Raw genomic sequence first — 122777 nt, forward strand, 5'->3', positions numbered from 1 at the left:
CCTGTCAGGATCTCATCGTCATCTAACCACGTCTCATTTATACCAACAATTTTGGGGCGAACAGACTCGAACAAAGCAACAATTTCGTTCCCCTTATTTCGAATACTTCTAGCATTAGTGAATAAACATAAGAAATCATTACCGCTTCTACAAGTCCTAAGAACGTCACTCCTACGATATGACTCTTCAATACCTTCCCCAGTCACTTCCTCTGTATTACCACCAATTCTACAACTTTCTTCACACCTAAACTCTTTCCACCCATCCCAGGCCATCTTAATCTGTGTTTGTCCGCTTACACATTCACCTCTGAATTCAGTACCCACATGTTTCATAAAGTTTCTCCCCGTCCACCCCGACTCCCCCCGTTTCTCTGTTCGTGTTGTACCTCCTCTCTCATTTACTTCATTCATAATATTCACCTCCCCATTTTGAACAAATACCTCTCCCTACGTTACTTTTTTGCTCTTTCATATCACTTCACACCACCTCAGATATATTCATTACAGTCATTACTTCTCCTGCCAGTAACACTCTCTCCAGCAGACTCACACCAAAACCATTTAAATGCAGCCCATCTTCTTTATATAATTCTATCCGTCCCTCAAATTCCTCCCACACATTCACAAAATGCACTCCATTCTCCTCACATATCATTCATAATCTTTGCCCGCCTCCTCAATTCATCACTATCATACCTTGACAACACACTGACTACCTTTCCTACCACACTTATATTTTACTCTCCTTAATAATCTCCTTATACCCAATCTGGCATTTTCCTTGTTCCCATCCAAATCATTTGTTCCTACTACAACAACCAACTCTTGTGCTCTCTTAATCCTCATGTCCAACGCTTCAATCACTCTCTCCATTCTACCACCAGGAAAACAAACCTTATGCATCTTCTCATTCACCACACCTCTAATAATGGAATCTCCATAGAGAACCACTCTCGAATCATTTGATATATCTTTCGCATGGCCATCTTTCCTTCTGCTCTTATTCACTCTTCCATGTATGTCTCTAATTCTTTTCATCTCATTTCGCATGCAGTTCATATCTTGCTTCATCATCATCAACTCTGCTTTCATGTCCACATCCAATATATATTCCTGTCTGTCATTTTCATGTAGTCTCATATTATGTCTTAGATATTTTTGGTCACGCAGCATCTACAGCAGTCCTCACAATGATGTTCTGACGAGGATATCCAAGGATAATTAACTGACCCATTTTCCTTCTCTTGAGCAACATTCTGATCCTGTAATGGAAGCTGCTGATCATGTATTTTAGGAATGTTTGGCCTAACAGCAGTAGGCCTGGATGTATCCCAAGACATCTTCATCATGGATCTACTGTCTTGATGTGAAGAACTGGCACAAGGTGAAACTGCAGCTCCAGGTAATAAGAGTGAGACACCAGGTTCGATATCTTTTATCATACTTTGTGCAACTTGAAGAGAAGTAGATAATTCAGGTGATACAGAACAAGGAACTAATATTTGGCTATCTGTACTTAGCCCTGATTCTATGTTATTTGAGTGAGTTTCAATTAATTCAACAGTATTAAGAATGGGCATCGTATTCATTACTGGGATTGACAATGAATCTTGAAGTAAACTGTCAAAAGATGTTGTCAACGCCCGTGATTCCTCAATTTCTATTATTGTATCTTCACTTTGTTGTGATCCTTTTACCAACACTGAACTCTGTATAGATGGAAATGAGTTCTGAGTTGGACTAGGATATACAGGGTGTTCGGGATAAATTTGACAGTTTCGCAAGGAAAAAGAAAATCTTCTTTGTATCTATTAAATTTAATGAATTGACAAAAAAACATTACAGGCAGAGTTAATTACAATACTATCAACAAGATTTACTCAAAATAACCACCATTAGCATCGATCACAGCTTCAATTCTGCTTCGGAACCTCGAACAAGCTGATGCTACAGTCTCCCTGGGAAGGGCCGCAAAAACTGTTTTAATTTTATCCATTAACTGGGCTTTTGTATTACTGGAAGTGCGATTGGTGTCTTTTTCAACTGCGCCCCATACAAAATAATCCATGGGGTTAAGGTCTGGGGAGTTTGGAGGCCAAACATTTGGACTGGTGAAGTCGTAGAAATTTTCAGACAACCATTTTTGACTTTTCCCAGAGGTGTGGCAAGGGGCCGAATCCTGCTGCCATACATACGGCCTACCATTGCCTACCCTTGTAATCCAGGGCTTGACTACAGTTAGCAACTCCACGAACAAAGCCCGAATTCCAATGCCAGGGTTCTTCAACACCTGTTCCTGCAGATTTGCGAGGAATTCTGCTGTACGAACGCAATCAGATCGTCTGCTAGGGATCTTTCTTCTTGCTACATCCTCGTAGTCACCATTGCAAGTCTCTAGTTCATGCCTGATTGTTTTTACTGTATTCAGGGAGCATTGGGCAGCAGTCGTAATATCCTTATTTTGATGGCGGGCACGAATCATCATGATACAAGTTATTCTCTTCCATGATTCAGGTGGGTTCCAGCTATCCATCCTTTCTGACATCTTGTATATGAATGAAGAAGGGTACAAACTTTTAAATGAAGAGAAGTGTGTGTTAATACATGTAACTTACGGAAAAATATAATTAATTATAAATATGTCAAATTTATCCCGAACACCCTGTATATTTGAATTAGAAACAGAAATCTCATTTAATGGATAATCAGTTCCTGACAGTTCTAACCTTCCTTCACTTGTGAACGACTTTATTGACCTGTTGGTGTCTTCTGGTGTGTCTAATTCATTTACTTTTGATGACACATTGGCCTTCATGCCTTTACTGTTAAAACCACGAAGATGTCTACTTCTTAATTACCGGTGGCAATTCTGTGCTGCGTTTTTTCTGTTGCACCTCAGCAAGTAACAAGGCCTGGTTACTTGAGTCATATTCACTCTTCTCCTGAATATCAATACTAGAAGTATCCCTCTGTGCAACTTCTGCACAGATCTCAACATTCAAACTTTTAGCAGCATTAAGCAGCGTGGCAAGTTGGTCCTGCGAAATGATCACTTCACCCTTGTACATAAAATCTATTATCATTTTTAAATCCGTGTATTTTATATCTTTGAGAATAACAACTGGATGTTTACAAGAGTTTTCAAGAAATATTACGCCGGAGTCCTCTGAACATTCTATTGCAGTTGTCCCCGTATGCATCTTCTCAGAAAAGAACTCCTTCCAACATATGTGGGGATGCACTGGACCAAGTATTTTGTGTAAACGCTGCATGATGATGTTCATACACAAACTTACAACTTTTTTCTTGAGATATGTCCAAAATATCCGAGGATTCTTCTCTTCACCATGCTGCCGATAGTCATTTCATGATTCTTGATCTCTGATGCCCAAGTTAGTTCTCTTCTTGTCCAACAAACTGGAAGCATTCTTCTCCAGCCCATATTTCAAAAGCACTGATCTTCTTCTTACCTGATTTATTTGACGTCCAAGATTCTGAACAACAACCAAGGATCTAACCAATCTGATCTTTATGGCGATATTTTTGTTCTCCTAGACCTTGGTGAGCTGACTCATTGTGGATCTTTCCATTGTAATCAATATTCTTACATCCTCCATATTACTGCCACAGACAGAGAGCAATGAGTCCAGACAGATAAACTGATCAACTTCATCTATGTTACTAAGCAGTCCTGAAGTATTTCCAATGATTCCCATCTAAGATGGCCAACTGTTTTAGTGACATTAATATCTTGAGTCCATGTCAAGATATATTCTATTCTTCCTATATATATATATATATATATATATATATATATGTTAAACATACCAAGCAATTTTAAACCTGGTTTTACTCCATTTCCCAAGTGTTGGGAAATGGAGTAAAACCAGGTTTAAAATTGCTTGGTATGTTTAACATATATTTATATTTATACCCAAGGTAAAAATACTTTCTACATATATATATATATATATATATATATATATATATATATATATATATATATATATATATATACAGGGTGTTCGGGATAAATTTGACATATTTATAATTAATTATATTTTTCCGTAAGTTACATGTATTAACACACACTTCTCTTCATTTAAAAGTTTGTACCCTTCTTCATTCATATACAAGATGTCAGAAAGGATGGATAGCTGGAACCCACCTGAATCATGGAAGAGAATAACTTGTATCATGATGATTCGTGCCCGCCATCAAAATAAGGATATTACGACTGCTGCCCAATGCTCCCTGAATACAGTAAAAACAATCAGGCATGAACTAGAGACTTGCAATGGTGACTACGAGGATGTAGCAAGAAGAAAGATCCCTAGCAGACGATCTGATTGCGTTCGTACAGCAGAATTCCTCGCAAATCTGCAGGAACAGGTGTTGAAGAACCCTGGCATTGGAATTCGGGCTTTGTTCGTGGAGTTGCTAACTGTAGTCAAGCCCTGGATAACAAGGGTAGCCAATGGTAGGCCGTATGTATGGCAGCAGGATTCGGCCCCTTGCCACACCTCTGGGAAAAGTCAAAAATGGTTGTCTGAAAATTTCTACGACTTCACCAGTCCAAATGTTTGGCCTCCAAACTCCCCAGACCTTAACCCCATGGATTATTTTGTATGGGGCGCAGTTGAAAAAGACACCAATCGCACTTCCAGTAATACAAAAGCCCAGTTAATGGATAAAATTAAAACAGTTTTTGCGGCCCTTCCCAGGGAGACTGTAGCATCAGCTTGTTCGAGGTTCCGAAGCAGAATTGAAGCTGTGATCGATGCTAATGGTGGTTATTTTGAGTAAATCTTGTTGATAGTAGTGTAATTAACTCTGCCTGTAATGTTTTTTTGTCAATTCATTAAATTTAATAGATACAAAGAAGATTTTCTTTTTCCTTACGAAACTGTCAAATTTATCCCGAACACCCTGTATATGTTAAAGATACCAGGCTATTTTAATTATAAACCTGGTTTTAATCAATTTCCCAAGTATGCAAACAGACAAGTGAGTCAAGTTTACGCCTGCAAGTAGTGCAAGTCTTAGGAAACTCATGGGAAAGGTGGAATAAGCTCTGATCATTATTCATAATATTTACCCTTAATGCAAAGCACATCTCCTTGAGGAGATGTATGATGCTATGCATTAAAGGCAAGGGGCCACTACCCAGACCAGTTTCGACCTTTATTGAGGTCTCATCAGTGGGAGCCAGGCTTAGAAATACCAAGGTTCAAGTAATACAGAGCTTATAAATAATTTACCAAAACAAGTTACCATAAGGTACTTTGACCTTAATAAAAATCTCAGGATGAGAGATAGATGTAGAAAGTTTTTTACCTTGGGATAATATACGTTAAAGATACCAAGCTATTTTAATTATAAACCTGGTTTTAATCCATTTCCCAAGTAAGCAAACAGACAAATAAGTCAAGTTTGCACCTGCAGTATATTATACCCAAAGTATACTACAAGATATACCTTAATGTATAGTATACCCAAGGTAAAAAACTTTCTACATCTATCTCCCATCCTGAGATTTTTATTTAATAAGGTCAAAGCACCTTATGGTAACTTGTTTTGCTAAAATATTTATAAGCTCTGTATTACTTAAACCTTGGTATTTCTAAGCCTGGCTCCCACTGATGAGACCTCAATAAAGGTCGAAACCAGTCTGGGTAGTGGCCCCTTGCCTTTAGTGCATAGCATCATACATCTCCTCAAGGAGATGTGCTTTGCATTAAGGATAAATATTAAGAATAGTGATCAGAGCTTATTCCACCTTTACCATGAGTTGCCTAAGACTTGCGCTACATGCAGGTCACCACACTTGCACTACTTGCAGGTGCAAACTTGACTTACTTGTCTGTTTGCTTACTTGGGAAATGGATTAAAACCAGGTTTATAATTAAAATATAATTAAAATAGCTTGGTATCTTTAACGTATATATTATACCCAAGGTAAAAAACTTTCTACATATATGTTAAAAATACCAAGCAATTTTAAACCTGGTTTTACTCCATTTCCCAAGTAAGCAAACAGACAAACAAGTCAAGTTTGCGCCTGCAAGTGATGCAAATCTAGCTGATCCTACAGGTAGTGCAAGACCAAGGCAACTCGTGGTAAAGGTGGCATAAGCTCTGATCACTAATCTTAATATTTACCCTTAATGCCAAAACACATCTCCAAGAAGGGGATGCATGATGATGTTTTGTATTAAAGGCAATTCATATCATTTAACAAGTTTAGAAGAAAAATTGAGTTCTTATTTTCCATCACTGAACAATACGATTGGATTAGAAACCCATTTATGGAAATTTCAAGTGATTTTGGTTTAACATTAACAGAAGAACTAGCAGCTATATCCACTGATCGTGGATTGATGATTAAACATAATGAATTGTCTCTTGAAGTAGAGCTCTCATAGCACCATCTATAAAAAGGGAAATAAAACTGAATGTGAAAATTAACAGAGAGTATTTTTCTACTGAGTGTTCTTGGTAAGATTTATGCAAGTGTACTTGAGAAATGTCTAAAAATGAAGTTTCGGAACTTCAGTTTTCATCTCAAGGGAGATGTTTACTTCCCCTGATTTCCACCTTGAGTTGTCAGCATCGTTAAGAATCTGAATTTCCTTTACGTCCCCCCACTTTGAGAACACGCTTCGAATGATGTCTTCATTCTCCGCGTATTCTAGGGGGAAATATTGGATATATATATATTTCTACATTTGAACTGCCCACTCAGTCTCCAAAAGTTAGATAGGGCTAAATGGCCTCGCCTACTCCCCGTATACGGGAATAAAAAGGCGTTAGCTGATTTTTTTTTTATTATATATATATATATATATATATATATATAACATTAAAAAATTTCTACATTCTACATATATATATATATTATATATATATATATATATATATAACATTAAAAAATTTCTACATTCTACATATATATATATATTATATATATATATATATATAACATTAAAAAATTTCTACATTCTACATATATATATATATATTATATATATATATATAACATTAAAAAATTTCTACATTCTACATATATATATATATATTATATATATATATAACATTAAAAAAAGGGGGGAAGACAGAAAGTTAACCAGTTATACCACAGAAGACTAAGTCAGATTGAATACTGATTCAGCAATCATCCATATGTGACTGATAGTAAATTTCTTGTCTGATAGTATAAGTTTCTGCAGTTGAGAAAAGGAGGACATTCCCTTAAGAGAAAGAGGACAGGAATCCATCAATGTTCTTTTTGAACAGCTTGATTAATGTTATTCTTAAAAAATACTTTGTATGCTGGGAGTTGTTCTAAGGAATACCAGTAGATGGGATGAAAGAGGAGCAGAAGTAGGTTGGGTGGATTACTTCTTATATTATTGCAGATCAGCAGAAATGGGACAATGATAGATGCCACATCAATGAAACAGGACCCAGGAAGTATCTGAAAGAAAAGGTATAAAGCAGAAACAGACAATCTGTCAGAGAGTGACCATTAATTAGTCTCTTATGGATAGCATTAAGAACTTTTAAGGAAATTTTATTGCATCATCCCAATTGTGACAGCAGTATTCTTGGGTTGGGTGGATTTAGGGATTATAGCATTAGCATACAAACAGACAGATAAAAAGATTAAAAGGTCTTAAGTGGATAAAGATCTTTAGTTTTTTGGAGCCTTAGGAAGCCTATCAATAGGCCATAGGCCTCTATTCCAGTTGTACAGCAATCTCATGATGATTGCCCCACTATATAGATTTAAGAATCCTGGAGATAGTATACAACCTTACCTTACTCTTTTTTTTTTTTTAATTTTTTTAAACATAACCAGATGAATCCTCCTCCTCAATAATGCTCATCTGAAAGACTTTCTTTTTTTTAATACAATCAACACGAAATCTTATAAACTCAATGAGCTACGATACATGTCTGGAGCAGAGTCTTACAAACATCCATGCCAAAGGTGGGATTTGAATCCACAACCTATTGGTTATTATCCACTTGGCCAACAGGCTGTCATATGAAAAGCAAGGGCTGGTGATCTTGTCATTACTCTCAAATACGGTGAAGAAAACTCTGTGAATTTCATTGCTGTTACAACTCAGCCTTGTCTTATTACCAGCAAGAAATATCCTACTTTACTTCCACTTGCTTTTAAGACACATGTTTCTTCTTGGGCTGACTGTCACTTACAGCTTATCCTTGTATAAATAAATTATATTCTTCATAAAGAAATTATATTCTTGTTGTAATCCTTATCCAAGTGTGAGTAAACAAAGTTTGCCTCTTTCCAGCTCATTCAAATCCTCTTGAAGTGCCAAAACATTTGTACTATGACTAATAATATCATTCCCAAACTTTACATTACGACGGTTGTCTGAAAAGTTCTCGGCCTAACAATGAAAAAACGAATTTATAATTTCAAAATTATTTTTATTTTTCAACATATCCTTAAGACTAATACATTTATCTAGTGATGCTCCAGCACCATTATCCCATCCCTGAAGTAGTTCTCAGTACGACCTGCAAAATACCCAATACAGCTGCAATCACCTCTTGATTCGAAAAAAACGCTGGCCAGAGAGGAAGAGTTTTAGTTTTGGAAAGAGAGAAAAGTCAGAGAGAACCAAATCTGGAGAATAGAATGGATGTTCCAACAATTCATACTGCAGATCCCTTAATTTTCTTGTTGCCAAAACACCTTTGTGGGCAGGTGCATTGTGCTGATGAAAGATGACTTTTTCTTCTACAAATCAGGTCTTTTCTCACGAATTTTTTCGACTAGTCTGGTTAAAAGATCAGAATAATATTCCCCAGAAATATTGTTTTACCCTTTTCAAGATAATTAATAAACAAAATGCATTTAGCATCCCAAACCACTAATGCCATGATCTTGTTTTCTTTGGAGCTGAACGACCAGCTTCTGTCCACTATTTTCACTGCTGTTTGGATTCTGGTGTGTAATGTGAATCCAAGTCTCTTCCATAGTAATAAATCGATGCACAAAATCAGTTTTATTCTTGTTAAAATGCTCCAAGCACTGTTCAGAGATTTTCACATGTGCATTTTTGATCTGCTATGAGCAAGCTTTTTCGTTTGCAATTCTTCATGCAAATATCCTACACGTTCTTTTGAAATGCCTATGGTCTCAGCAATTTCACGCACTTTGACTCGCTGGTCATCCATAATGCATAAATGATATTTGCTTAATTATGTATATGAGTTATTACCAAAAAATACAAACTGGTCTATAGTTTGATACCTCAATTCCATCACCACATCTGCAATGGCACTACCTTAGCCTCATTCCCCAATTCATAAACTTGCCCCATTGCAAGATTTTCATAAAACAGCCAAATTAATAGCACAGTCAATTCCTTAGCATGTTTCACCAAATGTTTTAATGTGGTGAAATCCTATTTAGACCTCCTGTCTTCTGACATCTAGAGGTGCTCAGTATTTGGAATACACCTTCTTTATTCATTTCTAATCTTTCACACCTCCATATCCTTTCCAGTCTGCTCTGCTCTGGCAGGATAATAAAGTGGGAATTAAGGGTCAAAGCTGTATAACTGAGAGGAGACCTCCACATGGCCTTTAAAGGAATGCGGAGAACCGACCACGGTTTCTGACCTAATGTCCAATCCTCACCTTCTCGTGGTGCACCCTGTTGGGTATCTACATGGATACTGAACGAAAGAGGATGGACTGGCAATTTGGGATTTAGTCGAACCAAATTGTATTCTTATTGGCTTAAACTAATATAGAAAATGATGGTACAACATGACAAAATTTCATGTCGGCTGGGACATCACCCGGTTAAACAAGGCCCCCGTTGTTTCACCAGGGAACTAGAGCAAACAGCGAAAAGCCAGCTACTGGAACAAATCTGAAAGCACACCCCAAGTAAACATCACCAGAGTTAAAGATTGATACTATCAACATAAGAAGTCTGAATGGCAAAGAAATGGAGCTAGCTGAGGAATTAGATGAGTACCAGATCGACATAATAGGGGTGACTGAAACAAAAAGACAAAAACTGGTGAGATCTTTCTGAACAATAAATACAAAATGTTATATTCAGGAAATGACAATCAAAGAAAAGAAGGAGTAGCCATAGTATTCAACACAAAATACGTGGCTAATCTTCTTGAATGGCAGGCAGTCTCAAGTAGAGTGATGTGGGCAAATATGAGAATGGAGAATTGGACAATGAGACTTATTTGTGCCTATGGTCCCACAGAAGGTTATACTAAGGTAGAAGTGGAGGAATTTTTTGATGCTTTAGAAAAATGACACAATGAAAAAGGAAAAGTTGGTCCTTGTTGGGGACTAAATAGCAGAGTAGGAAATGATTGTCAGAAACAAAAATATTTTGGGAAAATTTGGAGAAAAGAGCAAAGCCAATAATAATGATGACAAATACCTGTTGGAATTCTGCTCAGGTCATGGACTGGTTATTACTAACACCATGTTCAAACCTAAAAATGTGCACAAATTCACATGGAGAGAAGAGGCAAGGAATAAGAAAAGTCTCGTTGACTATGTTATTGTTGATAGCGATGTTTTCTCCATGGTACAGGACACCAGAGTGTACAGATTTGAAATTAGAAGCGATCACTATTTAGTCTTGAGCAAGATAAAACTGAATTTCATAATGAAAAGAATAACATGTAAGAAAGTTTTAAAGGATAGAAAAATCAGAACTCCATGGTGGACACAAGAAGTTAAATAGGCAGTGAAGGAAAAGAAGAAAGCAAATCAAAAGTTCCTGCCAAATAAGTCAGCTTGTGCTCTTAGAGAATACAGAGACAAATGTAAGAAAGCTAAACACTGTGTAAAACTAGCTAAATAAAAGTCATGGGAGGACTTTGGCAAGAACATACAAAATAAATATCAAGAAGGTGGTAAGATATTCTGGAGGTTGTTGAAGAAGCTTAGAAATGGAGGGAAAAGTGCTGTAAAAGGAGTTAGAGATGATAAAGTTATATGAAAACAGGAGAAAAAGATATCCTTGAAGCATGGAGTAATTACTTCGAAAAATTGCTAAATGAAACAAGCAGTGATAGCACAGTGGTAAAAAACACACAACGGGCATACAGTCAGGAATACATATCCATACTTGAAGTAGAAAAAGCCATGAAAAGCTTGAAATGTGGAAAGGCAGCAGGAGTAGATGATATTCGACTGCAAATGCTGAAATATGGTAGTATAAATGTCTTACAGTGGCTGCACTGCATAGTTCAGAAGGCCTGGACAGAGGGACGAATTCCTTATGATTGGATTAGAGCTCTAGTACCCATATATAAAAAGGAAAATAAAACTGAATGTGAGAATTACAGAGGTATTTCCCTACTGAGTGTTCCTGGCAAGATCTATGCAAGTATACTTGAGAAACGGTTGAGAAGAATTGTGGAAGAAAAGCTTGGTGAAGAACAAGCTGGATTCGTGCCAAATAGAGGCTGTCAGGATCAGTTATTCACTTTACGACAAATAGTTGAGAAAGCATGGGAATATAACAAAGATCTGTATTTAAGTTTTGTCGATCTGGAAAAGGCATATGACAAGGTGGCAAGAGAGAAGCTATTCAATACGCTACAGTTATATGGTGTCAATGTGCATTATATCAAGCAATACATAGTCTGTATTTGAGTTGTAAGTCGGCAGTTAGAATTGAAGGAAGTACAGGAAGATGGTTTAATGTTAAATCTGGTGTGAGACAAGGATGTACATTATCCCCTCTGTTATTCATTATCTATATGGATCACATTATGAAGGAAAGTGGTATTAAACATGATATCAGAATTGGAGATGTTAATGTCAGCTCTTTGCTTTATGCAGACAATGTTATACTTCTAAATAAATCCGCTACAAGTTTGCAAAGAGTCCCTGACTAAATTGAATAACTGTTGTAATCGATATGGTATGAAGGTGAGCATTAAAAAGACAAAGACAATGAAAATAGGTAGAATTATTGAAAATGTCAACTGTGTTGTGAATGGGGAACCTGTGGAACAAGTAAAACATTTCAGCTACTTAGGCACGATTTTTAATGAAGATTGTAAATTAAATATGGAAATAGACAACAGAATCAACAAAGCTAGTATGGTGGGAAGTCAAATGAATAAATTCATATGGAATAAGAGAGAAATTAGTCTGAACACTAAATTAGCTGTATACAAGACAGTGTTCAAACCAGTTTTAACTTATGGATCTGAGAGCTGGGGCAGAACTGAAACACTTGACCAAAGACTAGAGACCGCAGATATGAGAATCCCGAGAAAGATTAGAGGCATGAACAGATGGCATCAACGACAATAACGTATTAAAAACGAGGATATTAGGAAAGAACTTGACATTGTTGGCATCCAGGAATGCATTAGCAGAACTAATCTTAGGTGGTATGGTCACTTAAACAGAATGGGCGAAGTAAGATTAGCAAAACAAGTGTTCTCTGCCAGACTGGCAGGAAAATGCCCCAGAGGAAGACCAAGATATAGGTGGATTGATACGGTACAATGTGCCTTAGACGATAGAAATATAAGATCTGATAATGATAATATTGGAGTCTTGACAAGTGACAGACTGATTTGGAGGAAAATTGTAGATAGGAAGTTAGTAATGATGTAAATTTTTCATGTAGTACTATCATATCCTGTACACCCCTTGAGGGTACATGTCAGGAATTTGATGATGATGAACTATACCATATGCCTTGATCAACTTTACTACCATCTTCCTTCAGGAAGGTAAGCTATCCACAATCATTTTGCCTCCTACTGGCTGCATAGTGAAAAAATTCCTTGGACTGCAGTGCTAGTCTCCTCTTATATTCTAATATTTGTCTCCTTACTATACTAGTCATGTTCCTTTCCTGAGCCTTATATTTCTTGTGCAACTTTTCTCTTTATATACCATACCATAACCTCTTTTCACATGCAATTCCTGTTTGATTTCTGAGTCATCCATTTCATACTAAATCACTGTCTTCTTCACTCAATGTATGCAATCTACTATTAACATTTCTTAACTATTTCTGGAGGTACTATTGACCTCCATTCCTGCAAATTCTTTCATACGCTGTACTGCTCCATGCTGTTTTCTATTATAGTTGTCTGCCTTATATTTTTATTATTTTTTTTAAAAATGTGATAAAATATGGAAGTACTGTGGTATCTCGTTAATCCGAACCTCTTTAGTCTGAACCCTCCAGTAATCCGAAATGCGGTGTGAAAGAAAAAAGTTTTATTTATTATGTATTATTATTTTTATTTAATAATTATTATTTTAACTATTATTATTTATTTTATTATTATTACAGTACAGTATTTTTTTTCATACTGTCGATCGTACGGTTATACTGTTTAAGACCATTTAAGAACTGCTGCCTTCCAGTTTTGTACAGAAGTCAACACAAAGGATCGATGAATTTAGAACTTTTTTCAAACTGGTTTCACAACGATTTTGTACCATCTGTTAAAACTTATTTAAAATCCAAGAATTCAGAACAGAGAGCACTTTTATTGTTGGATAACTGTGCTGGACATCCTCCGGCAGATGAATTGATTAGTGAGGATGGAAATTTTACGGCTATGCTTTTGCCACCAAACTGTACTCCATTGTTGCAACCAATGGATCAGAACATAATATAATACAATCCATTAAATTAAAATATTGTAAAGACCTGCTTTTAAATGTAATTTTCCAAAATTATGACGTTACCACATCAATAAAAAATATAAATTTGAGGGATATAGCATTCTCAGTTGCTGCTGCTTGGGAAGCCATTGAACCTGAAGCAATTTGAGCATCATGGAAAAAACTGTGGCTGTCTAGAATTTACCAAGATAACTATGATGATACACAAAAAGGCAAAATTCAAAACGTGCATGATTTGGTTAAAAATCCAGATGTTGAAATTTCACAAACAGATGTTACGGAATGGATTACAGATAGAACCGAAAGTGAATTCGAAATGAAATCAGATGCTGAAATTATAAATATGATGCTACAGACTGAATTAGAAGACGATAAAGAACTAGAAGAAAAAAAGTAAAACATGAAGAGGCAGTTGACAGTTTTAATATGTGTATAGAATGGGCTAAGCAGAATCATACGCCATTCCACAAACTTTTATTGTTAATGCATCTCTGAGAAGAACCATTCGAAAAAAGTTTAGCTTCCAAGAAGCAAAAGAAAATCAGTGACTTTTTTTATAAAGAAATAAAAAAACTTTTTTTGTGTTGTGTACAAGAAAGTGATATTTTTTACACAAATTAAGTTATGTACTGAACTATGCAATTTTATTAAATCAGAATCCTCAACAATGCAGGTACATAAAACTAAATTTTTTACTAAAATAAACTTGTGTACTATATTATTTTTTAAGTTTTACATTACAGTACAGTAGCATTTTTTCTACCAGTTACTTCATTTATTTACAGAATTAAATTGATGTACCATTAGAATCTGATTATTTTTGTCTTAAATGCTAGTTATTGTTGTCTCATTCAGATTAGCGAGATACCACTGTACTTGAAATTTTAGGTTTTATATTTATTTTACAATATATTTTTTTCTAATTTTTATGTAACATCTTATTGCTTTTAAAAAAGTTTTTCCCCTTGATATATATCACTGACCTCTTTTCCTTTACTACCCATTTCAGTTATTTCTCTTGGAAGAACAAAATTTATAAATAGATAAAGGATGCTGCTAAGGGGTCTCCCCCCCCTGCCAATTCTTTTAATCGAATTGGCAGGGGGGGGAGTTACGTGTTTCAGTTAGTTTTGTGCATGTGTTACAAGTCTCAATTTGTACTCCCTATTGATGTCTCTGTAACTGAGATGAAATATAAAGTTCTACCATTAGAAGAGTTTTACCAAGTTGCTTTGAAAACTTTTATGCAGTGAAGAAAATATATTGAAAGCAAGAGTATTATGTTGCAAAAATAAAAACGGCATCAAGATACATAAATATTAGATGATAATGAGGTAACAGATTTATACTGTTTATTAGAAGAGGGTTTTCTTTTTGTGTATCAATCATGCAAATAATAGAAAACATTATGAATAAATGAAATTAGACTGAAAAATCATAGACAAAGTAAAGAATAAACTAATCATTATCTATTTCCTGATATGTACTCTCAAGGGGTGTATGGGCTACTATAACAGGACTACACGATTAAGTTTAAATTAATACTGATCTACTGTTAATAATTTTCCTTCAAACTAGTCTATTATTACTCAGCACTCCAATAATGTCATATCTGACATGCTGGTCCTCTAAGGTACTTTTTTACTGTATCAATCGAACTACATATTGGTCTTCTTCTAGGTCTTTTTCCTACCATGGCATCAAATACCTGTTTTGTTAAACTTTCTTCTCCCATTCTGTTTAAGACCATACCACCTAAGATTAGCTCTGCTAACACATTCCCAGATTCTAATAATGTCGAGTTTCTTCCTAATATCTTCATTTTTCACATGATTCTGCCATTGATGCTATCTGTTCATTCTCCTAATCTTTCTCAAAATTCTCATATCTGTGGTCCTTAATTTTTGATCAAGTGTTTTATTTCTAGCCCAACTCAAATTCATAATTTAAAACTGGTCTTAACATTGTCTTGTATACCGCTAGTCTAGAGCCTTGGGTAATTTCTCTCTAATTCCATATATATTTATACACCTGGCTTCACACTATACCAGCTTTGCTTATTCTGTTGTCTATTTTATTCAATATGCTATCTTCACTCAACACTGTGCCTGAACAGCTGAAATATTTTATTTGTTCTATAGGTTTTCCATTGAGAATGCAAATGAAGTTTTCTATGTTCCCATCCAGTTTTGGTCTTTGTATTGCTGATTTTCATGCAGATTTGATACAGATGTTATTCAGTTTAGTTATGTAATCCTGAAGACTAGAACAGGATGTGTTTGGTAGTACATCACCATCATCATCTTCATAAAGCAAAGAGCTAAATTTGACATCTCCAATTCTAATATCAGGTTTACTGCTACTTTTTTTTAAATAATACAATACATATAGATGATATTATGTTGCCACTAGAGGGCTATATGGTGTGTCGTGTTTTCAGATGGCTCCCGAAAGCTAAGTATAATTTTGAGTGAAAATTGGAATATTGGTTTAAATAATAAGATAATATTGTCTAATTTTGGTAGCTTGTAGTGTCTGTGTGATTTTGGTGTGAATTCCGTTTTATATAATTTAGTATTTTAACGATACGTTTCATTGAACAGCACATGGCGCCAATGCAACGTAAAATAATGGCATCCAAAAATACGATGTCTTTGTTCAAAAATTGTAATGTGAGGGAGTTTGTCCAATGTGATGTGTGTGGGATGTATGTATTCCCGAAGGAGGCTGGAGTTTGGATGCAAAGTGATAGTGATGGGAGAATGTGCAGAAAGTGTAAGCAAAGTGAGGAATTGAAGTATGTGTCAGGTCGTGAGATAGTTACGGTTGAAGAAAGCCAGAATGTGAGTGAAAATAGTGGCTTGATAGGGAATTGCAAAGTTGTACAAGATGGCAATGAGAGCGGTGATCAAAGAGAGAGTGAAAGCAACTATACAGAGAGAGAAAATGGTTTAAATGGTGAAAAAAATGAGGAATTATTTGTAGGGAGTGAGATCGCTAGGTTGTGTGCAGTGATACAAAATGTGCAGCGGCAATTAGAGCACCTGCAAAACTCTTTCCAGAGTCCCTCAGCTAACGGAAATAAACAAGTCTTTGAAAGGAAAAATAAGCATAAGAGAGGGAGAGTTTCTGAAATGAAGGAAAGAGTGTTGTATGGTGACTCATTATTAAGAGGAGTGATGGATGGGAGTTTAACTAAATCGTATTTACCGGGTGCGAAATTTAAGGATGTAAGTGAGAGTATTAGAGCACAAAAACAGAGAGTGAAAGAATTGATAGTTGTGGTAGGTACAAATGAACTGAAAGGAGATAATTTTTTATGAGAGAGGACTTGAAAGTATTGTTAAAGGTAGCGAAAGAAAAGAGTGACAGAGTTAGGATGGCAAGTCTGTTTCCGCGGTATGACAGAGAGGAGTTTAGAAAGAGGTCCATAATTGCAAATGACTTTAGGCGCAGGTTATGCAGACAGTGTGGTGTGGAATTCGTGAACGTGTGGAATGAGTTTGATGGGCGAAAGGATTTATACAAGATGGATGGCCTGCATTTGAATGAATTTGGTGTGCGGAGACTGGAAAAATTGTTGCTGAATGAAGTGAAAATGGATGTGCAGAACCAGGGAAACTAGAACTACCAAGGAGGGGGGGGGGGATATGCAGACATCAGTGAGACAGATGAGTATAAGAATGTATATAATGTACCCAAGCCAGTACTAAGGACAATAAATCGGAATGGGATAGTTAGAATAACGCATTAAGATAGGGGCGGGACAAAGGGACTCTGCATTTCATGTATACTAATGCCAGGAGTATTAAGAACAAGAAGGAAGAATTTTTGGCCCTTGATTGGCTCTTCCTGGCCACAGGTTATTGGCATTAGTGAAACATGGCAGACAGAAGATGATATAGTTAGTGGGATAGAATATGTAGGTTATAGTGTGTTTAGGAGGGACAGAGAGAATAAAATGGGGGGGGGAGGAGTGTTATTGATGATAGCTGGTGAACTGCAGCCAAGGAGCACTGAAGTTGTATCACAGGATAGTGAAAAGAGCTCATTTGAGGCTATTTGGTGTGAGATTGAGACTGGCAGAATAAAATATACAGTTGGGTGCTGCTATAGACCAGGTGATGGAATAGATGGTGGAGATAGTATGCATAAACAAATTGATGAAATGAGTAGAAGGAGGGTAATTATTATGGGGGATTTCAACTATGGTAACATTGATTGGAAGAAGGAGAGGACACATGTGAGGAAGGAAATGGATATTATTCGATTATTAAGGGATAACTATCTGAGACAGCATGTAATTTAAAATACTAGAGATGTGAGAGTGCTTGACTTGGTAATTGCATCTGAGAATTTGACTGTAATGAATATGACCATGTTGCCACCTATTGGTGAGAGTGATCGTAAGGTCTTGACCTGGGAGGTTGCTAAAGGTGTGGAATTTTCGATTAAGATAGGGTATATGTGGAATTACCATGCTGGCAATTATGACAAGCTTAGGAAATTGCTTGGATCAGTGCCATGGCATGTACAACTGCAAGGGCTGGATGTCGATAAAGCATGGGAAGTGGTCAAGGAGCATTTACAGGAGGTGTTATGGCAGATTGTATACCTAGGATCTGAATAGTAAAACAAGTAGGAGTTAAATAGATGAATAACACCATTAAGCTTAAGCTGCAAAAAAAGAAACAACTGTGGAGGGAATTTAAAGAAAGAAGTAACTTGCAGGCACATGAACAGTATAAAGTGCAGGCCAGAAGGGTAACGAGGGTGGTAAAAAAAGCAAAAGCGGATTATGAAAGGAAACTAGCTATGCAAGCTAATGAGTATCCCAAACAGTTCTTTCAATATGCTGCAAGCAAAAAAAACTGTACACGGCAAAATGATTTTAAGGAATGACGATGGTAAGGAGGTCACTGAATAAGTTGATATAGTTGAATTACTGAGTGAACACTTTGCAAGAGTATATCATCCAAGTGGTGACAATGAAAAAATGAAGGAACCATTAGTTTATATGGGAATTGTGATGAATGAAGTGGAGGTGAATAGTCTATTACAGAACCTTAATGTGAATACATCTGTGGGATTGGATGGTATACCGTCACGGGTCTTACGTGAAGTGGCTAAAGAATTATCAGTGCCCTTGACCATGTTGTTTAATCTGCGTCTCGGGTCTGGTTCAGTCCTGAATGTGTGGAAAGAGAGGAAAATAGCTCTACTGCATAAAGAAGGATCCAAGACTACGGTCGCAAATTACTGACCGATCAGCATATCAGGAGTCGTTGTGAAGGTCTTGGAGAAAGTAGTCAAGGAAAAATACGGGAATGGATTGATGAAAATGAGATACTGTACGGGGGACAGAATGGGTTTGTGAAGAGTAGATCATGCCTCAGTAACTTGCTCAAGTTTTATAACACAGTGACGGCTGAACTGGATAAGGGTTATGGGTTTACAGTGATACTGCTGGACCTGGCTAAGGCATTTGATAGGATACCACATGGAATTCTAATCCGTAAACTACAACATATGGGAATGGATATAGGGTTGGTGAGATGGATAGGTGGGTGGTTGATGGAAAGATATCAGAAAGTAGTTTATTCAGTAGAGTCCAAAAGACGGCCTGTGACAAGTGGTGTGCTGCAGGGTTTTGTTCTTGGACCACTGCTGTTTAATTTATTCATTAACGATATAGGGAAGGATCTAAGAGGAACAGTTCATTTGTTCGCTGATGATGCAAAGTTGGGTAGGGCAATAGTGAATGCAGAAGACGTCAAAATCTTGCAAGACAACTTGGATAGATTGGAGTTCTGGGCTAAGGAGAATGGATGTCAATTTAATGTGACAAAATGTAAAGGTATGCATTTTGATTGAAGAGGCTAGGGACTTGGGAGTGTTGGTGGATAAGGTGACGAAGTTTAGGGAGCACATTGCAAAAAGTAGCTAAATCAGCTCATCAACTCACTTGGTTGTTGAAAAATACTTTGATGAGCAGAGACAAGCAAGTCATTGTACCTCTGTACTGAGCCTTGATAAGACCTCATCTCGACTACTGTGCCCAGATTTGGTCACCTAGGTTCCTTCTTGATGGGGAGGAGGTGGAGAGGATCCAGAGGCGAGTGACCAAGATGATAGCAGGTCTATGGAATGAACCTTATGAGAACAGGTTGAAGATTTGCGGGTTGCAGAAATTAGTTGATAGGCGGAAAAGGGAAGATATGATTGAGACATTCAAATTGCTAAAGGGTTTGTATAGGATTAATTCAGAGGATATTTTTGAGATCAGGACTGGTGGTGAGAGAACTAGGGGACACCTATGGAAGCTGGGCAAGAGTGTGGTTAGCAGGGGTGTTAGAGCTGGGTTCTTTACTTTTAGAGTGGTAAATGAGTGGAATAAGCTGGCAGAGTCTGTTGTGGGTGCTGTGACGGTGAGTGTGTTCAAGGCAAGGTATGATAGATACTGTGAGAATGTCGTATAGTTGTGTGGACATGATGTTTAGGGCCTCCCTCAATGAGTCTAAGGACTCCCTGGAGTTGCCCGTAATAATAGTAATAGTAATAAATAAGAGTTGAGATAGTGTGCACCCATGTCTTATACCTGATTTTACATCAAACTATCTTCCTGCATTTCTTTCAATTCTAATTCTGACTTACAACTAAAATACAGACTGTGTATTGCTCTGTGTAATGTGCCATTTCACTTTCCAAAAATTTTTTTAATTTGTATTGTATATCTAATTTTTTTTGGATTTATCCCCCAAATGTACAATTTTCTACCCTGAAATTGCTGGATAAAAAATCTAGCATTTCAGTAGGAATGCCTTCTTTGTACTGTACACATTTTTTAAATTTACTTTCCTTTCCCTCATAAAAAGTTATTATAAACCTATAGTACGTTTGTACTGTGGGTGAGCTAAGGATGTTTTTTTGTTGTTGTAGTCATTTTTATATACGTTTGTACTTTCTTATTTATTTCTACATATTCCAGAAACTTTCCTCTAGAGACTAAACATGGATCTTTTTCAAGCCATTTCAAGCGTCCAATAAGCAGGAGGAGATCTCACACCAGGCGATGAAATTCATCTCCCATGAGACAATCACAAACATCCATGTTCACAGTGGGATTCGAACCTACAACCTGTTGGTTGGAGAGCTGGTAAGCTAACCACTTGACCAGCCAGGCTGGCATAAGATAAACAGCAATCAGTAAAAAAACTCTACATAATGTAAAAATATAAGATTTATTCCTATATATGACATCTGTGATAAACTTCTGTATGATACAACTGTCTGCTGAAAATATTTGTACTTTTATTTTGCACTAAAACAATTATCCTAGCTCCTTTACTATGTCTTTTTTTTTTTTAACTTTGTCAGCTTTTATTACATAAAAGCCATACTACTTCATTTGCACTATCAGCATCAACAAGGTGTTTGATCATCTTATCTTCCCTATAATTCTTTTCTAGCATTGTAACTGTACAGTGATTATCTGAAATATGAAAAAGAAAAATGAATTAGTAGTACTATATAAATATTAAACCTATTCAAAAAAAAAATTTTAATTTAAAAATGAAATACTTTCTCAACAGAAAATAATGAAACATCCCAATTGGCACAGAATTATTACTTCAAACTAATTCAAACAATTAATTATATTAATACATTGTTAATTACACATCAGCATAATAACAATGTAAGTGTTTAATATTCATTATTCTAATACTTAAATGGCATTAGTTAAACTAGAACGTTTAACTAATAACATGAACCTGAAGTAGTGAATCATTCAGTTGGCCTCACGCTTTAAATTATTAAAATACTGAAGGAACGGAGAGGAAAGTTGGACTTAAAATTTAATGTGAGTATATGTGATTTTGTAAGAAAGGTGAATTAGATAGATATAAGTTGAATGGCTAAATATCAGAAAGAATTAATGAATTCAAGGATCTCAATATTTTAATTTATAGGAAATTTAAAGTTCAAGAATCACACTAGTAAGACAACTATTAAAGTGTTTAGAAGACTGTATGTTTAATTAAAAGGAGCTTCACTTGTAGAAATAAGAAAGTTGTGATACTGTTTTGAAAGACAACTTTACTCACATTAGGTTTTTAAAGGGTCAAGAAATCAAAGCTATTCAGAGAAAATTCACTAAATGCATAAGGAGATTCTATTATGATAGTGATGAGGCTTGATTGGTTAGTTAGTTAGTTGTAATTTGCTGAATTTATTTAACAGGCGCTAGAGAAGAGATTATTTAAGTTTAACTTTCACAATGCTTGAGTGAATGGGTGTTGGAATAGTATGTACTCATTATGCTTTCATGATTACTAAGGTAATCGTGAAAACATAATGCTGAGCAGATAGTGTATTCTTTCTCCAATCAACAGGTTGTGAGGTCAAATCCTACCATGGGCATGAATATTTGTAAATATACAAATGGAATTTGGTCTTAGACTGAGCAATGATATTGCTCAGTGTAAGACCATCATCTTGTTTATGGATTATGAAAGAGAGAGCTTGAAGTGGTTTGAAAAAGGCCCACATTTGGCATCTCGTGCAGCCTTAGCCTACTTATGGTACTAATGTACTACAGGTTTGCAACCCTTCATGAAAGGAATTCACATAAAAAAAAAGAGCTATGTTAGTGAAGACAGATTATAGAAATGGGAGTTTACAAAGAAATAAATGGACAGAAAAAAGAGCAACCGAACAAGAAAGGGACAGATAATTTAATCATGGGATTTTAAAGATGGGTACAGGAAATATTTTTCCCTAAGGGATGGGGAGGACAAGAGGATTTTAAGTAATTTCTACATGTGAACAGAAATGGTAGGGATCAACAGGATATGGGGCTATAAATGAACGAAGACTACAAAGGCAGTGACAAAGACAGACACTGAGTGAGTTAGTTTGGGCGTTGAATAATAAGTACCAGAACTCCTGGACGTACCCAATTAGCAAGAATATTGACAATATTAATATTAATTAACATTCATTTTAAGCTGCAATAAGCCTGTGTAGCTCAGTGGATGTGGCGTTTGTACACCCTGGTGCTTGGCCTCACGAAGGAAGACTTGATTTCGAGTCTAGTCAGACTCGAAATCAAGTCTTCTCTCAGTAAGTGTATAAATTCCATTTCCTTCCTGCCATGTTATCTTTCCTCATTCCAATGTATGTTTCTGAAGTTGATGTCCCCCATAATAAGTACTTGATTTGCACTCATTGTACTAATCTGATGATGCATGTCTTCCACATCATCCTGGGTAACCCCTGGCCTATAGCAGATCATACCATACCATACTGACTCAAAGGAACTGCCCGAATAACTCCTACTCTTGTTGGCTGAAATTCATCTGCTAGCTTCAGCAGCACCTCACCTCCTATCCTGTCTACTCTATCCTGCCTGAAAATGCTAAATCCTTCACATTCTATCCCTTTATCTGCTGTTAGCCAAGTCTCACTAATGCTTATAACTTTTGGTAATGTTGCACTCACCCAAACTCCTCTCTCTTATTCCTGAAGCTTCTGGCATTGATTGGTATATAGAAAGTGTAGCATCCTCTTATGCCCCCAACCACTTTTACATCCTGAACTGAATTCTCCATTTGATATTGTTGCTAAGAGACTACATTCTGCATTTTTTGTTCATTCCCATGCTCATTCACCTAATTTCTTTTATTTTCCTAACTTTGTGTTTCCACACTCTCAGTGAACAAAACGTTCTCTAGACACTTAACTCCAAATCCATTTAAGTGCAATCCATCAGCATTGTACAAATCTTTCCATCCATAACTTTACATCATTCCTTCTGCACAGCCCATGTATTCATTCATTAGCTATCACCCTCCCCCCTTTTGCAGTTTGCCTCTATCATAGCATGGCAGCACACTCATAAACTTCACCTTCTCACTCTTCTTTTCTGCCTCTTCCAATAACTCTTTCACATCCGCCCTCATATAATATTCTCACCTCTTAGATCATTGGTTCCAGTCAAAACAATCAATTCTTTCACCTTCCCTTTCTTCATTCTAACAGCATTACTAATATTATTAATTTTTGCACCAGGGAAATGAGATTTTGTAGTGCTTTCGTGAAGTACTCTCCTTATCATAGAATTGGTGTAAAAAATTATCTGTTTACGCTCTTTCTCTCATTTATTCTTACAGTTCCCTTTTTTGCTTTAGACCTCTTGCTTTTTTTTTGTTCTCAGTTCAATCGATCTCTTGCTGTTTATGCAGTTTTTCAATCTTATGCTTTGTTCAGTGAAGGGATATAGGCAAGCACGCTATTTCTTTATTCAGGTCTTCTACATTCTCGTGAACTTCTACCACTGCACTTTCAGTATTATCCCCAATGTTTATATTTTCCGGTCTACTACCACATAATTTGTTCTCTCTGCATTCGCTTTCTAAACATTTATTACACAATCACTGATCATTTTGCTCTCCTTCTATAAATCTTTCAACTTTACCTACAAGATCATTTCACAAATTTTACACTGGGCAAAATCATGCAAATTTAACTCCTCCAACAAAGACATCTTGGCTGCCATTGTTCTGCTATGCACAGGTGCCATACAGTATGTAGTTTAATACTTCATTTGTAAATTCACACAGGAAATACATGTGTTTTACTTATTACTAAATAACTCAGTCTATCTTGTACACTTCAAAATAAATAAAAACAATAAGTTAATTCAGTATTATTAGCAGAGTTGGATAAGTGGAATGAATATATCATGAAATTTTTAGATTTTGCTCACATACTGACAGGATTCCACACTGGAGGTTGGTGTACAAACTCAAAGGGATGTTAATCAAAATAGGTTTGGGACATAGAAGAGTGACAATAGGTATGAGAAAATAATGTGTGAAGAATAGGAATACGAGAATTATGCATTTAGGCTAAGAGATGGAGGGCAACCAGCAGGATACCACAAGGATATCTACTTAGAGAACTTATATATTAATAACAATGGAGTTGGTCTGGAGAGTGATATACAATTAGCTGCCAATGATGTAAAGTTAGGAAGAGCAATAGGAAACATTTCTGATACAAAATTCTTGCAAGGTTACAAGGGTGATCTGAAAAGTTCTCATCCTCAACCATAGATGGCAACACTATCAGCGCATTTTTTTTTCTAAGTCGGAACATCATAAGCATCCATGTAAAATTGCAAATCATTTTATCAAGTAGTTTGTTTTATACAGCTGTCTGAAGCAAAAATGTTGTCTGTATTCCTTGAAATGGATAAAATTGAGTATTGTGTGGTTATAAAATTCTTTGTAAAAGAAAGTTTCACGCCAAAAGAAATTCATTCGAAGTTCATAAAAGTTTCTGCACACTCTTCTCCTTCGTTTTTGACAATTAAAAAAATGGGCTGCCAAGTTTAAACGTGGCCATACCAGACTTGAAGATGATCCACGTGAAGGGGTGTAACAACACCAGAAATCATTTATCAAGTGCACGATATGGTATTAGATGACCAGCGAGTCAGTACATGAAATTGCTGAAACTATAGGCATTTCAAAAGAATGTGTAGGATATATTTTGCATGAAGAATTGCATATGAAAAAACTGTGTGCAAGATGGATGCCGCACTTGCTCACAGCAGATCAAAAACGCACTCGTATGAAAATATCTGAACAGTGCTTGGAGCATTCTAACAAGAATAAAACTGATTTTGTGCATTGATTTATTACTATGGATGAGAACTCGGATTCACTACTACACACCAGAATCCAAACAGCAGTCAAAACAGTGGACAGAAGCTGGTTGTTCAGCACAAAAGAAGACAAAGTTGGTTGCATCAGCAGGAAAGGTCATGGCATCGGTGTTTTGGGATGCTAAACACATTTTGTTTATTAATTATCTTGAAAAGGGTAAAACAATATTTCTGGGGAATATTATTCTGATCTTTTAACCAGACTAGATGAAAAATTCATGAGAAAAGACCTGGTTTGCAGAAGAAAAAAATCATCTTTCATCAGGACAATGCACCTACCTACAAAGGTGTTTTGGCAATGAGAAAATTAAGGGATCTACACTATAAATTGTTAGAACATCCATCCTATTCCCCACATCTATTATCTCTTCCCAAAACTAAAACTCTTCCTCGCTGATCAGGGTTTTTCTTCGAATCAAGAGGTGATTGCAGCTGTAGAGGGGTATTTTGCAGATCTTACTGAGAACCACTACGGGGACAGGATAATGATGCTGGAGCATCACTGGAATAAATGTATAATTCTTAAGGAAGATTATGTTGAAAAATAAAAATAATTTTTAAATTATAAATTTGATTCTTCATTGTTAGGCCGAGAACTTTTCAGACCCCCCCTTGTATATGAACAATATAATAGAACAATAATACAATAAAAATACAATAGAACAATAATTCTTGTGGGCTATATGAACAGTATTTCTTTGGGAAAATTATGATAAATATCAGTTCAATGTATAACCTTGAACCAGTCTAAAATGTATAACCTTGCTCATTGGAAGGTTATATGTTTTAGACAGAGGACACTGCAAGTAGCATATTATATTTTAATGCTAATTTGCTACAAGTAATCAATAAAACTAGATCTGGGGTGATGATAATCAGGGAGTTAAAGATCAGGGTCCCACATCACTAAGATCGTTAAGTCGTCACATCTGTAACTTTGGTATCGAAAAGAATACTAACCTCTAAAAATAAGGAAATTATTCTCCACTTTACAAGGCTTTGATAAGACTGCATCTTGACAACTGTGCAGAGATAAGGTCATCTGGGTTCACAGGAAATGAAGAGATAATTGATGGCATTCAGTGGCAAATAAATCTAGACTTATGAAATTGTGCATATGAAGACAGAATGTGGTCTTCCAAGTTGGAATAATACACAGAAGAAGCATGATAGAAACATACTCGTAATCAACTTGTACAGACAGTATAAATAAATGAGATTTTACAGCTCACGACAGGTGCAGGGAAAAAACTTAGTATCATCCCTGGAAGCTGAATAAGGATGTCATTAGAAAGAACGTGAGGCAGAAAGAAGTTCTTCTAACAGGGTGTCATGAGATGTGGAAATGGGCTGCTAGTAGATGTTATGAATGCATCATTTCAGTGAATATTTTCAAAGAAATATATGGAAAAGATCTTTCCTCTATGGAGCCTGACTCCCAGAATAATAATAATTATGCAGGGAGTCAGGCATAATAATAATTTAGTACACAATCTTTCAATCCTTGAAGAAAATTATGAGATCTAGGATAGCATTGAGATTTTTTTCCTTAAATTTACACACACACACAGTAATTTTATTATTATTTTTACATATATATAAAGGGTATTATGATATAAAATAATACAATAAAATAATAGAAAATAAGAATCTGCACAAGGTGTGAGTTACAAATAACTGTTGTTTTCATAAGGGTGACCTATTATGTGGCCTACCTCACATACCAAGGAGGAGGGCAGATATGTAGAATTTTACTCACCAAAAAGAAAATGCACGAGTTCATCTGGAGCAGTACGAGGACATCCTATAGATGAAAAGAAAATGTACTCTGTAATTTCATAATAAATAACTTTTAATAAATATCAAACATCTTGAAATATTCTTCTTATTAAATTTCTTTTCAGCATTATATTTTTTTACAACTTCAATCTAAAAGATGCTAAAAATTAAAATTAAAAATGAGAAATTGTATCAATGTAGTTAATGAAATATTTGACACTGCTATGAATAACTATATCAAATGACTTGCAAAACCTAAATGCATTTACATTTTTTTTCTATACTGAATAAAAACAAAAATAAGAACAAGAACACTTGGCTTTGAATCTAAAGCCAAGTGATAATATATCAAAGGTTAACACTCAAGTTTACAAGGTCAAAATTATTCCTATACTTTATTCTTCATATGATTCTGCCAATAATCCTCTCTGATAATTTTCTCCTAAATTCTCACAATTCTCATATCTGTGGTCTCTAGTCTTTAATCAAATGTAATTTCTGAGAACACAACTCTCAGATCTATAAAGTCTGGTTTGAATCCTATCTTGTATACAGTTAGTTTAGCAAGAAAGTAGATGGACCATGGAATGCACTGTTCTGTTAGAGTAGTGAACATACTGACAGTGAATGGGTTAAAGGAATGACTTAATGAAGGTTCTGAATAATAATAGGATATTCGTTTTTCCCCTGAAAGCTAAATTGTAAATCACTTCCTATTTCAAATCTCCTTTATATGCTTGTATTCTGAAAAAATGTGAAGATATCACTATTCACAATAACATACTTAATAATTATTATCATCATTATCAGATGCCTGATATGTGCACTCAGGGGTGTACAGGATATTATGATAATACTATATGAAAAAGTCAGATCATTACTAACGTCCTATAAGCAATTTTCCTCCAAATAATCTGTTATCTGTCACAATTCCAATATTATCAGATCTTATACTTATGTCTTCTAAGTACCTTACCTGTATCAATCCACTTAGACATTAGTCTTCCTCTGAGTTTACTTCCTGCTATTCTGGCAAAAAAACACTTGTTTTGCTAAAACTTTCCTCTCCCCATTCTGTTTAAGTGACCAAACCACCACAGATTATCTGTGCTGATACATTCTTGAATGCTAGCAACATCATGTTCTTTCCTTAGATTCTCATTTTTAATATGAAACTGCCACTGATGCCATCTGTTCACTCCCCTGAATCTTCTTCAGAACCCTCATATCTTTGGACTACAGTCTTTGATTAAGTGTTTTATTTCTAATAGAGCTCCCATCATCATCAAATTCCTCACATGTATGTCAGGGGATGTACAGGATATTATGACAGCAGCACTACATGAAAAAGTTATATCATTACTAACTTCTTATCAACAATTTTCCTCCAAAATAATCCATTATCTGCCAAAGACAGACTCCAATATTATCAGATCTTATATTTCTCTCTTCTAACATCTAAAAGTGCCTCTGTTCTAAGGCACTTTCTGTTTCAATTCACCTAGACCTGGATCTTCCTTTAGATTCTTTTTCTTGCTGTCTTGGCAAAGAACACTTCTTTTGCTAACCTTCTGATTCTAGTGTGTTTTTGTACTAGGGATGGCTTTAGATATTATTTATTATGCCATTTACTTTGGCAAAGTTTGATATTTTAGTGCCTATGTCTTTTTCTTCTTCATATGATAAATCACATCCCAAGTATCTGAAAGTGTTTACTTGTTCTAGTATTTTATTATCTATCACTATTTTACTTCTTATTGGGTTTTCTCCTTTGAATGCCATTATTTTTTGTTTTTTCTTTAGATATTGTCATATTATATTGTTTTGAGATATCATTTAACGATTTTAATGATCTTTGTAAATCATCTTCTGATGTAGCTAATACTATTTGATCATCTGCAAATAGTAGCGTATTTATCTTCATTTGAGGAGTCTTTTGTATATCAAATGGGTTATGCTGCTTCCAGATCGTTATAATTTTAGTTATATATATATATTGAAAAGCAGAGGTGAGAGGGTACATCCTTGTCGTACTCCTCTTGATATATCTTTCCATTCTGAGATGTGTTCTAATTTAACTGCTATTTTATTTCCTGTATATAGTTCTTGAATGGATTGTAAAAGTTGGTTTGGTATGTTTAAATCGGTTAACATTTTAAACAATTTTTGTCTACTAATTTTGTCAAAGGCTTTTTCACAATCAATACATGTGTTTCTTTTTGAAATTCTCTTCTCTTTTCTATTAATAATTTTAAAGTAAAAATTGGATCTATACAGGATCGGCCTTGTCGGAAACCATTTTGTTCTTCTAGTAGTTTGTCCTCTACAATGCTGATTAGTTTCTCTTTTAATATTCCTGCATATATTTTATATCCTATATTCAGCAGGATGTATGCATATGTATAAAAATACTAATCTATAAGGCATATGCAAAAACATGTTAAGATATGCAATTGCTGTATATACATTCTATGAAGACTACAAACTTAACATATTACAATTATTGCAATATAAAATGGTAAAAACTGATCTGAAGGTAACAAATACAAGTTCCACACTCATGCAGACCACAATGGCAGAACACAAAATATTTATGGAAAAATAATTATGCTATTACAGACTACTTCAATCCTAACCACAAATAACCAGAACAACATATCAGATAACAAGACTACAGTGAATAAACTACATCATATATAAGTATATTAATTACCCTGATGGACCCGTGATCTCAGTCAGGGTTTCTCCATGACTGCAGGTCGTAAAGAGTCCAGCTATTCCTGTCTTGGACCTTTCTTCTCCATTTTTTTCTGACTTTCTTAATCATTGGATCTTCCCACATTAAGGTGGTCTTTCATGTTTTCTTTTGGTATCTCTCGGATACCAGTTTGTAACTCTGACTGTCCATCTGTTGTCTCTCATTCTGGCAAGATGTCCTGCCCATGTTCTTTTGCTGTTGTAGATTGCTTTTATTATGTCCGTGAGTCCAGACTTCCTCCTGATTTCTGTGTGTCTTACATGGTCTATTTTGTTTATATTGCACATTCTTCTTTCTATTGCACGTTGGGTTGTTATTAAGCTTTGTTCTTCTTTTAAAGTTGAGTTCCATGTTTCACTTCCATAAGTTAATGCTGGTAAGATGTGACTATTGAAAAGATGGACTCTTATTTCTATATCTATGTTTTGGTTGGTAATTGTTGATTTTATTTTGTTGAAGGCTAGCCAAGCAGCTCTTTTTCTCCTTGCTATTTCATTTGATATATCATTATTCATTTTTATGGACTGGCCAAGGTAGATGTATTCTTCAACTTTTTCAATGGTGTGAGATTCTAGAGTGAATGTATGATCTTTACAATATTTGTTTTTCAGCCATCTTGTTTTGTCCTGGTGTATTTCCAATCCAATTTTTGGCAGTTTTGGCTTATGTTATTCAGCATTGATTCTAAGAGTTTGGGTGAGTGAAATATTAATACCACATCATCGGCAAATAATAGGATATTTAACATTTCACCATCAATGTTTATTCCATGTTTCATGTCAATTTTTCGAATGATGCTGTCCAGAGTAGATGTGAAGAGATTAGGTGATAAGACATCACCCTGACGTACTCTTCTACTTAAGTTAATTTTAATCGGGTGATTGAAAAGGGTGATATTTGTAGTGCCTTCTTTGTAGATATCTTTTATGAGTTGGATGTATGTTTTTTCTACGCCTTGTTCTATTAAAGCTTGGAATACTGTGTAATGCTCAGCAGTGTCAAATGCCTTTTTAAAATCTATAAAAAGAAGACAAAGTGGGATCTGATATTCTCTGCATCTTTCTGTTAGCTGAATAATAGTTTGAATGTGATCTATTGTTGAAAAGCCTTTTTTGAAACCAGCCTGTTCTTTGCAGCTATTTTCGTTGATGGAGGTTTGTATTTGGTTTAGGATGACTCTGGCAAATATTTTATGTGTGTGTACTAATAGACAGATGGGTCTGTAGTTACTGATGCCTTCTTTATTACCTTTTTTATGCAGAAATATGTCTTTGATATTTTCCATTCAGTAAGTACTTTCCTTAATTGTATATATCGGGTAAACCTTTCTGCTAAAGCTTTAAAGAGTATTTGTCCACCCATTTTTAATTCATCAGATTTTATACTGTTAATTCCTAGTGATCGGTCATTTTTCATATGGTGGATAGCCATTTTTACTTCTTCAGGTAGGACAGATGGTATCTCCAAATTTTCATCTGGTACTAGAGCTGTGATTACTTGTTTAGATGAGTAAAGGTTCTCATAAAACGATTTTACTATTTTTTCCATTTCACCTCTGTTTGTGTGTCTGTTTCCTTGATTGTCTATGAAGGCTGATGGTAGTGGTTGCGTTAGATTTATTTCTTTTTTCTACTTTTTTTAGACTACAGCGGAGCCTAGCTGCTTCTGCCAATTTTGTTGAAAGTTTATTTTTCACTTGGTTAGAGTATAATAAAATTAGTTTAATCCTTTATCCAAGTGTGAGCAAACAAAGTTTGCGCCTGAAAGTATCTTCAGGACTGGGGTAAGAAGTGTTGGTATCTTGCTCCACCTTTGCAATGAGTTGCCCTGGTGTTGTACCACCTTACCCCAGTCCTGAAGATACTTTCAGGCGCAAACTTTGTTTGCTCACACTTGAATAAAGGATTAAACTAATTTTATTATTAAAATAAAAAGCCAAGTTTGTTGTTCTATATATGTCATAGTCGTCTTTGATATTCTGCCTCAGTTGTTTACAAATAATTTTATATTCTAGACGGTCTTTTCCTGTATCTTTCAGAATTCTTCTTTTCTTCAATAGTTCTATTGTTCTTGCTGATAGGCATTCCCTGGTCTTAGGAGGAAGTTCATAACAGATTCTTTCTTTGCAGTTCATTAATTGAGTGTTAAAGTTTGTTAAATCTTCATCAATATCATTTTTTAATTTCCAGTCGGTTTCTTCCACATTTTTTCTAAATTCTTCTGGATTTATCTGTTTTGAGTGTTTTTTATGGTTGGACTGTGCTCGTATGCGTTCTTCATTTTTTTTGTGTATTTTGAGGGCGGCTCTTATTGTACGGTGGTCCGAATGAATGTCGCAGTAGGTTTTCCCAATGACTTCGGCATTTTTTATTATTCTTTTGCAGTCTGTTAGGATGAAATCAATTTCATTTCTTGTCTCTCCATTTGGAGATTGCTGTCCATCTTTTTCCAGTTCTCTTTTTACAAGAAACTATTCATAATGTACAGCCTTTCTGCTTCTACAAATTCTGCCAGGAGTTCACCTTGTTCATTTCTTTCCCCTTTCTCCCCACAGTCCAATGTATTTTTCTTCAATAAATCCTGTACCAATCTTTGCATTGAAGTCTCCACACACTATGTGTGGAGACTTCAATGCAAAGATTGGTACAGGTTGGTACAATGCAAAGATTGGTACATGTGTGGAGACTTCAATGAAAAAAACTTTACAGAAAAAAGCAGCATTGTGCATGTTGTTTTTTTCTGTAATGTTTCTTGTAGGTGTTCATAGAAATTTTCTATTTCTTCTTTGTCAGCTGTTGAGGTGGGTGCGTAGGCTACTATTATTTTTATTGTTACGGATTCTCCAATTTTTAATTTTAGCATTCCTAGTCATTCAGAATGAATTGTGCAAGAAGTAATATTTTTAATTAGCTTTTCATTTATGATGAAGCCAATTCCTCCAGCCCTTGCAGTGTTATCTGAAGCTCCCACGAAAATTTGGTTGCCACTGTTCCATTTAGCTGTTAATTAAGAGCTTCTTTGGGTTTCACAAATAGTAAGGACATCAAACTTTACATTTTGCAGTTCTTGAAGCAGGAAATCAATATGGGAGTTGGAAGACAGAGTTCGAGTGTCGAAGGATCCCTACTTATTGGTTCCTTCAACGGATTTCCAGATGGTGGTCTACCTTCTTCTGCGAGATTCTTAGCACCCCCTGCTCTTGCAGATTTCTCACCACCACCTTGGTGGGATTGCAAAGAGCTGCACAGGACTGGGGGCCTTTTTTTTCTTCTACTTGCTGGCATCTTTACAGTAGTCTACAGCACTTCTCCTGACCATGGTGCGCCTTTGGTCCACGGTTCCTTATTCATTATTCGGAGCTGCCTGCTGGGGCCTCCCTCATCTGCCGCCCAACTTACATCAATCGAGGGACGCGCTTGGTAGGGGTGAGATTCCCCCCCCCCCAAAAAGTATAGTAATTACTACAGAAAAATCTCTGGAGCTTCCACATAGCTGACATGATCAACAAGTCATTCAATAAGAGAAACCTAGGGACCTACAGAGAGCTAAAATGGGCACTATATTGTAAGATTTAGAGGGAAATTACTCAAGGGAAAAAAAAAAGTTTTCTCAATGATACAAACATGTCCTTGTCCAACACCTACCCACCTTTAAAAAAAGTTTAAAGTGCACATGTCCATGTTTGTGTTCATGTGTCAATACACTTGTTTCTACAAGCTAATAAAACCAGTTATATATGTATATATACAGGTAGTCCTCGACTTACAATGGGGTTACGTTCCAACGTCTCTGTCATAAGTCGATTCTGATGTAAGTCGAAGACTTTTATTAATTCTTGATTTGTTTGATTTCTGTAATATTTTCATAAATTAGGTTTCTATTTAACTTAAAACGATTAAAAATGTATAAACTTACATAAACCTTTATTTATTTATTAACACATATACATATGTAAATACATAAATATAAAATTAAGAAAGAAAAATTTAAGAAAAAAATGCATAAACACATATCAAAAATCACCATTTTTGATATGTGTTTATATCAGATTTTTCTTAAAAATTCTGGCAGTTTCAAAATCGGAACTAGCAGCTTCTCTCGTTATTCGTATGTTATGTAAGTTAAATCAGCTTTTGAATCGATAAAACCAACATTTACTAGCGTTAAATGTATGCTCATCGTATTTATCTTCTTGTTGTTTCCTTAAATTGTAAAATAAGCTGTGTGCTTTTGTTTGAATTGTAAACAAACTGAGAGGAATATTCAATATTCTTGTTGATTTCATCATCTATCCATATCATTAAAAGCTTCTCCATTTCATGAATTGGCACTTCTCTTTTTTCGTTGAGACTGTGCATTTCATATTAACTGCCCCTTTAGCTGCCTCCATTATTCTTGATTTATCTTTTATAATTGTTGAAACAGTTGAATGTGATAGTTTTTCTTCTCGTGCTATTTCACTGACTTTCTTTCCTTTGTTATATGCTTTAATCACCTTCATTTTAACATCTAAACTTAAAGCTTTCATCGCCTTCCTTTTTTTTTTGGAATTTTCATCAGTTGTATTACTTTTCTTACTGGACATGATAGGGTTACGACGAGATACAAAAAGTTCAATGAGAGAAATGAACACTTCGACTGCTGAGTAGCAACTAACATGCCAAAGGCTGTGATAAGTTAGAAATGGGTGAAATATAACAGCGGCTATTGCGTATTGGTGATAGGCTTTGCTTGTCGTCGTAAGTCGAGTCGTCGTGAGTCGAGGACTACATGTCTATGTATAATATGCACATACATATGAACAGTCAAATTGACACCTGGATTGTTATGAATACTGAATTAAAACCACAAAAGCACTGCCGACCTGGTTGGCTGAGTAGTTAGCATATCCGCTCTCCTGCTAAAAGACTGTTGGTGGGTTCAAATCCAACCACCTAAGATTAGCTATGTGAACACATTCCCAAATGCTAACAATGTCAAGTTCTTCCCTAATATCCTTATTTTTAATAAGATCCTGCTGTTGATGCAGTCTAGTTACTCTCCTAATCTTTCTCAGAATTCCTACATCTCTGGTTTCTAGTCTTTGATAAAGTGGTTTATTTCTAACCCAGCTCTCAGATCCATAAGTTAAAATTGGTTTGAACACCATCTTGTTCAAACTTCTTTTCCAGATCTACAAAACTTAAATACAGGTCCTTGCTATATTCTCCATGACTTCTCCACTATTTGTCTTAAAAAAATTTTTCTTAAGAAAATTTGATCCTGATAAATTCTATTTTAAGCCAAAATCCACCTTTTTATTCTCCAAGTTTCCTTCCACAATTTTTCTTAGCAGTTTCTAAGTACACTTGAATAAATACTTACCAGGAACACTCAGCAAGAAAATTTCTCTACAATTCTCACATTCAGTTTCAGTTCCCTTTTTATAAATGGATACCATGAGATTCCTGCTCCAATAGCCCCTTGTCATGACTCCTTCCTGCTGTTCAACCAAGCAAAAGAACTCTCCAGGGACAACCCTGTAACCACCTCTCAACAGTTTAAAAGTCTCAATCATATCACCTCTCCTTCTTCTAGTCACCAAACTCTGCAGTCCACACTCCCTCAGCCGATCCCCATAACTAACATTGTACAGTCCTGACACCATCTTTGTTATCCGCCTTTGTACTCTTTCCCCAGTTAATTTATCCCCTTCAAACCCTGGGGACCAGATCTGAGAACAATAGTCTAAGTGTGGTCTGATCAGAGTCTCATACAACAGAATGATAACCATTTTATCTCTGCAGGTCAGTGTCCTTCTCATTATTGCAGTAATCCTCTGTGTTACCTTCACTACCTTTGCAATATGTCCTCTAAATTTCAGGTTTCTATCAATCATCAACCACAGATCTCTTGTCTCCCTACTTCCTCCAGTTTAACTCCTCCCATAGAGTATGCACTGTCCCATCGATGTGTCCCAAACCTCAAGACCTTACATTTTGCTGCATTAAACTGACGCCCCCCCCATTCATTTGCCCATCTATCTAGCTCATTCAAATCCTCTTGCAGGGATACCACATCTGCACTATTACTAATAACCTTTCCCAACTTCACATCATTCGCAAACAACTGAATATTCCCCTGCAATCCACGGATAATGTTATTGATATAAAGGTTAAACAATATAAGTCCCAGTACTGAGCCCTGTGGAACCCACTTTAACCTTCTGCCTCTTTGATATTGTTCCACCATACACAACTCTCTGATACCTACCGGACAGCTAATCCTGAATCCAGTTGACCAATCCGACATCCAGACCCATGTGCTGCAACTTGAATATCAGCTTATCATGTGGCACCCTGTCAAATGCCTTTGCTAAGTCTAGGAAAATGGAAGTATATGCCTGTAGAGGTATAAAAGCCTCTGTAAGGCTTTTATACCTCTACATTTGAACATTTCTGGTCGAAAATCATCTTCTTCAGCTGCCACTTTCCACATTTCAGGTTTTTGATGGCTTTTTCTATTGCAAATATTGATAATTATTCCTGATTGCATTCCTGTCGAGTGTTTTTTTCCTATCATGTTGTCACTACTCATTTCTTTTAGAAATCTTTCTAAGTAACTATTCTAGACATCTAAATGTCTTTATCTTCAGTTTTCATCTTGCCTTTATTATCTCTGATTCCTTTGCAGTACTCTTTTGTCCATTTCTGTATTCTCTAAGATCACAAGGTGATATACTTGAAAGGAACTTTTGATATGCTTTCTTCTTTTCTATGACTGCCTGTTTAATTTCCTCAGTTAAACCATGAGGTTCTTATTTTTCTATCCTTGCAGACAACTATACCACATGCCTCTCTGGTTGAATTCACTGTAGCAAAATGCTTTCTTTAAGGTTTCCAACTAAATCTTTAAGGTGTGCTTATTGTTTTCAAACTTTTTAATTTTTTCCTGAATAACGTTTGTGTACTTGAGTATATTTGAGTTTACATTTCACCTTTCAGAAGTGCTTGAGGTTAAAACTATATAGCTGGAAGGAGACCTCCATGTAGCCTTCTAAGAAGGAATGCAGAGAACCAACTGGGACAATCTTCACCTTCTTGTGGTGTACCCTGTTAGGTATCTACCTGGATACTGAACAAACAAGGATGGACTTGCAATATGGGATTAAGCAAACTAAAGTATGTTCTTATTGACGTAAACCACAATGCAAAATTATGGTACAACATTATTATTATTATTATTCAGGCCAGCCTCCATGGGGGAGGTCCTTTCTAAGAAACACAAGTCCATCAACTCATCGAGGGAGGTCCCTCCTAGGAAACACAAGTCTATCATACCACTCCTTAAACGCATTGACCATTCTCGCTCTCACCACTCCATCAGGCAATGCATTCCATGGCTCAACCACCCTCACCCTCTTTCTCACAGTTTCCTTTCGTAACTTCCAGGGATGGCCCCTTTGTCATTACTCCTAGGTGATATGATTGAGACTTGTAACCACCTCTCAACAGTTTAAAAGTCTCAATCATATCACCTCTCCTTCTTCTATCCACCAAACTCTGCAGTTGACACTCCCTCAGCCGATCCTCATAACTAACATTGTACAGTCCTAACACCATCTTTGTTATCCGCCTTTGTACCCTTTCCCCAGTTAATTTATCAGCTTCAAATCCTGGGGAACAGATCTGAGAACAATAGTCTAAGTGTGGTCTGATCAGAGTCTCATACAACAGAATGATAACCATTTTATCTCTGCAGGTCAGTGTCCTTCTCATTATTGCAGTAATCCTCTGTGTTACCTTCACTACCTTTGCAATATGTCCTCTAAATTTCAGGTTTCTATCAATCATCAACTCCATATCGCTTGTCTCCCCTACTTCCTCCAGTTTAACTCCTCCCATAGAGTATGCAGTGTCCCAAACCTCAAGACCTTACATTTTGCTGCATTAAACTGACATCCCCATTCATTTGCCCATCTATCTAGCTCATTCAAAACCTATTGCAGTGCTACCACATCTGCACTATTACTAATAATCCTTCCCAACTTCGCATCATCCGCAAACAACTGAATATTCCCCTGCAATCCACGGATAATATCATTGATATAAAGGTTAAACAATATAAGTCCCAGTACTGAGCCCTGTGGAACCCACTTTAACCTTCTGCCTATTTGATACTGCTCTACCATACACAACTCTCTGATACCTATCGGACAGCCAATCCTGAATCCAGTTGACCAATCTGACATTCAGACCCATGTGCTGCAACTTGAATATCAGCTTATCATGTGGCACCCTGTCAAATGCCTTTGCTAAGTCTAGGAAAATGGCAGTATATGCCTTTCCCTCATCTGATGCTCTTGTAACTTTATCATAAAAGGCTAGCATATTGCTAAAACAAGAGCGCTTGTTCACAAATCTCTCACAGATAACATTACCCTCATCTGCTCAATGCTGTATATGGTCCCTCACTACTTTCTCCAAGATCTTACTAACTACTGATGACACACAAACTGGCCTATAATTAGACACTTCCAGTCTGCTACCACCCATATGCAATTGCACCATCTTACCTTCTTTCCATTCCATTGGCTCCTTTCCTGCAGCCGACTTTAATTGAAAAGCCAGGTCAAAGGCGCTGTCAATTCCTTAGCACATTCTCTCAAAATTCGTGGTGAAATACCATCCGGTCCCACAGCTTTACTAACATCCAGAGTACTCAGTATGTGGAACACACTCTCCTTCTGCTTCCTCTAAACCTCAAACCTGCCCTATCTCTCTAGTATTCAAATGGACTCCTCCAGGATGAAATACTCCAATAAAGTGGTCATTGAACAATTACACTATGTCCTCTATATCAGTCACTCTATTCCCATTTTTATCCCACAATGTCATTCTTCCACAGTCATTTCTAGTCCTACTGGCCACATAGCTAAAAAATTCCCTAGGATTTTCCTTGGATCTAAGGGCCAATCTTTTCTCATATTCCAGTTTCGAAAGCCTTCCTTACCATGCTAGTCACTCTCCTGGCCTGTGTCTTATATTCTTAATGCATCTTCTCTTCAACTGTCTCCTTATATCTCTTCCATAGCCTCTTTTTTCGCATGCAGTTCCTGTTTAATATTGTTTGTCACCTACTTTACTCCAAATTGTGTCCTCTTCTTCACTCGTGGAATACAGCTTACCATTGCTGCTAACAAATATTCCTTCACAATTTCCCAAGCACTAGTGATAACCTGGCCTTTCAATTCCTCCCTCCACAAAACTTCCCCAAGTTGACGTCTAAGACTATTATAATCACCTGCTTTATAATTCCACATATGTTCCCTTCTCTTTGATATTCCTGCATGTCTATTCATTTTCCAAGTCAAAACCGTATGGTCACGCTCTCCAACTGGTGGGAGAGATGTCATCTCAGTTATTATCAACTCTTCTGATGCTATAACCAAATCCAAAACTCTTGAATCTCTTGTTCCCTCTGTTACATATTGCGTAAGACATTTGTCCCTCAAGAATTCTAGAAATTTCATTCCCTTATTGCTACATGCATTTTCTTCTCCCCAATTTATACTGCTGTAGTTAAAATCTCTTATAACAATCATTCTTCTTGCACTTGCCACACTCTTATCTCCTGGTCCCCACCCTCTGTGCTCCTTGGTCTGTAGCAAAACCCTCACTAAATATCCTGTCTTGCCCATCTCTACCTCACACCATATGCTTTCAAAATCATTAGTGTCACAGCCTTCCAAAGCCTCCACTCTTAGAGGACATAGGTCGTCACTTATCATAAGCAGTACTCCACCACCACACTTTCCCTTCCTATCCTGCCGAAAAATGCTGTACCCGGCAACTTCTATTCTGTTATTATATCCTCTTCTGTCAACCAAGTCTTGGTAATCCCATTCGTCCTCTGCACTTAGTCGCTCGAAGTCAGACTTAAGTTCAAGTCTAGTCGCCGACTGGAGGAACTTTTTCTAAGCCTTTCTTCGACCGATTCCCTAGTTAATCGATCTCTGGCACGGGTAAGCGGGTTTTTGCTCCTGAAAACTCGGGTTTTATCCCGTAACTACAGAATTTCTTGACAGCTGGGAAGTTGTCCCATTAAACAATGCTCCTGTTGTTTTCATCAAGACACAAGAGCAAACAGTGAAAAGTCAGATACTAGCACAAATCCCAGAACACGTCCCAAGTCAACATCAACACAGTACAAGATTGGTACTATCAATGTAAAAAGCATCAATGGAAAAGAAATGCAACCAGTAGAATAACTGGATAAGTATCAGATCAACATAATAAGTGTGACTGAAACAAAGAAGACAAAAACAGGTTAGAACTTTCTTACCAACAAATACAAAATGTTATATTCAGGCAGCAATAACAACCAGGGAAAAGAGGGAGTAGCTATAGTATTCAACACTAAATATGAGGATAATCTTCTTGAATGGTAGGCAATATCAAGTAGATTGATGTGGGCAAATATCAGAACTGGAGAACTGGACAATGAGACGTAATTTTTGCTTATGGTCCCACAGCAGATTCTGCCAAGGAAGAAATGTAGGAAATTTTGTGAGGCATTAGAGAAAGCAGCTGGCTCAACGAAAAAGGAAAAGTTGGTCCTTGTTGGAGATCTAAACAAAACATTAGGAAATGATTACTAGACATATAGAAATATTTGGAAAAATTTGGAGAAAGGCACAAAGCTAATAATAATAATGCCTAGTGGATTTCTGTTCAGGACATGGACTAATTATCACTAACACCATGTTCAAACATAAAAATGTGCACAAAATCCCATGAAGCAAAAGCAAGAAATAAGCAGTCTAAATAACTATGTTATAGTTGATAGCAATGTTTTCCCACTGGTTCAGGATATACAGAGGATTTGAAATAGGAAGTGATCACTATTTAGTTTTGAGCAGGATAAAACTGGATTTCATATTGAAAAGAAGAGCGTGTAAGAAAGTTTTAAAATGAATCAAAGTTGAGCAGCTTTAAGAGGTGAACCCATAGACTGACATACACAAACATCATAACTGAAGAAAAAAATAAAAAAGGTTGAAAACAAGAACCAAACATTAGATTCAGTGGCAAATCCTGAAGAAAACATTAATTGATTCAGCCAGAGAGGCATGTAGTGAGGTAGTCTGTAATTATAGAAAAATCAGAACTCCATGGTGGACTAAGGAAGTTAAAGAGGCAGTCAAGGGAAAAAAATAAAGAAAGCATATCGTAAGTTCCTGGTAAGTAAGTCATCTTGTGCTCTTACAGAATACAGAAAAAAATGAAAGAAATAAAGCACTGCATAAAACTAGATAAACAAAAGTCATGGGAAAACTATGGTAAGAATATAGGGAAAAAATATCAGAAAGGTGGCAAAATATTCTGGAGGCTATTGAAAAATCTCAGAAATGGAAGAAAAAGTATTGTAAAAGGATCAGAATTAGAGATGATAAAGGTGGCATGAAAACTTAAGATAATGATATCTAGATGTCTGTAGTAATTACTTTGAAAGATTGCTAAATGAAACAAGCAGTTTCAGAATGATGGTAGAAAACTTCCAACAGGAATGCAGTCAGGAATACATATCCATACTTGAAATAGAAAATGTAATCAAAAACCTGAAATGTGAAAAGCCAGCTGGAGTAGATGAAATATGGCCAGAAAAGCTCAAATATGCTGGTATAAAAGCTTTACAGTGGCTGCATTGTATAATTCAGAAGGTCTGGTCAGAAGGTCAAATTCCAGATCAATTGAGCAGAGCGCATAGCTCAGTGGAAGTGGTGCTTGTGTCCTCTGCGCTTGGTCGCTCGAAGTCAGACTTAAAGTCAAGTCTAGTTGCCAACTGGAGGAACTTTTTCTATGCCTTTCTTCGACTGGTTCCCGAGTTAGTCGATCTCTGGCATGGGCAAGTGGGTTTTTCCTCCCGGAAACTCGGGTTTTTTATCCCGTAAACTCAAGAAAATCGGCCGTAGCACCCACATTATTTCAGACAGTGACATATCTATATCTTGTCAGGGTTAGGTACCAAGAGATGACAGCACTTGTTTGCCAGCCTCTTCATCGGTGGCTGCTATAATTAGTACTAGACAACAACCAGCTATCTCTGATTGGCTACTGGTGGAGATTGAACTACCCACTCAGTCTCCATAAGTTAGATAGGGTATAAAGGTCTCGCCTACTCCTTATAAGGGAATAAAAGGCGTTAGCTGATTTTTTTTTTTTGATTGGAGCAGAGCACTCATAGTACTCATCTATTAAAAGGGAAATAAAACTGAATGCGAGAATTACAGAGGTATTTCCCTACTGAGTGTTCCTGGTAAGATTTATGCAAGTATGCTTGAGAACTAGCTAAGAAAGATTGTGAAAGGGAAGCTTGGTGAATAACAAGCTTGATTCAATCCAAATAGAGGTTGTCAGGATTAGATTTTCACTTTAAGACAAATAGCTGAGAAATCTTGGAAATATATAAAGGATTTGTATTTAAGTTTTGTTGATATGGAAGAGGCATATGACAAGGTGTCAACACGAAAGCTTTTCAAAATTCTATAGCAGATTATCTCCACTGTTATTCAATATCTATATGGATTATATTAAGAAGGAAAGAAGGTATTAAATATGATATCAAAATTGTTGATGTTAATCTTAGCTCTTCACTTTATGCAGATCATGTAATACTTCTGAATAAATCCAGTACAAGTCTGCAAGATTCCCTGACTAAATTGAATAGCTTGTTATAAATTTGGTATGAAAATCAGCAATAAAATGACAATATCGATGAAAATAGGCAGAAACATTAAAAACATCAACTGTATCTTGAATGGTGAACCTACAGAATAAGTAAAACATTTCAGCTATTTAGGCATAATATTTAGTGAAGATAGTTAATTAAATATGGAAACAGACAACAGAATTAGTAAACCTGGTATGGTAGGAAGTCAGCTGAATAAATTTATATGGAATAAGAAAGAAAGAAATTACTCAAAATACTAAATTAGCTATATATACAAGACAGTGTTCATACCTATTTTAACTTATGGATCTGAGAGCTGAGTTAGAAATAAAACACTTGATTAAAGCCTTGAGACCTCTGATATGAGAGCTCTGAAAAAGATCAGTGGAGCGAACAGATGTCATCAATGACAGTATCACATTAAAAATGAGGATACTAGATAAGAACTCACCATTGTTTGTATTCAGGAATGTATTAGTCTCGGGTGGTATTTTCACTTAAACAGAACGGGAGAGGAAAGATTACAAAACAAGTGTTCTTTGCCAGGTTGGCAGGAAAAAGACTCAGAGGAAGACCAAGATATAGATGGATTGATACAGAAAAATAATCACCTTAAAAGACAGAAATATAAGATCTCATCTTGATGGATAACATATTAATTTGAAGGAAAATTATTGATTGGAAGTTAGGAATGGTGTAGCTTTTTCATGTTGTACTATCATAATTATCCTGTACATCCCTTGAGGATACATATCAGGAATTTGATGATGATGATTTCATCTCTGAAAGCTGATCAATTTTGATTTGTTTTAAAACTTTCTTACAGACCCTACTTTTCAGTATGACATTCAATTTTATCTTGCTCAAAACAATGGTGATTACTTCCAATTTCAAATACTCTGTGTACTCTTGTATCCTGAATCTTGTATCAATGAGACTTTTCTTATTTCTTGCATCAACTCTTTATCTTGTATTTGTTGCTCTTCTTTGTTCCATAATGCTTATTATGTCAATCTGGTACTTGTCCAATTCTTCTGCTAGTTCCATTTCTTTTCTAATAATGTTGCTTATGTTGATGGTGCCAATCTTGATTTCTGCTGATGATGAGTTGGAATTTGTTTTGGTAGCTGACTTTTTGCTGCTTGTCCTACTTTCCAAAAGAAAACAACGGGACTTTGGTTAACCAGATAACTCCCCAGCTGGCATGACTGTCACATTGTGCCAACATTTTTGATTTTGGACTTACTCAAAGACTTATTATTTCTTCTGTGTTCTCTGCTAGCAACTTTAATGAAATTTAAAATCTGTAAAGACTGATGTCTTTCTAGCTAAATAAGAAACAGAATTGATTGTTAATGTAGTTCTCTACTTGATTTTTATTGGAAGAATCTAGGCCTAATAAAAGAAGTTTGTAAGTTTATGTGCATTTTGATGTAATCATTTAAATTACATGTAATTTAATGTAATTGATGATGTAATTATTTAGACTACAACTTCTTATGATGAATCATTATCAAACTCTGTTACCTCAGTTTATAGAGAATAGCAATTTCTAATAGATAACAAGGCTAACAACAGAGAATTGACAATGGCAGTAATGCTATACAAAGGTTCTAGGTCTTCTCTAATCATTGCTATCTCCAATTATTAGTTTTGTAATTTAAATATTTTTTTTTTCACATGACAAGCCAGGATAGTAAAGGTTAGTTACTGTAGTTAATAGTTTTACTGTAGCTTACTATAGTACAATATTGGATTACTTTATGTTTTCTGTACACTCTCTCTCTCTCTCTAGGATGACTTGATATAAAGGTTATATCAAAAATTACTAATTTTAAATTTATCAAGTAATACAGCTACAACCACTGTTGAATTGTGATAGATTATGCATCTTAGAAATTCCAATTCTTTCACAGTACAACATGACTTTCCCGACAAACAGAAAAATAAGCACATATGTTTGCCTCTGGGTAATATATGAATGCCATGTATATATGTATAAATAACACTAAGATAGAAGTGAAGAAATATTTAATATGAAAAATATGTGAGACTTAACCTGTTTTGCAGGAAGTCTAATAGAGAAATCTATTTTAGGGTATTAATTTATTTAATGCAATTTGTTCATGTATTATAAGAAAGCAAAGTGTATAAGCTAGGGTCCAAGGTCACATTTTAGCCGTCCAGAATAACGTATGGCCGGAGGGAAAGCAAAGTTATACGAAAAGGAAGCTGGAACGCTTTCTAAGAAAACATGCCACGCGCACATGGAGGTGTGCAGAGCGCGATAAACAACGTGGCGAAGTGTGCGAATCTCTGAGATTGAAGTGGGCAATATAAACGCCAATCCCCCCCCCCCACACACACACGAGGCTTTTTGGTTCCTGTTTCCTGACCTCGTGGACATTGGCTCTCGGTCTCTGCCAGTGGAGAAGATTCTAGGCTGGCCATGGGAGTTATGAGTTGTCTGCCGTAGAATGCGAGTCAGGGCTAGCAATTTCCTCAGACGAGGATAGCTATGCTATATCGTGCAACTGTAATTCAGATGTGTGCCTGTGATACTAGTGAAAGTCCTGAGCGGCACATAGCCTTTACAATTCAGAGAATTTCGGCATGCAGCTATCGTGTGTGACCCAGAGAATTGTAGACTTTAAGGAGCTTTGATGTCCAGACAAGGCTGAAGAAAGAACTGAAAGTCATTCTAAGAACAGTAATGTAGATTGTCATATTCTGTTTTCCAGTCCCAGTTAGAGAAATGTTTCCCTAGAAGGGATTTGTATAAGAGATAATTGTGACATGTTGAGAATTATAACAAGTGACCACGTGAGTGATAAAGAATAGGCTGTATATTTTTTAGCTGTTAATTTATACATAGAAGTGGTCCAAGTAATTTGTTCATGTATTGTAATGTTAATATTGAAATTGAGGTCTTGCTAGCAACACAATATAGCTAACCATGCATTTATGTTTTCTCATGTATAATTTCTTGATTTAATAAATACGTTTCATAGCATTTGCCTGTGTCCGGCTTGTTATATGAATTCAAACAGCCACTTATAAAATTACAATCGAACCTAGTGGGAGGGACCCACGAGCATAATTTTATATTTAGAGCCATGACTGCATGCTAAGATAAAGAGAACAGGAATTAGTTTATTTATTGTTGGAAGTTTATTTCTGTGTATCACTCTGAGAGAGCCACCTTGGATAAGAGCCTTGTCTATCCTTGGTATTGGCTGGCACAGTTAAAATATAAATTTGTCAAAATTTATCAGGTGAACTGTCTCAGAGAATATGTTTAAGAGCAGCGTCCCATACTTGGATAAAGCCCTAATCATAAATCAAATTACACGTGACTAAACTTAGGAATGGCCAAAAAATTAGCTTGTTTAAAAGAGGGAAACTTGTGTGAGTGAGTAGGATATATATAACTAACAAGATTAGATAAAGATATAAAGGTAATATAGTTAAAGAATATGCAAATCATACATAAGAGTGGTACATAACACCACCAATAAGAGTAATGGTGGATGTTGCTTCCACATATCAGTTAAAATGAATACTTCACATCATTCAGTTGCATTGAAATAAAAAGTTATATTAGACTATAAAAACAAACCTGAGAAAAACCAATCTTTGAAGACCAAGCAAACGAGAAGAATACGAAATTTAGGAGCAAGAAGCGATAATATTCTCTCCACATACCTGCAAAATAATGAGTTATTATATTAGCAAATACAATTGTTTTTTAGATAATGGAATATTAATAAATTTATTTTCCAGAATTAGTTTATTAGTTCAGATATATATAAACAAAAATTCCCATACATTGAAAAACCAATAAGCAACAAATACAATCACTTAATATGGCAAAATCCACTGTATCAAATTCACTCACTACAGCAAACTACTAAAAAGTCCCAACCAAAATCCCAAAGGAACGTGCCATACTAAAAAAAAAAAAATTCATTATAACCAATTATCCACTATTACCAACTATTCCTGTAGTTCCTATGAGTTTGCTACAGTGAGAATTGACTGTACATTTCCAGGTCTTCAACATAGTTTCCACTCTGATTTATGACTGCTACCCAACATTTAGTAAGTCATATATATTCCTGTCAGCAACTGCTTTTGTTGATGTGTTTGATAAACTTAGTCACATCAGCAGAAACCTTATAAATGGTAGTGAAGTGTTTCCCAGAGAGTAGTTTTTACAAACAGTGTTGTTTGTAAAAAATCACTATCATTATATAATATAATAATCACTATTACTATAAAATATATAGTGATGATATTGTTATTATGTGCCATCCAGTTGTTTTCGACTCTTGGTGATCTTGTGAACAAAGGCTCTCCATCCTACTCGGCCTCTTATCCTTTCTTTCAACAATTGTAAGTTCAAGTTGGTAAGTTCTTTCATGTTGTCCATCCAACTCATTTGTGATCTTCCTCCTCTTCTTCTCATTCCTTCAATTTTCCCCAACATAACTGCCTTTTCCAATGATTCATCAGCTCGCATAATATGTCCAAAGTAAATCAACTTCTGTTTAGCAATCATTGCTTCCAAGAAGCATTCTGTCTTCATATTCTCTAAAACCTTCTTATTGGTCATTCTTGCAGTTCATGATATTCTTAATAGTCTCCTCCACACCCTAAATTCAAACGAATCAGTTTGCTTTCTATCTTTCTTCTTAATAATCCAGCTCTCACATCCATACATCACTACTGAAAATACCATTGCTTTGACAATTCTAACTTTCGTGGCCCTACTGACACCTATCTTTCATAATTTTTGCCACATTTAACATTGCATGTTTTCCCATGACTATCTTTCTTTTAATTTCATCCTCACATTTACCATCATTTCTGATTCATGAAACCAGTAAATCATGACTTTCAATGATTTCTATTTTATCTCTCTCTATTATAAATTCATTTAAATTGCCAGAAGCCATCACTTTTGTTTTACTGATGTTTAAATTAAGCCCAGTTTTGTTACTTTCCGTCTTAAGAAATACAATCAACTGCTCCAGATCTTCCTTAGTTTCTGCTAGGGTTGTATCATCTACATATCTTAAATTATTTAATTTCCTGCCACCAACCTTAATTCCAGCAGGATCTTTGTCTAAATCAACCATTCTCATAACATATTCACTATAAATATTAAAAAGGTAGGGTGACAGTATACAACCATACCACACCCCTTTTTCCACTTGAACACTGTCCATTTCTCCAAAGACCATTTTTACTGAAGCTTCTTGGTTGTCATACAGCTCTCTTATCAAGAGAATTAGATGTTCAGGTATTCCCATTGATCTCAATACAGTCTGTTGTGATCCAAACAATCAAAAGCTTTCTTATAACCAATAAAACAAATGAATACTTCCTTCTGAAAGTCTCTTGTTCTTTTCATAATCCATCTCAAGTTTACACTTTGGTCTCTAGTTCCTCTACCTCTCCTAAAGCCTGCCTGTTCTTGTGGCATTTCTCTACATATGGCTCCAACCTTTGTTGGATCACTTTCAGCATAACTTTACTTACATGTGAAATTAAAGTGATGGTTCTATAATTATTACAATCTCTGGAATTTGATTTTTTTTGGATTGGGATGAATACAGATGTTTTCCAATCACTAGGCCAGTATATTTTCTTCCAAACCTGTTGACAAATTGCAGTCAATATATTCACTACTTCATCCCCAGCTGCTCTTAATAACTCCACTGATACACTATCAGCTCCTGGAGCTTTTCCTTTTGGTAGTTGTTCCATTGCTGATATCATTTCACTTTTCATTATCATGGATTCCTGAACAAATGCTCTCCTTTTAAATTTTCCTTCAATAGTATTATCTTTCTTGAACAAATCCTCTGCATACTCTTTCCATCTTTTTTCACAGCTTCTTCTTCCATCAGACTACTTTCTACTTTTTACAACTCCAAATCTAGGGATAAACTTCTCTGTAACATCATTTATTTTTCTAAACAGATCTCTTGTTCTGTCCATAATATTGCTTTCTTCAAATTACTTGCATCTTTTTGTTTAGATGTTTTTCCTTATCCCTCCTAGCTTATCTTTGGTAATCTGTACTCAGTTGTCTAATCCTTTCTTTGTTTTTCTGAAATTTAATTTTTCTTCTTTCCTCTGCTATCTGAATAGCTTCTTCTGACAACCATTTATAATCTTTCTTTCTTGTTGTTTATTAAGAGTATTCTTTGTTGCTTCTATGACTACGTTTTATAAATTAAAGATGACAAGAAATTATTCTTGGTTTAATCCTTTATCCAAGTGTAAACAAACAAAGTTGGTGCCTGAAGTAATTTCAGTCATTAGCCTCTATATACGAGTTGCTCAGTCCTGAAATTACTTCAGACACCAACTTTGTTTGCTTGCACTTGGATAAAGGATTAAACCAAGAATATAATTTCTTGGCATCTTCAATTTATAGTATAACCAAGGGGGAAAACCTTTCGACTAAGTTTTGTTTCTTCCTACAGTTCTTCTAATTCTCTTCCTGTATTCTCCAAACTTTTTAATTTCTTACCAACTTCCACTTTAAATGCTTCATTTATAGGATCTAAATCAAATCTGATACTGTCCTTTTGTTTCTTCTTAGCCCATAATTTCAATTTAACTTCAGCTATTAATAATCATGATCTGTCCCACAGTCTGCACCAAGTAGTTTTAGCTGCTTGGTTAACACTTCTCCACCTACTGCTGACAACAATATAATCTATCTGATTTCTGTATTATCCATTAGGTGAAGTGTATGAGTACAATCTTCTCTTATGTTGTTGGAAGCAAGTGTTTGCAATAAAGCAACTGTTCTCAACACAAAACTCCAACATCCCTTTCTTCTGCTTCATTCCTCAGTCCTAAAACAAATTTTATTTTTCAGTGATGCCTCGATCTTCTTTTTCACCCACTTCTGCATTCCAATCACCTAATATCAAAAGAGAGTCTGTTTTATCAGTACTATATGAGTGTAACATTCACTGGGTATGCTTTATTCTGATTAGAATTATTCTATCAGACACTGGGTTACAACCCAAAATGTATTTTCTGTATTCTCTTCTTACTATGAATGCTATTCCATTTTTTCAAAGATTTTCATGTCCAGAGTAATACATAATGAAATCATCAGTATCAAAGTGACCCATTCCTGTCCATCTCAGTTTACTGATTCCTAACATCTTAATTCAAGTTCTCATTTCTTTCTTCACTAGTTCCAGTTTTCATTGATACATACTTCTTACATTCCATGTTCCTATTTTATGTAAATCAGTAAACAGGAGGCGTCTTCTCCTGAAATTAACTCTGTCAGAAGTTGCACTTTATTCAACAAGGCTTCATCATTCTTGTTAACCGGAAGTTCCTCTCTGCTCTTCCCCAGTAGCCATTTCAGTGCCTTCCGACTGAGCATCTCATCTTCCACACTGTATCATAATAACTTTAATAACTTAAACCTCTGTTCATAAGATATTCTTGGCAAAATATATACAGAAGTGGTTTGCCATTGCTTTCAACAATGTTTGTTTAGCCTACTTAGTATAAGTAAACAAAAAACAGCAAGAGATGAAGAAAAGTAAAATAGGAAAGACTGGGGAGAATTTACAGTAGCTCACTAGATCATGACATCAAATAATATCAGGTCATCCCAAAAGTAATATCATTTTTAAACTGTACTTGTTCAAACGTCTCAGCTTGTCTAAACATGAATTTTTAAAGCTTTAACAATAAAGCATTAAGCTTACCTGTGTAGTCAGTTTGGTGTTATTGTTAGATCAGGCTACCTACCTCCCTATTGAGTATAATCCCACCAGCTCCCAAATTAGAGCACTCCAAAGGCTACTTAAGAAGGTCACTTCTTGGCCTGTGGAAATTACCAACAAACTAAAACCTTTTAACTCTAGACCCCTCCGAATATATAGACTTCCAAAAACACATAAACAAAATGTGCCATTATGCTCCATAGTGGATGACATTGATTCCCCCATATACAAATTAGCCAAACATTTAGCCAAAGCACTTGACACTATACTGGCATCACACATAAAAAACTCAGCCCACTTCAAAGCCAGTATAGAAAACCTCTCACTCCAGCATACTGACATAATGGTCAGTCTCGACATCTCCTCCCTATTCACAAATGTCCCACTCAAGGAAAATAGAGCTCATCCAAGCCAAATTTCCTCCCGATATCTCAGCCCTATTTCAGTTTACAATAAAGCATTAAGCTTACCTGTGTAGTTGGTTTGGTTGTGAACTTGGGCTATTTTGTTTGGCAAGGAAAACTCTACAAACAGAGTTTTCCTTGCCAAAGGAAAACTCTGTTTGTAGAGTTTTCCTTTGGTGGGGAGAGTGGTGAACCCATGGCTGTCCCCAGAGGGGACAGCCATGGGTTCACCACTCTCCCCACCCCTGGCCAACTTCTTTATGGAGACTTTTTGAAGAGAAAGCCTTAAACTCAGCCCCACAAAAACCCCACTATTTGGCTTTGCTACATTGATGATGTGTTCGCTATTTGGCCACATGGCTCAAATACACTCCACTCCTTCTATTTCATCTTTTTCCTCTTGGAAAAAGAGGAAAACAACAGTCACCCTTTCCTAGACACTCTAATCACTTGCCAGCCTGATGGATTCTTGGTTTTCTCTGTTTACAGAAAAACCCATCCATACAAAGAGATACATTCACCAGCAATCCCCCCACAACAACAATATGGGGTTATAAAAAACACGTGTGTAGAGGCTTAAGTGCTGTGAGGACATCATGTTGGAGGCTTAATGGATTTTTTACAACACTCAAAAAGAATTAAAATAGAATTTAATACTTCCTATATTTCGTCCTAGTCACTAGGACATCTACGGGGATTACAAAAAAATTAATGTAACATATGCACAAATAACAAACAATACTAAGCCCAACCACGTGGGTGACACTAAAGTCCTATCTAGGTAGAGCACCCTCTAAGGGCAGTAGTAGGTGGCCTGGAATGTAAGGTGGGAACTCTGGTGATGAGTGTTTCCCAAATCTTCGGAAGCTTAATGCACCCATATTATTGAGATTTGGTTGGTTTTTGAGAGCTGCTGCTGCTGCTTCTAAGAAAAGTCTCTCTTTCTTGAATTTGCTGTGGTGGAGCATGGTGGTTTTCTTCCATGATACTCTGTGGGTGGTGTCCAAAACATGGTCAGCCAAGCCTGAATGGCCATAGTTGTGTTTGAAGATGTAAGACTTGTGTTCCTCTAGACGGATGGCTGCTGATCTGCCTGTCTGTTCCTGTAAGCTGGCGTACTTCGGACAGACAGGCAGATCAGCATCCATCCGTCTAGAGGAACACAAGTCTTACATCTTCAAACACAACTATGGCCATTCAGGCTTGGATGACCATGTTTTGGACACCACCCACAGAGTATCATGGAAGAAAACCACCATGCTCCACCACAGCAAATTCAAGAAAGAGAGAGACTTTTCTTAGAAGCAGCAGCAGCTCTCAAAAACCAACCAAATCTCAATAAATATGGGTGCATTAAGCTTCCGAAGATTTGGGAAACACTCATCACCAGAGTTCCCACCTTACATTCCAGGCCACCTACTACTGCCCTTAGAGGGCACTCTACCTAGATAGGACTTTAGTGTCACCCACGTGGTTGAGCTTAGTATTGTTTGTTATTTGTGCATATGTTACATTAATTTTTTTGTAATCCCCGTAGATGTCCTAGTGACTAGGATGAAATATAGGAAGTATTAAAGTCTATTTTAATTCTTTTTGAGTGTTGTAAAAAATCCATTAAGCCTCCAACATGATGGGGGTTATAAAAACATTATATAACAGGGCAAAATTAATCTGTTCAGATGGCAATGCCCTAACCACTGAATTACACTAAAATCCATCACCATTCCCTATATCCAAAGTTAACCAAAATCTTAAAAAAATATGACCTGACTTCTTGTTACAAACCATATAAAAATTTGGCATCCCTTATCTGCTCCAACAATGACCAACCACTTCCCCTAGACCTACCTGGGGTTTACCAGGTCCCTTGCAGTTATAAACTGTCCTACTTCGGCCAAACAGGCAGGACAGCAAATGTCAGGATTTCGGAATACAAAGACTACATCCGGTTTCCCCCAGTACAGCCACTCTCAGCTTGTAGACCATGCTATGGATACCTGCCACAGAATACGTTGGAAGAAAGCCACGTTAATACACTGAAGCAAATTTAAATATGAAAGATTGTTCATGGAATCAGCCTCAGCTCTAAAAAACTTTCCAAACTTCAACAAATTTGGGAAGCTTGTATCTTGAGAACTTCAGCCCGACAGCCAAGACCCAATATAGCTCACTAGAGAGCATCTTTAGGACTCTAGGAACAACAGTAGTTTTCTGTCTTCTGCTTCATTTGCTTTTTGTAGTGCCTGCGTGCACGTGTCATAGTTGTAAGTTCCCATGAAGATGGCAACTGGAATATTAAATTAATTAATATTCCAGTATATGTTGTAAATTCCTTAAATAATTTAATAGGCTAAGGAATTCCACCTTGCAAGAACATCATACATAAGTTATTGTTTAAATAACCCTTTACTACTATGGAGGTCAATGAAGAGCACATTAGTTCAAAAAAGGTAACAATGCTGCTAACACTGTTAAAAAATGTGCAAGAAGTGTATGGCAATAATGTTTTGAATGTACAAAAGTGCCAGCAATGGTTCCAAACATTTCAACAAGGGGACTTTAGCTTGAAAGACTCCCCCTCACTCTGGCGATACCTTGTCTCTCTTAATAATGATATGCTGAAAGCTGCTATTGCAAGAAATGCCAATGCAATGCACTGTTGAAGATTTAGCAAAAGATCTTAATTCATTGTCATAGACCATCCATTGCCATCTGCAAGAACTTGGAATAGTGTCTATGCTTGGCAAGTGGGTTCCTTACGAACTGACGAACAACAATTGAAGAGAGTGCGTCAACATCTGCTGTTCATTCTCAAGAGGTTTAATCGCTGTTTCTGAGTTGAGTAGTCACTGGTGATGAAAAGTGGATACTTTACAAGAATGTTAAGCACCAGAGGTAGGGAGTTCATTCAGGGGAACAGGCTAAGCCTCAGCCAAAACAAGACTTCACCCTCAGAAGGTTCTGTTAAGCGTTTAGTGGGATATGGCTGGTATTATACACTTTGAACTCTTGCCACAAAAACCAAACAGTCACAGCTGAAGTGTACTGTGAACAACTTGATCAAGTGTACGAAAAACTGAAAGAAAATAGGTGTTCTCTGGTCATGATGATGCATGCCCTCATAGTGCAAGAGTCACTACCAAGACTGAGGAACTCAACTGGGAAAAGCTTCCACATCCTCCATATTCTCCTGATCTTGAATCTTCAGATTACCACTTATTTCAAAGTTTGCAACATTTTATTAATGAAAAACAATATGATACATTAGAGGCACTGAAATTGAGTCTATGCGACTCCAAACCTTCTGAAGTCTATAGAAATGGCATTATGAAGCTTTCACAATGTTGGAAGAGCATGATTGATTCAAATGGAGAATGTATACTTCATTAAATTAGCAAGTAATTTATGTTTTATATCCTTTCAAAACCTAATGCTAAATACGACATTATTTTTGGAATGACCTGATATATCTTATATTTGAATGTGGTCAATATAGACATCATCATCATCATCATCATCAAATTCCTGCCATGTACCCTCAAGGGGTGTACAGGATATGACAGTACTACATGAAAAAATTACATCATTACTAACTTCCTATCTACAATTTTCCTCCAAATCAGTCTGTTACTTGTCAAGACTCCAACATTATCAGATCTTATATTTCTATCGTCTAAGGCACTTTGTACCGTATCAATCCACCTATATCTTGGTCTTCCTCTGGGTCGTTTTCCTGCCAACCTGGCAGAGAACACTTGTTTTGCTAATCTTTCCTCTCCCATTCTATTTAAGTGACCATACCATCTGAGATTAGCTCTGCTAACGCATTCCTGGATGCTGACAATGTCAAGTTCTTTCCTAATATCCTCATTTTTAATATGATATTGCCATTGATGCCATCTGTTCACGCCTCTAATCTTTCTCAGGACTCTCATATCTGCGGTCTCTAGTCTTTGGTCAAGTGTTTTACTTCTGACCCAGCTCTCAGATCCATAAGTTAAAATTGGTTTGAACACAGTCTTGTATACAGCTAATTTAGTGTTCCGACTAATTTCTTTCTTATTCCATATGAATTTATTCAATTGACTTCCCACGATACCAGCTTTGCTGATTCTGTTGTCTATTTCTATATTTAGTTTACCATCTTCAGTAAAAATTGTGCCTAAGTAGCTGAAATGTTTTACTTGTTCCACAGGCTCTCCATTCACAACACAGTTGACATTTTCAATGATTCTGCCTATTTTCATTGTCTTTGTCTTTTTATTGCTGACCTTCATACCATATCTATTACAACAGCTATTCAATTTAGTCAGAGAATCTTGCAGACTTGTAGCGGATTTATTTAGAAGTATAACATCATCCGATTAAAGCAAAGAGCTGACATTAACATCTCCAATTTTGATATCAGGTTTAATACCACATTCCTTCATAATGTGATCCATATAGATAATGAATAACAGAGGGGATAATGTACATCCTTGTCTCACACCAGATTTAACATTAAACCATCTTCCTGTACTTCCTTCAATTCTAACTGCTGACTCACAACTCAAATAAAGACTAAGTATTGCTTGATATAATGCCCCATTGACACCATATAACTGCAGCGTATTGAATAGCTTCTCTCTTGGCACCTTGTCATATGCCTTTTCCAAATCGACAAAACTTAAATACAGATCTTTGTTATATTCCCATGCTTTCTCGACTATTTGTCGTAAAGTGAAGATCTGATCCTGACAGCCTCTATTTGGCCTGAATCCAGCTTGTTCTTCACCAAGCTTTTCTTCCACAATTCTTCTCAACCGTTTCTCAAGTATACTTGCATAGATCTTGCCAGGAACACTCAGTAGGGAAATACCTCTGTAATTCTCACATTCAGTTTTATTTCCCTTTTTATATATGGGTACTATGAGAGCTCTACTCCAATCATCGGGAATTCGTCCCTCTGTCCAGGCTTTCTGAACTATGCAGTGCAGCCACTGTAAGACTCTTATACCACCATACTTCAGCATTTCTGGTCGAATATCATCTACTCCTGCTGCCTTTCCACATTTCAAGCCTTTGATGGCTTTTTCTACTTCAAGTATGGATATGTATTCCTGACTGCATGCCTGGTCAGTGTTTTTTATCACCGTGCTGTCATCACTGCTTGTTTCATTTAGCAGTTTTTCAAAGTAATTACTCCATACTTCAAGGATATCTTTTTCTCCTGTTTTCATTTCACCTTTATCATCTCTAATTCCTTTTACAGCACTCTTTCCTCCATTCCTAAGCTTCTTCAACAACCTCCAGAATATTTTGCCACCTTCTTGATATTTATTTTCTATATTCTTGCCAAAGTCCTCCCATGACTTTTGTTTAGCTAGTTTTACACACTGTTTAGCTTTCTTACATTTGTCTCTGTATTCTGTAAGAGTAAAAGCTGACTTATTTGCCAGGAACTTTTGATATGCTTTCTTCTTTTCCTTCACTGCCTCTTTAACTTCCTGTGTCCACCAGGGAGTTCTGATTTTTTTATCTTTGCACACAACCTCACCACATGCCTCTCTGGCAGAATCAATCAATGTTTCCTTCAGAGTTTGCCACTGAATTTCCAAGGTTTGATTCCTGTTCTCAAACTCTTTCATTTTCTTTTCAATAATATTTCTGTATTTTAGTCTACAGTTTACATCTGAGAGCTGCTCAACTTTTATTCGCTTTAAAACTTTCTTACATGTTATTCTTTTCAATATGAAATTCAATTTTATCCTGCTCAAGACTAAATAGTGATCACTTCCAATTTCAAATCCTCTGTACACTCTGGTGTCCTGCACCAGGGAGAAAACATCACTATCAACAATAACATAGTCAATGAGACTTTTCTTATTCCTAGCCTCTTCTCTCCATGTGAATTTGTGCACATTTTTATGTTGGAACATGGTGTTAGTAATAACCAGTCCATGTCCTGAGCAGAAATCCAACAGATATTTGCCATTATTATTAGCTTTGCTCTTTTCTCCAAATTTTCCCAAAATATTTTTGTATGTCTCACAATCATTTCCTACTCTACTATTTAGATCCCCAACAAGGACCAACTTTTCCTTTTTCATTGTGTCAGTTGCTTTTTCTAAAGCCTCAAAAAATTCCTCCACTTCTACCTTAGTAGAACCTTCTGTGGGACCATAGGCACAAATAAGTCTCATTGTCCAGTTCCCCATTCTCATATTTGCCCACATTACTCTACTTGAGACTGACTGCCATTCAAGAAGATTAGCCTCGTATTTTGTGTTGAATACTATGGCTACTCCTTCTTTTCCTTGATTGTTATTGCCTGAATATAACATTTTGTATTTATTGCTCAGAAAGATCTCACCAGTTTTGGTCTTTTTTGTTTCAGTCACCCCTATTATGTCGATCTGGTACTTATCTAATTCCTCAGCTAGCTCCATTTCTTTGCCATTCAGGCTTCTTACGTTGATAGTACCGATCTTTAACTCTGGTGATGTTGAGTTGGGGTTTGTTTTCAGATTTGTTCCAGTAGCTGACTTTTCGCTGTTCGCCCTGGTTCCCTGGCGAAAACAACGGGGGCCTTGTTTAACCGGGCGACGCCCCAGCCGGCATGAAATTTTGTCATGTTGTACCATCATTTTTTATTTTGGATTAACCAATAAGAATACAATTTGGTCGGCTAAATCCCAAATTGCCAGCCCATCCTCGTTCGTTCAGTATCAAAGTAGATACCCAACAGGGTGCACCACGAGAAGGTGAGGATTGGACATTAGGTCAGAAGCCCTGGTCGGTTCTCCGCATTCCTTTAAAGGCTATGTGGAGGTCTCCTCTCAGTTATACAGCTTTGACCCTTAAGCACCCCCAATATAGACAAATAGTACAAAAACATATATATTATTATGGAGACATCACTTTGTGTGTGTGAGAGAGAGAGAGAGAGAGAGAAACAAACAGAAATTAGTGATTCTCTCTCTTATTGTTCACTATCTGATCAAAAATATCCAGACACTCCTTCAAAATTGTGGATATGGCTATATATCATCACAATCATTGTTCATACAGGTATAAAAGGAAGCACATGGTGTTGCGATTATCATAGACAAACAGTAAAACAGGCCATACTGAAGAGCTCAGTGACTTTCAACTTGGCATTATCATGTGACAACTCGGTTCAGGAGATTTCTATCCTGCTTCAGATGCCCTGATTAATTGTGAGTGATGTTATTGTGGAGTGGAAATGCCTAGGAGCAACAGCAGCACAATCACAACTCAAATTACAGAGTGGAACTGCCAAGTGCTGAAGCGAGTGGCATGATAAAAAATCACTTGTTCTCAGTTAAAACACTCGCCACTGAGTTCTGAAATACTTCTGCTAGCAATGCCAGCACACAACTGTTTGTCAAGAGCTGAAGTGAATGGGTTTCCATGTTTTCAAGCAACAAATGAGCCTAACATCATCACATACCAAGTATCAGGTGGAGTGATGTTAAGCCTGCTGCCAATGAATTCTGGAGTAGTGGAAATGCATTCCATGGAGTGATGAATAGTGCTTCACCATCTGGCAGTCCAATGGACAAGTTTGAGTTTGGCAGATGCCAGAAGAACACTATCTGTCCAAATGTTTTGTGCTCACTGTGAAGTTGGCACAACACATTTGGGTAGGTAGTGTTGTGTCAACTGTGAACTGTGAAATTTGGAGGAGTTTCTCCATGGTTTGGACCCCCCACAGCTCCAGTGATGGGAACTAGGAAAGGGAGAGGGAATACTAGACCAAACCTATGACATTCTAGACAATACTGAGCTTCTAACTTTATGGCCACAGTTCAGTAAAGGTCCTTTCCTGTATCAACCTGACTTTGATACAGGAAAGTTGATACAGGAAATGGGTGCTGAAGAACTTGACTGGCTTGCACTGGGCTCTTATCTCACCATTGAATACCAGCTCAATTGTGAGCCAGGCTGAATCACTCAACATCAGTGAATGACATCGCTGATGCTCTTCTGAATTACCAAATTAGCAACATACCAAAATCTAGTGGAAAGCCTTCCCAGAAAATTGAAAGTGTTATTATAGCTTTCAAAGCAAAGGATGAACCAACTCCATATTAATGTCTTTCATATTAGAGAGAGAGAGTTGGGATGAGTAAGCATCTGTATATTTTTCATCAGATAGTGTACAATACTATATGTACACTATGCTGAAATAAGTATTGAAAAGCACTATAATTTGGAGAAACCCACATTGCATATATCTCAATACTGTGTAGATTTTTATAATAATGGCCCAAAATATCCTTCTGGTATTTTGGACCATTATTCCTTTCACACGACTAGTATATGTACCATTGTTGGATGGTCTGCTCTGCACTTGATATTAGTTTCTACAAAAGGTATTCTAGTGTATTAAGATTAGACCACGTTTATCCATATTTTCCCCAAGCTGTGTTGCAGTAGCACCTGAAGTATGATGCAGAGCATTGTTCTGTTTGATGACACGTTTGTTTACGTGATTCACACAATGTGGGAAATATTGTATATTCAACAGCATTTAATCCTTCCAGGCACACTTGGCTGTAGTGCCTAGGAGGATCTAATATGCTGCCAATGTGAAATGTGTACAATTACGATGATGTACTGGAAAAATAAAATTCTCCAGGTATGTGCCACACTATACTGATCTATCCAATTGAAAAAAGGTGTAACATCGAATCACTACTGCATATCATGAGCTTCTGACACTTTATGGACAAATCATGATGTATTTTACACTAGCATAGAGGCTAACCCTGAAAGTTGTATAAAGATGTGGTGAAGAAGGGTGTGAGGGGTAGATTTTTTACGTGGAGAGTTGTTAGTGAGTGGAATGCATTGTGAATGCAGGTAGTGTAAATATACATTAAAGATACCAAGAAATTATATACTTGGTTTCATCCTTGATCCAAGTGTAAGCAAACAAAGTTTGTGCATGAAGTGATTCCACAACTGCGCTACTTGTATAATACTACTACTACCTTAGTGCAATGCACATATCCTTACAGGCATGTATAATGCTATGCATTATAGGAAGGACCACTACCTAGACCGGTTTCAACCTTAATTTGAGGTTACATCAGTGGGAGCAGACCCAGAAGTGATACCAAGACTGAAGTAATGCAGAAGTCATATTTCAACATACAAGTAGTCCAAAAGGTGTCGCACCTTATTACTAAAATATTTAAATAATATGTATTATTTACACTACATAATGATGTCAGTCACAAACAGCTGCTGGTATAGAATCCTATAATAACACCTCTTGATATCACACTAGATAATACTACTACTACTACCTTAGTGCAATGCCCATATCCTTACGGGCATGCATAATGCTATGCATTATAGAGTGGGTGACCTTCATTGCCTGAGTCAAACACCATGACTCAGCTTACTGGAGGTCTGAAGTGGCAAATGCTCCATTTAGCTTTCAAAGCAGGGATTCCAGTTTTTGTCCCCCTCTCTTTTTTTTTTTTTTTTTTGCTGTGTGGAATGAAAACTGACCAAAAACAGGATGCTATATTAAAAATATTTTGATATTTTAAAATTATTTTTTACATGCCCCAATGTATAACAAATGATGAATTATATAAACAGTGAAATAAAAAAATGCAGATGGAAATGGATTGGATATGTATTGAGAATGGACAGAATAGAGAGAGAGAGTAATTCAAAATGCTTGTAATAAATGAATACTTCTGCCCCTGAGTAAGGACATGTTTTGTTATGCTCTGCATCATTAGTGTTTATTGCTTTGCGAAAGGATTAAGTGCAGCATAAGCCGATTACCAGTGCTGTCACCTATGACCACTAAAGTGTTTCCTGTCAGGATGCCTACTTTTGTGGGAACATCATCAACAAGTAATCCCACTGTACTCAGTATGGCCAGTAGTAAAGAGAAATCCAATAAAGAAAATGGATCCAAGATAAACTCTTTGGAAAATACTACAATGGAAACAAACATAGACCTGATGTCATCAATCTACTTGCCAGAAAAACTGGACTGGAGCAAAGCCTGTATTCTACAGTGCAATCCAGCCGGCGCTCCATACACCGAGGATGATATCATCGAAAGCCTGAAATCTAAGGTAAGAAGTTCAGATGTCTGGCACCTCAGTGTCTTAAAATATAGCTATATTTTCCTCATTTCTTTTAAACATCTGTCAGTAAAAGAATCCTTTGTAAAGTTAAGAGAAATGTATGTAAGGAAATTAAAATGTAAAATTATACCAATATCGAAATCCTGTAAAATTGAAATAATGATCCATTGGCTACCCCCTCAAATACCAAACCGTCTTGTGATAATGCACTTTGAAAAATTTGGGAAAATGAGGGCACTGAAAACATCACAGGCAACAGTAAAGACAAGGAGTGGGCACATGTCCTATCTAATAAAAAAAAAAGTTATCTCTCACTCTCAATGAGGAAACAAAACTTGAAGAGATTCCTTATGTTACGGTACAGAGATGACTGGAATTGTTATAATTCCAGGACGTCAACCTGCATGCTTCTGGTGCAAGAAGATTGGCTACCTTAGGAGGTAATGTACTGCTCCAAAATGTGAGCAGTGCAAAAAAATAGGACATAATGATAAAGAATGTCCTGTGCAGACCTATGTTAATGCTGATCAAACGCACTGCTGTAAACCAGCCAAGTACGTACGATGAGCTTGAAAGAGCTGTTGATGTACAGGAAGAGAACACAGAACAACATGCAGAAGAGAAGCCCAGTGGCTTAAATAAGGAAAAATATGAATGGCATAAGCCACAAAACATTACCATAGGCTCACAACCAAAACTGGAGGTACCCCAAGAAGATGCAGAGACCCAAGAAGCCTCTCAAGAAGATAATTGTAGAGAGGAAACCGATCAAGAAAAGGAAATTTTAAGAAAATATGAGGATCAGAATATGACTACTGAAGAACTGGGGAAAACTGTTGAAAGCCCAAATGTTTTCACCCCAGCTAGAAGAACAAAAATTAAATTTTCCCCCAACATTAAAACTGAAAAGAGGAGGGATGGACTTGATTCCAAATCATGCAGAAACAAATAAGAAAATAATTAGTCTAAATTGTAATGGGCTTAATCATTCCCTATCGCAAAACTAGAAACTACTAAGAAACACAGTACATCACAACCACGCAGGCATAGTCATGTTACAAGATACAAGAATATACAAGAATACACACAAACAGAACAAAAACTCCACAGAAACCTACAGTGCCACTACTACATCATCGCCAAGCCAGCACAAAGTAATGGCATTGCAGGTGTAATAGCATTAATAAAGAAAAAGTGCAATCCGCAAATCATATCACACTGCACATTAATAGAACAGCTGGAGGTTGAAATAGTCTGGGAAAATCAAACAGTATCGGTAATTAATATTTATGGCCCAGCTGATCACAATAACAAAAAACACTTTTGGGAAACATTAGAAACCAAACTGTCAAAAACATAATAAACATCATAGCAGTTGGAGACATGAATTTTACTGAGAACAACGATATAGACAGGGAAGTAAAAAACACATTAACAAAAAACTATTTTACACACATAATACAAAGGTATCACATCAAAGACACTTTCCATATACTATATCCTACATGAAAAGAATATACACACTATTCCCCCACCAATGCCTCATGGCTAGACAGGATATACATAATCCAACATCTAAGGTCCACTGTAAAGTTTGCCACACAATATTAATTTTTAATGACTACCATTTGGTCAAGGCTAAACTCTCCCTTGAGACCTACGACGGCAACACGTACACGAACAGAAACTATCCGCTATGGAAATTAAACAATAGCATTCTCCACACAGACAAGTTTACGACAGACATAAAACAAATACTAGACAGCATAGAAGAAATACAAAATCCAGTGGATGCCTGGAACAAATTTAAAACACAAGTAAAAAAAAGAGCCATAAAAATAGGGAAACACAGAAAATACACCACACCACAAACAAAGAAAAACTAAACATAATAAAAGAACTCACATAAAAATACAACACAGACAGATCCCTTCCACAAAACAAAACTGCTATTAATGCCCTGGAAGCTAAACCGATACAAATCGAAATTAAAGAGGCTGAAGGGGCATGGATTTGTGCCAAGATCAAAACTATGGAGCATGATGAAGGTAAAACCAAAGCTGGGCGGCTCTTTGAAGAGCAAAGAAAAGGAAAAAAAAAACTTTCGTAAAATAACACACGAGGGGACAGAGGTCGAGGGAGATGCAAACCTCCTCTGCCTCTTCCACTTGGAATACATGAAGAGCTTCACCAGAAAAGACAGTGACACAACAGAGACACAAAACCTATTAAAAATTTTCCCAGATTCAAGGAGACAGAAGCAGAAGAAATAGACTTACCAATCACAACAACAGAATGCAAAAACATTATTAAAACTCTTCCACTACACAAGACACCTCAAACAACGAAAACACACAATACAGACTTTAAAATCCTGTCAAAAATATTGTTCACAAAGAATACAAAAACACATTCACAAAATAATATCAAAATCCCAAACCTGCGGCATAAAGTACAGAAAAATAAGACAACATCCTACAAGCTCGTTGTATATACGAACACTACCAGGCTATATAACAACCTTGCCAGTTTATAAACCTTGATATTGAAAAGACCTTCGATTCAGTCACCACTATCTGAACGAAGTCGTCAAAGCTGCAGGTTTTGGGAAAAAATTCCAAAACATAATATTTAACATATACAACACAACACAGTGATGCCTCATAATCAACAAGAAATTGTCTGCGCCTGTAAAAATTGACTGCTCGGTCAGATAGGAGACAGCTTATCTATGATACTATTTGCTCTTGCCTTAGAACCGGTGATATGTGCGATTTCAAAACATCTCGGCATAGAGGGTACTCATATAGGAGGTGAAGGAAAAACAAAAGTGCTCGCCTATGCTGATGATGTAACATTAAAAACAGCTGAGTCCTTTGCGCTGGCTTGTAACATATTCCACACTTTTGAAAAAGCTTCTGGACTAAAACTAAACCTACACAAATGTTATGTGATGTTTGTCGGCAGGTGGGCAAATAAGCCAACCTTGCCGAACAAAATAAAAATTAATGAATACCTCCCACTTTTAGGGATCACCTTAGGAAACCAATAACAACACAACATGCAGTAGGAACTAACCCATAAAAAAATAACAAAAAAATTTCACAAATGAAAAACATTCAACCAGTTAGAACAAAGGCAAAACTTTGCAACCAGTACCTACTATTAAAAGTATGGTATCTGGTAGATAACATCAATTATAATGGGAAGGATGTTGTTAAATCTGGAATGAAAGGTTCAATTTGTTAGTGAGCATTTCATTCGAGATTTAACTAGGATCAAAAAAAAAAAAACTCTATAAAAAGGAAATGCTTGTACATAAGGTGTAAGTGAAAACTTTAACGTATTAATATTGTATTAACGGAATTTTGTAAGTGATAAATTGTAAACTGTCTTATAAATAACATACCAGACTCTAAAAGGTCTTATTGAAGGTTACTTTAGAAGGAGAAAGTTTAAGCCAAGTCCACTTTAGCCTAATCAGCTTTTGAACATAACCCCAGGGCATCACAATGCGAAGTCCGAGTCAAGTGAATGGCACCCACGTGATGGGGAGCATATCAGGAAGAAACGTAGGGGAGTGTGCAAAAAAGAGTTAGGTGTCATGAGTAATCAGTGACATAGTTGGGAGAGCAGACAAGGGGATATATAAGGATTTGACAGCGAAAATAGCTCTCTCTCAGTCCTCTATTCTTCGTGGTGTGTCTCTCTCTCTCTCTCCCTCAGCAGTGAGTTCCGATGGAAGCAGTTCATGGTGAAGACTAGAAGGATGGTCAATGATGGCTACAAAGTCAGGTAGCGATCCATTTCAAGCATAGCAGTGGCACAGCCATGCAGCCAGCGGAAACCGCAGCTTTATGCAGAGTCGTATGTGCCTATCCGTCGAAGCAGTGTCGCTAAAGTTATAGGAACAGCAATGATTCGTGATAGTAATCACTGATGGTAGGAAGTCAGAGAAAAAATACTGATAGCAGACCTAGGAACCTAACCGAAGGGAATCAGCAAAGATTGATTTTAAGCCCACGTGGTCGGTAACATAGAAACTTTTATCGTCTTTCGTACTGAGAGCAGGACTAGAGAGAGTGAAAGTGCTAACCGTATATGTGCTAGGACCTTTTTAGAACACAAAGTAAAATACTATAGTATTTTACTTTGTGGACTAAATGTTGTATTTCTAGAAGTTCATTGTTACTGAATTATGTCCATAATAGAATTTTGGTATGTTGTAGTCTAATCTGCGGAATTAAAAGGTTATTCATTTATATAACTGTGATTAAATTAATAAGAATTAGATTAATTGATCTGTTGAAAATATTTTAAGTGACAATTTAGTTATAATTAGATAGATTGACTGAGAACTTTTGAGATATTCTTTCATGAACAAATCATTATATGTCTAAAGCAAAGTTTTGATCGCTGTGTACAATACCTTAGTGTAAAATAAATGTTTTGCTTTCTATACCTAAGAAACTTGCCTGATTTCTCACGCCATGCTTGCTAAAATTAAAACCTGTGTTAAATTTAAGTGCAGGGGGGGGAGGAAATTTGGCTACGACTGCTGAATAAGGAATAAACTAATAAGGTGTAATTAAATAATAGATTCTAAGGCCGTGCGATTATCTGCATGTTAACTCTCTGACAGGAATATCTTCCTTGTATAGGAATCAAGATGGTGCAGCTGTATTAACAAATAAATTTTTCTCGATTCCGAAAAGGAGCTAACTCCAGAACTGCAACAATAGAAAAATTTGGCTCTCGCCCAGGGCTTTCTCTTTGTCTGCAAGAATAGTACATGTGATCCATCAGAAAGAATGGTCTCTGACAAAAATCGGCTCTAACTAAGACTAAGCACTGTAAATTAGCGGCTGGAATAGGAACAGAAGAACAATTAGTCGAAAGACTAAAGAACTATAGATCAGATTCATAAAGGATAATAAGGCACGAAATACAATAATATAACAATGTGGAGAAAATACACAGGGTGTGCAAAATACATCTTGAATTCAAAATATGAACCCATAAGAACAATTTTCCACAACGAAGTGGAAGCCAGAGGACTTGGTCTGATCAATGTACACCTAAAACTCTAAGTGCAAGAGCAAAGCTCATAGCGAGAGCTTACTCTGATAAAAAAGTATGGAGCACATATATTATATAATATACACAAAGAATAATGCCAGACAAAATAATCTGTTCCCTTCTGCAATCGCATGGCAAAACACCAAAGATGTTCTATGAGATTGTGGAAGGCTACAGATTTATTAACAATCACATAGCAATAAATGACTTCATAAACGTGACACCCAAAATAGCACAAATCAATCCACGCGAGCTGTAATACCACCACAGCACCGTAAAATTGAAAGAGGACACTTAAAACAATCCAATGTATTTAAAAAGGTATTCACATTACCCATATCCCAAATTAAAAACTTTCTTTTACAAAGTACACCACGCCTGCTTAACTACAAAAATATGGTGCATAGGGAAACATATTCCACTGCACGGCCCATCCAAATGTATCTTTTGCCCCCAACCAGAAACACTTGACCACATAATGCTCTACTGCCCCTACACCTCTCAAATATGGAACACAGTACAGACTTTTATACAACACAAAGAACCTATCATAGAACATACCCTCTGGTAACGAAGGACACATAAACATTATTATGGCAATCATCATCATCATCATCATCATAACAGCAATGTATGTTATGCTATCTGGACCTGCAGATGTGATAAAGTTTATGGCAGAGAAGCAGGAACAGATATAATTACAAAGCTGAATACACATTTAAAAGAAATCATTATGGACACCATACACAGAAAAAAAGATAACAAGAAACCAAAGGTTGGAAGCAGGTCTCGTTTCGGAAGATGTGGATGAAAAATTAATTCAAGAAATAAAAGACCCGCCACAAAACGTCAAATCAAGCCCATCCACCACATTGAGAGGAAATAATGATAACAAGATTTAAAACTAAAAACTAAGAATATATAGGTACATGTATATATAAGGGTATAAGAATGCTATATACATGTATATCTAACTCTATATATGTAAACAAACATTATGAATATATAAATAGCACTTATCCCTTAAGATAAATCAATGATATTGTATTAAACAAATATAAGCTAAAGCTATACTACCAACAATATATGTATATTTACTTGTATATAAGACACATGCACTGTATGTATGTTTTTTGTAAGTAATGCACTCAATCTCTCCCTTACAATTCTTCCATCCATGGAAATGCCCTAAGCTGATTTCTAAGATTATTATTGTTACTTTTATACCTTACTTATTTATGTGGAATTGTACCTTACAATTCCACATAAATTTCCTTTCTCCTTGAAACTTTAAATATTAACCTAGAAACCTAAAAAATGTCATTAAGTTTTTTTGTTTTTTTTTTCTAGGTTAATGTGCACCAGACAGCGAGTTTTTTTGTTTTTTTTCAAGCAAAATCATCTCATCATCTCAAAAGTGATTTTATTAAATAAAATATTATAGTTACTGTTACCACAAGATGAGTTAATAATATGATATTAATCCAAAATGTAAACTAGGATATAGTATCATAATATATGTATAACAACTGGTATATATGGACAAAACTATTGTATATATGTAAATGGAGATTTATCTGTAAGGATACGTTAACAATATAGTGTTAAACCAGTATGGAATCTGTTATATACTACCAAAAATAACAGCATATATTAAGCGAATATGCATGTAGCTTAAGATATACTACCAAAATATATGTTTATCTACTGATATATACAGACACAAGAACTCTATGTCAATTGTATATTATGCACTTAAGATAAGTATCATATTAATATGATACTAATCCAAAATCTTAACCATGATATAGTATCGAAATATATGTAAAACTACTTGTATATATGTATATCTGTAAATAGAGATCTATGTGTTAAGATATGGTTACAATATAGTGTTAAACCAGTATGGAATCTAGTATATACTACCAAAAATAACAGCTCAATCAATGTAAAAGGACAGTAGAAAGAAATAGAATGTGAGCATGTTATCATGTTGTTTAAAAAAAAATAATAATAACAATTGTAAAACATTGCACATAAGCATATAGTGACAGTAAAAAAAGAAATGTTATCATGTTGTTCCATAAAAAATGATTGTAAAATATCCTGCTGATAAACAGATAGTAAACGTAAAAAATGAAATGTCTATTAGAATGTAAACGTAAAAAATGAAAGGTCTATAAGAATGTAAACGTAAAAAATGAAATGTCTATTAGAATAAGCAATGTACAAAACATATTACTTGTAAATAGTTCTTCCTCCGAATGTACATAGATGCTTTTAAATAAATAAAATATAATAGAGAGAGAGAGATTCCAAGATTAGTTTTGATGTGGATCCAGGAAGGAAAAAGGGAGGGGGGGGGGAGGCCTAAACTAACTGGGAAGAGAATGACAGAAACAAAGAATGGCTGGTTGGGAGAGCTGGAGAGAAGCAGAATTAGTGGCACAAGACAGAGGTAATTGGAGGAAGCAGATCTTGGTCTTATATGTCATGGAGAACAAAGAGGATAACTAAATACTTTTTCAGTAATATACAAAACACAAGACAGAATCAGTCACTCCTTAAACTGGTCTTTACCTCAAGCCTCTCCTAATATAAACATATCTGTTCCTCAGCAGCCTCTAAAAAACCAGGCATTATTTTACACTCAGTATGCTATTTTTCACCCATTTTGAAGGAAAATGATAAATCAATCTGTTATCTGTCAAGAATCCACTATAATCAGATGTTGTATTTCTTTCTTCTAGGCACTTCTTAATGCATCAATCCACCTAGATCTTAGTCTTGGATTATAATTCCATCATGATTAAATACAAAAACAGTATTTTAACACATCACACACACACATATATATATATTATGCTCACTGATAAATTAAAGTTAGATCAATTAAAGTTATTTACTCACATACATGGGGAGTAAGGGAAAAACAAGGGGGTCACACCTAGAAGCTGTCTAAGAGTGTGGTTAGTAAGTGTGTGTGTGGACTAGATTCTTTATTTGGAGAGTGGTGAATGAGTAGAATGGATTGCCAAAAGTGGTTATGAGCACCCCAACAATAAACAGGTTTAAGGAGATGTGATGGGTATTTGTGTTAATGGATAGAACGGGTCTCCTGTTGTGAGTCTTTTGACTCCATGGAGTACCCATATAAATAATAATAATAAATATTAGTAAACTTTATGGTGACCTATATCATCTCTATCTTCACACTCATATTTATATAATATAACTGCAAGCAAAAATAGTATTTTAACACATCACACACACATATATATATATGTTATGCTCACTGATAAATTAAAGTTAGATCAATTAAAGTTATTTACTCACATACATGGGGAGTAAGGGAAAAACAAGGGGGTCACACCTAGAAGCTGTCTAAGAGTGTGGTTAGTAAGTGTGTGTGTGGACTAGATTCTTTATTTGGAGAGTGGTGAATGAGTAGAATGGATTGCCAGAAGTGGTTATGAGCACCCTAACAGTAAATAGGTTTAAGGAGATGTATGATGGGTATTTGTGTTAATAGATGGTGACCTCCTGTATCATCTCTATCTTCGCACTCATATTTATATAATATAACTGCAAACAGAATAATTACTAAGGGTATTAATCATTACATTACATTTTCCTATTTTCTTTCTCAACAGCTATAAATGCTCCTCTATCCCACACAGCATCCATAAGTCCAGCAACATCCCTGTCACAAAATATATAAAAAATTAATTCATAAGAAGTGATTCAGACACATATCAGAATTATTCTCAAGTAGAAATAATTTTATTGTATTATACAGACTGCTTTCTTACACCAATTTACAAAATGCCATAACTTGCAGCATTCAAAATATGAAAAGAAAAGATATATTTTTAAGAATCAAAATCTGTGGCTATTACAATCAAGTGTCTTCTTTACATTCATTTGATGTAAAGAAGCATACAGTATAACAGAATCATATACACTGTCATGAAAACCTACAGAGAAGAAAAAAATCAAATTAAAATCACTTATTCTGTAAATTCAAACTGATAACTTTAATCCAACTTACTGTTACATCCTGAATTAAAAACTTTAAAAAAGAAAGAATTCATTCAAGATTTAACAAGTCAAAAAAATCAGCTGAGAAAAAAAACTTGTACTTGAGCAGAAGAAATAAAGTACTAACTGTAAATAGAATTACCTCCTTTTAGTAGAATTGTAAGACCATGTAAAGAACTTTGTGTATAAATCGGTATTATATGAATGCATCATGTATACAACGAATGGGAAAATTAGATGTAAACAATAGTCCAAAGGTCACGGGCGGGCCTGAGGCATTGGCAATCTTGGAAAGTGACGCACATTCGTTTCCCGGAAGACGCTGCTAGAGATCTTGCGATGTACCGAAATTCCCACGGACGAAGAGAGTAGCGGGCGGGAAAAGATAGCAGAAAGTAAGAGGGTGCTATCACAGCTAGTAACAGGGGTTAAAAAGGGGGAGAACGAAGGGAGAATAAAAAGGGTTTGCACCCTTCCTCAAGGCTTTTTTTCACCTATTTTGCTGGATAATGAATTGACTTCTTCCATGGATCAGAAGCTCCTGATGGTGTTTCTTGGCAATAGCACGATATTGGACGGTGCACCTTTCCCTTCGATGTCTGAATTTCTGCCGGTACTAAAGCGTGAGATGTCAGCACATGCTGTCTTCGCTCTTTCGCTGAAAGTTCCAACGGAATAATATCATGGACGTATCCTATGAACCGGCAGTAGAAACGAGGATGGCCCGAAACAGATCGAGAATAGATGAGGGAAAAACACCAGGTGAAGAGCATAGCTTAATCTGATGACCATAGTGATCCACCATGAGGACGCAGGCTTATGGAAGTATCAAGAAGTGATTCAAACAAAGAAGAACAGTTCAGACGGACCTGGAGATCTTGCCCCAAGAAATGATAAAGTACAGATTTTGTTGTATAATTACCCAGTCAGTAAAAGGGAAAGATCATTGTAGTGTAATAATCGCGTATGGACAGTATTTAAGAACTTTAATACTTTAAGTGATTATTTAGCAGTGGCTAATGTCCATAAGACATTCCCGGAATGATTATAGATGATTGTGACTAGTTTAACGTGCAAGACTAACAGAGTAGGTAGAATAATGATTAGAAGTGTATAATGTGTATATTATGTGTGTTTAATCTCTAACTCAAAAGAAGGATTTATTGTTCATGCATTATAGTAATAATCAGTTTGAATACAGTTTGATTTAGCATGTCACTGAACTAATTGAAAGTGAGAAAGTGTATATGTCTTTAGATTCCAATAAATGTTTTTTCTTCTATACCTGAGTTTTGCCTGTGATATGAATCAAAACTACCACTCATTATTCTGAACCATAGCAGGGGGAATTGAAAGAAAGGTATAACACGATGTTATAGAGTTTATGACTGCAAACCAGAATTTACTTAGCCACAATAAAGCATTTAATTTATGAGTTTAAGCACTAAATTTATACACCTATGTGCACCAAAAGTCTGGAAAAGTCTCCCTGAATAAGAGTCCCCTCTATTCTAAGATAATAGTTGGCGCAGCTTTAAAAAATAAATTTGTCAATATCTGAAGAGGAGACGGCCCCAGAAAGAAATTAGAGGATTCATTTCTTTTAGCAAGGAATAACCTTTATCAGTCAGGGTAAGCACGTGAGTAAAATTAGGAATCGACTAGGGATATAGAATTTGCTTTCCTTATAGAATGAACACTTAAGAAGTAATACAGATATTAGAGTCAGGGAAATTTTGTAAGTCTTGTAGTCATTGTAGAGAGGATAATTCATAAAGAAAGTAAATTATTATAGAAAAAGTAACGACATAACATTACCATATTCTGTTTGAAGATAAGACTTACTTCATGTTAAATTAAAAACTATATTCTCAAGTACATTCAGAAAACAAATAAAATAAAGCCATCTTTTCTTCTGTTTTTCATTTTCTTAATCCTTAAGTCTTATTTTTGAACAAAATATGAAAAGATTCATATTCCAAAACTGAGAAAAATTTAGTAACACATCTTGATGATGAAGACTGTATACATCCTACCAACACATATGCCTACTTGTAAGAATTCATGTAGAATTCTAAAACTACACATGAATTGCTTAGTGTGTGTTTGTGTGCATGCAAGTACACATGCACACACACACAAAATTAAAAAAATAAAACAAAATGAGCAAAATAATAATAAATATGCTAATTCCAAATTTTCAACTTACTTTCAGATTTCTTCAGATAGTGGTAGAATTTATGCAAATGAAGGACAGCAGTTTATTTACACTTTCACATGACATCAGAACAATTTGTACAAATCCAAGCAGGCTTGAGATTTAGTCTGCTATTTTAAATAACGAAACCTGTGGTGCGATCATAATTAAAAGAAACACATGTATTAACCACAGTGAAAATTATTTAATTGTAGATATTTCATCCTAAGTATCTTAGGGCATTATCAGTACAGTAATTTAAAACAATAATAGGTATAAAACATACAGTTGGGGCGCATGATTACAATAGAATCTCATTAAACGTGCACAATGTGCTACAGAAGTTAAAAAAAAAAAAAATTATTTAACACAATTTTGTATGACAATTTCCCATACTTTAAGAATAGTAAGAACGTCATTTCAGTTTAACCTTGGTCTGTGTAGTAGGGCTTCAGAACTTTCTTGGTATAAACGTTCATGTTTATATAAAGATCTATGTAAAAGTTTAGACTTTTCCCAATGGATCCTATTTGGATTTTCAATTCCGTGTTGAGAGAGACCAGATTTCTGGGGTTTAAAAAGACGAATGTGGTCTTGATGTTCCGAGATGCATTTCTGACTTACCTGTCTGTCCAAAGTAAGGCAATTTGCATGAGCATGGAATCTCGTAAACGCCAGGCAACATCAAAGGTGAGAGTTTGTCCTTAGGAGAAGGTAACGAGTTGTAAATTTGGTTGATAGGTTTGTAAGTAGTGGCAAAATTGAATTTCTTCATAATTTTAGAAAGACATTCAGAGATGCCTTTAACGTAAGATATGGGAATCCTATGGACTTGTTCTGTCTGGTTTGATGTGTGGAGAAGTGACTGATGATTTTTTGAGTTGTTTTAGGATTATATCCATTTAGGATGGCTGTATTTTTGATTACTTCTAATTCTTGGTTTAGATATTCTTCAGAGGAGCTCTGGAAACTAGTGATTTAATAATGCCAGATTTCTGAGATGGATGATGAGTGGAAAAATTGTGAATGTAGCGACCTGAGAATGTAGGCTTGCAAAAGACAGATGTGGCGATGGAACCGTCTTCTTTTCTTTGGATGTGTAAATCCAAAAAGGAGATACCCTGTGGAGATTCTTTTTCTAACGTAAAGTTGATGCAATGATGAAGAAGGTTAATTTTATCTAGAAACAGTTGTAATTCATGTTCGGGATGATCCCAGACTGCAAATACGTCGTCGACATATCTTAACCAAATTTTTGGTTTGGGTTCAAAAGTGAATATTTTTTCCTCAAGGTGTTCTAGAAACAAGTTTGCTAGGTTTGGTGATAAAGGAGATCCCATTGCTGTTCCTTCTTCTTGCTTGTAAATTTGACCTTTCCAGGTGAAGTAACCTGATGAAATAACAAACTTGAACAATTCACCTATATCAGATGGAAATTTTTGAGTTAGTAATTCTATTGTTTCTTTATGGGGAATGTTTGTGAAGAGGGAGACAATGTCGAAGATAATTAACAAGTCAGTTTTTGATAGTCGAATGTCTTTAATTTTTGTGTGAAACTCAGTAGAATTTTTGATTGAAGAGACTCAGTGGCCTATGTGAGGGCAGAAAAGGTTAGATAAGAATCTTGATAATTTGTAAGTTGGACAGCTGATACAGTCTACGACGGGTCTAAGTGGAACATTAGTTTTGTGTAGCTTAGGTAAGCCATAAATTCTAGCAGGTCTTGCATGGTATGTCTTAAGTTTTTTGATTGTTTCTTCATCTAAGGAGGAAGTTTCATTAAGTAGCTTATTTAATTTTCTGAGTTGATGTTTCATAGGATCATAATCCAATTTGGTGTAGATATTACGATCTCAAAGAAGTAAATTCCTTTTTTGGCTTTCAATTCTGATGGTGGGATATTTAATTCTGAAGGTTTGGCATTGTAGATCACTTTAGCTACTTCAAATCGAAGTCTGTTGGCTTCAGTACTAGAGAGATGGTTGACGTTTCTTTCTATATTATGTATGAAGTCTAAATATGGGAAACACTTTGGTGAAATCGCAAATTTATGGCCTCTTGCTATTTTCCTCCTACATTCTCAGGTCGCTACATTCACAATTCTTCTACTCATCATCCATCTCAGAAATCTGGCATTATTAAATCACTAGTTTCCAGAGCATACAAATTCTGCTCCTCTGAAGAATCTTTAAACCAGGAATTAGAAGTAATCAAAAATACAGCCATCCTAAATGGATATAATCCTAAAACAACTCAAAAAATCATCAGTCACTTTTCCACACATCAAACCAGACAGGAAGAAGTCCATAGGATTCTCATACCTTACATTAAAGGCATCTCTGAATGTCTTTCTAAAATTATGAAGAAATTCAATTTTGCCACTACTTACAAACCTATCAACCAAATTTACAACTTGTTACCTTCTCCTAAGGATAAACTCTCACCTTTGATGTTGCCTGGTGTTTATGAGATTCCATGCTCATGTAAATTGTCTTACTTTGGACAGACAGGTAAGTCTGTTCAGAAACACATCTTGGAACATCAAGACCACATTCGTCTTTTTAAACCACAGAAATCTGGCCTCTCTCCACACGGAATTGAAAATCCAAACCATAGGATCCATTGGGAAAAGTCTAAATTTTTACATAGTAGATCTTTATATGAACATGAACATTTATACCAAGAAAGTTCTGAAGCCCTACTACACATTCCTAAAGTATGGGAAATTGTCATACAAAATTGTGTTAAATAATTTTTTTTTTTTTAAATTCTGTAGCACGTTACGCACGTTTAATGAGATTCTATTGTAATCATGCGCCCTAACTGTATGTTATTCCTATTATTGTTTTAAATTACTGTACTGATGATGATGTCCTAAGATACTTAGGATGAAATATTTACAATTAAATAATTTTCACTGTGGTTAATACGTGTGTTTCTTTTAATTAGTCTACTATTGGTCCTTTAAGATCATGAAGGCAGGAAATATAAATGACAAAAGGCCTCGTACAAGTTAACAGAGGCAACTATTGCTGAAAACACCAGGCAAGAGGAAGATAAAAGAAAGGCAACTATTTAATAAGACAACAGTTAAATTAAAATTGTACAACTTAATTGTTAACCCCCTTTCAAATACTCCCTTCCTCTATATATACACTGTTGCATACAAATTTTCCATTGTTGGAAGCAGTGTTGCAAATCATCAGGTGTTATCTGCTTCAGTAGCACTGCCGTTTTCTCCTTTACCTCATACACTGACTGAAAATGGGTGCTCATCATTGTGGATTTCAACTTTGGAAAAAGGTAAAAGTCGCATGGAGCTAAGTCCGGTGAGTAAGGTGGATGGTCCAACACTGGGGTCTTCTTATCAGCCAGATACTGCTTTACAGAAGTGCAATGTGGGCTGGAGCACTGTCCTGATAGAGAATCCAAGTGTTGTTCTTCCACAGATAGGGTCTCTTCTTCCTCACTCGTTCTCTCAGCTTGGTCAAAACCTCAAGGTAATAATGCTAGTTAACTGTCTGACACTCTGGTACCCATTCAACCATTACCACACCATTGATATAAAAAAAACGATCAGCACTATCTTCAGATTTGACTCGCTCATTCTTGCTTTATTCATTCTTGGTGACGTGGGAGTTTTCCAGTGCATCGATTATCTCTCTGTTTCTGGATCATTCTGGGAAATCCATGTCTCATCACATGTGATGAAATCTGCTCTCTCTCTCTCTCTCTTTTTATGCTTCTTTGCTATACCAAGTGGATTTTCAACCATTCTACTTCACATTTTATTCTATGTAAGTGTGCTATCTCTTTCACTACCATCTTATTTAATCATTCCCTTATCTTCTACTTTTTTCTTTCATACTATCATTTATATGTATCTCACCATCTCACTTTCAACAACTGCACCAACATTCTCACTTACACCTTCCCACCACCAAAATTTCCTTGGTTTTGAGAAATTATAATCCTTCTTTTTTTCAGCCATTTTCTGCCCACTGCTGGATGAAGGCCACCTCCAGTTCCTTCCACCTTTCTGTGTTCTTGGCAATGGTTGACCAACTTTTCCCAACAAAATTTGACAATTCATCATTCCACCTTCTTTTAGGAAAGTGGAATGATGGAACAATCCTTGGCCTTGTTTCTTGTCTTTTGGAATCCAGTTCGTTAGTACCACCACTCATCTTCTCTTCTGGATAGCCGTCCAGTCCATTTCCACTTTAGTTGCTTATGGTGAAGAATGATGTCAGTGTATGAGTTTGGCTTCTTATCCAGGTGTCTCGCTTCTCATCTTTTAATGTGATGCCTAGCAGCAGCCTCTCTATTTTTTTTTTTTTTTTGAGTTGTTGCTAGTTTATTTGTCAGTGCGATTGTTAGAAACCAAGTTTCACAACCATATGTGATGACTGGAAGTATACACCGGTTAAATGTGTTCCTTTTTAACCCTTTAACTGCTATGGTCGAGTTAACTCAAGCGCAGAAAAAAATGGAGCCCTCAAGTGGACACCCCTTGCAAATTATGTAAATTTTATGAAACACTATTATTGACATTTTTGTGAGTGAACAAGTGTGTATCAAGAATGTATGATGGTGTCCACACTTCTTACTTGTAAGAATTTTAATCGATTTTATTTATAAATTTTTGGCAAAATTAATTCAGCACATGGGACAATGTCAGTAGAATATAAAATCAGCAGTTAAAGGGTTAAATGGTGAGACATCACTGAAAAATGCTTTTCAATTTTCTGAATGCACTCCAGGCAAGTCAAACTCTTTTATTTATTTCCTTTTAGAGTCCACAGTTTAGATCAATGACATGACCTAAATACGTATATGAAGAGACTCTTTCCAAGAAATTGTTTTCTATTATTATATTTATTACTGTTACAAAATGATTAAACATGATTTTAGTTTTTTCTCTGTTTATTTTTAGACCGACTTTTCTGTTTTCATTTTTCTTTTACTTTTCTTTTTAAGGTCTTCTGGGGTGATTGCAAAAATTATATCATCCACATATCGTAGGTGTGTTAAGTTTCTATTATTAATTTTTATACTAAGGTTTATCCAGTTTATATTATTAAATATTTCTTGAAGGACTGCTGAAAGAATTTTGGCGATAGAGTTTCCTTGTCGGACACATTTTTCAATTGATATTTTATTGCTACTCATGTGAAGTTGGATTGTTGCTGTTGCAGTGTGGTAATATTTCCATATATTCTCCAGGAATTCCCTGATTATGGAGTGCTTTCATTATTCATTAGTTTCGATGGAATCATGATCAATAAAGGCTAAACGGAGAGGCAAATGGTTTTCTTCTGCTTTTTTCTATTATTTGTTTTACTGCATGAATATGATCAATTGTGCTAAAGCCTTTATGGAATCCTGCTTGTTCTGCAGGTTGATTTGAGTCTAGAAGAGAGGGGGTTTAACCTGTTTGTTATTACTTTTGTGATAATTTTGTACAGATTAGAGAGAATACTAACTTGGCCTATAGTTCTTTACTTCTTCTTTGTCTCTTTTTTTAAATAACAATATCAGAGTAGCATTTTTCCAGTTTTCTGGTATCTTTCCCTCTTCTGGGTATAGATTTATTAACGTGATAAATTATGTTGTTTCCTCTCCATTTAATTAATGCTATGTAAATTAGGTCTTCACCAGGACATTTTTCATTTGTTTTCATGCTTGTATTATTTCATCTGAGGTGAATGGGGGGATGACTTCCATATGTAATGGGGAACTTATTTATATTTGATTTATCTATTGAAGGATCACTATAGAGTTCTTTATAAAATTCTTCTAGTCTGCTAAGGATTTGTTCTTGGTTCATTACTGTAGTTCCACTGTTATCTTTTTTTGCAGGTATTTGACTCTTAGCAAGTGATAAATGTTTTCTTAGTATTTTCATATTTTTAATGTTTTCAATTGTTTATTTTATTTTTGTAGTGCTATAAGATCTTATTTCATTTCTCAACTTTTTCCTTATTGTTTTGCATAGTTCTGCATATTCTATTTTAGAAGTTAAGTTTTTGTCTTGTTTTATATTTTGTCTCTTTTTTTAGTAGTTGTAAGGTTTCCTCTGAAAGTTTGTCTTTTTGTTGTTTCTTGTTTTTGAATTCATCAGCTGCTGAGCTTATTACTTCCACTAGGTTATGTTTATTTTATTTATGTCTTCTTCAAATATATTTATTATGTCTAGTTAATGATTGAGTTTTTCTTCGTAATCCTTCTTTTTGTTTTCAATAGGTTTTAAGTCAAACTTCTTGATTTTTTGTTGTTTAGTCATTTTATTCTTTCCAATTTGGGGTTTATTTTAATTTTGGCTCTCACCGGTCGGTGGGTGCTTCCTGTTTTTACTTGATTTAGTGCTGAGGTATCTTGGACTATTTCTTTATTATTACACAGTATATAATCTATTTCAATTTTTATTTCTCCATTTGGGCTTCTCCATGTCCATTTTCTTTTATGGGCTTTCTTTAAAAATGTATTCATAATGTAAAGTTTATTACTGATAGAGAATTCTGTAAGTGTCATTCCTGAGTTGCTTCTTGTACCATATATGTACTTCCTATTGTGTTTATTTGGTGAGAGGGGATGACCTACTTTGCCATTAAAATTGCCCATTGCTATAGTAAAGTTTTGATTGCCATTTCTTTTTTTTTTTTTTTTTTTTTGTCTAGAGGGCTGCAGTGAGTCATAAAATACTTCTATCCCTTCATTAGTTCATTAGTGTGGGATGAGGTGAGAGCATATATTTGAATGATCCTGATTTTAAGTTTGGAGTTTATTTTAAGTGTGATTTCTATTATTCTTTCATCTGTATAATTAAATTCTTCTATAAGGTGTGTAATTGTTATCTTAATTAGAAATCCTACTCTGTAATGAAATCCTACTGCACTTCAAATCCTACACTGAAAATTATGATTATTATTACCACCACTTGAATTTTTTATCACTAACAATAGTGAATATGAATTTGGACACTGGCTTGCTCAGTTAAATTTTACAACAAAGGAAAAAATTATATTTAAGGGAAAATGTTATAATTACTAGATGCGTGACATTTCACTACATTATTAATATTGATAAAATAAAAATAATTACCTGTCAAATTTCAAAATGTCACAAATGTAAATTTGTAGTCGGCCATCTAATGTCTGTAAATGAAATATATCAAGACATCAGAATGATATTTTATGATTTTAGAAAACTTTTTATATATAAAGCGGTAAAAAAAAAAATTAATGCTGCTTGGATTCTTAACTCCATTAGTTTTTTTGTTTTAATTAAGTTTAATGGTTCTTGGTGAATTGATTCTTTTTCTCCCTTTTATTTCTTTAATTTCAGATTCTATCTAAATCATATGTTTTTTTTTCTTATTAAAAACCATCTGCAGTAGAACAACTACTATCCACTGCATTTTCTATTGTATTTTAACCACCCAACCAGCCAAGACGTATATATATATGTCCAGGTTACCATGGATGCGAAGTGCATGTTAAAATTGTAATACCATTGATATTACATTGAAATATATGATGGATATGAAGTGTAGAGGAGTGGTGTATTTTATCCATATTGACGGTGACGTGGTTAATAATAAAACAAACTTGAAAATTGAAAAAAAAAAAATTTCAAATAAAAAAATGTTAAATCAGTATGCAAAACATTCACCTCTTTCAGTTGTTGTTTAGCGATACAAAGTTTCATATTCAATTTCATAAACTTTTATTTGCTTTTGTTTGAGACATATTCTTCCCAAGCAGCACTTTCCTTCCTTTAAGTTTTATAACCATGTAAACAATTCACCAATTATTTACATGGTGAATTGTTTACATGGTTATGTAAACAATTCATCAATTAAAAAAAATTACACTGAATCAATATTTTGCTTTTAATAATAAAAATTGTTCAAATGTTCCGAAATCACAAAACAGGCAAGTACACACACACACACACACACACACACACACACTCTGTGAATGCAACCTCTTGACTAAGAGCACCATGCATGATGTTTGACTATAGAATGTTTTTTTTTTCCATCTCTTTTTCACTTTGGTACTTAAATATCTTGCTATGTTGAATAAGAGGAGACTGAAGAGGTGTCCTTTTTTTGCTGATGTAAAAAGTTAGTTAAAATTCAAATATACATTGAGTACATATTCTATTTAATATCTATTCTATGACAAGGCATACTGTGGGTTGTGCTTTTCTCTTGAGTATATTTGTTGCTAGCAGATGATATCAAATTTCACTCATCTGAACTGATTGGTTTTTCATCATCAAGATTGTTTTTTGCATCTTGGAAAATAACAAGAAGAAATGTGTTAAAAAAATGCAACATGGATGTCACAATAAACAATATGATAGTAAACAGATACTTAATGCATTCTTTTATACTCAGCTAGCATCTGTCTCATAACATGGAAGTAAGTCTACATTCACTCATTTTCAAAAAAAAAAAAAAAAAGAGAAAAGTTTGCATCAAACGACTGACCTCACCTGAGCTCTCTATAAAATAATGGAGAAAGTCATCAACAGTCAACTTCACTACCTGGATATCCATTGGTTATTCAATGACCATCATTATGGATTCTGCTACTCTAGATCTATGGGAAAAACTCTCAGCTTACATCACTTATGACATTTGTCATAGAAAGGTTTGGAAAAACTTGTGATGTTATTCTTAACATTTCATAGCCTGGCATCAAGGCCTGTTTAGAAAAATACCATCATTTGGTCTATTTTCCATTCTAAAAGAAATACAGGGAAGAACTGGGTAGCCAGTTTTCTCTCTAGCTGATCAATACATGTTTTCCTCTCTTTGGACTTCACCACCAATGCAGGAGGTTCAAGGCACTATTGCCTTGACCTATTGCCTACCCTCATTTTCCTGTATATAAGGGAGCTTCTCACATTTGATCAATCACCCTATCAATAGTTTTTCTGATAATGGTACACTTCATTCCGCCTACTAATTTTATTTTTATATCAGCCTCACACTTGAAAGGTCACAAGACTTATAGCATGTCAGTGCCATGTATAGATAAGAAGAAAGAAGGAATCTGAGAAATGGAAGCTGTTCCAAAGAACAGAGGTAGATGGAGTGAAAGAGAAGGGGAGAAGAGAAGTTAGTTCAAATTTGGAACTGTATGGTAAATGAATATTAACTAGTGGCTTCTTGTTATTACAGTTTAAGATGAAAGAGAAGGAATGCTGGTGGAAGCCATAAAGTTACCTAGAAGAGATATAAGTAAGAAATGAAATGTTTATGACAAAGAGAATCTGTGAAGAGAGGAGGGTCACTGATTAATCTTACCCTCTTCTGTAAAGCATGGCATAATCATTGAAGTTTTGGGCACACTACTTCAAATATGTGAGCAGTATTCCATGGTTGGATGGATTTGGAATTTATATATTATTAAAAGTACATGTGAGAAATGATGTCTTGAGTGAAAAAGACAGATGCTGAAGCTACAGCATAAGACTATTCATGCTAATAAAGACTGGAAGTGTTACAATTTGATGGAATAATTACAGTACAAAGAGGAATAATTAAACAGAAAGTTTAATCATTTCAATATTTCATCTCTGTCACAGAGATATCTTCAGAATACAATGTTAAAATTGTAATAACACAAACAAAAGCACAAAAGAAACAATAAGTGGAAGAAATGAAATTAGAATATATAAAGACTAAAGTCACGTGAAGGAGGTTGCCCTCTATGGGTGCTGTTGGCTAATCTTAGATGATGGGAGGAAGGCCTAAGAATTAAAACTTCCCAAAGTTTGGGAAGTTTAATACAACAATATTTATTAAGATTAGCCTCTTTTTTAAATCTGCTACTCTTTCAAGTATATATTTACTGTGATAGAGCATGATAGCTTTCTTCTGTGCAAGGTATCCAATGCCTAGTCTGCTAGACCTAACTGACCATAGTTGTGGCAGTGGATGTATTTTTTGTGTTCATCTGGGTGGATGTTAGCAGATCTCCCAGTCTAATCATAATATGATAAACTGCAGGAACAAGGAACCTTGCAAACATCTAGAATAGAGAGAGAGAGAGAAGAAGTGGATTAAGAGAGCAGAGCAGAGAAGGGAAACCAGTTTCAAATGAAGTTTGTCTGGCTATTTTTTTCTGAAGTGTCCCAGAGAATAGTAATGGCATTACTGTATCAGTAATGCCATTACTATTCAGAGGGGTGTGAGGTGGAAAGGACAGATAATTTGTAGATCTTTTTTGGCATTGCCAGTATTGGACAGGAAGGTTTGGCGAATAAAGGCAAGTTCCAGTGTAAGAGAAGCTTGAGTAAAACAGAGATTGGAGAGAAAAAACCTGACAAGATTAAACTTGTCAGATTTTTTAATTGTTTATTTTTAATATACTCTTTATATTAATATGTGGTCTCAATACTGAAACTACCTACAGAATTTGAACTCAGTAAGAGAAGATCACTTATGTACAGTACTGGGAGGAGACCTCCACATAGCCTTTTAAGGAATGCAGAGAACCGAGCGGGACTTCTGATTTAATGTCCAATTCTCACCTTTTCATAGTGCACCCTGTTAGGTATCTATCTGGATACTGAATGAACAAAGATGGGTTGGCAATATGGGATCTAGTTGACCAAATTGTATTCTTACTGGTGTAAACCACTATGTAAAATGATGGTACAACATGACAGAATTTCATGCCAGCTGGGGTGATGCATGATTAAACAATGCCCCTGTAGTCTTTGTCAGGGAAACAGGGTGAACAGCAAAAAGTCAGCTACTGGAACAAATCCCAGAACATGTCCCAACTCAACATCAACACAGTTCAAGATTGGTACTATCAGCGTAAGAAGCATCAATGGAAAACAAATGGAACTAGCAGAAAAATTGGATAAGTAACAAAATAAGTAACAAAATTGGATAAGTGACATAATAGGCATGATGGAAACACAGAAGACAAAAACAGGCTTCTTTCTAAGCAACAAAGGTTATATTCAGGCAATAGCAATCAGGGAAAAGATGGAGTAGCTGTGGTATTCAACACTAAATATGAGGATAATCTTCTTGAATGGCAGGGCAATATCAAGTAGAGTGATGTGGGCAAATATCACAATGGGGAACTGGACAATGAGACTTATTGTAGACAATGAGACCAAGGAAGAAATGGAGCAAATTTCTTAAGGCATTAGAGAAGGCAGCTGGCTTAATGAAAAGGAAGAGTTGGTCCTTGTTAGAAATCTAAACAACAGAGTAGGAAATGATTATTAGATGTATAGAAATGTTTTGGGAAAACTTGGAGAAAAGCACAAAGCTAATAATAATAATAATAAATTCTGCTGGATTTCTGCTCAGGACATGAACTAGTTATTACTAACGCTATGTTCAACATAAAAATGTGCACAAATTCACATGAAATAAAAAAGCAAGAAATAAGAAAAGACTCATTGACTATGTTATAGTTGATAGCGATATTTTCTCATGGGTTCAGGATATACAGAGGATTTGAAATAGGAAGTAATCGCTATTTAGTTTTGAGCAGAATAAAACTGGATTTCATATTGAAAAGAAGAGTGTATAAGACAGTTTTAAAATGAATCAAAGTTGAGCAGCTTTCAGAGTTGAACTGTAGACTGAAATACACAAACATCATTGAAGAAAAAATGAAAGAGTTTGAAAACAGGAATGAAACATTGGAGATTCAGTGGCAAGCCCTGAAGAAAACACTGATTGATTGATTGATTCAGCCAAAGAGGATTGTGGTGAGGTTGTCTGTAAGGATAGAAAAAATCAGAACTCCATGGTGGACTCAGGAAGTTAAAGAGGCAGTCAAGGAAAAGAAGAAGAAAGAATATTAAAAGTTCCTGATAAGTAACTCAGCTTGTGTTCTTAGATAAAACAGAGAAAAATGTAAGAAAGCAAAGCATGTGTAAAAGTCATGGAAAGATTTTGGTAAGAACATAGAAAAATATCAGAAAGGTAGCAAAATATTCTGGAGGCTATTGAAAAAAGCTTAGAAATGGAGGAAAAAGTACTGGAAAAACAATAAGAATCATAGATGATAAAGGTGATATGAAAACTGAAGATAATGATATCTAGATGTCTAGAGTAATTACTTTGAAAGCCTGCTAATTGAAACAAGCAGTTTCAGAATGATGGTAGAAAACTCCTAACAGGAATGCAGTCAGGAATACATATCCATACTTGAAATAGAAAATGTAATCAAAAACCTGAAATGTGAAAAGCCAGCTGGAGTAGATGAAATATGGCCAGAAAAGCTCAAATGTGGAGGTATAAAAGCTTTACAGTAGCTGCATTGCATAATTCAGAAGGCCTGGTCAGAAGAACAAATTCCAGATGATTGGAACAGAGCTCTCACAGTACTCATCTATTAAAAGAGAAATAAAACTGAATGAGAAAATTACAGAGGTATTTCCCTACTGAATGCTTCTGGTAAGATGCTTGAGAACCAGCTAAGAACAATTGTGGAAAGGAAGCTTGGTAAACAACAAGCTTGATTCAAGCCAAATAGAGGTTGTCAGGATCAGATTTTCACTTTAAGACAAATAGTTGAGAAATCTTGAGAATATAACAAGGATTTGTATTTAAGATTTGTTGATCTGGAAAAGACATATGACAAGAGGAAAGCTCTTCAAAATGCTCAAGTTATATGGTGGTGTAAATGGGACATTATATCAATCAATGTATAATCTCTATTTAAGTTGTAAGTCAGCAGTTAGACTTGAAGGAGGAATAGGAAGATTGTTTGAGGTAAAATGATGTGTGACAAGAGTGCACATTATCTCCACTGTTATTTATTATCTATATTGATCACATTATGAAGGAAAGTGATATCAAGTCTGATATCAAAATTGGTGATGATAATCTCAGCTCTTTACTTTATGCAGATGATGTTATACTTGTGAATAAATCCAGTACAAGTCTGCAAGATTCCCTGACTAAAATAAATAATTGTTGTAATAAATTTGATATGAAAATCAGCAATAAAAAGCCAAAGACAATGAAAATAGGCAGAAACATTGAAAACATGAACTGTATCCTGAATGGTGAACCTACAGAAGAAGTAAATTTAGGCACAACATTTAGTGAAGATGATAAAGGAAATATTGAAATAGACAACAGAATTAGTAAAGCTGGTATGGTAGGAAATCAGATGAATAAATTTGTATGAAATAAGAAACAAATTAGTTAAAACACTAAATTAGCTGTATACAAGACAGTGTTGAAACCAATTTTAACTTGTGGATCTGAGAGTTGGGTTAGAAATAAAATGATTATCAAAGACTGGAGACCTCTAATATGAGAGTTCTGAGAAAGATTAGTGCAGATGACATCAATCGCATTAAGAATGAGGATATTAGGAAAGAACTTGCCATTGTTAGGATTCGGGAATGTGTTGGTAGAGCTAATCTCAAGTGGTATGGTCACATAAATAGAATGGGAGAGGAAAGATTAACAAAACAAGTGTTCTTTGCAGGTCGGCAGGGATAAGAACAAGAAGTCCAAGATATGGATGGATTGGTACAGTAAAAACCACCTTAAAAACAGAACTATAAGTTCTGATAATATTGGAATCTTGACAACTTTTGAGAAAAACGTGATTGGAAGTCAGTAATGGTGTAAATTTTTCATGTAGTACTATCATAATATTCTGTATATCGCCCCCCCCCCTTGATGATACATATCAGGAATTTGATGATGATGATTTTGACAATTTATTATTTACTATCATATATTCTATTATCAATCTGTGTTCTCCTGCCATCAAGTGTATTTATGACAATCTTTGTGTAGGAAAAATGTAATCATGGTTTTAGAATTAATATAAAATACATAATCAATTATCCTTCTCCCATTCCTATTAATTGTTCTGCTCGCCATGTATACCGATGACTGAATTAATTTTGCAATTGCCAATTTGCATTTGTTTTCCATCATTATTATATAGTCAGACTTATTTGCTTTGTTCATTATTTCTTTCAGGAGGGAGTAAAAGTTTTCATCACTTTCTTTGTCATCTTGCACCAGCACATAAATTCTGATGACAGTCACTTATACTTGTAACTTAATTCTGATTTATTATTATTACGTAACACCTCCAGGGAGTCCAAAGACTCATCGAGGGAGGGCACCTACTCCACAGCTCTCTGTCTCCACCAACTACAACAAACTGCAACTACACCAATGCCATCTACCACCCACAACCACTAGGATTTCCACAGACAATCACAAATATCTATGCCCATGGAAGGATTCTAACCTAAAACTTTTTGGCTGGAGAGCAGATATGCTAACCAGTCAACCGATATATTTGCTGGCCTGGTTTGTCAAGTGGTTATCATATCCTCTCTCTCCATCTAACAGGCTGCAGGTTCAAATCCCTCGGCCTGGAGGTTTGTGATTATCTTTAAGTGGAAGATGAATTTCATCATCTGGTGTGAGACCACAACCTCACTTATTGGAGGCCTCTTCGAAGTGACTTGAAAAATTCCATGTTTGGCCTATAGAACAAAGTTTCAGGACTAAGTAAAAAATAAATGAAAATATAAAATTAATAAAATTAGGAAAAAATTCTTAGTCCAAAATATACCATTGGTTTACAAAAAAACTTTTGAGGGTGGAAGTCACAAAAAAATAAATAATTTTATCCCAGGTGCTTGTCTATTTCTGTTAAGCAATAAGATGAAAGAACAGTATATACAAGTTAAATAGTATATCAGTAACATAATAATTTTTTTTTCTAATATCATGGATGAAAAAGTACTGCCAAGTTACAAGATAAGATTCAGCATAGCCTAAAATTCAGAGGACACTTGTTGTAAAGGCTACAGATTATTCTGCTTAAGGAATACCCTGACAAGTACAGATAAAGAAGTGTTTGTACCACTGTATAAAGCAGACTATGCATGGACTACTGTACTCTAGTTTCTATCGTGACATAGAAACTTTGAGATGAATCCACAGATGAGTAACTAAGGCAATCGAAGGACTCTGGAATGTTGGGGGAGAGGTTTAGGAAATGTAAATTGCAGAAGTTAGTGAGAACATTATATCGGCTTAATACAGAAGAACATTTTACAGAATCAATGGAAGGATAGTATAAGGAAAAAATTGCATAAAGGAATGTGAAGAGCAGAATTTTTACATGAAGTGTGGTGGGTAAGTGAAATACATTACTAGAATGTATTGAGAATGAGTTTAAGGCTTATGATAGACATACTGCTTGCTGAGTTAGGCCCCCTGTGATGAGTCTGTTGATTCTACAAAGATAATAATAATAATAATAATAATGCTCATATAACAGAATGAAATCAAAAGCATTTGTGTTAAGCAAACTGATACCTGATACACTGATCCATTCAATCTTTCCACTGGCTCTTTTTTGTATTCCATCTTCTGTTCAGTAAAGAACTCTCTTATAGCAGTCTCAGAACAGTCTACTCCAACTATTCTGTGGCCTTCTTCATATAACCTAGCATAAATAATAATAATAATTAAGAATTCCTTGATCAAACATCATTAATTCCATAAAAATATCACTACAATACCAATTGCTGCATTAAAATCAGAATAACAAATGTAAAAGTTATCTATGCCCTTCTATAACCATTGTTATACAACATAAATCACAACAGCTTTGTATGTTTTGGATACAGTCCACAGGATCTCCTGGAGAAAAACCACGATGCTCTACCATAGTAAATTCAAAAAAGAAAGATTGTTTTTAGAATATGCAGCAGCACTCAGAAATCAACCAAATTTAAATAAATACAGTTGCATAAAACTTCCCAAAATTTGGGAAATATTAATTATCAGAGATCCCACTTGACATCCTAGGCCACCTACAAATGCCCATATAGGGCACACCGCCTAAATAGGACCTTAGAGTCCTATTTAGGTGGTGTTTTACCCATGTGTTTCACTTAGTATTGTGTTGTATTTGAGCGTGTGTTACAAGAGTTATTTGTGATACCTGAAGATATCTCAGTGACTGAGACAAAATATTGGCAGCATTAGTTTTAGACCTTTCCTAGCTGCAAATATTCCATTAAACTTTCAAACATGAAGGTAGTAAAGAGATTGGTGAGAATGATAACCACAGAAAAACAGCAACATTCTCTGTGGTTATCAGCATGGGTTTGTTAAAGGGAGATCATGTTTTACTAACTTACTTATGTACTATAACAAAGTGACAAATATCTTGGAGAGAGGAGATGCATATACAATGGTGTACTGAGATTTTGCAAAAGCTTATGATAGACTGCCACACGACAAGCTGTTAAATAAACTGAAATGAGTTGGAATGGATAACAGACTTCCGAGTTGGATCAGTGACTGGCCATCAAACAGGAATCAATGTATATGGGGTGCAGTATCCCAAAAGAGGAAAGTGGTTGGCTGCAGGGGTCAGTTTTGGAACATTGTTGTTCAATTTGTATATTAATGATACTGGGATGGATTTAATTAGTGCTATGAAGCTGGTTGCAAATTATGCAAAATTGGGGAGAGCAATACAGAGTCAAGCATATGTTATGACATTACAATAGGACTTGAATAGATTGCAAGAATCAGCAGGTAAGTGGAACTGTCAGTTCATTGTTGCAGTGTAATGTTTTGAAATTTTGTAAGCAACAATGCAAAGTATACACTTGGTGGGGAAACTTTAAAAGAGGTAGAGGAGACGAGAGATCTGGAAGTGGTGGTGAACAAGGACCTGAAATTTAGAGGCCAAACTGCACAAGTTGTGAAGATGTCACATCAGATAACGGCAATGATGCGGGGGACCCTGACATGCAGAAATAAGGTTATAAGGCCTGGATCAGGCCTCATATGGATTATTGTGCACAGATTTGGCCATTGGGTTTTCAAGGTGATGAGGATATGTTAGAAAGGGTCCAGAGAAGATTCACAAAAGTGGTCAGTGGTCTTTGGAATGTGGAGTACGAGGACTGATTGAGAGAATGTAAATTGCAAAGCTTCATGAATAGGAGGGTGGGAGGATATGACTGAGACATATAAGCTAGTCAGGGGTTGTTATCAGGTTGACATGGAAGAGATTTTTCATAGAATGGGGAAGGGGGGATAGAACATGAGGCCATCCCTGGAAATTGTATAAAGAGGGTGTGAGCTGAAAAGTGATCTGAGGTCAGATGTTAATAATAATAATAACAGAACAAAACTATAAGGATATATAATTTTTCTTCACATATGTGATAGAAATAAACTACCACCTCCTGTAAAATATATATTTATTTGTGGTTATCTATACAAAAGGTTGTTCAACCTGCAACATGCTAATACCACAAATGAACAGAAACTGAAGAGAAGGAAGAAACTTGTTAACAATGGACTGAAATACTAACAGATTCTGTTTTAAGAAATACGTATTCCAAAGTACTTGAGAAGATGGTATGAATGAAGAGAAAAAAAAACATGTTTTGCAAGTTTGGAGTTCTCATCCCCTCTTCTCAAATTCACATCTTGTCTACCCTCCTGAATCAACATTCTCTTTTTCCTATTCAAAAGTATACTAGATTCTCTGACCAAGCAGTCTTTCATATAATGGATAGACAGGTAGATCTGTATTGGAACGCTTAAAAAAAGCACCAAGTTAACATTAAATTCTGATAAATGTGGGTTTTCCATTTCATCGAATCACATGGTTCACTGGAAAAAAGACAGAAGTGTTACATCAAAGTAATTTTATTTAATGGAAAGATTATATAAAGAAATCTGTGAGCTTTTATTAATTTACCAAATTGAAATAGATATGAATGCTTAAGACTTGACCCAATTCTGAGAAGTTATCTTTCTCATTGCTCTTATTTGAATTTTTTTTTTTCTTTTTAACAACTGAATTACTTTTTGCTTTGGACTTTAATGGCATTACAGATTGATTTCCTTATGCTTGTAATAACATATGAGGTGGTATCAAAAAGTTTTGAGACTAGGTTTGTAACACGCCAACAGATGCACAGTCACAGGGAGCACCTACCTTCATAAGTCAGTGGGCCAAAAGACATCATCCTGTGTACATCGGGAGCTGTGCAACTGATGCTATTCTGACCATCTGCGTTACCATATCTGCGATTTCATCATGGACAGCAAGTTAGAACAAAGAGCAAACATGAATTCTGCATGAAACTGGGCAAATCTGCCACAGAGACATTTGACATGATTCGGCAAGTTTACGGCGAAGCTGCAATGAGTCATTCGAGGTGCTTTGAGTGGCACACATGCTTCAAGAGCAGAAGAACATCACTGGAATATGATGAGAGATCAGGAAGACCTTCAACGAGCTCAACTCCCAAAAATGTCGAAACCATTCAGCAACTTCTGCATGAGGATCGTGGGGGAACACTCCACAACACTGCTGCCATTGTTGGTGTGTCATGCGGAACAGTCCAGCCAATCCTCACGTGTGATTTGAACATGTGCCGTGTTGCTGCCAAGTTCGTCCCCAGGCTGCTGACCCAGGAGCAGAAGGAACATGCATCGAAGTCTGCCAAGAACTCCTTCAGCATGCCGTGGATGACCCATCCTTCATGTCGAGGATCATTACCAGTAACGAAACTTTGGTGTACGGGTACGACCCTGAGACGAAGCAACAGTCTTCACAGTGGAAGAACCCATCATCTCCATGACCGAAAAAGGCGAGGCAGGTTCGCAGCTCGATCAAGTGCATGCTCATCATCTTTTTCGACATTTGCTGCATTGTGCATCGAGAATTCGTCCTCAGAGGCCAGACCATCAATAGCGAGTTCTACTGCCAGGTTTTAAGGCATCTGAGGGACAACATTCGGCGAAACGACCAGATCTGTGGTGCGCGAAAAACTGGATGCTCCACGACGACAATGCACCATGTCACTGAGCTCTCTTCACACGTGAGTTTCTTGCCAGAAACAACATGATCTCACTTCCATACCCACCCTACTCACTAGATTTGGCTCCTGCAGACTTCACCTTCTTCCTGAAGATGAGATCCAGCTCAAAGGTAACCGTTTTGACACCACTGCAGAGATCCAGCGCGAATCACAGAAGGTGCTTGACATGCTTCGAAAAGAAGACTTCCAGGATACATTCCAGAAGTGGCAAGAATGCTGTATTGATAAGCAAGGGGACTATTTTGAAGGTGACAGTGTGTAAACGTAGATAAATAAAGTAATTTCTCGTAAACAGAGGTAGTCTATCAACTTTTTGATACCACCTCGTAATATAATGTAACACATGCTTATTTTACTAACATGCTTTTTAATTCTACAATGTGCTTGTATTTGTTATTCTGTTCTCTATAACTCTTGCATTGAAAATGGTCCAGAAACTTGAAACTAAGAATTTTGTAGTCATTCAAATGGAGAGAATTCTGTTTCTATTATAAGCATAATTCTGATGGGAGACTAATTAGAGGAATATAGAATGGAAGGAGGAGATGGTGTGCAGAAACAAGGGGAGTGAGTTTGTTGAATTTCTGAGGGATAAATTTGTTAAATAGAATTTGACTGAAGTAACTAGAGACTTTAGTGTTTTAGATTTGGTAATAACCTCACAAGATATAGTTGTTAATGAGGTATTAACTGCCACCAGTTGGTGAGAGTGTTCATGAGGTATTTGTTTGGGAAGTGATGAAAATAAAAGATTACTACCAAAAAAAAAAGGATATATGTGGAACTATAAGGTGGGTGATTATGGGAAGCTCTGTAGTCAACTAGCATCAATACATTGGGTTGATGAGTGGTGCAGAAAAGATGTTAACAGTGAATGGGAATTCATAAGGCAGTATCTGACACAAGCAATGTAGAACAGAGTAGAAATAAAATGGATTAATCATGAAATCAAGGAAGCGGTGTTGGAAAAGAAATTGTTACAGAAAAGGTACAAGACAGTGGCAATCAGCAGATCAGTGAAGAGCTGATCTGCTGATCTTTTCTCATCTGATCTTTTATCATGCTTGTCACCTTTTCTGCACTATGAAGTGCAGGAAAGGTGACAAGCATGATAAAAGAAAGAAAAGGTGCAGTATTAGAGCAGATTGGTTTATCAGGCCAAGTTTAATTCAAGGGAATTCTTCCTCTATATGGAAAACAAGAGAAAGAATAATTATGGTAGGCTGATACTGGTGGGGGCAGCAGAGTGACTGAGGCAAAGGATAAGCATGGAATTATTGAACGAGCACTTTATCAGTGTATGTCATGCTGGTGTAAATGATGCTGTACAATATGCAGAAGGGAGGGAAGCAAGTATTAGGAGAATTGGAAGTGAAATATTCCCACAACCTTATTAAATGCTAATAAGGTTGTGGGAATCGATGATATATAACCACATATTTTTAAGGAATGAGCTTAACAGCTAGCTATGCCCTTGACCTGGTTATTTAATGAGTCTTGAAATGTGTAAGTTTCCTAAGGAGGAAAGAAGGTAAAATAGTGCCACTCCAAAAGAATGGTACTATAACAGATGTTTACAATTATATACCAGTCTGTATAACTGGAATTGTAGTCACGGTGCTGAAGAGATTAGTTAGGAATAGAATACAACATTGGGTTGATGGACGTAGTATTCTTTATTATGGTGGTCAGCATGAAATTGCAAAGGGTAGGTTTTATTTTAGCAATTTACTTGCATTTTATGGTAGAGTAATGAGTGTGTTAGATAAGGGTATAAGATATCAGATATACAGTGATATTCTTGGATTTTACAGAAGAGTTTGATAGACTACCACATATGTTGGTGTACAAGCTGCAAAGGATGGGAATAGAAAATGTTGGTCAAATGGATTAGTGATTGGTACTAGCAAGTTGTGTATGATGAAGTAGTCTCAAAAAAGGAGAGCAACAACCAGTGGTGCATCCCAGAGTTCTGTTCCTGGGCTCCTGCTGTTTAACATCTTTGAAAATTATATATCACGTGACCTGACAGGAGCTCTTCAGTTGTCTGTTGATCATGCAAAGTTGGGGAGAATTATAAGTAGCACTGCTGATGTTAATTCCCTTCAGGAAAATTTGAATAGACTTTTAACTTGGACAAAGGAGTGAAGTTGTAGTTTTAATAAGTACAAGGTTACATTTTGGAGTGCAGAAATATAAGGCTGTGTGCTATATTGATGGAACTGTACTGCAGGATGTGGATGAGATTTGAAATTTGGGAGTGATGGTAGACAGTAGATTGAAGTTTAGAAAGCATACTGCAAGTGTTGCAAAGACTGTGTATTGTAGTGTCGCTATGATAAGAAGTACACTAACATGTAAGGATAAGGGGGTAGTTGTGCCACTGTATAAAGCACTAGTGAGACCACAATGGGACTATTGTACTCATAATGTTTCCACATCACCTGGTTTTCAGCATGATGTGAAACATTGAAGAGGGTTCAAAGATGAGTGACTAAGACAACATCAGGACTGGAATGTTGGCTATGGAGAGAGGTTGAAGAAATGTGGATTACAGAGTTGGATGGATGAGAGGTTGATAGAGACATTTAAGTCAGTGAGGAGATTTTATCAGATTAATCTAAAAGGGATTACAAAACGAGTAGAAGGTGAGCGGGGAAGAACCAAAGGCCATCCCTGGAAGTTATGTAAGAATGTGGTGAAGAGTAGATTTTTTATGTGTAGAACAGTGAGTGAATGGAACACATTTCTGGAATAGGTTGTTAATGTAAGGAGTGTTAAGGATTTTAAGATTCAGCATGATAAATATGTTGTCAGTAGAATGAATCTGCTAACTCCAAGGAGGGTAATAATATAATAATAAAAATAACTGATTATATTTGTTAACTAGTGACTTTCTGAAAGTTCAGCAACTTGAGCAACAAGTGATAGATTCATAATTATATTTGTTTATCATTTGGACTTTACCAAATTCTCTGCAGAAAATATTTATAGCCAGCTGTCTAAATTTCTTCCTCTCCTTCCTTTACATCTACATAATACTGTAATTTACTAGCAACAGGAAGCAACAGATTCAAACAGATTCCTGTAAAGTATTTCAATTTAATTTTCATCTATTTTTATCAACAACAAAAAGTAATATCTTTTAACACTATAAAAGAACATATATTAAAAAATCTAACCTAATACTGATTATTATAGCTCTTGCTTCTCCATCCCAAACAACTATGTTGTTTGGGATGGAGAAGCAAGCTAATCTAGATGTTTGTCCTATAAAAACTGTTAAGATTAAGTGGCTGGGATGTTCCCATCCCAGCCACTTAAAGTCATATAATTCATTATATTAATAAGTACCAATTATATATTTTTAAATGCATTATTGATTTTGAAGCTTGTCTTGAATGATATCAAAATCTTTCCTCCTACTGCCAACAACTTTTAATAATTAAATTAATATCACTTTGTGTATACATTTGAATTGGTCCAATGTCTGTTATGCTTTTGTATCCACTAATTATTAAAAATTTTTGAAACAATGAGCTCAAAAGTCAAAAATAAAAGACCACTGTCAAGTACTCTCACTGTATAAATGGAATGTAAATATAATTGACTCACAGTATGTGGAAATTTTGCTGAAATAAATTTTTTATAACAATAACAAAATTTACATATAGCAATGTACATATAGAACTTTGGTAAAAAAACCAACCAACCAACCAACAAACAAACATGAATATTGCATATTCAAAAATAAGTGCATTTATTAAAAACTGTTATGCTTTTTTTTTATTTTACCATGTCATATAATAAATTCATTGAAACAAAAATTTCTTATACATACCACTTCATATCCAGAGATTTGCCACACATGGGAAAGAATATTTGTACATCCTTGCACCCATTTAGAAGTCGGTCTTTGTACTTTACGAGGATTCTATAATCCAAAATATTAATTTCAGAATGAATAATTATTCCTTTCTCCCCCCCTACATACCAAAAAATATTAAGCATAGATTATTTCAAATCAAAAGTATGTGAAAATATAACAGGATATATATATAAAGACACAAAAATATAATTAGTAATCTTGCATGCATAGAATTGAAGTGAGATTTTAAACAGACATGTACAAAGAAAAAGACTTTGATGTGTAGCAACAGTACTGGATAAATGTCTTAAATAAATTTTATTTTTTAAGGCTCTTGTTTATACATACAGTTTTTTAAAGGTCTCAGGAACAGCTTACTACTGCACAAAGATCATCAAAATATTTTCATAATTTTGACATTTTAACAATTCATAAAATTACAACTGCAAAAAAAATTCAACAAAACAGAAACCATTAGAATTATTGCCTTCAGGCAATCCAAAAGATTGCTGAAATATATGCCTGAAACTTCAAATTATTATTGAAACATATGCCCTAAAATTCAAATTATTATTGACAATCACCACAAGATCTCTTGCCTCATCTACATGGGTGGGCTGAAAAGTTCTCAGCCTCGACCACTGATGGCAACAATATTGGCACGATTTTTTTTTCTAAGTTGGTACATCTGTCATAAGCATCCATGTGAAATTGCAAGTTATTCCATTAAGTAGTTTTTTTATACAAATGTCTGAAGCAAAAGTGTTGTCTGTATCTCTTGAAATGGATAAAATTGAGTATCGTGTGGTTATAAAATTCTTTGTAAAAGAAGGTTTAATGCCAAAAGAAATTCATTCGAAGTTCATAAAAATTTATGGGCACTCTTCTCCTTCATTTTCGACAATTAAGAAAGGGGCTGCCGAGTTTAAACATAGCCATACCAGCCTTGAAGATGATCCACGTGAAGGAAGTCCAAAAAGTGTAGCAACACCAGAAATCATTGATCAAGTACACAATATGGTATTGGATGACCGGCGAGTCAAAGTGCATGAAATTGCTGAGACTATAGACATTTCAAAAGAACATGTAGGATAAATTTTGCATGAAGAATTGCAAATGAAAAAGCTTTGCACAAGATGGGTGCTGCCCTTGCACAAAAATCTTTGAACAGTGCTTGGAGTGTTTTAACAAGAATAAAACTGATTTTGTGCATCGATTTATTACTATGGATGAGACTTGGATTCACCATTACACCAGAATCCAAACAGTCAAAACAGTGAACAGAAGCTGGCTTTTCAGTGTCAAAGAAGACAAAGTCATGGCATCGGTGTTTGGGGATGCTAAAGGCATTTTGCTTATTAATTATCTTCAAAAGGATAAAACAATAACCGTAGAATATTATTCTGATCTTTTAACCAGACTAGATGAAAAAATTTGTGAGAAAAGACTCGGTTTGCAGAAGAAAAAATCATCTTCCATCAGGATGATCCACCTGCCCACAAAGGTGTTTTGGCAATGGGAAAATTAAGGAATCTGCACTATGAATTGTTGGAACATCCACTCTTATCTCTTCCCAAAACTTGCAGGTCAACATTTTTCTTCAAATCAAGAGGTGATTGCAGCTGTAGAGGAGTCTTTTGCAGATCTTACTGAGAACCACTACAGGAATGGGATAATGCTGTAGCATCACTGGAATAAATATATTAGTCTTAAAGGAAATTATGTTGAAAAATAAAAATAATTTTGAAATTATAAATTCGTTTTTTCATTGGTAGACTGAGAACTTTTCAGACCACCCTCATATTTCTTCCCAATAGAGATCCACTAATAAAGTATGTAGCTTCCTATGTATGGATCCCAAATTTCAAACTTTATGTTTAGCTGCATTTTGAGAGTTTATTTTTCACTTGGTGAAAACTTTTCACCAAGTGAAAAATAAACTCTCAACATCTTTCTCTGAATCCGGAGTAATTTAATAATAAGGTTGTACACCCTTTGGCAACTCCTATAGGTTGGGATGGCCTCTCATTGCTTCTGCCTTGGTGTCTCCACTGCTGGGCCTGGCTCCCACTGACGAGACCTCAATAAAGGTTGAAACCGGTATGGGTAGTGGCCCTTGCTTTAATGCATAGCATTACACATATCTGCAAGGAGATGTGCTTTGCATTATGGGAGATACTGAGATAGGAGTGATGGAAGCTTTCTCCACCTTTGCAACGAGTTTCCTGGTGTTGTACTACCTTACCCCAGTCCTGAAGATACTTTCAGGTGCAAACTTTGTTTGTTCACACTTGGATTAAACTAAACTTATTATAGTTTAGCTGCATTACCCACCTTCCCAGCTTATTTAAATTCTCTGTAAGAGCCAAAACATCAACACTGTTACTAATAATCTTCCCAAGCCTTGCATCATCTGCAAATAACTGGATATCTCTCTTAAACCCAGTGCTTTTCAACCTTTATGCCAGTGATGACATCACTGGCATAAAGGTTGAAAAGCAAAAGTCCCAGAATTGATCCCTGAGGAATCCTACTTATGTTCTTCCTTAATATAGCTCTCCTATGCATAATCCTCTGATAGATATCAGAGGATTATGCATAGGAGAATTCTCTGATCCACTTTCTAATTTCTAATCCACTTCACTAATCTGATATCTAATTTAATGTATTGCAACTTAAATATCAACTTATAGTATGTGGCACCCTATTCAATGCCTTTGCAAAAAAAAAAAAAAAAAAAAAAAAAAAAGCCACTATAATACCTTTCCCTCATTAACTTCCCTTGTCACTTTATTATAAAAAGGCAAGCAAATTATTGAAACCAGAGCACCCTTTAACAAATCTTTGTTGCCTTTCACATATAATATTACTCTCATCTGCCTAATTTTGTGTATATGATCCCTTACTAATTTCTCCAAAACCTTAACAACCACAGAAGTAATACAAACTAGTCTATAGACCACCTAATTGCATTTTAACACCACCATTGTGCAATGGCAATATCTTACACTCCTTCTGCTCAGTGGGAACTTTCCTACTAACTAGGCTTTTGGTGAACAGTCAGGTCAATGGAGGTGTCAGCACATTCTCTCAAAATCAGGGGTAAAATCCCATCTAGCTCCACTGTTTTACTGACCTTCAGAGTACTATCTGAAACACATTCACCTCATGCATTTCTAAGCCTTCACTCCTTCAGATTCTTTCCTAAATAAAACCTGTTCTTTCAGGATGAAATGCCCCAAATAAACTGATCGTTAAACAGCTCCACTATCATCTGCACAGGTCACTTTACCTCTTTTTCCATCTAAATGGGTCATTTGTCCACAATCATTTCTCCTTCTACTGACCACATAATGAAAGAATCTTTGGGATTTTGCTTGGACTATTGAGCTAATCTCTCTCTCTCCCCTCATATTCCATTTTTGTCTCCTTACTATACTAGTCACTTTCCTGGCCTGACTCATATTCCTCATGCAACTGCTTTCCACCTCTTTTTCATCTGCAGCAGTTTGATTTCAACAGTCAACAACTTTAGACCAAATTGATGAAGAATGCTGTTTGCCTCCAAATATAAACTGCATGGTCTCACCAATGGGGGGGGGACAAGCTTAATTATAATCTTACAATTATAAAATTACAATCTTAGTTATAATCAGCTACTCTGAAGCAAGGATCAAATCTAAAGTCTCAATCCTCTCTTTATTGCCATATACACATGCTCTATCATTCCTCCAGGCAAGTAGTCCTTTAACATTCCATTCTCTATTCTGCATACTACAAATCATTTAATCTCCATATATCACTTCCTCACAGATCCATTTATTCCTTGCTCACCTGCATCTTTCACTCTCCCTCTCCAATATTCTCGATCCTGGATCTCTTGCTAATCATCTTGCTTTGCTTCCTTGCTCCTAGACCCATTCAACGTTCTCTTATTATCCCCTCTTTCCTTGGTTTGCCCATTCCCTCTATCTCCTCTCATTTTTAACTTTCTCTCACACTTCTTGTCTTGCATCAGTCAGTCTTTTAAGTGTTCTAATCTCTCCCTTCACACAAGTCAACTAATTTTTCATATGCTCCACTTCCTCTCTCTCAATACCTCAGTCTCCCTCTCCAATCTTTCTACCTTCACTGAAGATTCAGTGGCATAGTCAGCACCATCCTTGAGATCTTTCATATCTCCAGTCACACTACCTAATATCAAGTCCATCGCCACCTGGTGTTTGTTTTCCTCTCCCCCCCTGCAATCGTACTGCTCATAACTCTCTCCCTGCAAATATACATTTCCTAGTACCATCACCACCACTGAAATCCAAGATATTTGAAATCCTTATATTGAGATCACCCAACTCTTCCCCCATTGTCTACATTTCATGCAAATATTCACCCCCCCATTATATTACTTGTAATACTTTTAAATGACAAAAAGCATAGTGCAGGTGAAGCATGCTACAAAGTCCTGTATTATACTGGCCTGGTTGGCTGAGTGGTTAATATATCCACTCTCCAGCCAAAAAGGCTAGGGGTTTGAATTCTGCCGACAAGGTGGGGCTACCGTGAACAACGGCTTTCCAGTTCAACTACCTCTTAAGTGAACCAAAAGATGCGACTTCACTCTGATCAATTTAAGAGAGAGAGAGAGTCAGTGTGTGTGTGTGTGTGTGTGTGTGTGTGTGTGTGTGTGTGTGTGTGTGTGTGTGTTTAAATTGTTGAAGCAGATCAAATTTTCATTATAACCATATCTGTCTATAGAGAAATGCTTGCCAAATGTTTATGATGAGGTTTGGCACATCTCTATAGAGTGACATGATTCTGAGCTTGTTGGAACATTTCTAAAGCTTCTATTGATCTTACAAAGTTCATGAAAATGATATCATACAAATGCTTCAGATTCCTCTTGCTATAGTATACTCAAGTTCAGTACCTCCATTGTGCAACTGGATGGCTGATACACCAGGTGTCACAACGACAATCATATTACATTTTATAATCATATCACAAAAAAAGCCACTTACTCCCATGTGCAACTTCAGGGACTGCCCTATCTTTTGGAAAATCCCCCAGGGTCAAATTCAACTAGTGGCCACTAGAGAACCTCAATGTATGTTGCCATTGGTAAAGAATTCTGAAAAAGATAAGTGCTATTTTCTGTAATAAATAGCTATACTACTTGCATTTTAGTATAATACTGTTTATTTTTGATAGCTTAGTGTACCTTCATGACTGTTGGGCTTTGTGGATTTGTTACTGATTTTTTTTACTGAATTTTTGAATCTTGCATTAAACAGAACACAACAGTGGTATGAATGAGATCTGAACACCATGGAGTGTGAAGATTAAATGTCATTAACAATGTAAGCTTTTTGAAAATGGTTTGGTGTTGTGAGTGCAACATGTATGCACAAAGAAATGTGAAAGATGTATTTGAGGAGAGACTGGAGACAAGAGAAGGTATGAATTTGTAGAAAGTGTGATATTTTAATTACAAGTTATCGACAAATGCAAAACAGGCTAAAGGAATGAAAGTTAGCATGAATATGGGTGCAAAAGCCTTTGTGAATAATAGAATGAAAGCTAGTGTGACTGAGGGAGAACATAACAGAACATAAAAATGAAGAAACGAAAGTAACTGATGTGGAAGCAAAAGGAAATAGGAAGGAGGAAACAGAAGAAAGGTATGGCAGAATGAGAGGGAATGAGACTATGGGATATCTGTTATTTTTCAGTAAATAACAACATATATTAAATAATAATTATAATAACTTTAATTAATACTTTCCTATATTTTGGCAACGTTACACTGCCATCATCCGGAATCACAAAACAATGATATGTGCACACAGGAACTAACTTGACAAATGTCGCTGAAGAAAGGCAACCAAAGTAGGGCCTGGAGTCCTAAATGGCACCCTCTAATGGACTAATTGGATAGTATTGGGCTGAAGTTCTGAGGATGAGTGCTTCCCAAATTTTGTGCAGTTTCATGTACCCAAATTTGTAGAAGTTTGGAAAGTTTCTTAGGGATGACACAGATTCGAAGAATAGCCTCTCATATTTGTATCTGCTGTGATGCAATACTGCCCTTCTCCCAGCATATCCTGTGGTGATTGTTCGAAGCATGGTTAGCAATACAGAGTGGCTGTAATAGTGAAACCAGATGTAGTCCTTGTGTTCAGAAATTATGATATTGGCTGTCCTGACTGTTTGGCTATAGTAGTAGGTAGCAGTTGTGGCTGGAAGCAATTAGTGCACTTGCTCATGGCCACAACTATGCACTTGCACCTAAGATAAAGACTGTAAAAAAAAGTAATGATCCAAAAAGAATGAGGTATCCTCAGCCATCCTATTATTATTGCCAAAAATATCAGACTTGATGTAGCTAGTGTACTTACTCATGTAAAACCACATAAAACCAACCTCTCAAGGAAATAATGTGAAGCTCTGCAAGAAATTAAAAACAACAATAGAATAGTAATTACCAAAGCTGATAAGGGGGAATGCCACTATAGTTTTAAACCAAAAAGATTACACATGTAAGCTTGCCTTCTTACGTTGAGATTGCTCTACCTACCTATCTTTAGATCATGATTCTACCAATACACAAATCAGAACATTTCAAGGCTCCTTAAAGATGGAGCCCCCCCCCCCTCTCAACGGATACTTCACACACAAAAAAACTCAGCCTACTTTGAAGTCAGTATAGAAAACCTCACACTCCAGCACACTGACATTATATTCAATTTCAAGTCTCCTCTCTATTCACTAATGTCTCATTCAAAGACACCTTACTAAGATATATTTCCTCCTGATATCTTAACCCTGTTTCCGTTTACTATGAACTCAGCCAATTTCATATGGTAAGAAAAATTCTACAAACAGATAGAGGTGACAGCAATGGGTTCTCCAACCCCGGCCAACTTCTTCACGGAGACCTTTGAAGAAAAGCCTTAAATTCTGTCCCCCACATAAACTCACTGGCTAGCACAGTGAGTAGATGAATGACCATTTGGCCACATGGCCTAGATATGCTCAACATTTTCTTTACACATCTATGATCCAGTTTACCTTAGAAAAGGAAAACAACAGCTTCCCATCAACCTGATGGATCCCTGGCATTCTTGGTTTACAGAAAACCCACATACACTGATAGATACATTCACGCAGCCATGCCACTTCCCTTCCAAACAATATGGGATTATATAGTAGGGCAAAAATAATCAGTTCTGATAGCAGTGTCCAAACCACTGAAATGACCATATTCTCAACACTTTCTCAGCCAATGACTACAATCCACACAAAATCCAACAAATATTAAAACCGTGTAATAGCGGTATGAATTCCCCTCCCTTCTTCAGAGCAGAGATTACTCAAAATCTATCACCATATATCTGGGGCAAAACCAAAAAATTAACAAAAATCCTAAGGAAATACAACCTTACAATCACTTACAGGCCACACAAAAAAAAACTGACATCCTTTATCTGCTCCACCAAAGACCAGAAACATTCCCTAGGCCTACCAGGTCCCTTGCAGTTACAAACTGTCCTACTACAGCCAAACAAGGCAGGACATCCAACATCAGAATTCTGAACACAAAGACTACATCTGGTTCCACCATCAAAGCCACTCTGAACTTGCTGACCATGTTTTGGAGACACCTACCACCACAGGATACAATGGAAGAAGGCCACTATTACACCACAACCAATATACGAGGGTGGTCTGAAAGGTTCTTGGCCTAACAATGAAAAACCAATTTATAATTTCAAAATTATTTTTTATTTTTCAACATAATCTCCCTTAAGACTAATACATTTATTCCAAAAATGCTCCAGCACCATTACTCCGTCCCTGTAGTGGTTCTCGGTAAGATGTGCAAAATACCCCTCGACAGCTGCAATCACCTCTTGATTAAAAGAAAAACGCTGACCAGTGAGGAAGAGTTTCGATTTTGGGAAGAGATAGAGATCAGATGGAGCCAAATCTGGAGAATAGGGTGGATGTTCTAACAATTCATACTGCAGATCGCTTAATTTTCCCATTGCCAAAACATCTTTGTGGGCAGGTGCATTGTCCTAATGAATGATTTTTTTCTTCTGCAAACTGGGTCTTTTCTCATGAATTTTTTCATCCAGTCTGGTTAAAAGATCAGAATAATATTCTCCAGTTATTGTTTTACTCTTTTCAAGATAATTGATAAACAAAATGCCAATGCCATGACCTTTCCTGCTGATGAAACGGACTTTGTCTTCTTTGGCGCTGAACAACTGGCTTCTGTCCACTGTTTTGACCTGTTTGGATTCTGGTGTGTAATGGTAAATCCGAGTCTCAACCATAGTAATAAATTAATGCACAAAATCAGTTTTATTCTTATTATTCTTATTAAAAACTTTGCGCTCTTGCACAACAGTTTTGTGCAAGAGCGTTTTAACAATTCTTCATGCAAAATATATCTTACATGTTCTTTAGAAATGCCTATAGTCTTAGCAGTTTCACACTTTAACTCGCTGGTCATCCAATACCATATTGTGCACTTGATCAATGATTTCTGGTGTTGCTACACTTTTTGGAAGTCCTTCATGTGGAACATCTTCAGGGCTGGTATGGCCACGTTTAAACTCGGCAGCCCATTTCTTAATTGTCGAAAACGTAAGAGAAGAGTGCCCATAAACTTTTATGAACTTCGAATGAATTTTTTTGGCATTAAACCTTCTTTTACAAAGAATTTTATAACTGCACGATACTCAATTTTATCCATTTCAAGGACAACACTTTTGCTTCAGACAGGCTGTATAAAACCAACTACTTGATGGAATGACTTGCAATTTCACATGGATGCTTATAACAGATGTACCAACTTAGAAAAAAAAAAAATCATGCCAATAGTGTTGCCATCTATGGTCGAGGCCAAGAACTTTTCAGACCACCCACATAAATATGAGAGGCCAGTCCGTGAATCTGCCTCAGTCCTGAGAAACTTTCTAAACCTCGAAAAATTTGGATGCATGAAATTTCCCCAAATTTGGGAGCATTCATCCTCAGATCTTCAGCACAGTGGCCAAGACCATCCAATTGAGCTCATTAGAGGGGCCCCATGTAGTACTCTAGGCCTGACTTTAGTTGCCTTACTTCAATCTCATTTGTCCAATATTAGTGCCTTCATGCACATATTGTTTTGTGATCCCAGATGATGGCAATGTAACGTTGCCAAAATATAGAAAAGAATTAAATTAATTTATTATAATTAATATTTAGTATTGATTATAATATATTCTGAACATATACATATTCAAAAATAACAGTTATGAATAGCCAATGTATAAGCCTGTCTACCAGGAGTGAGTATGGGAGTGCCAGAGACTGAAATTGCTGGAATGCAGGATTTGAAGAAAGACTTATTCAAAATGAAAAATGAAATGAGGAATATGCAAAGAGATATTACACATTTAGTGGAAACAATTAAGTGTGCAAAAGGATAGATCTGATCCCGTGGCTACCTCTCTCAGAGAGGGCTGCAGCTGATTACTAGGGAGATAAGGACAGAAGGTGGTTTCCCGCTGCCTTCCTTGCCGTATTTTTTATGACTGTAGCCTGTATGTTCACTGGTCCGGTTTGCCTCCTTGCGGAATGAAAAACCCCAGATAAACTGGCAAAAAAATACCGCTGTCCATGCCCAAAACCGGCTAACTTGGCTATGGCTTATCCTTAAGCTCCTCACGTCATCGACAGGAATCGAACCTAGGACACTCCTTCCCCAGACATATGGTTGCGAAGTGCAAAGCCACTAGGCTAACTGAGCAGACAAAAGGATAGAATAAAAGAAAAAAGAGGTGTCGAATGACATGAGAACAGCAGTGCATGGAGATTCCATTATTGAGGACTGATTAATGAAAGAGTCCATAAGGTCTGTTTTCCAGGAGAGAATTCATAAGTTAATTCATGCTTTGGATATGGATATGAAGAGGAAATGAGCAACAGAGTTAGCTGGACATAACAAGAATGTAAGGATGGATATCAGGAGGCTAATAACAGTATAGTGGAAAAGATTGTGAGTGTTGTTGAGATATGAGAAAATATCCCCCATAGTGTCTCCACCTTGTTGTTGGGGGGGGGGGGGGGCTTGTGTATTCCAATGATCCTGTGAGCTATACTGGTAGCAGTATACTTGTTCAGCATAGGATGCCCTTTGTGATAGCAAAGGGTATCCTAGGCTGGACAGGTCACAAGGGAGTGGTCAGAACAAAGAGTCTCACCCTGGTACTCCAGGTTGAGGGTTTAGTATGGGGGGCAACAACCCCATCTCATAAAAAAATCAACTGGCTATGACATGTACAAGTAATCTTCACTGGATGGACTTAAATGGATATCATCCCAAGCCTTGGAATAATGGTTTTTGAACAGGTTCATGGAATGTGAGAAGTTTGTACAGAGTCAGAGCATTTCAAGAAATTATACATGAATTAACTAGTTATAAAAAAGAGACATGAAGGACCGGAGAAGCTAATTAGAAGAAAGAGAACCTCCTACTACTTCATAGTGGAAACTGTAAAAATTATCTTGGCTGCGCAATTGTTATATTCGATGCATACTTGGATTGTAGGCATTGGATCAATTACTCTATTATAATTCTTAGATTCTTGGATATTATAATTCTTAAATCCTTGTTAAATTAATATGTGCTACTAATATGACTCTCTATCACTTTACTTTAACTAACTTTACCTTACATTTGACCCTCTCTTATCCTTTCTTAACTCTGCCCCCCCCCCCCCCCCCACTGCATGCAAAGCAGACCTTAAGGTTTCTATTGTGTCCAATTTGCAATTCACCAAAATTCTCATACTTCTGAACTAGACAAATTTGTTTGATTATCGACTGCACCAGCCTAACTGAATTAATATAGTCTGAGAATTTCAGGAAGAGGAACATATGCAAATTTACAGCTAAATTATATCTACTCATGTAGCAAGTCATAGGAATTCTCTATCAATTTGCACGCAGATTCCCGATTTATTTCGAGACAGCGTATTTGCAAAAGATCAGGCAAGGTTATTAATCAAATAAAACAAGTTTATTGCTAACTATTAAGATGTTACAAGTAATACATTCATGGGGAGGAAATTACTTCTCTTAATCAAAACTATACTGAATAAGTTTAACATGCATTTAATTGTTAAACACATAGCTTTCACATACCTTTAGCATGTTGCTCAACAAATTTGCAATGTAAGAGCAGTTGTCCCCTTATTTTTAATCTAATCTAGTTCCTTCCATTCTTTGTACATAATCATAACCATTTTACTCTAGCATATCTACATCTCTAAACTCAAATTCACACCAACTTCTTTCTGTAAGCACAAATATCACTTATGCTAATACTAATCTTATACATTTACAATTTCAGAAAAAACATTAACAAAGCATGTCTACTCACAGTAACCTTTACATTCACAGTACAGTCACATGAATAAAATTTCAGTCTGGATTTTCTTGCTTCTGTTCCTCTACTTCAGGGTACAATAGTTGCTTGGCTACTCCATAGATAACTTCAGTGCTCTCAGCTAGGGCGGCGGACAATATCCTTTCTTTGAACGTCCTACGAAGGCAGCTGTTTCTACCTTCACTGGTTGGTCACTCAGTCTGTATGGGAAGAACTCACATCCATGTGGCAGGTCTCGTCCTGGAAACAGTCTGATGATATCGGGAAGATATCCCATTTACACAGTCGCTATGATCTTCCATAGGGTTGCTAAGAAAGAACTGCCGATGTCTCCATCACATATTCAGGTAGTAGCCTTCTCCTCGTCCTTTTGTGCATTGAAGCAGGGACCCCCCCCCAGAGGTATGGACTCATCTCCTCACAGTTGAATCGGATCCTCCGAGAAGGGAAGTAAAAAAAAAAAACACCTCTGTCCCTTTAAATATCTTTCTAATCCTTTGTTTCAATACTGAAGTTTTCCATGTTTGCTCCGTGGTATGATGACGTCACTTCGACTCTCTCCCTTCGAACGTCTCTAATGTGGGCACCTATTTTTGTTCGCAACACCTTGTGAACTTTTACTTTTGCTGATTCATTTTTCTAATCTTGTTTAATCTCCTCTCTTAAGTTTTTCATACAACTTTAAAATACATAAAACTTTAAAGTACATAAAATTATTTTATGTACTTTACAAGAATATAAGGTATTCTATTATTTAAATATTATTTCAACTTCACATTTTTCATTATATATATACATATTTAAAACCTCTGTAAAACCAAGCTAGATAAGTTAACTAATTTAACTTATCGTACAAGATTTTATAAAACAACTCTGATAAACATGAATTTGGAACAGGTCTCATCATCAGGAAAAAATTGTTATCTCTTATTGGATATGAAGCTATTAATGAAAGAATAAGCAAGTAAAAGTACAAGCACTTACAGAAGTTACATAAGAGGAAATAAAAGATAAATTATACGAAAAACTGGAAGTAATTCTCAAAAATATTCTGCAACAGGATGTAATCATTTTATTAGGAGATTTAAAATGAATGAGAATGCAAAGGTTGGAAAAGAGGAAATATATAACAAAATTATTGGAAACCAAAGCCTTCACGAAGAGGCAAATATTAATGAATTTGGCCACATCCAGAAACTTCTTAAGCAACACTATGTTTACGAGGAAGAATATACACAAACAAACATGGAAATCTCCTAATGGACATACTTTCAACCAAACAGACCATAGGAATTGCATTCAAAATATTCAGAGCTTCGGAGGAGCTAAGTGATACTGACTATTTTCTAATTGGTGCTATTATTAAGGTTAATAAACAGTAAAAATTTTTTCAGCACATGTAAATCAACTGAGATACAATATGGACAAACTAGATAAAACAGAAGTGAGAAAACACATGAATGTGAATTAAAATATAAATTAAAAAATATGCAGCCAGAAGAGAATGAAAATACTGAAAACATCTGGAATTGTATCAAGGACAGCATAAAAGTTACAGCAGAAAACTCAGGAATTCAAAGTAAAATACAGTGTAAAAAGTGTTTTAATGCAGAATGTGAACTGGCATTAAAAAAAAAAAGACAGAAGCATCTTAATAACTCAATTGATAGTCATGCTACTTAAAGATACAAAGAGAGCAACAAGGAAGACAATAAAATAATTAGACAACAGAAAAGAAAATTTTTGCATGAACAGATTAGAGAAATCTAGAAGTACTTTACAGTAAATAACCCTAGAAAAATTTTCCATGAGATTAAAAACCAAAAACAGATCCACATATGAAAACAACAATAATCAACAATAGCAATGGAGATGAAATAGCAAGCAAATGGAAAAAGTGCTTTAACAAATTCCTACTTGTGATGAACATGCTGAATCTTTTAAACAGAATAACTTATTGTACTTGTCATCACCAAGAAATATTTAAACCTTCACTAACTGAAGTAGAAGAAAGCATAAAGCAGTTCAAAGACAAAAAAGTATCAGGTACTTAAGTAATAATAGCCAAACTCATCAAATATAGGGAACATGAATTAATCACTCATATACATCAGCTGGTAAAATTTGTATGAGAAAAAAAAAAAGAGATACCTGCAGAATGGAAAGAATCAGTAATCATTCCACTATATAAAAGGGGAAACAAAAATGAATGTGAAAATTACACGGGTATATCACTACTGTTTGAGGGCTACAATATTGCAGATTCCAAAGAAACAGACAGTTGACCAGAATTTTACACTAAGACAGATACTAGAAAAAAAACGATAATATAATTTGCAGGTCCATATTTTATTTATAGATTTTAGAAAAGCATGTGATCTTTGCTTTTATAGATTTTAGGAATGCATATGAAGATCATCGAAGAGTATTAGAGGAACTAGGAATACCTCATGCGATAGAATGTTTAATCAAAATTTGCACTGCTGACAGTGAAAGCATGGCATTCGCTAATGGAATTAGATCTGAACACTGTTAATATTCAGACAGGATTGAAGCGAGGAGATGCCTTTTGCCCATCCTTTTTAATTAAGCATTAGAAAAATGTATTTGAGAAACTGTAAAACATAACACAAACAGAACATAATATTAGGATGATATATGCCTTGTTGGAGAAAATGCAGAAGACATTAGAATAACATTTAGAAAACTCAAAACTGCTGCTGAAAAACTAGGATTATAAATCAACCAGGATAAAACTGAATATTTAAAAGTATGCAGAAATCACAATCAAGGGGAAAATGACCAGTTTAACATTGATAACCTGAAATTTAAAAGTGCTACTTTCTTCAAATACCTTGGAACATTGATTACACAAGATAATAAAATTAGTACAGAAATAAAAGCTAGAATACACCCCTCCAACAGACCTTTTCATTCATTACATCATTTATTATCCTCCATAATTCTTTCAAGGATTTATAACAGAAATATACAAGACAATCATTAGACCTATTGTTTTATAATGGAGCAGAAAATTGGAGAATAACAGACCCAGACAAAAAAAGATTTGCATATCTTTGAAAATAAATTCCTCAGAAAAGTCTACAGACCTGTAAGAGAAAACATACACCAAGTGAATGGAGAAGACACAATTAACAGCTATATGAACTCTATAGATCCTGATTTCTAGCTGATGAAATCAGAACTTGCAGAGTGAGATGGCTTGGACACAAGGAAAGCATAGGTGAGGAGAGAATGGCTGAACAAGTATTCAAGATGATCATGATGGAAAGTTACCTAGAGGTACACTATGGCTGCGATGGGAGGATCATATCTAAAGACTTAGCTAAAATGGGAATCCAGAACTGGAATGAAAGAGCTCAAGACAAAAAAGGAATAAAAAAAGTAGGTAAAATTTAACTGGTGATATACAACTGTTTGCAGATTATGCAAAACTGGGGAAATGATGAGGATTCAATCAGATGTTGTGGCCTTACAGGAGAACTTGAATAGTTGTATGAGTGGGCAAACAGTATGGAACTGTCAGTTCAATGATGCAAAGTTCTGAAATTTTATTCACAATAAAAATGTTTTGGTTCTATTGTATAAGGCTTTGATCAGATCTCATAAGGATTGTTGTGTACAGATTTGTTTTCTTGGTTTTAATGGTGATGAGGATATACTGAAAGGGTCTAGAGAAGACCGACTAAAGGTGGTAACTGATCTTTAAACTGGGATATGAAAACAGATTGAGGGAATACATTTTGCAAAGCCTTGTGAATAGGAGAAAGAGAGGGGATAAGATTAAGACATTTAAGTGAGTAAAGGGTTGTTACTGGGTTAACAGGAAGAAATTTTTCACAGAATGAGAGAAGGGAATAGAACAAGAGGACATTTCTGAAAGCTGTATAAGGATGATATGAACATGGAGCAGGTTCTTTGCATGAAGAGCAGTTGATGAGTGGAATACACTGCATGACATTATGGTGAATGCAGATACATTGAATGAATTTAAAGCATGGTTTGATGGGCTTTATGTGTAACAGTGTGTGCCTCCATTAAAGATACCAAGCTATTTTAAACCTGGTTTTAATCCATTTCCCAAGTAAGCAAACAGACAAAGTCAAGTTTGCGCCTGCAAATAATGCAAGTCGGGGTGACCCCGCACGTAGTGCAAGTCATAGGCAACTCGTGGTAAAGGTGGAATAAGCTCTGATCACTATTCTTGGTATTTACCCTTAATGCAAAGCACATCTCCTTGAGGAGATGTATGATGCCCACGAGTTGCCTAAGACTTGCACTATGTGCAGGGTCACCATGACTTGCATTACTTGCAGGTGCAAACTTGACTTTGTCTGTTTGCTTACTTGGGAAATGGATTAAAACCAGGCTCAAAATAGCTTGGTATCTTTAATGTATATTATACCCAAGGTAAAAAACTTTCTACAGTGTGTGCCTCCAATGATGAGTTCTGACTGTATCAATGGCTGGTGTTAATAATAATAAGCATCTTGCAACAATTTATGCCTTAGTCTCATAAGACTGAGGGTGACTATAAGAGAGAAGAGAGGCATCTTCATATAGTATAATTTGCAATGTATGCTTTGTAGACAGTCATCAAAATATTATGGCCTTACAGGAGGACTTGAATAGATTGCATGAATGGACAGGTGAGTGGAACTATCAGTTATAATGATGGGATGCAAAGTATACATTTGGTGGGGAAACTTTAAAGTAGAGGAGATGAGAGATCTAGAGTGATGGTGGACAAGGATCTGAAATTCAGAGACCACATTGCACAAGTTGTGAAGACATCACATCAGATAATGGCAATGATATGGAGGACCCTGACATGCAGAAATCTAGGAGTTATGATGCCATTGTATAAGGCCTTGATCAGGCCTCATATGGATTATTGTGCACAGATTTGGTTGTTTTCCTGGTGTGTTCACCAGGTTTTCATGGTGATGAGAATATGTTAGAAAGGGAACAGAGAAGATTCACAAAGGTGGTCAGTGGTCTTTGGAATGTGGAGTACAAGGACAGGTTGAGAGAATGTAAGTTGCAAAGCCGTGAATAGGAGGAAGAGGGAGAACATGATTGAGACATATAAGCTAGTCAGGGGTTTATCAGGTTGACATAGAAGGTGGGGGGGGGGGGGTAGAACAAGAGGCCACTGCTGGAAACTGTATAAGGAAAGTGTGAGCAGAGAAGCAAGGAGCAGGTTCTTTTCATGAAACAGTGGCTGGCGAGTGGAATGCATTACCTGAGTGCTTTGTGAATGTAGACATATTGTAGACAGTACAGTTGGATGGCCAGTGCGTACCTCCCACGATGAGTCTCTGACTCCATGGAGGTCAGATGATGATAATAATAATAATAGAGCAATAGAAAAATTTCCAACAAAAACTAGTGTCAAAATCTACTGATCAAGTAACGCTGAACTATTATTGAGTACCAAGTCTTTATTTAACCAAAACTAACAATGTCCTGTTGCTCATAGAATACATAAGTTGCTGAAGTCTGGATATAGGTTCAAAAACATCAGGAAAATCTCAAAAAATACGATGCCATCTAATAAAAGATATAAATAATGTAAATAAATCACACCAAAGGTTATGCTCATCTAAACATTAGATTTTATAACTTTATTAATTTTCTTATATTTCTTCAGATTTATAATGCTGCTCATGCTTTTGAACCTATGTCAAAGTTTGGACTACCTATCAGGAACGTGCAGGTTGCATCTCTGGTGAAACTATGGCTTAATGAAGAAGGAAGAGAGGATAGATGAAGAAAGTTTCTGGTGCTGTTAAAACAAATACACACCAGTTGTAGGATACTTCCCCAAAGTGAATGAAGTTAAGGTTTTCCACTCTAGGAAAGAATTACATTGTAATAATTTTCTGGCTGGATGGTATTTAATAAAATTTAGAATTTATGATGTATGTTAGAATATGTCCATGTGGTTTGATTTTGGTTTCCAGTGTGTTATTTTTATGGACAAAATGACTCAAGCTGACAGTAATAATCTGCACTGTTTAGATGGAATTTAATGAAATTTAGTATTTAGAATTATGTTAAAAAGTGTTGTCATTCCAATTTTGGTTTCACTTGGGCCCTTTTTAGTGAAAAAATTATATGCTTAGCTTAAGCCAGAAATGGATCAAAGTTTCATAATGACATTCTAATATTGGTTCAAAGTTGCTAAGAGTGCAACACTGAACTGACAATATATTTGTTAAGTGGAAAGACACACACTTTGGCTAGAAAAGGTGGAATGAAGTATATTGATTCTGGTAGACAGACATATGTTTGCCTCATAGCTATTATTTTTCAAAAAATCATAACATCTAAAATATTAATTATAATAACTTTAATTAATACCCTTCTATATTTCATCAACATTTATATTGCCATCATTAGAGATCACAAAAAAATGACATGTACATGCAGGCACTAACACTGTGCAAATAAGGCTGAAGAAAGGCAATCAAAATCAGGGCCTTTAGTACTAAATGGTGTTCTCCTAGTGGGCTAGATTGTTCTGAAGCCTGGAGGAAAGATATGGATGAGAAGATAATTCAATATACAGTCGACATTATGGGAAACTCCTAGAAATCAAAAGAATAGTTTGTTATACTAGTTTGACATGCATCCCAATTTTAGCAAACTTTGTACCTGTGAGGCTTTGGTACTTTGCTATAATGAAAATCGACTACATTTACAGTTTGACTGTAAACAGACAACTAGCAGTCTTGTGTGTGTAGGCTTAAGGAAAAGTAGGGGAATGGCCTAGTTCAACAAACAGGACAAGTGAAAATACCTATAAAAGAGGCATAAGACAGAAATAGAACTATGAGAGAGTGACTGGAGAAGTTTGTGAGAGAGGTCACCAATTAACCAATATTATTATATTGGTTATTTGGTGACCTCTTAATATAAATTGGCCTTATTCTAGATAGTGGCAAGCATGTTTAGAGAGGCTTTTAGTGAACCACCACATGGTGGTGCAAAAAAAATACTCTCTAAAAATATGAGAACAATACTCTGGAGAAGAGAGGATTTGTGATTTATACAGTATTAAGAGTTGTACAGGTATGAAATAATGAAATAAAGTAAATCAAAAGGCTTTTCTCTAAATGGTAGATATTTCCACCAAATCTATTATAATCCATGCTGATCTCTGTTCAATCACTTTAACAGACATAATAAATTGCAGAAAAGAATATTAATGTCTAACAATATTAAATAAAAAATTCATAATTATGCAATTTCTAATAATTATGTTTAAAAAAATGCAATATTTTTCAGTCTTAGAATCTTAATCTCAGAATCTCATAAAATATCCCAAGTTTCTTTGCCTTCCATTCATTGTACCACTTACTATGAAATAATTACTACATCAATTTCATGAAGCTATTGTAATCAATATTATTTTAAACTTACCCATTTTTTGTAGTTAAATTCCATGGAGTGTCATGCTTGTCATACCTCGCTCTCCAAAAGTTTAAAATGTCCTCTGAGGCCATTTACTAAAATATAAAAAAATGTTTTGTGTTTTTTTGTTTTGTTTTAAATGTAAAGCTTTTAAATGGTTTATATTTCTAAATCTGTTTTATATTTATAATTAAAATATAGTTTACATTCACAATTAAAACTATTAAAAAGTCAAAACTCTCATCTATATTTTCATCAATAAAGATAAAATATTATCTTTACTTCAGGATTAAAAAAAATGCATTTTTTTTTTTTTTTTTTTTTAATCCTGATCTCAAATAATGTACACTTATGGCCACAGTCAGGCAGGGAGTGAAAAAAATAAATAAAATAAATTAATTAATTTCATTTTAGTGTTTTGAAACTGCGCAGATTATAATTTTTAGGCAACATAATCAAATTTATATAAATTTGATTTGATTAATTAACCAAATTAATCAAATCTTTATATAAATGCCAAGAGTTTAATTAATTAAACTCTTGGCATTCATATAAAGAAATATCAATACGTTATCAGTATTTCAATACTTATCTTTATTCCCTCCGCACTCACTAGATTTTGCATTACACCATATGCTCCCACTTCTCCCAAGTGACTATTCCCACAAGGATGCCAACCCCTCCCCTACCACCATCCTAATAACTAGTTTCCCTGCACCAATACTCTCACTTCCCCAGAGAACAACATTCTCTCCATCCTTCCTAATTCAAATGCAAGCCATCTCTTGCATACAATTATCTTCTACATCAAATCCATGCATCCACATAATCCAACCTTCTCTTTTGACCCATTCTAGCTATTATGCTATTCATTACTGATGCTCTTCTCCATAGCTCTGAATTATCACACCTGGGGAACATACTATGTTCCCCCTCTCTCTTTCTTCTTTTATACAACCTCAAGCATGAACTTCGGATCTCTCATCACCCAATTCACACAACCTCTCAGATCATTTATGCCCACCATCGCAAATATCTCATCCATTTTTTCACTTTGCATAACTGCCAGTCATACTGTATCATTCCTCCAGGCAAACACTCCTCTGGTATTCTATTTTGCACCCCATGGATCATCGAATCTCTATACATCACACCTATTATCACTCTGTTCCTACTATGTTCACTTGTATCCCTCTCTCTCTTCTCTGACACTTTCTCCCCAACTTACCTGCCTTCCTATCATCTCTCCATCCCTAGCTCCTGCACTGTCATACATTCCTGTCATTTCCTCTCTACCCGTAGTTCTCCTATTCTCTCTCCTTCTATCATTTCCATAACTATCTCTCCCCCTCTCCACTTTCATTCACTTCACATCTGTTCTTTCCAGTCTCCTAATTTCTTCTTTCATGCTTCCGAACTCATTCCTTCTTCACTCAGTTTAAGGAACACTTTGTTATAATGAAAATTTCACAATAATAAAGTGGTGAGCTGCAAAACAGTGGACGTGCAAGCTAGCAAAAATAAGATTTGTGTAAATGGCACTGAAAAAGTAATTCAAGATATGAAAGCAGGGTTGGAAAAGATGAAGCAAGAGATTAAACACACGAGTAATGAACTGAGTAGAATTACGGATTTTCATGGGAATGTAAGTAAGAATGGGACGAGAGATTTGAAAGAAATATCAAATAATCTGCTCATTCTACCGCTGGAAAACAGAGGTAGAATGAGCAGGGTGGTTCAAACACTGAATAAGAGGAGTACGTAAGCAAAAGAGTTGGTAGTGGTAGTTGACACGAATGATCTGACTGGTAACAAAAAGAATGTAGGGAGAGATGTCATGAGGCTATTAAGGAGAGTGAAAGATTACAGTGTGGTAGGTAAGGTAGTCAGCATGCTGACTACCTTACCTACCACACTGTAATCTTTCCACACTAAAACCTAGTGTGGTAGGTTTTAGTGTGGAATCTACCTATAATCTACCACACTAAAAGCTTGAATCATATGGCTGTATAATGACTGACTAAAGAATGACTGAAGTGAACATAAGCCCTGAGGAAGCAAGAGTTGTTGTGGAAGAGCAGGAGAGTAAGGTAGGCAAGTTTCTGAATGGAGAGGCGAGTGGTGCGAGTAGAGACAATAAAAAAGGAACAGAGTGGACAGGGCATTGCATGAAAAGGATAGATGATGGTTTCAGAAGTAAATGTGTAAGTGAAGAAGAAAGAATGAAGACAGTCATGAATGTAGGAGTGATATTTAGATCTCGGGAAGGGTGTAGTATCAGTGATGATAGACAAGAATGCATACAGGAGAGTGTAGAGGAGTCATGTCCAAGAAGTGGGATTAGTGGGACTTGTTACAGAAACAGAAATCAGCTTGTGTGCATGTTTACAAATGCTACGAGTATTCAAAACAAGGCGAATGAAATTGAAGTGTTGATAGAGTTCAAGCACCCAAAAAACTGTTGGTATAAGTTAGACATGGTTGAACAAGGATGACATCTGACAGGAATAGAGATGGAGATATAAGTAGTCTTTCGTGAAGATAGACAAAGCAAAAAAGTGAGGAGGAGTGTTATTGATAATGGCAGAAGAGTTGTGTCCATCTAAGGTGGAGATGCCAGGAGCAAATACTAACAGTGGTTTTGAAGCAGTATGGTGTAAAGTGGAGGTGGACAGGGTGAAATGTTTACTAGGATGTTGCTGTAGACCTGGTAATGTGGAAGGCAGTGAGAAGAAAATGTTTAGACAATTGGTCTGGCTAATAAGAAAAGGGTGATCATTATGGGCAATTTCAATTATGATAATATAGACTTGAATGAAGAGACATCATCAGGAACCAAAAGAGAATAATTTTGTTGAGTTTTTAAGGAATAACTACTCTAGGCAGTATAAAAATAAGACCACATGTGGATTGAGGGCCCAGGATTTGATTGTCTCATCAGAAGATACTATTGTAAATGAAGTGTCACATCCTCCTCCAGTTGGTGAAAGTGACCATGAAGTGATCAGTTTGGTGGTGGCCAGCCATATCAGAATTTTGTGGGGGAAAAAAAAAGATTATATGTGGAACTATAAGGCAGGTGATTATGACAAACTCAGGAGGCAGCTTGCAGTGATATCATGGAATGAGGAATTACATGGGAAGGAAATCAATGCTGCTTGGTCTCTACTCAGAAAGTATCTGGCATAGGCAATGACTGAGCATATTCCAAAGGTCAGGAGATTAAATAAGGTAGACATAAAATGGATGACTGAAGAGATGAAGCATGCAATCTGCATTGTTGAAGTGGCAGAAGATAATCAGTTACATGAGTAGTACAAAGAACAAGTAAAGAAGGTGACTCACTTAGTAAGAATAGCAAAAGTGCAGTATGAGCAGCAGGTAGCAAATGATGCTAGAAGAAATCCTAGAAATTTTTTTTAATATGTGGCCAGTAGAAGGAAGGATAATTATTGGAGGATAATGTACTCAGTGATAATTGAAGAATGACAAACACTGAGGATGAGAGGTGCTAAATGAGCAATTCATTAAAGTATTTCATCCTTGTGATTGTAACATAATGCAGAACTTGAGAGCAGTGGGAATGGGGAGGAACCACTGATAGTGAGTGAGTAGGATTATATGAAGAATTGAGTAAACTTGATGTCAGCAAGACCATGGGACTTGATGGTATATCACCAGGTGTCTTGAAGGAATGTTCCAATGAGTTAACAACTTTAATTTACATTTTTAACACAAGTCTTAGATTAGCTCAAGTTCCAAAACTGAAAAGATGCCAAAATTGTTCTGCTTCTTAATTACAGGCCAATCTGCTTGTCTGGAGTAGTGGTTAGAGTGCTGGAGAAGCTAGAGAGGCCAAGGATTCAGAACTGGGTGAACATCAGTAGAATTCTCTATAATGGACAGCATGCGTTTGCTAAAGGAAGACTGTGTTTTAAGCAGTCTACTTGCTATTATAACGAGGTGACGAATACATTGGATAAGGGGATGTATATACAGTAGTATATTTAGATTTTGCAAAGGCTTTCAATAGATTACCACATGACAAATTGGTAATTAAATTGGAACAGATGGGGTTGAATAGTAGATCGGTGCATCAGATTGAAGATTGGCTGTCTGACAGGTATCAACAGGCTGTGTGTAGGGGAGTGATATCCCAGAAGAATAAAGTCACTAGTGGCGGCCCCTATTTACATGCATGTTAATCACATTGGAAAGGGCTTAAAAGGTGATATACAGTTTCTGTAGCTGATGTAAAGTTGGGGAGAGTTAAGAGAAGTAGAGTAGATGTTGTAGCTTTGCAAAAGGGCCTAAATAGGCTGTCTGAATGGGCCAGGGTGTGGGGATGTCAGTTTAATGTTACAGTGTAAAGTGTCAAGTTTTAAAATTTGAGAAGCAAAGATGGGATGCAGCATATAGAATTGGTGAGGATATTTTGGAGGAGGTAGAGGAGATGAAGGATTTGATGGTTGTGGTGGATAGAGACTTGAAATTTCGTGAACATTTTGCTAAAATTGTGAGGACAACACAACAGATTTGAGAATGATGCAGAGAACACCAACATGTAGGATTAAGGATATTTTGATTCCATTGTAGAAAACTTTGATCAGACTGCATATGGATTACTGTGCACAGATTTGGTCACCACGTTTTCAAAAGGATGAGATTTTGGAGAGGGGCCAGAGACAATTGACTAAGTTGGTTTCTGGTCTCTGGAATGTGGAATATCAGGACAGATTGACAGAATACACATTACAGAACTTAGTGGAAAGAAGGAAGAGGGGAGACATGATCAAGAAGTATAAATTGGTAAGGGATAGCCAGATTAGTGTGGATGAGAATATCTGGAGACAGAAGGAGAATGAGGGGCCATCCCTGGAAGCTGTATAAGGTGGGTGTGAGCAAGGGGGTGAGGAGTAGATTTTTTGCATGGAGAGCAGTGAGTGATTGGAATGCATTCACTCATCACACACACACAAACATTGCCTGAATGTGTGTGTGTGTGTGTGTGTGTGTGTGTGTGTGTGTGTGTGTGTGTGTGTGTGTGTGTGTGTGTGTGTGTGTGTGTGTGTGTGTGTGTGATGAGTGCAGGGACAGTGAATGTATTTAAGTCAAGTTATGATGAGCTGTGCATGTGAGAATGAGACCTCCCATAATGAGTCTCTTGACTCCGTGGAGGTCTGTTTAGGTAGCTTTAATGCTATGGGACTTTGTCTATAAATTTTGAGTAGTTTGTTGTAGTAAATAAATTAATATTCCAAAATACAAATGTTCCATTTCACCATTGCAAATGCACACTTCATTCTTGTTTCTTGACATTCTTCATTCTACTGGATTCCTGGGTTCAACAGAAATACTTCAGCTGTCTAACATATCAGAGCTACATTTCATTTGACAAAACTATGAATGATTGTAAACATACTGTATATTAGTACCACATGTTAGATCATGTGGATTACATAATCCACATGATCTAACATGTTTTTTTTTTTTTTAAGCCACCTGGAGTGTCCTGAAAAACCACTGTAAGACCCAGTGTTAAACCACTATCACTAGAATAGTGGTCTTACACTGGATGATGAAAATCATCTACCATCTGAAGACTTTTGCAAGCATCCATTCCATAGCAGGATTTATGCCAAATATACAATAATTAACAATGTGCTGTAGCTGCAAGTAATGATAAATTTCAGAAAATTTATCATTACTTACTATATATTATCAGAGAAGCTTAGCACACTTAATAATGACAATATCCTTTGGCTGGAAAGATCTAAATTTGAATCCCATCTGGGATGTAAAAGCATTTGCAAGTGCTTTTTCAAATGAAAGTGAGTTAGCTATTCTCACATGAAGATAGCTTTCGATCCCGCCCCCATGCTCCTGGAACCTTGGGTGTATCATCCCACTAGACAGTAAAACTGATGAGAGAAGACATGCAATTCATAATTAGCAGTTTACTAACTTGGCTTACATGCACTCGCTTTCAACTCAGTACAAAACAAAGCAATCCAGTCACTGAGGAGTAGGATTAAACTGCCCTATTATAGTACAACTTAAGTTCTATGAAGTAAGTTACTTGGCTGTGACAGGCCATTTAATCTAAAGCACTGAAGGAAGAGATAGGATAGGAGATGAGATATATTATCAAAATCTCAAATGATGATCACAGACTCATCACAGATGTATATAGTATTCTTGTTTCCAAGACAACTACTTTTTTTTTTTTTTCAGTATTATCATCATAATCATAAAAATCTCTATGACTAAAACTTGCACAGTTTCAGATCCAATCTATGATGAGAGAAATTTTATTAGAACTTTTCCCAGACTTATCTATTGTTAGCTAATTTAAGGATAAGCTGGTCATGGACCACTTTGGTTGAATAATAATAAACTTCTCCATACTTAAAATACAATTAAGAGGATTTAACTAAAAAGAATTATTACCATTTCTACTTAGTACACTGACTTGCTGCAACTCTAGCATAAGCCTACATGTGCTATCAAGACTTGCATTAAAAAGAATTCAAATTAGAAAATGAAATTAATAAGTAACTTGCATTAAAAAGAATTCAAATTAGAAATTGAAATTAATAAGTAACTAAAGGATGTAATAAACTGAATTAAGAATAAAATTTAAAGCTAGTGTATTTGCAGTTTGCATGTAGCAGATATAAGTTTTAATATTTTATACTTTTATGCCAATTTAAAATATCAATTAGAAACCTGGAACGGCCATCACATTTAAATTTCACAAAATATTTAATTTTATATTAATTTGTATGATTCTTTGGAGGTGTCACTTTTTTTCTTTTATTTATTTATTTTTTTTGTAATAATAATAATGATTAATTTAACCAATAACACACATAACCAATGCCATTCTTTTTTCTTCTTTTTTTTTTTTTGATAAAATATAAATTATGAGACAATTCTTTCTTCAATAAATGCTACTGCTTTATGATATGACACCTCCAGGGATTCCAAAGACGCAGCCAACGGCATCGAACGACTGGATTCCTTCCAACTACTAACCGCGCTCAAACTAGCTTAACTTTTTGCGAGCCATTAGTAGCATAGGCTCTACCAATCGACCAAAGCATTTATTGTTATTTTTTTAATAACAACATGATTCGATGAATACAATAAGGCCCTACTTAACTGGTACTTGTTTCAGGAAATTTTGAAAACTGCATATAAAATTTTGCTTTATGTCAAATTCTTCTCATCGTTCACAACTCAAAATCTGTAATAGGGGACATTATTCTCGAAAAGCTTCACCTTTAGTTGGTTAGTCTCCCTATTATATATCTCAATCAAATCTGTAGGAAGGGCAAAAGAAAGACAATGCATTTATTTAGTTTTGGGCATCCTGCAGTTGCATTTCTACTGATAATTCTCACATACTATGCAAAAATGTTTCCTCTCCTCCCTCCATCTGATCTGCTCAAATAGGCCAGTGGTTGTGAATAATTCTAAAATAAACAAAATCAGTTACTGAAATCATACCTTTTAATTAAATTTTTAAGTCTATCGTATATTCAGACTGAATTTTGAAAAAAAAATTGAATGACAACTATGAGGAAAAAGGTGATAGCTATCATCTGTTTAAATTCGTAAACACTGAGGTTTATTTAAACATATACGGTGGCGTATACAGGAAGTACTTCAAGTTCCCGTTAGGCAGTAGTGCTCTATTTTATTTTTCTCAAAGAAAGCAATAGCAGTTACATTAACGTTGATATAATACAAAGCAATAACTTTAGTTACAGGTGCGCTCTTTCAATAATGAACACATTCAAGAACAGAAGATTACTCTGTGTAATCTTCTGTTCTTGAATGTGTTCATTATTTCATGGCATTAACCGTCACGGATTATGGATCTAACAAACAGCTTTAGAAAGTTTTTTTTTTTTTTTTTTTTGCTGCTCTTGAGTTACAGAATAAATTATACTAAACAAGAAATTATATTCTCGTTTTAATTCATACTCAAGCGTGAGCAATTTGCTTGCGCGTTTGTTTTCAGACAGGTAAAAGGTTAGAACAAAAATATAATTTCTTGTCGAGTAAGATTTACATGTAACCCACAGGAATGATAAAAATAAATAAATAAAGTAAATAAAATCCCAGTAACATTAAATAATAAATCCAATAAGATAAAAAAGTAATATTATCTGTCCAAGAAATAGAACCAAAGTTGTGTAATATATAATGATGCCATGTGACGACAGTAATGTACAAGCCTCCATAGCTCAGTCAGACCTGGGTTCGATTCCCGTCCATGACGTGAGGAACCTTTATTTGGTCTCTTTCGACTAAAGGAAAGTTAGCCAATCTCATACGGCGGTGGAGGGTTTTTCATCCCTCAAAACAGAAAACAGGTCCCTTGAGCACACATGGCTACAGCCATAAAATATACTACGGCAAGGAAGGCAGAAGCTACCATCACCAACGGTATGGCTGAGGGAATAGAACAGGGTAATTATAACACAACACTTTCCATATTAAAAAGTAATAATGGCGAAATATTTTGTTAACTTTTGTGACTGGATGGATCTCAATCCCGTAGATTAAAATCCCTTCATTGCTAAGAATTTGGTTTAAATGAATAAAAGATTATCGAGCACCTGGCTCGCCCAATTTAGGACAGTGTGGGAGCGCTTGTGTTTCCATCTGTATTGTGTGTACTGTTTATCTGAGCTACTTAGTATTTATTATTTAATCTGTGAATTGTAACTTGCATCAGTTAAATTCCATGTTTGCTTAGTTGGTCATTAAATTATACTTATTTTGCATTGTTCAGGTAAGTTTTCTGTTCCTTTCAACATTCTTCTTCTTCTTC

At 35.8% G+C, this 122777-nt stretch overlaps 1 protein-coding gene across 2 annotated transcripts; it reads right to left on the reverse strand.

Annotated features, from left to right (window-relative positions):
• Positions 1 to 20913: 20913 nt before the first annotated feature.
• Positions 20914 to 121687, reverse strand: LOC150098712 (thiopurine S-methyltransferase-like). Of its 2 annotated transcripts, none has more exons than XM_090405218.1 (9): positions 121445 to 121687; positions 113942 to 114027; positions 95026 to 95118; positions 87643 to 87772; positions 79389 to 79441; positions 69675 to 69749; positions 46290 to 46375; positions 27182 to 27226; positions 20914 to 21183 (listed from the first exon to the last, which is right to left on the reverse strand). In XM_090405218.1, exons 2-9 carry the CDS (start codon positions 114022 to 114024, stop codon positions 21065 to 21067), a joined length of 684 nt encoding a protein of 227 aa, XP_090261344.1. In that variant the 5' UTR covers positions 114025 to 114027; positions 121445 to 121687; the 3' UTR covers positions 20914 to 21064. The 2 variants fall into 2 exon arrangements, with proteins under 2 accessions (XP_090261344.1, XP_090261345.1); XM_090405219.1 differs by lacking the exon at positions 121445 to 121687 and adding an exon at positions 121217 to 121390.
• Between the last annotated feature and the right edge of the window lie 1090 nt (positions 121688 to 122777).

Source organism: Typopeltis vanoorti, chromosome 15 (assembly GCF_054136105.1).
Source record: "Typopeltis vanoorti isolate ZY-2024b chromosome 15, IOZ_Tvanoo_1.0, whole genome shotgun sequence".
NCBI classification, from domain to species: Eukaryota; Metazoa; Arthropoda; class Arachnida; order Uropygi; family Thelyphonidae; genus Typopeltis; species Typopeltis vanoorti.

Excerpts from the sequence above, each read along its gene's own strand:
- LOC150098712 (XM_090405218.1), bottom strand. The coding sequence starts at position 114,024 with ATGGCCTCAGAGGACATTTTAAACTTTTGGAGAGCGAGGTATGACAAG. Across the intron at positions 79,442-87,642 it reads TGAATGGATCAGTGTATCAG|ACATTAGATGGCCGACTACA; the intron begins GTATCAGTTTGC and ends TTTCATTTACAG. Across the intron at positions 46,376-69,674 it reads GAGAAAGAAAATAGGAAAAT|GTATGTGGAGAGAATATTAT; the intron begins GTAATGTAATGA and ends ATTATTTTGCAG.